This window comes from Plectropomus leopardus, chromosome 20 (genome assembly GCF_008729295.1).
Source record: "Plectropomus leopardus isolate mb chromosome 20, YSFRI_Pleo_2.0, whole genome shotgun sequence".
NCBI classification, from domain to species: domain Eukaryota; kingdom Metazoa; phylum Chordata; class Actinopteri; order Perciformes; family Serranidae; genus Plectropomus; species Plectropomus leopardus.
In genome coordinates, this window is record NC_056482.1 from 7,547,112 (window position 1) to 7,691,290 (window position 144,179).

General features: G+C 39.3%; 5 protein-coding genes and 1 long non-coding RNA gene across 10 annotated transcripts in view; all 6 read left to right on the top strand.

Moving 5' to 3' along the window:
- The first annotated feature begins 8,483 nt into the window (after positions 1-8,483).
- Positions 8,484-28,005, top strand: map1b (microtubule-associated protein 1B). Its single transcript, XM_042509449.1, has 7 exons — positions 8,484-8,704; positions 11,080-11,181; positions 18,471-18,553; positions 20,009-20,149; positions 20,999-26,153; positions 26,261-26,499; positions 26,871-28,005. Exons 1-7 carry the CDS (start codon positions 8,521-8,523, stop codon positions 27,024-27,026), a joined length of 6,060 nt encoding a protein of 2,019 aa, XP_042365383.1. The 5' UTR covers positions 8,484-8,520; the 3' UTR covers positions 27,027-28,005.
- Positions 28,006-33,704: 5,699 nt separating this feature from the next.
- ptcd2 (pentatricopeptide repeat domain 2) lies at positions 33,705-39,171 on the top strand. The gene is made up of 10 exons (XM_042509411.1): positions 33,705-33,834; positions 34,852-34,944; positions 35,034-35,163; positions 35,382-35,499; positions 35,611-35,689; positions 35,771-35,862; positions 36,589-36,702; positions 36,801-36,875; positions 36,963-37,076; positions 38,099-39,171. Exons 1-10 carry the CDS (start codon positions 33,705-33,707, stop codon positions 38,318-38,320), a joined length of 1,167 nt encoding a protein of 388 aa, XP_042365345.1. The 3' UTR covers positions 38,321-39,171.
- A 1,443-nt stretch (positions 39,172-40,614) lies between these two features.
- Positions 40,615-50,306, top strand: cacfd1 (calcium channel flower domain containing 1). Its single transcript, XM_042509488.1, has 5 exons — positions 40,615-41,217; positions 43,791-43,863; positions 45,648-45,773; positions 46,287-46,394; positions 46,848-50,306. Exons 1-5 carry the CDS (start codon positions 41,106-41,108, stop codon positions 46,936-46,938), a joined length of 510 nt encoding a protein of 169 aa, XP_042365422.1. The 5' UTR covers positions 40,615-41,105; the 3' UTR covers positions 46,939-50,306.
- A 5,553-nt stretch (positions 50,307-55,859) lies between these two features.
- On the top strand, positions 55,860-113,621 carry si:dkey-34e4.1 (carboxyl-terminal PDZ ligand of neuronal nitric oxide synthase protein). 2 transcript variants are annotated; one of them, XM_042508707.1, is made up of 11 exons: positions 55,860-56,344; positions 59,020-59,091; positions 85,583-85,675; positions 85,872-85,930; positions 88,173-88,281; positions 89,425-89,566; positions 91,136-91,308; positions 95,545-95,706; positions 98,245-98,446; positions 101,223-101,553; positions 110,699-113,621. In XM_042508707.1, the coding sequence occupies exons 1-11, from the start codon at positions 56,240-56,242 to the stop codon at positions 111,246-111,248; spliced, it is 1,998 nt and encodes a 665-aa protein (XP_042364641.1). In that variant the 5' UTR covers positions 55,860-56,239; the 3' UTR covers positions 111,249-113,621. The 2 variants fall into 2 exon arrangements, with proteins under 2 accessions (XP_042364641.1, XP_042364642.1); XM_042508708.1 differs by lacking the exon at positions 110,699-113,621 and adding an exon at positions 106,861-107,116.
- A 4,620-nt stretch (positions 113,622-118,241) lies between these two features.
- On the top strand, positions 118,242-129,846 carry LOC121959426. The gene is made up of 4 exons (XR_006106908.1): positions 118,242-118,322; positions 120,299-120,385; positions 121,613-121,701; positions 129,671-129,846. It is a non-coding gene; the product is annotated as an uncharacterized LOC121959426 (long non-coding RNA).
- Positions 129,847-141,316: 11,470 nt separating this feature from the next.
- garnl3 (GTPase activating Rap/RanGAP domain like 3) overlaps positions 141,317-144,179 on the top strand; it is a 96,281-nt gene continuing 93,418 nt past the window's right edge. For all 4 annotated transcript variants that reach the window (XM_042508769.1, XM_042508773.1, XM_042508771.1 and 1 more), the window contains exon 1: positions 141,317-141,369. The gene's annotated coding sequence lies outside the window, so the exon portion shown is untranslated. The remainder of the gene's footprint in view (positions 141,370-144,179) is intronic.

Below are 144,179 nucleotides of genomic sequence, written 5' to 3' on the forward strand. Positions count from 1 at the left end.
GTCGACTGACATAGGCCTGCCCACCTAATTAGCACATTTACATTTCTGTGTGACACTGACTCAGAAATAAATAAATGTAGAAATAAATAAATAAATATGGAAATAAATAAATGTGGAAATAAAAGAATAAATAAATAAATGTAGAAATAAAAGAATAAAAAAATATATGTATAAATAAATAAATGTAAAAATACAGAAATAGCCTTTTTTATTACCAAAATGCCCTTGGTTTTTCATTTATTCGTGTATTTAATTATTTTTTTTTATTTATATTTATTATTTATTTATACATTTAATTATTTATTTATACATTTAATTATTTATTCATATTTATGTCATTTCTTTTTTCTCCATACATTGGAGAAAAAATACAATGCAAATAACTACTACAAACAAACAAGCCAGAAAAAATCGTAAATATAGTTTAAGTAAGAGGAAAAAGGCACCACCTAAAAATTGCTTTCATTATGATTTTAAACTCATTTCAAACTGTTTGAAGTACTCTGCTAACTCTGCAGAATATCTTAATTTCAACATAAAACAAGTATTTGTTAAGAGGAAACTGAGGATATCTGCCTTTGAGAATGACATTTTCCCAAAAGAAACAGCAGTTTTATCAAGTTTTTATCAATTTCAGTTGCGTTTGTTGTACATTAGACTGTACATTAAAAAATAAGGCCATAATTTCAGTAATAGAGACTGTGCCCTTATGACTCTTCCAGTTTTAGAAGGAAGTGTGAGTCCAAAAGTCATCTGAATGAGTAAAGACAAAAAAAAAAGCGAAAAAAGTAAGAATAGGACTCAACCTCCTTTTTCCAAACGCCCAGTGATGGCCTCACACTTGGCAGGGATCACTTTCTGTTTTGCCTTTTAAATAAGTGTAAAACCAGCTGCTCCCAGTATTGTACATGAACTTTTGGTTGCTTTCTACCTTTGCTGTGTTATCGAGCGCAGGTTCAGCAAGGGTCTCCATGTTTGAATAACATTTGCTAATAATACAGAGGTGGGGGCCTGAGTAACAAGACCTGAGTTGCCTCCATCATCTGACACCCCAGTTGCTCAAAACTTTTAATCTGATCTTTAATGAAATTAAAGATTATAAACCTGAAAAACTGATTTTTCTTTCACCTTTTTATACCTTGGAAAATCCCAAAAGGACTCAGTAAGAGGGCCATACTTACCTCCTGAAGATTTTTTTGGCTGCAAGTCAAAAAAACAATTACCAAAAGCTGGCTACAGAGGAACACACCCTCTATTTCCCTTTTCATCAACATGGTGGGATCAAAGTCTACACCCCGCTTAATGGAGAAAATGACTTTTTCCCTAAGACTACAAAAGGGAAGGCAGAGATAAATACTGGGAAAAATTTTGCTATTTACAGTTGCCAATGTAGGAGATCCTTTAATTACCTGTCTTTTGTCTTCTTTACCTGTTGTTCTGTAATACCCAACCTTACATGTTTGTATGTTCATATGCTAATAATAAAAATAAAGTAGTAAAAAAAAAAAAAAAAAAAATCTGGGTAATTGATCAAAAGTAATTTGATCAAACTTTGGTTATTGGATTGGATCAAATATTAAAAATGTGTGGTTCAGAGGAAAAAACAATATTCTTAAATCAGATTAGATCATGTAATCAAGGTTTTGATTTTGATCCAGATCAAACCCTAAGTGTGTAAGGTGTATGTCTGGGATACATTTGATCCAAAAATATCAGGGTAATCTTGATCCCAGCAGAATTGGATTCAGGATGGATTTCAAGAACAATATGTAATAAAACTTTAAAATTAGTCAAATATGAATTACTGTCCTAGAAATATTTTGAACTTGATTTGTTTTAACCGTTGCAGAAAGTAGATAAAGTTAGACTATCTATTAGGCCTTTCATTCATGTAAATAGCATAGAAAATATTTTGTCTCCATAAAATAATGCATCAAATAGCAGTCAATATCAAACACATTTTTGTGTCAGATGTTTGTGAGTGTTTGTTGTCAGCCTGCATACATCATGACATGTTGTCCCATTCAGAGCACTGGTCATCCAGATTTCGTAATCTTGAGAAGTTTGTAAATATTATATGTAAGATATTTTTGAAAAACCATGTAGTATTTAAAATCTGTTTTCAGATATGTGATGCCTGGTGGATGTGGACAGACGGCCTGAATGTGGTTCTTTAGCTTTGTCACTGCATGACCACAAGATGGAGCTGTCTGTTTAATTATGGCAATCGCTCCCCTGAACTCTCATCTGCAGTGCACACAACTGCCCACATACTTTGAACTAAAAGTCTCCTAAATATTGGGAACTGATGACAGTGTGAAACCTAACTCTTTTTTTCTGCTATGTCATCCTAGAATTTAACAGCAGTTTTGTACCACTGCATTGCCCTGCATTTTATTTATTATTATCTTTTTTTGTGCCACAACATGCTTCCCTGAACATAACCAAGTAGTTTCATGCCTAAATATGAGTTTTGCTGGCAGCGTTTGCAACTGAACTTGTTTTTTAGCAACATATCGCAGCATTTCCAATGGCAATAGTGCCACAGAATCTGGATATTTTTTTGCAACACATTGCAGCATTTGTGTCACGCATTTTTTAGCAACACAATGCTGCTTCTTCTCAGAGTTAACACTGAAATTGAGTGTTTTAAGCAAAAAACAAAATCTTTTCCTAACCAAACGTAACCACAACATAAACACAGCATTGCAGATACGTACAATATCAACATTTATCCTGGAGATAGGGTTGATGTTTCTCTGACATCAGTTAAAAGATACATAAGAGGGTTTAGCTGTTTACTGATGGGGTGACACATTGGTGTTGTCAGCTCAGCAGGGTGTAGGCTGACCCAGAGAAATACCACAGAGACACCAGGCAGGGCAGAGTGAGGGACTCTCAGTGATGGAGTCAGTCTGTGCACCTGTACTTTCCTCTCAGCTTAGTGGAGCAGCTTCATTCCCTAGGCTGTGAAACTCTTAAACTTCTGCTTCAACTCCAAAAATATCATGGAGAAATATAAATTTCATTTTTTAAACTATATTTAAAACAACATCTAAGCTGCATTTTGATGTCAAAGTGGAGCTTTATTTATCAGTATCAATGTATCATATGTTACATGTAATGTAATATAATCCTATGTTTAGTGTTTTAAATCCTAATCTGCAATGTAACCAATAACTATAGCTGTTACATCAATGTAGTGGATGTGAAAGTAACACGTCTCTGCAGTGTAGGGGGTTGAATTACAAAGTAATGTAAAAATGCACTTAAGTTACTCTCCTTCACTGGTCAGCTGATTGAACTATGAGTTTATGTAAACTGTTAATTTATTAATTAAAATACAAATCTTAATGTTGTTCAAGGTGAACAGTTTACATGTCAAACACATGGTGCCTGGTGGCTGTGTCACTGCTGGACCATCATCATGGATGTTGGCACTTAACCGTGACTCACAAGGACACCTAAATGGCGTGTTTTTAGTTACATCCATGTTGTTTTTGCTATGTTAAATGTCTGTAGTAATGTATAGCAATTAAAATGGATGACTGAATCAAATGTATATAATATTGTGATTCATGTAAACTGTGATAAGTGCTTTGCACATACCATTATGAGCCTGGTGTGCCAACTCTGCACAGGACGAGGCAGCGAGGTGCAGCATGTCAAGAAATGTTTTACTGTTTTAGCCACAAACCCACTCTGTCTCACCATGGCAATAAGGTCTTCATAGTGGCCCCATGCCAAGTCAGGGCAGATGGCTGTCGCCATGCCAACAGATCATGAAAATAACCTCTGTCATATTAGATGATTGTCATTAACACATATGATTGTTAGATACCTTGTGCCTTTCTCATAGAAAGTGTAAGTCTAGTAAAACAAACAGAAAGCAAGAAAGTATGGTCAAATAATCAGTACACTTCAAAGCTAAAATACAGGAAAACATAAAACAGCAAAACAATACAAAAAGGCTGAACATGATATCAGATATAGGACAAAGTCATTGTTTTTCACGTCAAAAGTAAGTCTTCAGTCTTTGAACTCAATCCTAGAATCAAGACAGGTGAGTCCCTAGTCAAAACTGGCAAGTCCTAAATCCTTAACTTTAAATTTTGAGTCCTTAACAAGTCATAATGTAATCTTCAACAAATAAACTACAAACATTAACATTTTATAGTATTATTAATGGTATTACCATTATACACTTAACGCTTGCTAGCTATGTCAATATTAGCCTCTAATTTTGAGTACTTGTTGAAAATAAAAGACAATATTAAATTGATCCTTGGGGGAAACAAAGCCACAGTGAGGAGTGGAAGGGGTAAATCCAATGTCAACAGTATACAATTCTCTCACAAATATAGGAATTTTGTAAAATGTCACTCAAATCTAAGTGTCTGACAGGATTGGTTCTAACCAGAGTTGACAGAAAGCAGTCACTTCAGTTTGGGTTTTTAGCAGTACACAAAGGAAAGAAAATGACTTGCTCTGAAGTAATAGCAACATTATATTTTTACTTTGCCAACAGTGAAGTAACTCAAAAACACTGCTACCAAAGTGTGTCACAATAGGCTGAATTTGGCAGCATTTGAGGGCTGAAAGAGGTGTGGCGTGCAGGACTTTGATATGTGAATTTTCAAAGCAGCATGGGAGAACAAAGAGAGCTCGGACAGAGCAGGTGCATTTTTAAAAGCAGCAAAATTATTTCATATGAAAAGGATAACAATATTGAAAAGAATGACTTTGAAACATATAAGTAACAGACATGCATAAACCGGTTAGACATATGAGTTTAATTCAACCTTTTTAAAATCAGTTATATCGTTATATTGTAAAAAAAAAAAAAAAAAAGCATTGTTGTCTCTCCATGTATATTTATATTTCTTTTTCTTCTCTGAATACATCTCTTTGTTTTCCAGACTTGCCAGTGCATTATACAGGGTATCTCACTTCTTTGTTGTTTTTACAAGTGACCTGAGGCATCACTGATTTGATGTTCTGTAAGACCCAGAAGGGTTTAGGGTTTTTGAATTATTAAAATCCCTCCATTTTCATTTTTTTTAACTGCCTGTCTACACATGGACACAGGCACAAATGCACGTGCACCAACAAAATCCTATAGTGATCTTATCCATCAGTCCTCCTGCACACGTCTGTCCCATCCTCCCGCGTGTGTCTGGGAGACTTGGTGGCAGCCTGTTGTATTTTTAATGCCTTCCTTTCTATCCGAGCTGTGTATGATGAATGTTTGATTCGCGCTCCGATTGCCTTAGGAGAATATGACCGAGCCCAGCCCACCAGGTCACAAAGGCACTGAAATATTCACATCCAGGAGCTGCTGAGTGGACTCCTGTTCCTGGTAGCTTTGTTAATAAAGTCAATAATGCACCTGCAGTGACCCCTTCCATGAGACTGAATCACATCAGTGAGGCTATCCAGAGGGAAATCCAGCATGAAAGTCATGGTCTCTCTCTCTCTCTGTCTCTCTCTGTGTGTGTGTGTGTGTGTGTGTGTGTGTGTGTGTGTGTGTGTGTGTGTGTGTGTGTGTCCTATCCGTGCATCCTTTTGTATCTAGGCATCCCGTGCTGTCGAATTTGTGCCGTTTGTTCTCGCAGCAGTCGTCTGCAGTTCTGAAGTCTGCTCTCACAGAGTGCAAAATTTCAGCTGTTGCTTTAGATTATCCTCCCGGGAAGCATCTTTTATGTTTACATCAAAAGATAAAATAAGCTTTATTTGCTGCCAACTCCATTTAACATCTACACATATCATATGTACACATACACACAGTTTCCTTTCTGATAAAATATGACAGACCGAAATCCTGTTATCTTCTTTCTTTGTAGTTGCTGTTCATTTGTAGCTGTTTCTCTTTAACCCACCTCTGATCTGATATTCTTTAAAACTTGTTTTGTTTTTTCTGCAAATTCCCTGTTAGACTGCAAGGGACTAACCTGCGTGAGATCAAAGATGAATACTGTGATCAGACAACGGTGTCCATTATCTCCTTATATGAGGGGCACTGGTGGGGTCAGGAGCTAAACATAGTTTGCATATGGGGTTAAGTGAATAGAGACAGAAACATTAGGCTTCATGCTTGGATAATAGTAGTTTTACTCTCAATTCATCCTAAACTAAATTAGATCAAATTAAGCTTGTTTTTATGTCTGAGTTTAAGATTTTGGCGCCGACTGCAAACTCTGTTTTATGTCCCTTTATTTTAATGCAGCTTTTTAATGCAGTGATTACTTTCTTTTAATCCACAGTTATACTGTATGTAGAAAATTGTGCCATTCAAGTGGATAAACAAAGAAAACATGACAGTATCAACCAAAATTAGATTAAACCTCTAATCCAAAGAACCTTTGGGTCCACCTCATTAAAACAAAGCAATCATCACTCCAGAACACAGAGAATAAACCGTTACAGGAGCGTCAAATCTGAAAAATATGTCCATAAAAAACTGACATTAAGTCCTTTTTAAATACTAAACAAACACCAAAAAAAACAGAGCACTCACAGAGGCGGATAATGAAAACATGGGCCCCTGGGCATAGATATGCAAAGGGACACCACCACCTCTGCTACAAAGGAGACTTTGAGGTGGTTTTTGTTGTTGTTTTGCATATTTTTATTTGTGCATCATTTTGTCATTTTGTTTCTTCTTGTGCTTGTGCATCTTTGTGGTCGCTTTGTCTCTTTGTGGTCATATTGTGAGTTTTTTGGGTCATTTGTGTCCCTTTGAGGTCAAATTGTTTCTCTTTGAGGTAATTTTGTGTCTCTGAGGTTTTGCCTACTGTTGTAGTTATTTTGTGCACCTTTGCCATTTATTTGCATCTTTTAGTATCCCTTGCTGGTCAGTATGTGCAGATTTAAGTGACATTTAGTAGATGAAGGCCAAGGGGGCCCTGACATCTTGAGCCCCTGGGCTGGGCTGCACAGTGCGGAGGTAGTGCCAGTCATCTCTGGATCACCAGGTGTTTTTTTTATGCAGCAGTTGAACTATTTTGCCTTTATATGCCACTGAGCTACTCTCACTGTATTGAGTGGAGCCCAGCATTTAATGCTGTATCCAGTTCTTATAATACATCCATGCTTGTAAGCAGGGGTGTTGCAGTGGTGGGAAAAGTGGGACTGATTACGCAGGGCCCCAGTAGAATGGAGGCCCTTGAAAAGCCTGCTGTGAAAAGTTTGGTTTTGTTTGTGGGTTTTTTTTATTTTATTTTTTATTATTTTTGTTCATAATTGGTCTATAGCTAAATTAAACTTGGTTGAATACACCAGTTAAAGATGTAACTTTAAAAATAAATAAATAAATCAATAGCGGAAGCTCTCTGAGGCCCGTCTCACCCCTTAAAGGTGCAAAATGGTTTAGTCCACCCCTGCACTTAGATCAGGCCCCAGGAAAACTGTTCAGCCTTTACGCAGACTTTTCCCACTACTTGCGGTATAGCAGTGAAAAAATCCCCCGTGGCCCACAAAGCATTTTCCCACTGACCGCCATTATAAAAGAGATGTCTGTAAAACTCTAGACAGGACACCTCAAGCTGCAAACAACGTAAACGTAAATTAAGACTCTTTGTTCTCTCAATTTTTGTGCCATGGTGGCTTTACATTTGTTACAATTTCCCGAGCCGAGAAAAGCCATTTAAAAATCCATGATGTCATCACAATGTAAAGTCTATAAGTCTCTGGTCAGCTGTCTAGGTATTATTAAAGTCAATGACTAGGATTCATCTCAAAACCCAGCAGCAGGCTGATTTTATAAATACTAATAATTATAATCATAATAATTGGAAGGTAAGTGAAAGAGATGTGAATCAAAAGAGTAAGGGCCCAAAAAGAATGCTTATGCATAGGACCCAGAATTTGGTGCTGCACCCCTGCCTGTAGGAGAAATTATAGATTACATATCACTCATTGCTTTATTTTGAGGTCATCCATACAATAATAACATGTCAACATTCACAGTTTTTGCATCTAGGATTAATGAGTCACAGTCTTGTTTAATGTGGTTTTCAGGTGTCAGCAGTCTCACAACCCTTCTGTCCCTCTTACAGTTTTTTTACAGCTCCTCTTAAAACCACAAAATGAATCTTTTCATCAACTCTTTTTTAAATACAGCTGGGTTAAAGTAGTTAAAGCACATTACACCATATCAAACTTGTATGTGTAATGAGTAACAAGTCCTACTAAGAAGTCCAGCACCGATGAATGTGTACAATAGAAACCCGTAAAATCTCAGTGACTTCCGGAGGCGTTTGATTCGTTGCGGATGACATCAGCTGTGGAGTGAGTGTGCGAAAAAAAAAAAAAACAACCGGCGCCCTCTTCTCTCCCCGGTTACCGAATATGACACAGTGTCTGCTGGTATAAAAAGCTAGGGCCACTCCTATCAAGGCTGCACTTGTATGTCTGGAGACCACTCCGGTGCTCTGCAGCGAATAAAGGGAGGAGGCTGCTGCTGGGATCCTGCGCGCGTGTACGGGAGATAGCTAGAGAGAGGGAGACAGAGGAGAGAGGATGGCCACCCTGGTACAATCTGCAGAAATGGAGACTTTAGGCGGCCAAAGCAACACCGGGACGTCTCCGACATCCTCCAGCCCCTCGCAGCACTTCAACGACAGTAAATTTTACCTGCTGGTGGTTATCGGGGAGATTGTAACGGAGGACCATCTGAAATGTGCCATTGCGGACATAGAGAAAGGTAAGGTGGAGCTTTATGAGGTGGGTGTAGGCCACCGGGAGCTTAACTTAAACTTAAAGCAATAATGCATAGCTTAGAAGTTCCGTGTTATAGCTGTAAAATTTATGGAGACTGCAGATATGCCTGTTTGTAAGAGACATTTACGCACGATATTACGCGTGAGCGAATTACGCACAATAATGGCTCATTAACGATATTTAAACCTTATTTATTGGGTAACTTTTTGACCTAGAGCTGTTTATAATTGGGGTATGTGAACAGCCCCTCCCTGTAACATCCCCATAACATGAAGCCAAATCTCCTCATCCTTTAATAACCCGCCATCCTTACCACCCACTGTCTGTGTTTAGGCGCATTTTGCTTCAGTGTGATTATCATATTAATGTCAGAAGGCCCAATTGTTGTCATCCACACACGTGGGCCGGGTCCCCTAATAAAGCTGCCAACAATGATTCAGCATTAAATCTGGACTATGCGTCAATAATGCAGCGTATCGCATTTCTTTGGCACCAGCGCAGCTGCGCTTTTTTCTCTCCCCGCAGCATCTTGCCAGGGCTTTTTTATTCAGGTGCGTCAGGCTTTTGTTTCAGTAGGGTCCCACGCATCAGTTTACAGTCAGGAAGAGACAACGGGGGTTGTAGCAGCAGCAGATTTCCCTCTGCTTGTGTTGAAACGTTAGAAAGCTGACAAAGCTGAGTAAATACGCCGCGTGATTTGACAATGAAGAGTCTGCTTGTTTAGAAAAAACCGAATAGTGATAGCTGTAATGACTCGCCCTTTCAGTCAGTAGGAACATTTCTCCATCCTCATCCTCCCGCATCCAGCTCTCTCATCTCTCACCGGCTGGTGGGCGTGTCTCGGTCCGCACTGCGGTCCCTACGGAAAGCCACATGGAACGCTTTTCAAACTGAGCTGGGCGTTTTAGAAATGCCACAGCTGCTGTAGTGGTCTGGCCTGAGTGCACTGTTTGTGTGAGAGGAGGAGAATATGGCGCAGTTACTGTGTGGTTGTAAGTGAGGCAGGAAGAAAAAAAAGGAAATTATCTAGTGTTTACTTTTAGGATCACCCAATAACAGTCTAACCTGTGGGAGTCACAGTTTGTATTTATGTTGGCCTTATATGTCCTATCTTGAGACCAAAAGTTGAACATTGACCTTGGAAAGAATCAATACATGAGATCCTTTAGTAGGGCTTCTGGAGCTTTTGATTGAATAACATGGTCTTCCAAAGCAGATGGAGTTTGCCCATTTTTGTGCTTTTTATTTATACATTCTTCAAGCCTATTTTGTATTATCATTATTCGTGAGAAACTACGTTTTATCATTTGCATTCCTGTTGCTCATGTCAACTGTTTAACCCTTTGCAACCTGAGCAACTTAACAAGAAATAGCCTGTAAATTAGTCTGAAATTAGTTAAAAGTTACAAGAAAATGACCTGAAAATAAGAAAAAAAGGTTAAAAAAAAAAACCAAACAAACAATAAAAGAAGTAAGTACCAAAAATAATTTGAAAAGATTCTTAAACATAATTTTAAATATAGGATTACAACAATCATAGACATAGTTTTCTGGACTTTTCTTCCACATTTTTTTAATATTATCTAATAGTCCCAGTTAATATTAAGTTCATTTCACGTTTACTTATTTTTTTCCAATTTGTGAGACATTTCTTGCAAAATTGCTCATTTTCTTTTTGCCCATGTTTCCAAAGAAATAAAACAAATGTTCTCACGTTTCAGAGGTTTCAGTGCTCATCAAAGGTGTCTGAATGTAGTGCAGGAAAACTGATGTCAACATGCGTGTAAAAGGGTTAATGCTCTCCTAATATTGCCACGCCCTTTGTTTTCTGATTAAGCCTTATACCCTTTAAACAAGTAAATATTGTGAGTGAAATACACTTTTATGTCCACATTTTGTGTTTACTTGCTAGAAAAATACTTTAAAGTCCTTTTGTCTCATGTCGTCATGAGGCCTTCATCAGGCCTTCATCCTGCGTGATTACAGAGAGAGGATGATACCACCATGACTCAGCTCGGCTACCAGAGCGTCTGGCCCATGGCAAAACAGCAACAGGGCTATAGATATTTCCTATTATAGATTTCTTCTCCGATGCCAAATCAGTAACAAGTCTATACATGTTCCCTCTAAGATTTTCCGATGAACTGGAGGCAAAGGATGAGTGAAATAGATGTGTGGGTGAGACTTTGCACATTTGTTACAGACCTGTTGCCAAGATCTCTGTGTGTTGTCTGCAGTGTGCATTGATTCATTGTCAGACAGTGGAGCTAACATATGGTTTTCCCCGCAAGCGTCTTTTCCTCTCATCACTGCTTTGCTATTTTCTTGGTGATTTGTATGTGTGTGCCTATCTTGCAGGTATCCGCTCATGGGACACCAACCTTATCGACTGCAACCTGGACCAGGAACTGAAGCTGTTTGTCTCCAGACACTCGGCTCGTTTCTCTGCAGATGTCAGAGGTAAACTGGGAATAAAATACTTTTTTTTTTTTTTAACTGATAATTTAATATGTTTCTAGTAGCCTCCATTGCATTCTAAACAAATCTGAGACACATTTTCCAGATCCATGCGGATCATTTACTAAAGTAAAGGTAATAGTACAACCATGTAAAAAATACTCTCTGTAAGTTTTTAATTATAAAAGTGAAAGTACATGATTGACTTAAATAAACTTAAACATATTATAAAGTAAAAGTACTCTTCATATAGAATATGTTATGCATACTGTAGTGTTGTCAAAAATATTGATTTATCAATCCATATTGATTCTGAATATTTGAAATGGTTTCAATGCTCATTTTCCGCAATATCAATAAGTTTGGACCAGATGTGCTTTCTTGTTCTTTGTTTTTGTCAGTCAGCTACTATCTATCTGGACAAATTACTGGTTCATGATAATGTAGGATATGTAAACATTTTGGTGCATTAATAAGAAAGTGAACATTGCCTGAGAATGACCTGAGTAGTATCACCTCAAAGCTACATTGTAAATATATACGTGGTTACATTCCACAATGCACCTTTTAGCAGTGTACACTGCCAGCTATAACATTCATGCAGTACACTAAGCAGCAGGCTTTTATTACCCGTCCCTGGATATACCCTCTCAGCATTTTCTTGCATGGTGCTTTTATAGCGAAATTATGTGCAAGGTGAGGGATGGGCTGTAAAGACAGAAGAGCTCCAGTGTGGCAGGACATGTGGTCTGTCAGTGGGCAGTATGGCCTTGACAGTCAGCAGCAGTTCGAGCCTCTGCCTGGCACTGTTCCATATTGGATATGACCAGCAGGGCTTTATACTCCACAATAGATTGATCGGGCCAACAACTGCTGCTGCTGCAGTCTAAATCAGGTGATTTACTTTAATGCAGTGATATCAAATCTCCAAATTAGACTTACAGAGGTGAAATACAATAGGTTGAGAGGGAGATAAAACATGGAGATGAATCTACAATAGCATTCAAAGAGACTCCAAACCCCCCACTCCCTTTCATCCAACCTTGTTTTTACCCTCCTCCAGTCTTCTCTCCTTCTTCCTCCATGTCTGCTGTTGCCTTGCAACCCAGTGCTAGATGCGCAGTTGATTCGGGAGTAATTAGCAGCATAGAATCCCCAGTGGCAAGTGTCTGTCCGCGAAAAATAAAGAAGGGAGGGGAACAGAGAGGGTGAGGGGAACGACTGAAGAGAAAGAGGATGAGAGAAAAGCAAAGAAGGGAGTAAAGGAGGGAGTGGCACAATGTAGCAAAGCCAAAAACATAAGAGTAGGCTGCAACACAGAGACGTAAATGCAGCTCTGATCAGTGAATTAATGAAGCCAAGACTACGAGATGTAACGCTGCATAAGCAGTAAAATTGGAATAATATTGTTCTCGTATATTCTGTGCCTTAGGCTACTTTTCTGGTCTTATTTCTCAAGGGGAGAATTTTCTCCGTCGTTTGAACTTTTAATACATGAACTATTTTATAAAGAACTTCCTAGAAACATTTACAACACTTTTATATTAATAGGGGAAATTTCCCTGCATAAAAGTGTGATTTCTTTCATTAATAGTAATGTACTTTATATCAAAACTTGTGAATTACGCTTGAATCACAATGCTTTGATATTTGGGACACTGAATATATATATACTTATATTCTTATCTTATCTTAGCTCACTTATCAAAACATTAAGTCTCATTTGATTAATCCAAGCAAAAACACTGCCACAAAAAGGTTAAGTTTAAAAACAATATTGTGGTTTTATGAAGGGTTATACGCTGTGGTATTCATATTTCTTGACCAAAGGCATTAATATCCCAAAGCTCTTATAATAATTTTATAACTCTAGTTGGTAAGCTAAGAGGCTGCTGGCCGTAGCTTTGTGTTTACTGGAAAGATATGAGTTTGGTTTCTATCCTCTCACCAAGAAACTGAATAAGCGGTTTTCTCAAAATGTCAAGCTATTCCTTTGAAGCTGGGACATGCAATTTTCTTGAAAAGGCATAAAATTGCAGAATCTGGAAAAAACATCTCCCCTCTCTGTCCTCAGCCCATTCCACCAGGCAAACATGGACACATGCATTTTACCCATACATTGATGTGTTTAATCCTATTTCATTGTAGAGCTCTCTCTCTGTTTCTTACTCCAAAAATGACACAAGAATTAGCCACCTACCACACCTGACAGTCCCTCCACCTCACTTCTGAGTTTGAGTTACTGCAGCAGCTGACTGGGGCGGAGGACACACTGCGATTCGAGGCTCTGGCTAGCTACATAAACAAGAACTTGAATTAGCTTTCGTCGTTACAACAAGGATAAACTATTAGCAGCATATTCTCTCCATCTCTAAATTGTCTCGCCAATTTGACACGTGTTTTTTTCCATTTATTGTCAGACTCTTTGTTAGACTTCTTTTTTGATAGGTCAATCCTTTTTTGGTTTGCAGTGAGGGCAGTTGTTGCACACGTTAGAGGAGCAACTATCTGCTGGATTTTCTGCCATTGAGTCAGGTTTTAACCATCCGAAGGGACGTGCATTTGCATTTGTCGAACACCCAGTAGGAATGCCCTCTTGTTTAAATGACCTGTGATTGGCCAAAGTCTCCTGTCAATGGCTAGATTGACTAAAGCCTAGAAACAGAGCTGAGAGGGGGTACAGGAATTAGATTTTCTCTTAGACCACTTGAATTACAATGTTCTCTAAAGTTATTATGGATTTTTTGCTCAATGAAGCCATAATAAACCTGCCTACCCCAATTAAACAATAAGTGCATTTTTCAGGATAAAGGTGCTTAATCAGGCCGCTGATTTAATATAAATTCAGGTATAATTTATATTAGTTGTATGAAAGTAATATATATATATTTTAATGTTTAACCTCTAGCTTGTAGTGCATTCATTGTTTAGGGCTCTCTGCTTATGGGAAAACACAAACTAGCAGATGGTATCGTGCGGAGGAAGACGAATGCGATTATCTGTCTGCTTGACGGATGATATGTCATCCATCACACTACGTTAGTGCACAGGAAGGCTGGACCCAACAGTGAGGAAGAGGAGAAGAGAAGAAAACAGGGATGAGACAGGAGACCAAAGAGTGTCCCTGATGGATATGTGATACCTCTGGTGACATATAGATTTCCCAGCACTCTGCCTTCACGGCAAGTCTAAAAAGGCTCTCTCTAAACCACAAATCCACTCAAAACCCTCCTTGTGAGATTGTTGAAGACAACATTGCAGCTTGAGATCAATAGTAATTAAGAATTGTGTTGACTTTCACGAATGAATTTGTCTGAGATAAAGATCCTCCTGGCGTTTTTCCGCAATACGATCCTGTGTTCTCTCAACGTCTACTTAAACCGTTGATCCGGGCCGGTCGATTCTGTATCGGTAAATCAACAGGCTGATTGATCAGTCATGCATTTATCAGGCAGCATTACCCTTTATATTCATAGCTGGAGGAATTGGGAGAAACAGAGCTGGTGGGAAGACAAAATAGCGTAATAATTATTGTCTTTCTCCTACCAGGTTTATTTTGACAAGCTTAAAGATTAGGGTTGTAAAGGAGCTTAAAACTGAGTGTTATTTCGAGGTGTCAACACTACGATACAGGTGATTGACTGTTCTGTGATTCAACCGGCTTAATAGCAGTGTCATTAGGTCCATGCCTAGACATATTACGTGTACCAGTTCCCTTTTTAATCCTGTTGTGTGGGGACACGGGAACAAGTGACATTGAAAACCTTGCTCAGGGGGCCCCCCATCTTTGCAGCCGAAAGTCACCGTGGTCAATTATTCCGTTGCGATGAAAAAAGGAAATGACAGGAAGGGGAAAGGCCCTGACACATACAGGGCATGCACCAGAGGAGATACATTTATAATTCGTACGTTGGAGGTCTTTTTTTTTTTATGTAAAGGGAAGGAGGCACTGAATTTAGTTGTTCCACTGATCTATTTTTGGTGCGGTGCCATCCACATTGATGTATCCCTGTCTGGTTCAGTCTGTGGCACACAGGCTATACCAGTCTTGCACTTTCTATTCAGCCAGAAGGCGAATGCTCAGTGATGCATGTCACATTACCTCGCCTCCCGCTGAGACAGAGACACACTGGGCATCGAGGATTTTTATATCGATCAAGGTAATTGTCAGGGTCAAACAAGCCCCAGTGCACAATCTGTCATTTTTTGACGAGCTGGCCTAGACACACTGCAATTTGGCATCGTAATGGTAATGGTGGTGGTGATGGTGGTGGCATTGTGCTTCACTGGTTCTTAACATGTATTGTATTTTCTGTTTCATCACATAAAATGCTGGTAAGCTGGGCGTGACCCACTGAGAGACAAACAAAGAAAAATGCGCTTTTGTTACGTTAGCGACGGCTTGTGTACAGTAGCATGACAGGATGAACGATAGACTTCCGTGATTGATTGTTCTCTCATTTCACACACCACTGAAAACTGTTTCCTCAGTCACTTGTTCTTAGGGAGACGCTTCGGTCATCAGTTTAAGACTGCTGCCTCTACAGCACAAAGCTGAGTGAAGCTGGTTTCCCCCACAGCAAACTGGGATTTTGATGATCGTGGTTATTAGACTGACGCAAATCTCAGGATCAAAGGATCAGAAATCAAAGACGTGACATCTTGGTCTTAGGACGTTCATCAGGTGGAGGACTGATTGTACAATCCCTTGTTAAATCACAAGCAGTATATTTACATTTCAAGAACATATCTTACATCTTGAGGCTCATTTATACTCCCTGTAAATTCGAGAATATATGCTCAGGTCATAGGCTATGACAATCATAACGCACACACTTCCATGCACCTTCCATGTTGGTATGAGAGGGCAGCGTCAAAAGTTTCTGACGACTACAAACATGGCAATGGTTGAGGAGTTTATTATGATATACCTTTTAACTCAGGCATTGTTGTAAATTGGTATGTGGATGGAGAAATCTTTTCACTATATTACCGATTCATTGCATCTTTTTTAACCTATCTTATGCATGTCATGCTGTCGCGTCTGGCTTGCACTACGCTACACTGCCCCAACGACCTCCTGTGGTAAAATGTGCACAAATACATATAAAATGAACGCAGGTAGAGAGAGAGAAGGCTCTGTCCATATTCATATCTAAGGTGTTTCCATGTAAGAGGCAGTCATGCCAAAGCATGCACTGCTGCATTTTACAAAACCTCACCTGTCCGGGTGAAATTTCAAGTTTTTAGGCAGTCCCTTTTGGCACTGCAACATTTCGAGCTAAGTGTTAATGCTAGAATGCAATTTGCTGACAATGACAATGCTATCATTCTGATGCTTTGCAGGTGTTTTGTTAAATATCTTCATAGTCTTGGTTTTGCATGTTAGCATGCCAGCATTAACTAATTAGCACTAAACACAAAATACAGCTGAATGCTAATGGGAAGGTTTTAAAAGTATTTGGTTAAAAAAACGGTTTCAGACTGATTTTGACCTGCCAATGGTGCTAGTGGAGAAGTCTGGGGATCACTAAAGTAATTGAACTTTATCCTCTGGGAACCATGAATGTTTATACCAGATTTCGTAATCCATTCAACAGACCTACAGTTTAATTTGAAAACAAAGAAAGTAGGGTATACCATACAGTCATTTCCCCTGACTGTGTTTTTTGATGGAAAAATATGTAAACTCACAGGCTAAATTAAACATAGATATTTTCTATCTCATTCTATAAAATTCTTGAACCATATATTTGGCTTTTCATTACACTAGCAAAACACCAGCCATCCCTGGAATAATCAATAACACTGTAATTGATTTGAAAGGAAGCATCATCAAGAAATTTCAATGTAAAATTTACAGAAATCACTCCTCCAATCCAAAATTGAAAACAAAAAGAGGATGTTTTTGTGCATTGCACATCTGTCATGATACTGAATTTGTATTAAAGCTCAAAATCAAAGTCATACTGTGATATTATATATATTATTAATATTATTCCCTCCAGACAACTGACTCCATAAAACAAATGGAGTGCAGTATTGGAACTGCTTAAGGGTTGACCAGCAGAAAGACTCATTATTTCTAACATCCCAGAATATTAGAAGCTAATAGTGATCTACAGTACTGGAGCCAGTTCACTATTAACAGCAGTGAATGAAAGAGCTCCTCCATGTGGAGTGACAGCCCTCTGGGACGAGGCGGCAGGGTTAATGGCCTGTGCTCCATAATGAGAATCTGCTGTATGAAATATATATATATGGAGGAATCGGCCCAGCAGCCTGATAGCTGCTGCAGTATCATGTCTCAGGGGACGAGGCACACTCTGTCCTCTGAATTTGAAGCTTCAAGCAACACCTCACTGCCCTCTGGACCTAACAGGGAACATATTCATGTTTGTCTTATTCTCAGGATGTTGGCATTTCCTTTGGTTTTACCAGAAGAAATTATTTTAAATTAACAAAATAAAGACACAGTGTTTGTCAGTTGGCTCACGGGGAATTCATTAATTTAAATATTAAAGAAGAAATAAAGAGGAGAAACAAAGACAGATTGAGTTAGTGTAGACTGATGTGTTGGGATGAATAATGATGGTAGAGATACCCAGTCTCGTCAGCTGGACCGGAGGATAACCCCCCCAATACACACACACACACACACACACACACACACACACACACACAGCAGGATCAAAGTCATTATCATAATCAATCATCCGAAAGCTCGGATGATTGATTATGAGCCTGTCACACCCCACTGTTCATTTTCTATGTTAAAGCTCTGTCTTCTGAGGAGATAATGTTACCAGAGAAAACAAATAATAATTGTGTCTTGTCAGTATTGTTTGTCAGAAGCATGGGTGGTTTCAGCGTTGGGGGCTACCGACATGAAACAGAGGTTTTGGGGTCCTCCAGCTGTACTTTTAGGCACCAGTTTGTGCATTTTCTACTCCAGTTTGGTGTAAATGTCAAGTTTTATCAAAATTAATGACCACTGCTACTTTATGTTTTTGTTAGGGGCTACAAAAGGACATGTTCTAAATATTGCTTCCTCCTGAAATCTATACCTATGATCTGAAGTCAAGTAGAGCTGAAACAATTAGTTAGCTGATCATCAGAAAATGAATTGATGAAAAATGAGTACATTTTTTTGAAACAAAACTGCTAGAAACTCCCTCCCTCCAGCTTGAAAAATGTAAATATATGCTGGTTTTCTTCCACTTGTGCGGCACTAAATGGAATAGGTTCTGGACAGTTTTTCATTTCTTACTATTTTCTTCTTTGTTTTGCAGGACAGAGAATTCTTCACCACAAAAGTAATGTCCTGGAGACAGTGGTGCTCATCAACCCTTCAGATGATGCAGTCAGTACAGAGGTGATATGAACTATATTCGTTGTTGACAATCTATTATATTGCAGCATATCCTCATACAACGGTTGGTATGATGTTCTACAAAAATGTACAAACAACGGTTAGTATGATAATCTTTGAATTAGCATCCCACAAATGAAGCTGAATTTGGATGAAATATTCCCACAATTTTGCCCTTTTCACCAGATAACAAAACTGAAATTCCAAAATAAAAAGAATTTTGTAAGATAAAGATTTTTTTTTCACCAAACAATGAGTATAATTTTAAAAGCTAAATTTGTGTGATATGAAAAATAATCTACAAAATATGCAAAGTAATGAGTATCATCAGCTGTCAACACAATGTAGTGTAGTCAAGAGTACCATGTTTAGTAGAGGAAAAAAATTGAAAATACTCAATTATAATACAAGAATGTTTCCTCATACAACAGTTCGTATGATATGCTACAAATTACAAATATTCAACCCCACAAGTAATGTTATGTACTTAACATAAAGTTACATAGATTAGGTTAAGGCAAGTTAAGTAATTGTGGTTATTAAGGAAAAGAAACATGGTGACGACATATCTTAAAATAAGTTAAAATTCTCATGGTTCTGAAAAACAACCACCACCCCAACAAATACTGGCTCATAAAATTTAAACAACGTCTGAAAAACTTAAAAACAGTGCATGAGAACAGCCTGTAGATTATTATAACCGATTTTGTAAGTATTGTATTTTACTTCCTCATATCAAGAAGAGATGATTCCAAAGTATATTAAATAAATACACATTTACAAAGCAATTACAGCTAGAAAAGGATTATTATTCAGCTTTGTGTGTCCACCAATTTTGGCCAATTATCCACCTTCCAAATATAAACTGCTGACGTTACTGCTGGTTGGAAAAAAAGGAGCAATTAGGAGCTCCAGGGACAAAACTGTGAGGATAACAAGTGCAGCCTTTTACCTTTTGTAACTGCAGTACGGCTTTTGCTTCATTTTGATGGGAAGAAAGACGTAGGAGGGTCAGTAGAACAGATGACATGAGATTTTCTCTTGTCACTGCTCCTTTTCAGCATTGCCTCCACCCCCCAGCTATGTCTGCAGTCAACTGTGCATTAATAATATCTCACAACACAGCAGGATTGACCTGGCCAGCTGCCCAGAACAGCTGATGTTGCTGAAGTAGAAAAAAAAGGAACAACGAAAAAGAATGGGAGAGGCAAGAGACAGAGGGATGAAAGAAACTTAGCAGAGTGAACAGTCAGCTAATTAGCTAATGGATTTGAGTGACGTGTAACTGGTGATATTTCAAATGCACTAAATCATTAAGGTAATTGCTGCAGCAGTAGCCAGTTATATTATTATTGTAATGTTTTCTTAAACAGTTTCCATAAATAAATTATTTTTTTCAAGTGTCATACATACAATTTCCTCAGTGTTTCTTTAACTTATTGTCCGTTGATTCTCCAGGTTCGTTTGATGATCTCAGACACTGCCAGACACAAGCTCCTGGTTCTCTCGGGGCAATGCTCTGAAAACAGCGGAGAGCTGATTCTTCAGACTGGATCTTTCTCATTCTTCAACTTCATAGACATATTCACCGACCAAGAGGTGAGCCAACATGATAATTCTATTTTCAGCACCCAAATTTGATCTATGACATTATAATATAATAGTTTCCTACATATTCCCACACACATCTTGTTGCTGTGAAAAAGCTGTTTCTGTTCATTTTAACATTTTATATTAGTGGATAGGCTTCAATAGTTAACAGAAAATAAAAAAAAAAAATAAAAAAGTCCCCAGTGCATAGGCGTTGCAAATTGGCGTTTTGATACAAACAGTGCTTCTGGTTCTTGTGCATGATTGTACAGTTCAAATGCTACTGTGATGCCCTTTTTAACTGGTGGTTAGAATCACCAGAGGCCTCATTATATGATATTATTTTAATGATACTTCATTATCAATATAATATTGTGATTTCAAACGTTTTGCAATATACTGGGTGTTGCAATATATTGTGATTTATTGCCTTTTCTTAACTGCAAATGATGTCCCCAAAGCAAACTTTGTCAAAATGTTTTTTTCTAATAAGAAAAAGTTTTCAGTCTGCTCAATGTTACTACAGTCATTTTTACTGCAACACATTGTATCTAGTGGACTTAAAAAGGATGTGATTCTATAACTGTAGGTTTTATTTGTGATGTAAATTTGTACTTGATAAAAGTATTGATACCTCGTGGTGTATCAAAGCATTATTGGCAGGCAAAATATCATAATACCGTGCTGTATCTCATTTTTCCTCCACCCCTTATATCAACTAAACTAAACTAAACTGAACTAAACATTCATATAGTACAGGTATGTGCATACACGTACTGAAACTGTGATTTTCTTTAAAGCACAATTCATTTAATTCTGTCTCGGATATATTAAAATCACGTCTTTTCTTGTGCACAGATTGGTGAATTGCTGAGTACTATTCATCCAGCAAACAAAGCCAACCTCACTCTCTCCTGCCCTGAACAAGGCGAATGGAAGAACTCCAACTTGGACAAACACAACCTGCAGGACTTCATTAACATGAAACTAAACTCCACTCTTATACTCCCTGAAATGGAGGGCCTCTCAGAGTTCACAGAGTACTTATCCGAATCAGTAGAGATCCCATCTCCTTTCGACATGTTAGAACCACCAACCTCTGGCGGATTCCTTAAACTCTCCAAACCATGCTGTTACATTTTCCCTGCTGGTTGCGGTGACTCTGCTCTGTTTGCGGTCAATGGCTTCAACATGCTCATCAATGGTGGCTCGGACAGGAAGTCGTGCTTCTGGAAGCTGGTAAGACATCTGGACCGGGTGGATTCCATCCTCATGACCCATATTGGTGACGACAACCTGCCAGGCATAAATAGCATGCTGCAGAGGAAGGTGGCAGAACTTGAGGAGGAACAGTCACAGGGTTCAACAGCCAACAGCGACTGGGTGAAGAACATGATTTCTCCAGATATTGGTGTTGTATTTGTGAATTTTCCTGAAAACCTGGAAAGCCCAGAACCAAACTACAGGGTGCGGAGGAATGTTGAGGAGGCGGCGTTCACTAAGCAGTTTCTCACCAAGCTAAATTTGAGGTTAGAGCCTTTGCAGAGGCCTGTTGGAAACGCTATCGAACCACTCATACTTTTTCAGAAAATGGGCGTTGGAAAGCTTGAGATGTATGTGCTTAATCCATCAAAGAACAGCAAGGAAATGCAGCACTTTATGAAGCAGTGGACTGGCAGTGAAAAGGACACCACCTCAATTTTGCTGCCAAATGGAAAGGAATCTGAGTTCCCCATCTCTTACTTGACATCTATCTCTTCACTCATTGTGTGGCACCCTGCAAATCCTTCAGATAAGGTTGTGCGTGTTCTCTTTCCTGGAAATGCCACCCAGCATCATGTCTTTGAAGGTTTAGAAAAGCTAAAGCACTTGGACTTCCTGAAGCAGCCAGTTGTCACTCAGAAAACAATGTCTTCTAATATGCCGTCAACACCTACCCTAAAGCAAGCTAAGATGAAACACAGAACAGACAGCAAAGAGAGCCTGAAGTCTACCCCAAAGCCATCACCTAGCAAAAGCATCAGAAAGGATTCAAAGGAAGACGCACCAGAAAAGGCAAAGGCTGATGTAGAAGTATCTCATGAAAAAACACAAAAGACTGAGAAAAAGGAAAAGGCCCCACTGAAAAAAGACAAGGCAAAAGCAGCTGAGAAAGAATCAAAAGCAACGGCTCAAAATGAGACTCCAGAAAAAAAGAAGTCTGAAATAAAGCCCAAAGTTGAAAAGATTGTTAAAAAGGAGACCAGAGTGTCTGCTGATAAGAAAAAAGAGGCTAAGAAAGAAGTAACAAAAAAAGATGATACACCAAAACATGACATTAAAAAGGATGAAAAAGTAAAGAAAGAGGAGGCAAAGAAAGTTGTAAAAAAGGATATCAGAAGAGATTCGCCTATGAAGGAGAAGAAGGAAGAAAAGAAAGATGTCAAAAGGCCTCCTAAAGACATAAAAAAGACATCTGCCAGTGAAGAAAAGAGTCTAGCACCAAAACCAAAGCCCCTGAAAAAAGACAGTGCTTCAAAGAAAGAAGCAGGAGTCCCGTCAAAGTTAAAAGAGAAAGGAAAGCCAAAAGTGACAAAGAAAGAGACAAAGGTGGAGAGTGCTGAACCTGCAGCTAGTGCATTAGCTGTTGCAGAGGATGCAGAAGCAGTAAGATCACTGATGTCCACACCAGAGGACCTCACAAAGGACTTTGAGGAGCTTAGAGCTGAAGAGTTGGTGGAGGATGATGCAACTGTTCAACAAATTAAGGAGGAAGAGGCTGTCATGATCCATCATGAAGAAATATTACAAACCAAAGAGTCACCTGAGACATTAGAGTCTGTGGATGAAGGCATAACAACAACGGAGGCTGAAGGTGACAATGGGGAGACTCCAGAAGAGCAAGTCCTTAAAGGAAAACTCAATGGCAGTGTAAGTGAGAAGTTTGAGGATGAGGGCACAGTCATGGAGGAGACTTCAGAGGGAGGTGATTATGAAGAGAAGGGAGAGACAGAAGAAGTTTATGAAGCACAGACAGTGGAACCAGATAAAGATAAGCTTACACCAACTGAGGATGATCACCAGGAGAGACATGATGAAGTCAAGCCAGGAGACAGAGTTCAAGACAATGATGATATAACTAATAGAAATGTAGGAAGTCCACATTTAAGTGAGGGAGAAACAGAGAAACGTATTTTGTTTGTGTCAGCATCACCCAAAGTGTCCTCACCTGTTTCCCCGGCAGCCTCTATCCATGACGAAATGGTTCCAGTTGGATTTGAGAGCTCAACAGCTTCAGATGACGAGAACAGAGATGAACCCCCTGAGGATTACACGGTCACCTCTGGTCACACTCAGTCCACCATGGAGATCTCCAGTGTCCCTACTCCCATGGATGAGATGTTGACTCCTAGGGACATTATGAGTGACGAAACCACCAATGATGAATCTCCTTCACCGGATGTTGGCAAGTTTGGGACATCAGGATCTGGAGAGTTTGATAGAAAGAAGCTGTCTCCACTTCAGGATATGCCAGGGTTAGATCACTCTCATAGTGATGCAACAGAAGGCCAGGACTACAACCACTCCGCCTCTACAATATCTCCGCCTTCATCACTAGAAGAGGATAAATTTGGTAAGGGGTTCCCCTCTGCAGGGAATGCTGAAGGGTTTGCAGCAGCAAAAGAGTTAGGTGACCCATATGACTCAGCTAGACTCAGTGCAGCATCCACCACACCACCCCTTGTGCGTTCTCCTTCAGTGGACCGCAAGGACAAGTTTGATTCTACATCATTGTTCCCTGCTCCAATAGAACTGTCCACCACACTGGCAGGGTGCACCAAAGCAACAGCTGATTCCTCCATCAGCCCAGATGACAAGACATTGGAAGGAGCTAATTCACCTCAGTCCTCTGGTCACACACCTTACTATCAGTCACCAGTGGATGAAAGAGCAGGAGTTCTACCACCTGTGTCAGAAGACGAAGCACAGGGTCCAGTGATTGTGGAGATTACAAGTGATAAAGAGGAATCCTCCAATAGAGTTACTCCAGAACCTAATGAGCAAGAACCAGAGAGTCCCTCCCCTGTTGAGAGGGTTATGTCCTCTCCGAAAAGCCCACCTCCAACTGAACCTGATTCTCCAACAAAGAAGGAAGAGTCACTCTTTGATATAGATCATAAGAAAACTGGAGATTCAGTCTTGTCCTCAGCACCAGTGACCAAACTTGAATCAGACACTAATCCTTTCACAGCTTTCAAAGAGGAGAGTAAAATGTCCATTTCAGAGGGTACCACATCAGACAAATCAGGAACCCCTCTGGAGGAGGTGGTAGCAGAGGACACATTTTCGCATTTAGCTTCAGCATCCACTGCCTCGCTGGCCACCAGCTCCTTGCCAGAACCCACCACTGACTCTCCTTCCCTTCATGCTGAGGTCGGCTCTCCTCACTCAACAGAAGTAGATGACTCTTTGTCTGTTTCCGTGGTTCAGACCCCAACCACTTTCCATGAGGCTGAGGGATCTCCATCCAAGGAAGATAGCCCGAGGCCCATGTCTATCTCTCCAGACATCTCACCAAAGACAAAAAGCAGAACACAGGACACAAAGTCCCCAGAGCAGTCCACCATGTCAATTGAGTTTGGCCAGGAGTCCCCTGACCACTCCTTAGCCCTGGACTTTAGTAAGCAATCTCCAGAGCACCCATCTTTGGGAGGCAGCTCACGTGCTACGGAGAATGGCCCAACTGAGGTTGACTACAGCCCCTCAGATGGAAAGAATGGTGGACAACTTGAAGACCATAGTTTAACAGTTGAGAAGCCTTTTCTTTGTGAAGAGAGCGATTCAGTCCTTGCCACTTCCGCAACCCCATCAGATGCATCACAATCCACTCCCTCTGTCACAACCCCATGCCAGATGACAGAGATACTAAATGCCGTGACTGAGCCGACAGATAAGTCTCCAGTCACCCCAAAGGCATCTTCTCTCACCCACTCACCTCATTCCAATGAGCCATCCCCAGTTCTAGGAGATCCTCCAGCTAAAGACAGTATCAGCCCAATTTCACCTTCTGTGGAGAGCATTACGACTGAATCTGGCACACAGCAGAAATACGACAAGTCACCCTCACCTCCTAAAGCTCCTTCACCATCATCATCTTTCACCCTTTCAAAAGAGGAGACCATTTCCCCGGCAAAGGAAACTAATCCCTTTAAATGTGAGGATTCTACACCTGAGGCAAAATCTCCTGTGAGCCCCAAAGTTCCCCTTCCATCATATCTACCTCTCTCCTCTGATCCATCTAATTACATTTCTGCCTGTGGCTCCAGGGACCCAGACTCCACTAAGAAGAGCCCCTCTGCTCCATCTAAGACAGATGTCGATCTCTGCCTAGTCACTTCATGTGAGTATCGTCACCCCAAGACAGAACTGTCCCCATCTTTCATTAACCCTAACCCTCTAGAGTACTTCATCAATGAAGAGAATGCAATGGATGAGGAGAAGCCTCTGACCAAGTCAGGAGGAGGGCCTCCACCTCCAGGAGGTAAGCTTTCTGCCAAGCAGTGTGAGGAGACCCCACCCACATCCATCAGTGAATCTGCCCCCTCCCAGACAGATTCTGATGTTCCACCAGGGACAGAGGAGTGCCCCTCCATTACAGCAGATGCCAACATTGACTCAGAGGACGACTCTGAGACTCTGCCTACTGACAGAACGCTGACCTACAGGCATGCCGATCCTCCTCCGGTGGCACTCAGGGATGCTGCTCCATCTTCAGGCCACCATGATGTCTGCATGGTCGACCCAGAGGCCCTCAAGGCTGAAGAAAACCTCAACAATGCTAACACAGATGGAGGAGAAAAGGCTAAGAAGAAAAAGCTCTTGAAAAAGTCCTCCTCACCAGCCAGGAAGAGTGCTCTATCGAAAGTAAAGGAATCAAAGACTTCCTCTCCAAAGAAGAGTGTCGGAGAAGGGAAAGATGCCAAAAATGCAACCAATACCTCTGCATCCCGAGGTGTAAAAAGTGCCACATCAGGTGATTATTATGTGGGCTACTTATTGTCACTATTGTATCACTTTAGCACATTTTTGACAATTTTTTGACAACTTATCAAAGGCTAAGGTAATTTTTGCCTCTTTCAGGTACTGGTGGTGGAAAGGTATCAGGTGGGGCATCTCTGCCCAACTGTCCCCCCATGTACATGGATTTGGTTTACATCCCTAATCACTGCAATGCCAAGAATGTCGATGCTGAGTTCTTTAAGCGGGTGCGCTCCTCTTACTATGTGGTCAGTGGCAATGATCAGACAGCCCAGGAGCCCAGTAGGGCTGTCCTTGATGCTCTGCTGGAAGGAAAAGCCCAGTGGGGAAACAATATGCAGGTAAGTTTTAAGTATTAATATTAAATTGATATGTTAGGATGTGATTCGACCATACGTTATGTGTTTTTGACATGAGGACAGAAAAGTAACAATTTTGAGTTTGAATTGAAGATATTGTAGGGTCCATTTTATTGATGCCCCCTACTTCAGGGTGCCAGAATGTTTGGAATATATGCCGATTAGATTGAATAGATTTATTCAAAGGACTGACATAAATAACTTTACATATTTTACTTTGTACTGCTGAATTCTGTGTGCAAACATCATGAGGGAAGAACTGACAGAAAGGCAAAGATCTTTTTTGGTTGTAAAGATGAATCTTAAATTATCTGAATGCTTGAGCTTAGAAACCTCCTCCTCTCTGGTAACAGGTCACTCTGATTCCAACCCATGACACTGACGTGATGAGGGAGTGGTACCAGGAGACCCACGACAAGCAGCAGGAGCTCAACATCATGGTCCTGGCCAGCAGCAGCACTGTCGTCATGCAGGATGAGTCCTTCCCGGCATGTAAGATAGAGATGTAGGTCTGTTTGGCAAAACATCAGGAGGCCTAGTAAGTGATAATGAGAGAGATCATTATTGGTGGAAGACATCCACGTAGCATAAAACCCAAGCAGACACTTAAACACTTATATGCTAAGAAGCTACTTCCTGTGTTCTAAACCCTGAAAAAATAAATATCTATAATGAGGACTAATACTTATACAAATTAGCTTTGAGGGGCTCCGTGCAAAGGTCAATATTTTCTGCATAAAGTAAGACATCCTTGACATTGTCAAGATGTTCTCTGACTTTTAGAAAAGGATTGTGTTGGGAGGAAATTGGGAACCCAAAACTAGCCAAGTCATTATTTTCAAATTAAGCTAACTCTTGTTCAAATCAAATAATGATGTTGAAGTATGAGTTTCTTCTGCATCCCCAGATCAAAATACACAAGAGATTTGAATCAGTTTAACTGCTGTAATGGAACAAAACATCCTTGCATATGGTATATCATTGATTAATGGCTGTTATCCACACCAAAGGATAAAACAACATGGTTTCTGTTTATGCCTTAGGGAGTCTGAATGAATGTATAAGAAGTGGTTCAACTAGCAGAAGAGTGGTCAGGTACAGGTCAAACCCATAAAGGACTGTTAAATGGTTACATAGTTGAATAATGGTAGATATGAAATAACTCGAAAGGATACTTAACGCTGATTTGCATGATGTCTGACTTCATATTCATAAAGGGCAAGACAAAGTGCCCGTACCATACTTATACCTTGCGTTTTTAAGTCGGCTGGGTTTTATTGGTTTAAAATCGAAGTTTTAAATCTGGTTTATGTTGCTGCTGATGTATAAATATTAATTTATTTTGTTAATTTATTGTGCTTGATTGTCCAGATAGCCTTTTACACATGCACAACAGGAAGTTGCTTCAGAATGCATTGCCTTTTGTCACATGTGTGAAATCTGATCAGTCTCCACGCTTTTTTTTTTTAGAGGATCCCATTTTATTTCAGAATGTCTGTTTTATTTACAAATTTAACTAATAAGTTAAGGTATTTAAAAAGAGAAAATAAAATCTTATTTATTATTTATTATTACTTGAACTTGAACTTGAACTAATACCCGTTTTTTATGTAATCATGGAGCTATGGGGGAGCTAGCCTTTTCCCACTGTAAAGCTGGTGAGGCAGGATATTTTCATAAACCTTAAAATGTCTTGTTTTTCTAAAGCATTGTACTATAATTATAAATAGCTTTGTGGCCAATGGAGTGGTTGAACGACATGCATGATACCTTTGGTTTTTTTTCGCTTTTTTTATGGGGATTTTGCTCAGATTTGCATCAACAGGGCTAGGCTAGATAAATAAATGTAAGGAGCATTTTAAATGATTTTTGCAAGTCGTGCCATGACATAGTATACTACAATAACTTCAGCGATCGCCAACGGCACTGTATTGATATTGAAGTTGATTTTCAGGCTCGTGAGCATTTTCAGAGACTGAAAAAGAGTTTTTCAACACAAGCCAGGATGAAAAAGTAACCGCAGAAGCGTAGTCTTGAGAGGGCTAGCACAGAGGTGAGATTGAGTGATTTGTGTGTTTTAGATGAAAGTATGTAAAACGAAAAACTGGACACTTTAAACACATACACGACACAAACGAAGAAAACGGTACATAGGCAACAGATCAACACTGACATCAACAAATCACAACTTGACAATAACAGGCTTTGGTTTTTTGGGTTATTCAATCCACTCAACAATCTCACCAGATATTTCTGAAATGACATCAGGTGTTCATGAAACCACTACAGACCAGTTTCCTGCAGGGGAACCTCAGACCAACACCGTGACCAACAACAAGCCTACAAACTCTGAAGTGACATTTTTCTCTTGAACCGACATTTCTCTTTTCTCTGTCTTCTATCTCCGCACCTCCTCTCTTTCTCTCTGTCTATTTATCTCTGCCTTTTTCTCCTTATCTTTCTCTCGGGAGAACTTTAATAATGTTTGTCTGCAGCTGTGTGGTATATTTGTCTTGTGAACTTGCATCTTCTCTGCCCCTTCCCGAACTCATATGTAACTTATAGCAATTAGTTTGAAGTGAAAGTATTCCTTAGTGCTTTCTGATGTATGTGTGCAATATTTCCTCGACCCATACGGCAAATCTCATGTAAGAGGAACCACTACTAAAGAACAAACATTCAAAAACAACCACAGTAAAATCTGTTGTGAAAAACAAGGATTTGTGTTTTTTTTTAATCTATTTATAGAGCCCAGTTGGGTTATGCATTATGAAGGAAGTGTGTTATTTCTTAAAATGTGATATTCAGACTTGTTTTATTTCAGTGTTTTTTTATAAACAGCTTCATCCACTAAGATATCAAAAGTCCAAAGCTTTCAATAGTTTTAATAGTGAGCAATGACAAAAAAAAGCATTTTTACATGCATAACGAAGTCACACATTTATTTTACTCACAGGGAAAACTAATGCTTTGTTCACACTACGAGTGACAGCAACAGTATGACCAGCTACATGTTCACCAAGTTGCAGTGAAAGTTGTTCATATGCTCATTACCGTAAATCTAGGCGGGTTTCCATTAACCCTCAAATTGTGGAAATTGAAATCGCGAATAGAAAATACGCCTAATGGATTCTTTCTAGAAGTCTATTTTTTACCAAAATTGTTTTTGCTGCGGTTAGCTGTTGTTGGGCAAATATGTCCAAGTTATACAGATCATCCTGAGGGAGACATGAATGTTTGTACCTAATTTCATTGCAATCCATTCAATATCTGCCAAGATATTTTACTCAAAACAACATATATGAACCAGCCTGTCAGGGGATCATCAGCGTCAGACGGCTTTTCTCTTTGGGAACCATAAATGTCTATATGAAATTTTATAGTAATCCATCCTCTAGTTGAGAAAATTCAGTCCAGAACAAACTGTGGGGCTGACTGGCATTAAAAACTCCCCTGCCATAATGATCGAGAACACAACATGCCAAGCTAAAGTCCTGCACACACAGATGATTGGCTTTAAGTGACAATGCAGCCCAGGAGAGAAGCCATTTCTTTTGGCATCCTTGGTGACAAGTGTCCCTGAGAGCCAGACAGGATAGATGAGGGACTGAGATACAATGTCTCACTTGTGGAGACTTAGTTTAATCTTAATGTGACAAAGCTAAGAGCTGTGAGAGTGTTTTGACAGTGTTCTCTACTTTAAGTAAATGTATTTGCCTAAATGGAAATAATTTGAATGTTTTAGCCCTGCTTGCAGCATAACACAAGCTGTGCCACCTCTACTTATTCTAATTCAAAGGAAAATTGATAAAAACAAATTGAAAACCTGGATCTACATCACATCTCTTGTGCAGCTTTCAGATCCTTTTCACAAGCACATAAACTCTTGAAATGTGAGCAAATTCCCTCCAAAACATGGAAAAAAGGCAATGTGCATCTTAGCATGAAATGACCCAAAAAGTTTACAAGAAATAAATAAAAGTTACAAGAAAAATGTCCTGAATAGAGATAAATTTTATAAAATTGCTTTTAAAGAAGTTAAAATTTCAAGAGAACTGCATATATATTTTTATTAAAATTGTCATTTTCTTCTTTTTTTACCTTTTTTTTTGGAAATTTTGCTGCAACTTTTGTTAATTTCTTGCTAATTTGGGGGGTTTGATAAAGAGTCAATATATGCAGCTTATTAGAAATTTAATCTTAAAAATTAGATAGAACATTGAACTTGTCATGATTAAAATAACATTAGATTGGAGTGTATTTAGCTTCTCCAGTATGCAGTGAACTGAAGGACCTCTTAGATCAGATGCCCCAGGGACACTGACTGAAAAAGCAGAGCAGAATGAGAGGACATGTCTCCACAGTTCAACATCCATTTGCTGTACAGTGAGAGTACAAGAGTCCACATGTCTGATGTCAGTCTCTCAGAGCTATTTCAGCAAATATACTGCACACCAGCGAGAGTACAGCTTTTGTCTTTCCTTCCATAGTACACACAAGTTATGCAAATAAGAGATCATCCCCACTTTTTATCCCAAACCAGCATGCAACTGCGGGTGTTTATGATTTAGTGCAAAATCAGTCAGTGTCTGCACATAAATGCATATCATAATTCCGGCTATAGATGGAAGCTAGCCTATTTAATTGTCTTTCAAGGACAGTAACTTTAGTGGCACACTGTGTGACACAGTAATCAGCAGCAGCTGTTTTTCTTTTTTCTTCTGTGCCAAAACTGTTTCAGTGGGGACATTTATTAATGATGATGGGACACCCCAGGCACTTTCCAAAACCAAAGGGAAGTGCACGCCGGGATAAATCAAAGAAGATGTAAGAGCTACGATCAGTCGGCAGAACCTGGCTGACTGGGAAATCAAAGCCTGAGTGCTAAAATAGACCTCCCTTACAAACAGCACATTTCCCTGTTAGTTACTGCATTATCTGAGCAACTCAACAGGAGCTGCCACCACACTTAAACCTGTGGCTTTAGATGAACTATATGTCGGATAACCTGTTTTTAAATTCATGCAAACATACATATGCACAGAGAGAAACCCACTGAGAGGCACACACCTTGCAGGATACCATAAATTATCCAAAGCCCTGTGTCTGATTGGCTGAGCAAGCAATCTTAGCTGGATGGGCTGAGATGTTGTTGCCAAGGCAACAGTGGGGAACACCCTGTCCCAGCCCTCTTTCCTCTGTGCGAGGTGGTCTATTCAAGGAGTTAGTCTCCGAAACAGTTTAATCATGAAGTGAATCCTCAACGGCTGCAGGCTTAGCAATTATGTTTCCTGCAGTGGAAAATCACATCTTAAACATGAAATCGTATATAAGGAAACATAAAAAGAGTATTGGATTATGTGATGAAATTTTAAATCGAGAAATTGAATCTAATATTTCGATTTAATTTGAAACGTATGCACACAATATGGCCCATCTCAGAGAAAATGCAGCAGAGCTCCCGTGTGAGGACTTCGTTATGTAACGCTGTGCAGGTCAATGGGTACACTGACTGGTTGCAGGGTTTGGTGTTCACCGAGGCCTAAAGAGAGAGCATAGGTGAATGTAAATCGCTTTTAATAAAACAAGAAGCTGATTTGGATCTTACATATTTTACAACATAATATTTGAACTAAAAATAATCATTCTGTAAGCAAGTTCAAAGTGTAATTCAACTTAAAATGTTCTGCCAAACCACAGCTTTGGCATTGATAACCATAATGTTTTGAATGTGCTGTTTGATTCTCTGATATGGAGTTTGTTGTGTTAAATATTTCAAGCCCAGGGCGCAAAGTGTGAAAATGCAGGGGTTTTTTTGCCAAGTTTAGAACAGACTCTGGGTGCTCTGATGCATAGAGCATCTGGTTTGAGAGTTGTTTGAAACAGGAACATTTTGTTTACAGAGACACAGATTACATATAACCAGGATGTATATTAATCTTCCTTTGTATCCTTCAGAATCCTCATCTTAAAGGTTACAAGTAGTTTCATTTAAAAATGTTAAGCTTAAATAATGACGTCATTTGAATGCATGGGGTCTTTCCCTGACGTTGCTTTATTTGCCACAGAAGAGTAACAATGCAACACTCCAATGGTTTATCTTTAATTGCAGCAGAAATTAGAAACAATAAAAATTCAAAAAATCTAAAACAGAACTGCAGCCTTTAGAATTCTTTTTTTATTTGATTAGATTCAAATGATTGCACAGAGTAGACTATACGTGGAAGAGTTGTGTGTTTTTTTTTTAAGAAAGCTTCCTGTAAATAATTATAATGATGAACATTCATGAAATAATTTGTTCTTAATTATTTCTTTTAGTATCTCAAAATATCTCATTACTTTGAGAGAATGAGTCATTATTTTAAGAAAGCTTATATTAAGTCATTATTTTCAGATGCCTAATCATTATTTTGAGATACTGAGTCATTATTTTAAGAAAGTTTCTTTTTAGACTTTTAGATACTTAGTCATTATTTTTGTGTTTTTCCAGTAACAATGGCTTTCAGGATGTTTTTGGTGGAAATGGGCTTCCATACAGTTCTCATCTAACATTCGGTATGTGTAGTGATAATATAGATAAGATAGATATGACATAAATACTATATATATATGTATATATGCTCGGCTATTGATGGCAATGACAACCAATACAGCCAAAACACCCAGACTGTATGTATGTGCATCATGGTCTGCATTACATATTATCATTATGCATTATATTTTTACATTTTATACATTAGTGAGCCCCAAACTTCCTGACAGCAGCAAACTCATCAGACATGTTTAAAAAAGCAGTGCAACAGCACCACCTGTAGGTTAAACGATACATTTTTGATAATAAAATACTTCTCCCTATAGTTTAAACATGCACCACAGAAATTAAAAGCGATTTGTGTGACAGAGTAGAAATGAGTATCGATAATATAAAAGAGATACAATTTAAAAAAAACACTGTACTCCGCGTATTTTCACTGCGCGCTGCCATGTTGGATGATACCAACTAGGTAATGTCTATTACAAAATTAAAACAAAGAGCTACACTCACTGTTTTACTCGAATTAATAAATATTATTGGTATAATTGGTTACAGTACGTTTTTTAAAATATTTTTTTCAAAATACGGGCAGTTATCGAGGTGTTAAACTCCATAATATCTCACATAACACCCCCTTTGTTTTTTTAGTTAAATGGTACAGTCAGTGGGCAACATGGCGCTGACGAGGGTCGCTAAATGTTGTCGGTCGTTGGTTCGTGAACCTTCAAAAGGGCTTTTCTGTGGTGTTTTGCAGCCAGGCTGGACTGAAAGCTGCTCCGGAGGTAAGACATATAAAACCCGACAATAAGTCCTCTGTCTAATACCCAGGTGACAGTTTAAACTGGCTGCTTTAGCAGACAGAAGCTACATTAGCAGCTCGTCAATAGTAACGCAGAGGTGCAGAAATGTTATTCAACTTTACAGTAACTGACTCTAAATGTATGTAACTGTTCATAAAAATCCCCCAAAACTCGCTTTACCGGAGGTTTAATTGTCAGGGTTTGTAGCAATAGTATCTTTTTTTTATTTATTTGTAAATGTAAGGCATATGGGAACTTCAGTTTTAGTGCTGCAGCGAGGCTACATTACAGAGGCTGGACGAAGTTGTTGTTCTGTTTGTCTCAAGTCAACATTACAAACATGAATTCAAACAGCTACATTCACGTCTTTTGTTTTGTTCTGTGGTTGTTGTCTGGTTTAACTTGTCTAATTTGGTTTGATTTTGTTTTATTTTTGTTGTTTCTTCTGCCTAACTGTGGATCCGTTTATTTTTATATTATTTATATTTGTGTATAAAGTATAAAAGCCATTATATTTAAAATAATGCCAAAATTAATTTTTTAAAAACTGACAAAAAAAGTCCGTAACTTTGAGTTTTCAACAACAGAGTAACATACTCAATGTATACAAATCATTGATGCTTCTAACAACAGAGTAACCTATAAGATTAATAAAATCACTGATGCTTTTAACAAAAGAGTATTTATGCTTTTAACAGAGTAAATGATGAAGTCATAAGTCAGTGGTGTTAATAATCAAGTCCAGATAGAAGTCTTTCTTTGATTTTGACAAGTGAACTCTAAAGTCATCAGAATTGTGACTCTGTCTGACATGAATCATGTGTATGGAGTCCACACCTCTGCTAAATGATAATAAGATGTCAAGGGAGCAGGGTTTTTTAAAGTGAAGTTTATTTTTCCCCCAGCGACATTAACTGTTTTAAAAATTAAACCACCCTTATTTTTACATCACAACATGACTGCATTGTTGTTCTTATCTGCTTCTTGTTCTCTACCCAGCTAAGAGGCACCTGTTGACAGAAGATGTCATCAAACTACAAAACTTCCAGCAAAGGAAGCTGGCGGTGGCTCACCTCGTCAGTGGATCGCAAGGTGAGGTAGTCTTTGTCGCTGCCTCTAAAGCTGCAGTTATGTGTTATGATCCATAGAGTAAGGCTCATACTTTTACCTCCACTTTACAGTTAATATCATTGAGCAATTCAGTGAGAAGCTACAGAGGAAAGAGCTGATACTGCGAGATGAGCTGAAGCTTCTCCTTCACTTGTGCCAGTCTACAGACGACATGATGATAGCCAGAGATGCCATTTATAGGTATAGTACATCTTTATGTACAATTTTGTAAAGCAAAAATAAAGTAAACCATGTTCAGCACCAAAATATTGTGTTCTCTGCTCTTTATCTGCATTATCTTTCACAATAGACTCTACCTTCTTTACAGAGTGAAACAAATACATCTCTAATATTGCTATGTCATGTATCCAGTATTTCAAGTAAGTTTATGTTATGATCCCTTAATTTGCACTCACTAGGTATCATGCAGAGAACCGGAACATGGCGTACGGAGACTTCAAGTTTGGCCCTCTCTTCATGAGACTGTGCTATGAGCTGGGCCTGGAGGGCTTGGCTGCATCTTCAATCACAGATCAGGTCAAAAATTGCATTGATTAAAACCCTTTCTATTGGCAAAAGTGTTAAAATCCAGTACTTGTCTTAGAGCCTGCTTGGACTGGTAACATTTCCTCTCACTTGTCTGAACAGAACATGAAGGGATTTTTCAATGACTCGACTTCCTTTAACATCGCCATTGACATGCTATTCACAAAAGGATATTTTGAAAGTAAGTGACAAAACAACTAGCCTTTGTTTTTCCTCCATGTGTAATTATTAACACGTGTATAACAAACTTTGGCTATTGCAGATGCCATGGAGGTACTAAAAACCATGAGGAATCAAGGGGTAACATTCAACAAAGACACAGTGATACTGGCATCTGGCACCTGCTATAAATTGGTAATGTTTCTCTGAATTGTTTGATTAACTGATTGAAGAACAGTTTGTTAGTGGTTAGTGGCATCTTGTGAAGATTGCAAATTGCAACCAGCTTGAAGGTTCTCCCGGCTAGAATTCCCTCAGTGTCGGTTGTTCGGGTTTTTACCAGGAGCCAAATTCTCAGCTGAGGTCTCTTCTTCTCCATAACAAACAGACGCGGTGATATTAACCAGTAAAAACAATGAATAAAGCAGTTTCAAGGTAAAAATCAATGTTTTTTCAATGCTGTTTGGCACGTTGCAGACGTGCCGTTCACCCAGCACCTGCAAATGTGAACTCACCTTTTATCTGATCCAGACGCTCAGGAGGTTTTCAGTGTGAGCCCAATTATCCTAAGAGGAATGCTCTACTCCAAAACAAACAGACCAGCAGATTTAAACTGGTAAAAACCCTGGGAAAAAAGCAGTTTCTAATGGCAAATTAAAGTTTCTTCAACACCGTCCGACATCACGCCAGCCCAGCACCTACTGATGAGTGCACTCCCTTCTTCTCTGATAACTTATTTTGCAGTGATTATACACTGAAGAAAACATTCATACTTTATTATATCCAATTCCTTCCAGTATATCCCTCTAAATCCTACACACTGGACCTTAAAATGATAACATCTATTTCAGCCTTACAAATATATTTGTTTTAAGATGTAAAAACTTCGCAGCAGTTAATATTGTGTTTTTATATCGTCAGAACACGGCTGAGTCCTTCAGCATCTGCACTGCTCTGATAGAGGAGGAACAGACCAAAGGGAACTTTATCCCAAGACACGCTTACTGCTTCGCTGTGGCATTAGCACTTAAACAGGTATGGTATATTTATGTCTTTTTCCTTTCAGCCATGCAGAAAGATGTGGAAAATGTTACATAATCAGTAATCTGTTTTGTCATTTTTTTCTGTTTCAGGATGACATAGAAAAGGCCCAGTCATTGTTCTCACAAATAATGAGCACTGACAGCAGATTATGCCAAAATTTAAAGGTAAGTGTTAGTCGTATAACTATACTATGCATTATTCCTTGCCGTTGTTGTTAAATGATTAATATATTCTTCTTTACTGTGATTTAGGTTATGATTCAAGCAATGTCTGGAGCAGTGACAGATGCCATAAACACCCTGTCTGCAGCCATGGGACCTCGAGGTCCATCTTTTGTGAGGAAAACTGAATTTTCTCAGGAGGTGGTGAGTCAAACATCCATCTGTTTTGTTGTACAATGACACAGATGCTACTTTTACTCTTAAATTTGTAACTAAGGATGCAGTAATTGTATGTGAAAACATATAATAACAAACAGTCCTACAAGAGATGTTCATCTAAAAGGGCCAGAGTTTAGGATTTAGGGAGATGTGTTGGCAGAAATTTAATATGATAAAATAAGTACGTTTTCTTTAGTGTATAATCACCTTAAAATAAGAATAATTTTGCATGTGTTACTGTAGAAAGAGCAGTTTATATCTACATAGGGAGTGGGTCCTTATCCAACGAGCCCGCCATGTTGCATCACCATGTTTTTACAGAAGCTCAGAATGGACAAACCAAAGATGGGATCATTCATGTTTCAGCATAGGCCATCATCGCGGTGAAGCAGTGTTATGTTATAATGCAGCAAAAATCTGAAAAAAACCTCTGACTCTGAGTACTTTTAAGTCAAACCTCAAAATGTTTTTGTTTTTTTTTAAACACTGCCCACTGTACCCTGTAATGACACTAAACTCATTTTTAAGTTTGATTTGAAATCACTTTAAATAATCTTTTTATCTTTGCACCTCTTGGCTGCACTTTTTCTATTTTTAATGGCGATTTTTTTATTTTAAATTGTAAACAATTTAATAATGAATTGCTTCTTTTTTTTACTCTTTTATTTTAAGTATCTATCCTTTTAATACAATTGTTATTTATTACTTAATTATTTTTAATCAATTACTGTAAAGCACCTTGAATTACCCTGTTGTATGAATTGTGCTCAACAGATAAAACTGCCCTGCCTTGCTTTGCCTAATTCAGTAACCCAGTAAAAACCTCCTCAACAATAAAAACTAAAGGATTCTCAATGGGAACATTTTTAGCTGGTTGCAATATGCAATCCTCACCACTAGATGCCACTAAATCCTCCTAAATCTCTCACACCGTTCCAAACTAGAGATGTCTGTAAATCACTGAAAAACTGCGTGCTGGCTCAGTGGCCTCTCGTGACCTGTTTCAGGTGGATTTGCTGCGCATGCAGAGTGAGGGCGGCCCACACACGATGAAAGTGCAGCAGGTAGTGACTGGTCTTGAGCAAGCCAGTCAGGTGACCCAGTACACCATCGACAGCATGCTGTGCCAAACACCCACAGGGAAGAGGAAACCGGCGCCAGTACTGGAGGAGAGGAGGATGAGCCGAAGGACTCTGCAGCCGCTGCAGTCCACTCTGCTGTCAGAGTGAGAGACGCTCCAGTCCTGCTCTGTCTACAGACTCTGAAACTGTTTTACCCCAATCTGACAAAAAACACAAACTCTGACCAGATTGGATTTACTAATCTGGTGTAAGTGTATGTTTGGTCACAATTACTAAATCTACCTCTCCGTAAACACAGACACAGTCATCCCTCTGCTGACTGGACTTTTGGCCCTTTTTTTGTCAGCCCTATTCAAAATTTGAGGTCACAGTTCATGTTTGCGCAGCAGGCACTTTAACAAAAAGCTGCTGAGAGAAAATACAGAAGCAACGCCATCTAAATGGGTATGGATTTCCATGCAAGGGTATCATAAATAACTAGTGATTTGGGAAGAAGGTGTTGTGTATAAGTGTGTGCGAGTCATTAAAGGTTAATCAGATATTTACTAATTAAAAGAAGATTCTTTGTCTTGCTTTTAAAGTGTAGGGATGCTGGTGAAATCATGCTTGTTTTGCCATCTTTGTTGGCTCACACTGTATTCAAGTTTGTGTAAACAACAGCCAGGTGCTCATGTGTTCATTGCAGTAGGTTTTGCAAGGTGTAGTCACACCTCCTGTTCATAATGGCCACTTAGAGACACAAAAATATATTCCAAATTATATCTGAAATCAGTATGAGGCTTCAAAGTCAAAGTTACTGCCTCTTCCAAACGAAATTCCCCTTTTTTATTATTACCCTTCCAGAGACAGACAAAGACGGCGTTCTGTACAACAAAGACACTTTGGAACATGATTTGATTAACTCAAACAGCCGAGCCTCACATTTGCTTCTGATAAATCTTTGAACACGTTTTTACACAAAAGAAGCACTGTGACAATTTTACTCACCGTCACTTACACCAAAAGTACTGTAGGTACTCATAGAGAGCAAAACCTGTTTAATACGGATACCTGACTATTTTTTAGGACGGTTTTGAATGTTGTGAACCTATTCTTTAATGCTTTTTACACATTCTATTCTAAAATGATAACAGTTTAGTTGTCAACAGTTGAATTAATCTGCAACTAATTGGATAATCAGTTTGAGCTTTTTTTTCAAAGAAAAAAAGTAAAAATTCACTGATTCCAGCATTAAATGTGAATATATTCTGCTTTTTTTTTTTTTACTCCATTTAAGAAACCATAAAAAAACAGAACATCTTGGGGTTGTGGACAAAATCTTGGACTTTCAGAAACAATGATTTCATTGATTTTTATTTTATAGACCAAACAACTAATCTCACAATCACAGAGATAATCATCAGTTTCTCTCAAAGATGATAAACTGCCAATGTTTGAAAAATGCATTAAAAAACATTTAATCCTGTCTTAGAAACAAGTCCAGAATCCACAAAGACTCCTTTAACCATCTGAATGAAAATATTCTGTCTGCTTAATGATGAAAAACATTTAGAACCAGTTTCCCAAGATGTGCCTTTGGTTTCCAAATCGTTGAACCTTGGCAGGCTGTCAGCTGTCTGGTTAGGAGACAGTCACTAATTATTTTTTTGTATTAATTTTTCATCCAGATGTTATGAGGAGTCTTGGGATTCTCCATCGAGAGTGCATTTGGGAGGGAACTCCTAAAGGTGCAGCATGCAAAAGCGGTTTCAGTGTTCATACGTTCGCCTGACTGATGTTTCAAGACTGACTTGTGAAACTGTGAACCTATCCTTAAAATAATCTTTTTGAAGGCTATGCATTTTATGGAAAGAAAAAATGAATGCACAATGCAACTTGCGATAAAATTGCTTTATAAAAATAATAATAATAATGAGACTATTATCTCTATCTAAATCTAAGAAAATAAATGAATGAATTAGCATCGAATTTTTTTCAGACTTATAAAAGTATTTATGATAAAATTATTTGAATTAATTCAGAAACTTGATATTTTGAATCTTGATAATTAAACAGTGGAAAAAAAGGAAAGTTTTTTTCTCCATGAAAACCTTCCTAACAACTCTGAGATAATGATCTCGTAAATTTAGAAAAACGGGGCTTTTTTGTTTGTTTGGGTTGTTTTTTTAGTCGTCCATACTTTTCTATATGACTCAAATGTAATGGTAAAGCACAAACTTGGGACCTAGAACAACATTTGGGGCTCATAATTTCCATGTATTTTGAACATTAAAATCCCCAAAGGTTCCGGCTCCAAGCCTTTCATCTCAATAATTTTAGAATCGTTAAAATAATAGTCGTTAAAATAAAATATATTCTTTACAACCTCAAACCTGCTGATCGGAACACATGTAAACAAACCATGACGCACTTCAGCTCCCTCCCACAATGCACCGCTTACATCGGCTGAGGCAGCCACGGAGGAGAACAACGGAGCCGCGACTCGAAGCCAAACAAACCGGGTGGAAAGTGTACATTTATAAAATAGTACAAAGGGAGTAGTTTTGGCTCATTTCTAGGATTACTATAAGGAGTTAAGGACGGATGCAGCGGTGATATCCACTCCTCACGGCAGCTGGGTGGCGGTGCTCTTTAGCATCAGCTAGCCGGTTAGCTGGTGGTGACTGACGGGGAAGCTGTTTGTAACATCAGCCCGGCTGGCCACCACACGGACAGACAAAGGAGAGAAAAGACAAAAAAAAAAAACAACTTAAAAGTTGAAATTACGTGACATATTACTGATAGGGAGCGTTGTTTTGTTATTAACAAGTTAGCCGTTAGTTTTCAGACTAGCTTTAGCTAACTGAACTTAGCTGTCGTTGGGTCGTCTCCGGCTTTGACATCTGTAAATACTGGATTTGGGAGCTTTAGCTAACATCGCAAGGAAGACACAATGAGCACCGAGGCGGAGACCGCAGCGTCCACTAAACCCACTCAGGAGGATGACGGCATGACATGGTGGTACCGATGGCTCTGCAAAATAGCTGGAGTTTTGGGAGGAATATGTAAGTAGTTATTAAAGTCCATTTCTTGTCTCGCTTGATCAGTAAATAAACGATACGCCGAGATAAACCTAAATCCTACCATAGCTCCGTTTACAGTGAATACAGCTGCTGAGTGTGCTGTTAATACCATCACACACGTTTGTGCACTTTTCTGTGACAACCAAGTGACTTTATTGTCATGTCAGCATACTTTCATACAGTGTATATACTATTACGCATTGTCTATACTAATGTGGGGCTTGGAGGTGGTTCGGGACAGAAAAGGCATCAGATTACTATTTGGAAATTTTCGTTTAAACCTTACTTCACTTACAGCCATGACAGACAAAAGCTTTGTCACAGCCCATTGTCCCCTCTCTGCAGCAGCCTCTGTTGGGCACCGCCTGTTTGCATGGCTTGCTCATTACATTACAGCTTGTTATTGCTAAATGAAAACTATATTATTGGAGCACACATAGTCCTCAGAGGGTGCTCTCTCTCTCAGTACTTCATTGTGAGATTGAAGTGTTTTTTTTACTGCTGAATTTGCAGTTTTCCCGCAGCATTGCAGCCCTCCTGTCTCTCCCTCTATCCTTCTCTCCTTCACAGTGACACCAGAGTCACAGTGCCTGTATCACATTAACCACCTGGGGCACTGCATATTCAATGGGCTCTGTATTATTAAGGAGGCTGGACGGTCCAAAGGAGCAGGATATGCTGTGTCGTTCTTCCACTGGTTGTGGCAGCGTGGGCTTGTCTGGCCTGAGAGCTCTCACAGACACTAGATATTTACCCTCTCTTCTCTCTGAGTCTCAGCCCAAAGTTGATGGATGGTGTTAAGTCTCAAATACAAATGTCAGACTCAGCACTTACTTGGTGTTGCTGTGTGAACTGCGAGTCAGAAGTTTAAAATACTCAGTGTTTTAGGGTTTGATGTGTGCCATTCATAAATACCACAGAATTAAAGATATGAAATAATACACATAGTTAAATTAGGAAATGAAAGAGAGGGATCTCATTGGTTGTTTTTCTTCTGCATCTTTCCTTCTCATTAGTGAAAGAAATACACTTATGTGTCTTAATCGAAACTATGTGACCACCTTTAACCCTTTAAAACCTGTATCAACATCAGTTTTCTTGTGCTGCATTCATGTTTTTTTCACAAGTACTTGGAAACATGGGGGAGGGGGCAATAAGCAATATGAGGTGATTTCCCCAGTTTAAAAATACTAGGGAAAATGTTAAGAAAACTTTATTTATAATGATCATGATTGCATATTTATAATTAAATTACATATTTTTTTCCAGGTTATTTTGTGAACTTTCATTTTTGTGATAATTTTCAGCTAATTTTCTTGTGCTTTTTACAAATTTCTTGCTTTTTTTCAAAAGCTTTGGACTTTAGGTTCCACAAAATAAACCATCAGAAAGTTTTACTTGGGGCTGCAAGACCGTCACTATTTTCAGATGCTTAACTGTGTGAACAGTTAATTTAGAAAGGTATTGCCAGATTAATTGCCAGATTAAAGGTTAACAATTAATCCCAAAAGCTCATATCCTTATTTTTATTTATATATTTACATTTGAACCATAAAGACAAGGCACTACAGCAGATTCACTTCACATGTTTCAGGGTTTAATGCTTTATGTCAGTGTGAATAGAACTGATAATTGGATTTAAAAAAAAATATATTTACACTATCTACTGCTGCTGTGTTAATTTCTTTGGCTGACATACTTGTACAGTATGTGATGTTGCTGTATCACACATTATCTCAGGGCCTGACACTAATTACCACATTTAGAACAGTGACATGAATTTTTCACATTTTTCGCATGTTAATACACCTCAAGCTCATCTCATATTGCAGTTTACACGTATTTCAGACAGTGGATAGTCAGACACTGGATTTAAGCAGGTCCCATTGGACCTGTGTGTGTGTGTGTGTGTATGTGTGTGTGTGTGTGTGTGGTACAGTGGAAAAAGTGATGGAACACAAAGCACAGCCACGGCAAAAGCTAAAAAAAAGGCCAATATTGAAAATGCTCAGATTATCATGAAATAAATCCTGTGCATGAATAATGCAACTTGCTTTGATTTTAACGGAGTTGTTTAAAATTTGATATGGGTGATTAATTTTAAGCCCAGACATGTTTCATAATAGCTTTTACATCTAGATATGAGGGCTGGGGTCCATTCTGTTTTATTTCCGATGTTTCAGAATTGCTTTAGGATATAAGGCAGTCATAGGCTGCTTTGACAGACATCTCTGTGTGTTTGTTGCATATTTTCATGGCTGTGCATGCTCCATTTGTTCTGCATTGCCGATTTTCATGTGTTTTTTATTGCGCACAGACTGTACTAACCAAACAGAGCATACATGAAAACTTAGTATGTAATAATCATGGCTTTTAAAACAGGAGCAGCTGAACTCTTAATGTATTTCTGAGATCCATTCTGACATCTGAAATATTTCACATGTAAAATTCCAACAGCTAATGGTCAGGCCTAATATTTTTTGTACAATCTGTCATATGTTTTATCTTAACAACAGCCCTTTTGCTTTGTCTTTTCTCCTGTCCAAATCACGCAGCCTGTGCCATCTCAGGAGTGTGGAACTGTGTCACTGTGAACCCTTTAAACATCGCAGCTGGAGTCTGGATGGTGTAAGTCTTTAATGCTTGTTATGCTTACTTAAATGTAGCATGCATAAATGAGCTCCTTCACATTCTGTAGGCAGAGATATTTTTATATGCTGTTTGTAGACAGAAATAACACGTAGCTGTTATATGAATCGGTTTACTTATGTACTGAACATATAACCCAAGCCTGGTTACCTCCATTTATCTGGTTTGTTTAATTACTTTTTTCTTTTTTTTTCCTGTCTTCTTATTTTGGTTATTTGTGTAAACCTGGATGGGAGGGTGTGTGTGGGCATCTGTGTAAATGGCAATCAATTAAATACATGTATTCACATGTCAAATGATCATATTTTGAAAGCATAAATAAAGTTGGAAAAAAAGCAAGATGCAGAAAAAGGTTTAAATTAGATTCTTTTTCCCAACAGTTTTGTGTGTATGGAATTAAAAGCCTGTCCCAAATACAAGCCTGTTCAGTTATTCAAGCAAATAACAGACCAGGCTATTAATTGAAGTTTTATGGTAAATAAAAAACGATCTGTGACAGCTTTCCTGTGCAGATTTACAGTTTTTGTTATTTATATATCTCACGCATTATGCACTTGTATTAACTTTTCCTTTTCATTCTTCTGTTTGTATGTGCAGTATGATCTTACACTGTGACTGAGCAATAGTCTCTTGAAGATATAGCACATCCAACAGGAAAGACACCTTTAGTTTTTATCCTTCTGCACTGCATCGATCACTGAGTGAAAGTCCTGCCTAGGAAAAAAAAAGACTGATTAGTTTTTTTGGTCATTTCAATTTCAATTTAAAACATTGAAATCAGTCAGCCATTTGTGTTCTTTACACAGATCACACCAGAGTGAGTTGTTCAAAGCAGCAATCTTAAAAATGCACCAGACTCGCTACTGGTCTTTGTTATATATGATATGTATAATGTTTTGGACAGTTGGGTCAGGCATAAAAACAACAACATTTGAATACTCACCTTGAGTTCTGGGAAATGGTGACAGGAAGTGGGCAATTTGCACTATTTTTTGCCATTTTCTAGATAATCCAATTAATCAGTAATTGAATTAATAGATAACAAAAGTATTGTTGGTTTCAGCCCTAGAGCCTTTTCAGTTTTCCCAGAAATAACATTTAGTGCAACAACAGGGATGAAAATGACATAAACAAACACTGTCTCCCTTCGACTGTCAACACCTGAGCAGATTAATAAAAAAGACTAAGATTTAAATGACGTTGGCTGTGTCCTGACTGTCAGCCAAACTGACATCATGCCAGTTTTTTACCACGTGGACATGAAATATTTATTTTAGCTGGTAAACAGAATATGAATCAGCAACTATTTTGAATTGAATGAATTATTTTAGTCAATTTTCTTGGAAATTTCCCAATTATTCCCTGGTTCCAGCTTCTCCATTATGAGGATTTGCTGCTTTTTGTTGTCCGAGGTGTGAGTAAACTGAATATACTTGTGTTTTCAACTGTCGGTCAGACAAAACATGACATTTTAAGATGTTACCTCAGTGAATTCATCAAAAAATATTTTTCAGATCAATCATTTATTAACATAATAGTAAGCTACAGTCCAAACTCCTCTAACCAGCTCCCTGCTGTTTCTGTGACAGTAAACATGTGAGCATAGGCCCAAATTGAAAACCTTGAACAATGACAATGACATGCATGATGGTTCTTTTCGATCCAGCTGCTGTATTCAGACTCCACCAGACTTGAGTTGTACAGTGTTTGAGATGGAAAAGATAACTCGCTGCTGTGTTTGTGTCCTCCCCTCCTGTCTCAAGGTTGAACGCCTTTGTGCTGTTCCTATGTGAAGTCCCATTCTGCTGCCAGTTCATAGAGTTTGCCAACGCAGTAGCAGCCCGTGCCGACAAACTCAAACCTTGGCAGAAAGCCTTCTTCTACTGTGGGTGAGAACAGCTGTGCATTGTATTCAGTCTATCTGAGACTGTACTTTACTGTATGAAAAGTAACATTTTTGGAATTTGAATATTCTGATGTTATTAATATTACATAAACCACTGGACACACTCGAATATGGTTCTTTTATTTCCAGCATGTTTTCTAGTCCACATGACACAAGCCAGGATGCATCGAGTATATTCAATATATCGTCCACTCCTTGTTGAAAACAGTAGAGTCAAAACCGGCCCAACAACTGGAGCAAACTGTCTCATTTTATAGCTAAACAGTACACTAAAACATGTAACACAATCTTGGTTAGCGCTTCCTACTTTTGATTGGTGGTTTTCCTTCAGCCATGGTAGATTCTAGCAAAGGCACATCTGTCTCATAAGCTACTGTGTGGATATAATGACAATGTCAGCAAATATGACAAAAATTTGTTGTTATAAAAGTAACCAACCGAAGCATTCATACGATTTACTGACTTTTGTTTTTTCCCTCCGGCTGCTCATTTTCAGGATGGCTCTGTTTCCCATATTCTTGAGTTTCTCCTTTACAACCTTGTTCGGAAACGCCATCGCCTTTGCCACAGGAGTTCTGTACGGCCTTGCATCTTTAGGCAAAAAGTAAGATGTCTTTTTAGTATTCAGTCACATGGAATGACGTTATGACGCATCAGAAAAGATGTCAGCTATTTTACATAACATCATTTACTATCAGTATCTGTTTGAATGAAGATGTACAATACAGACATTTTGTAATTACTCATATCTCTTCATGTGTCACTCATAAAAACGCTCCTCTAAAAGGTTACATTAAAACAGGCTCCCATTAAAATCAGTTTTCCACATTCTAATCAGTTAATAGGGATTTTATTTTATGTTTCTAACAACCTTAATGAGCCTCTTTTATTCATGCAAATTAACTTCTGACAAGGTGAGTCGTGTAATAACCTCGCAATTAACACTTGTTCTCCCGTCTTACCCGCTTCTCCTTTGTTTCTACCCGCCTCTCCCTCGTCATAACCTTTTATTACCCTCCTCTCTTGCTTCCCGTCTTCCTTTTCTTTCTTTTCTCAGGGGAGACGCGGTGACTTACGCCAGACTGCAGCATCAGAAACAGGGCGATGAAGAGAGGATGACAGAAACAGCAAACGGGGCTCCGGAGTGAGGCGTTTCCACCCTCCTCTTCCCCTCTATTCTTCAGTTCTTATATCCCTCCATCCATCCTGCACCTCCCTCCATGCCTTCTTTCCTTTTGCCCCCATTTCTATCACTACATCATTATGGTACTGAGTTAATTTATTGACTCAAACTGCTGCATTCTTGTTGTTTTGACCTAAAAGTATCCAAACAGATTAACGTTGGATTCAGGCCATTATTTGGTACCTGGTGTGTGAATGGGATGTCTCGTTATGACTCGATACTTTAGATCGTACGTTTTGTTTTCATGGTTTTGAACCTTCTTCTGAGTTCTATTTATTACTTGTATCCCTTTGTTGTTTGTGGATGCTGTCAGTTGTAAACCCTGTTTTTGAAGGAAACGCGAGGTACATTTTTTTTAAGCCCAGAAAGAGCCTTTTAGGAAATCTGAAAAAATAATGTGATTGTAAAATGTATATAATTCAGGTTTTTCACCACCTTCTCTTCTCATTTCTCCATTTTTACATTCCTCCTCCCCTCACGTCTTATTCTCTCCCACCTGAGATGCGAGCTGAGGAGGCAAAGATTAGACATGTGGTGAGAGGAAAACAAGAGGCATTTAACAAAATGAGACATGCAAGCTTCAGAGCCGTCTGTTAGGCAGCGTCTGTTAAATGAGGTGTTATACAGCTGCATCATCAGCTGTGCCTCTCATATGCGTCATGGGTACTTTTGCAAAGGATACATCTGTGCATCCTCGCTCACAGCTCCTCCTCTTTCCTCGAGATCCATTTTAGAAATTGAGTCATCCTTCAAGATACTGAGACCTTTTTGGTTGCAGGCAGGGGTACGGAGGAGAGAGGAGGCACTAAATACAGAAATGAGAAGAGCTGTATGACCTTTAGGCTGTGATTCAGAGTTGTCTGATTGAAGGGGTGCAGTGGGTAAGGATAAGTTAATAACATGGGGCTTAGACCTGTTTTATCAGCACACCCAAATAATGATATCATCTCTTTTGCAGCCCTAACTTTGTTATCATGGGAACGTTTTGGGCAAAGCTTGTTGGGTGAACTCTGCTTTTAAATCAAAGAATCTACTTTAAAGGTCCAGTGTGTAGGATTTAGGGGGATATATCTGGCAGTAATGGAATCTAATTTACTAAGTATGTTTTATTTAGTGTATAATCACCTGAAAATAAGAATAGTCTTGTTTTCATTAGCTGAGAATGTTAGCTACGTAGGGAGCTGGTCCGCAGAGTCTACCGTGTTGCACCCCCGTGTTTCTACAGAAGTCCAGAACGCACAAACCAAACACTGGCTCAAGAAAGGGCCATTCACATTTTCTCAATGCCCATCGTAGTTAGCAGCCCCTCTGCAACAAGCAGTGTCCAAAAAAAAAACGCTGATTTTTAAAGGGAAACTGCTTTATTTATTATTCTTATATGGGGCAACATATCATGTAGGTGGAACTGTGTGGGTTTTTTACCTGCTACACAGACTCCTGCGGCGTTTTTCCAATTGATAATACAGTTGGCTATGCAGCATTTTGAAGAGTATAGGCTATCTGCATTTGAACTGAATTTCTCAATTGGATCGTTTTAACAACGTGATGCATTAAGTGGATTAATTTATTTTAATGTGAAATGTAAAAAAAAAAACACTAGGCTGCTCAACTGCTTTGCATCTCCTGTAGGACAAAGACAAAGAAATTTTCATCATTTTTTAAACCGATTGGGCTAATTTTTTACACACTTCTGTTTTACCAGTTGGTTTGTACACACAAAACTGCTGTGTTATGTGTTTTTGCCAGTTTAAATCACTGGGTCCACTGGTTTTTGAGAGGTAGACATTTGCGGATAATTTTGTTCCCGGTAAAAACCTCCTGAATAATAAAAAACAAAAGGAATCTCAACCAGGGGTTCATGCGTGGCCCATTAGAAAAGTTTTATCTGGTTGTAATTTGCAGTTCTAACCACTAGATGCCACTAAATCCAACACACTGCTCTTTTAAGCAGCTAATGAAAGATTACTAAGGTAAAAACTAGTGCAACAAAAACTCTATTTCCATGTGATTATATTAAACTTAATCATTATATTTATTGAAAGTAACTGCCTGATTTTTAAGAAATCATTTGGACTGGGCAGAAACCTACACAGATCCGTGAATATCCGCGTTTCCATAAGTTTCTTCTTTGTATTTACGTCCTAAAATGTACCTTCACTGGACTACTTTTGATGAAAGATGCGGTTTTGGTTTTACAGTATTAAACCGATTGTGCAGACAAACTCTGACTTGCAGCCTGAATGCATTTTTAAACATACATAGGCATTAGAGATACTTCAAACATTGGGGAATGTATCTGTTTACCCAAAGATAAAGACAGTTTATGCTTTCATGTATTTATATTTAAGGTGATTTAAGCTCAGCAGAGACATTCCTGCACTATTTTTTTGGTAGCATGGACTCTGGTTTCGAGGGAATGTCATTAAAAGCTTTCACTGTACCTGTCAGCTTGTTTACGTACGGGTCCTCATGATCAAGCAGCCGGTGGCCAAGTTGTGGCTGCAGATGTTGTGGCACATTGTCATGGAAAAAACTGGAATGTGCACTTACATGTTGCACCTTTTTTTGTTTGAGAGTCTGTAACTGAATATGTGTTTATCATGAGTCTTAAGTAGTACACATAACAAATTCAAAGAGGGGAAGTGTCTTGATTCAGGGACTAATTGGTCTGTATCCCACACAATCACCAGAGCCATGGTTTGCCTTTGTCACTCAAAATGAGGTATGCAGTGGTCAGAAATGTACAATTTGTTTTTGTGCTGTTTTGTTGCCTTGTCTCTGTTGTGTCATCAGTAATAAGGATGCTTTTGGGAATAATTGTTTACACGTACCTCTTACAGCTGTTTCCATCCTAAGTCTCTTACTGGCTGCTCAGTGACTGAGTGGATTATTCACACGTTACCACCAGCTCTCAGGTATCATACCAAACAATGCACAGACACAAAGTATGCGTAGATTGTAGATGTATGGTAGCATGACTTTATCATTTGAGCTGACTGAAAAGCATTTGGGTCACATTAAAAACGTGCACAACCAGTGTTCACGAGTGATTAAACACTACATACAAACCAGCAGTATGCTACAGTCTGACACTACACACTCTTACTGTTTTAACAAGATGTGAAAACAAAAAACACTACTTTCCTTGTCCACAGCCATCCATCCCTCCATCCATCCAGTTTTGTTTTATTGCAGTAACATGTATCCAAGACTATAACTTGATTGATTTTAAATCTGCAGGTGATGAGTGCATATGTTTGCTGTAAGGGATATGTGTATAATGTGTGTTGTGCTGTGAATCCTGATCCTGTGAATTAAACAAACTTGCTACTACGATGGGGCTGGCTTTTTATTTTGCCTTCATGCCAGCAAAAGCCATGGTCTCTTGTTTTTGGGTTGTCTGTCTATCTGTCTGTCTGTCCCATCCTGGTGAGCACAATATCTTAAGAACCCCTTTGTTCTTTGACTTTGGCACAAACGTTCACTCAGACCCAAAAGTTAACTGATTAGATATTGGTGGTCAAAGGTCAAGGTCAGTTTGATGTTATATTGCAGGAATGCCTTCAGGGAGTTTCCTCAAAATTAGCACAAACGTCCAGTAAAAAATTAAATAATTCACACAAATGTCTAATATAATAAAATACTGAAGGTCTGACATTTAATATTTTTAAGGTCAAAGGTCAGCTTCACTGTATATCATTATGTTCTGTAAAACATTTCATTCAACACCATAACTCGCAAACAACCATGAAGCCATAATTGTAACTCTCTTTATGTTTTTATTTTCATTGAGTGGTGACCAATGCACCAAATTTATGATGTGTCCTGTTAAAAGCTGGCACTGCCATAAGGTTCTGTGTTAACAAAAGCATATTTAGCAACCACAGAGTTCGACACGAAAACACAGATGGCCCTATGTAGCGTAACTTTTATTCTTTTTCCCATATTGATAAATTCCAAATCTATGAATATACTACAGTGTCTACTACTTCTGCTACAAAAACACTAAACACTTGATTGGAAAGACGCCTTAAATAATGTTTGTTATTTTAAATAAATGCACCTGTTATTTAAGCACTAATTTGGTCCCTTTGGAAAACTGTGTTGCTTTGAAAACTTGCATATCAAAGCAATGATTGTTACATCCCTGTTATAGCCATAAACAGCACTAATTGGCATTCAACCTTTGTGACCCACAGTGTTTGTGATGAAGCTCCTCCAGAGATAATCCTCATTAATGAGAAGCTTTCATTACTTTGTCTTCGCTCTGTAAGTGAAGCATTGTTTGTGGCATGAATGGCCCTTGAAAGCAGACCTGTGATGATTGGAACCAGATTGCTATTGGAGCAAAGATCCTTGAGGATTCAAATAAAGCATTTCATTTATCTGAGTTTGTTCAGGGGACACCACTAGTACCGCCACTTGAATTCATTGAATCATTTAATTTACTTTTTTAGAGGATGTTTTGGCTGATTATGTCTACAAAACTAATGTAAGATCTTTCTTCTTCAGCATTTAAAGCCTGCTTGACTGCATTTGAATCGAGATTACCTGATATTATAGTAAATCCCTTATTTATGTCACGCATAAGATTGATTCTAATTATGTATGAATCAGTACAGTTTGGTTTTATGTACAGGTAAATACTTGCTGCGGTACATGTATTCATTAAAAATGCTTATTTGTTTTTTGTGCAGAGGATCAAGCACTCATAGAAGTGACAGTATATATTATTCAGAGCACACCACCAGGCATGCCCAAAATACTTTAAAGTAAGTGTAACATTTCTCAAGTCTGAGTACCATCACAATCTTCTTAGAGGTTTATACTTTTGGGTGTTGAGGATTCTCTTTCATTTTTTTTCTTTATTAATGATCAAAGAACAACATCTGAAAGAGGATTTCAGGTCGGGTGTGCTGAAGAATTCTTCATAACGTGTCAGGCTCATCCCACAAATCCAGGTTTCCCTAGCGTTGCCAGTTTCTGTATTTTATTTATAGGCTGTCTTGCATCTTTTTGTTTTGTTTGTTATTTATATGTAAGGGGAGACTCATTCTTTTAGTGATAAAAGTGTTAGAAATCAATCTGACTCGACATTCCAGCAACCCTTTTTTATTATTTATTTATTTGTTTATTTTGTGCATTTTTCCCTAAGGTACAATGTAGTGCCAGCTGAGGAAACAATCTTCATGTTTTATTTGCAACTGGATAGTCACTTTTCAATTTTTCAGTTTTATTTATAAAGCCCATTAAAGTGACTTTTTCTTTTACATGTTATATCTCTTTTATGCTCAGCTATTCTTTGATGTCTCTCAGTGTCTTTCTTATATATCCTTTTCCGCGTGAACGTGTTAACAAATGCACCACAACCTTTGTGTTCCTCTGACTTAGGTTTTTTTTATATGGATTGCTTAAATTTCTTTTATTGTTGGATACAATGCACACAAGGTGTATACACTGAACAGAAATTTAAATGCGATACTTGCTGTTTTTTGTTGGTTTTGCTCCAATTTTTCACAGGTTTCTCTTAAGGACTATTTTAAATTCACACAAAAGGCTTATTTCTGTCAAATTTGGTTGCAAATTTGTTAAAATCGGTGTCGGTGAGCACTGCTCTAAAATATTCCATCCACCTGACAGGTGTGTTGTATTGAGGTGCTGAATAAGCTGCATCGTTAGTGCACAGGTGTGCCTTGGAATGGCACGGCCGCTCTAAACTGTGCAGTTTTATCTTGGAATAAAAGACATTTATTGGGATTTCAGATCAGAATTTGTTTTGTTTTTTGTTCATAGATACCCCAAAGAATCAGTCAGTATGTGGAGGGACACACTTTGTCTCATGTAGTGTGACACCTCTCCTTCACACAGAGTTGATCAGGTTGTTGACTCCCTCGATGGCTGTGCAAAGCTGCTGGATAATGGCAAGAACTGAGCATGATGTTGTACACACAGATTCTGTCTGGTGAGTATGCAGGCCATGCAACAACTGTGATGTTTTCAGCTTCCAGGAATAGCGCACAGATTATTGCAACATGGGGCGGTGCATTATCAAACTGCATGACAATTGACCTCAGGATCTTGCCACGGTATCTGTGCATTCAATCTGACGTCAAGGAAATGCACCTGTTGTTCATAGTTTATATTAGCCCATACCATAACCTCACCGCCGCCATGGGACATTCTGTTCTCGATGTTGGCATAAACAAACCCCCTCGCCCACACCGTACATGCTGTCTGTCAGCTGCCCGGTACATTGTAAACCATGATTCATCTGTGAAGTGTTCACTTCTCCAAAGTGACACCTTTAAAGGTGAGCCCACTCAAGTGGGTTACCACGATAAACAGCTGTCAGGTCAAGACCCTGGTGAGGATGATGAGCATGCAGATGAGCCCTGAGACAGTTTCTGACAGTTTGTGCAGAAATTCTTTAGTTGTGCAGAGAAACTGTTGCGTGAGCTGTTCGGGTGGCTGATTTCAAATGATCTCGCAGTCATTGGTAATAGCCACTCAGGTGATGACAGTGTTTGCCCTAAGTCTTGTTTACGTTTTTTGTTACTGTTGTGGTATTAAACCACTTTATGTCTATGTAAGTATGCTGAGTAAAGATGTGCTTCCGTAGCCTATGTAACTTTATTTTATACATAATTATGAGAGGGGTGCCCTATTTTTTTATAGCTTGAGCACTGGCCCCCCAAAATGTCAATGCACGGCATTGTGTCTTATTGCAGTGAAGTGACCATTCAGTTGACAAACAACAGCTGTGGTGGACATTCCTGCAGTCAGCAGACTTGTAACATCAGTGGCATTGTGTTGTGTCATAAAACTGCACGTTTTAGAGTGGTCTTTTATTGTGACCCTCCTGAGGCCCACCTGTGCACTAATGATAATTTCTGATCAGCATCTTGATATGCCACACTCGTCAGCTGGATGGATTATTTCGGGAAAGGAGAAGTGCTCACTAACATGGTTTTTGAGAGAAATTAGCCTTTTGTGAACTGAAGTCTAAGATCTTGGGAGCAAAAAACAGTGTTGCATTTAAATTTGTGTTCAGTGTAAATTGTAAACAATACATTAAGCATCATTAAACCAATGCCTGTCTGTGAGGCTGACCTTACATGAGGGTTGGATATTTTGAGGTTAAAGGTTATTTTAAAGGTTTTTATTGTTGGTTTCTGTTTGATTAATTAATCAAATTAATGATCACCACATGTCAACATTTATTTCCAACTGCATTGTGTCAGCATTATCCTTCCCTTGTGAGGCAAGCTTCCAATTTTAAGATCTTGCCATTAAGTGCCGATTGTGGGGATGTAGTTGCAATTTAAGTCTATTTGCGGCTTTTAAACTGCAATGTTACTTTTCTTTTTATATGCATAATTAATCTTTTGAAAATGTCTGCAAAAATGTAAAAATGGCATTCTAACTGATACTTTAAGTTATAGTGAGTAATCAACAGAGGGCGCCATTGCATTATTTCAGTACTATGTCTTTGTTTTAATTAAGTATTTAACCTATAGTATTTAATTATGTAATATCCTACTACTACTAGAAGTACAAATAGAAGATACTATTTTAATGGGTATTGAGCCTGTGCACTTGAAGGGTTATTATTGTCCTGCACATGCATGAAAGGTTTAATGTTGTGGCAGCAATAACAAGACAACATGTGGTGGAAACATGAGGTGGAAGCTTTATAAAAGCTGTGCGTCATGACAATCAACACTCCATCGTTTCCACTCTATATCAAACAGCCATTTATTGCCTAAAGCGAGATGTCATTTTGCGGTCACCAAAACAATTTGTCCTGCAGGTAACAATGGCTGCTTAGTGACTGAACTCTTGTTATCTACTAATAGGCTCATTGGGCTCCTGTGGGGGGAAACTCAAAGGACGATGAAAAGAACTAAATGAGGTTTGTGCGATGAATCGTAGCCATCTGATCAGCAGTGTCCCGACTCTGTAATGCAGTTACGAAGAGCTAAATGCAACTTGAAAGATTCCTTTTATATTGTGGGAAATACCCCGAGGCTCATGGCCTGCAGTTGAATCAATGCATGATGCAATAAGACAAAATGTAGCCTCGATCTGACAAGGGAAAATAAGTTGTCTAATTCAGGAAATCTCATATGACATAACCAAATATTCCTTTTTTTCAGAAATACTAAAGGAAAAAGAATTCATTTACAGCCATTTTCCCAAAAATAGTGAGTAATGCCACAGTGCATGATAGCCTACTTATTTGCGAGTAAAAGTACAAAATAAAGACATACTGATGACAAAATGTAAAAGTATCAAAGCAAAGGTGCTTATTATGCAGAAAGGCCCATGTGAGCATTTTATAATTAAATCATTGAAATATTTTCAAAGCTTTGACATGTAAGCAGTCGTTTGATGTTGTGGTTGCCCAGTGCATATGTTAATTTGTACTGCTTTGTGTACATTTGGGATGCTAAATCAACAGCAATACATTACATTTTCAAAATAAATGAGTAAAAAGTTCAAATATTTACCCCTGGAGGGTTGGGTGCCATATATTGAAAATGGTCCCCCTAAAAGGTGACTACGGCCCTGCCTCCTACTTGGTCACATTTCACCACTGGACTTTGATTCAGTGACCAGTGAGGATATTTTAAAGTATAGCATTGTACTGTTGAAACTACCAGGCTAAGTGAATCAAATGTTAATCTCCTGAAGGGAGGACTAACGAACTTGTCTGCCTGCTTTCCTCCCAGCGCGGGGTTGCATCACGCCTGGGAACTTTGCTCCAATGAGGGGCTCGCTTTGTGCTTTGTTGTGGAGGAAGAGAGAGAGACGGGTGCAGCGTTGCCACCAACAGGACGGGCTTAAAAAATACACACACACACACACACACACACACACACATACTGCGAGCAACATCACCTGCGGAGAGAAAACACCGCGTGTCACACTGGATTTCCCCCGTGGCTTTGGACACACACATCCTCCAGGTTGCTGTGTGTGTGTTTTCGTAGGAGCGTAGGTTATATAGAAGGACATTTTTGAAGTGTGTCTTCGGTGTATTGTCACAGGGGGGAAAGGGGCGCCTAAATCTGTCCCTCTTGAGGACGGGACCCTGTTTGGAGCTCAGAGCAACAACAATGGACTGCGTTTCCACCGGGAACTCTCTGCTGGAGCCGTGCTGTTCACACACATGGGACTGTAGCGTTTCACACGCGGACGACATTTGTCTGTTTGGTTGTTAAACAGTGTTTACGGTGTCGGCGGGTCGTCGGTTGGAGCCCGCGATGCCCGCGAGGAACAGGTACAACCTGGTGGACGATGTGGCGGACTCGAGGGTGCCGCTGCACAATGAGGAGGCGTACCAGCATGGGATTTCTTTCCAAGCCAAGGTGAAATTGAAATAGTTTTTTCTCATTTTGACACCGTTTAGCCTCGCGGGCAGTCCAGAGTCAGTTGTTGTGGAGCGGAGTGGCAGGTGCACGAGAGCCTCTCAGCTCCCATGAAGTTTGAACACATGGCAGCAACTACACATGTGGCTTAATGCTGCCAGTCTGATGGGCAAATGCATGTTATCCTTAAAAACTGAGGTAGAGGTCCTTATTTTTGGTGCTCGAAAGTGAACTCAACTGAGTGTATTTTCAGGTTTCCCCAAGTCATTGAATTATTAACCTCTTAGAGAAGCAGCTTGGCAGTTTTTACTGGCTCTGTTCGCACACACTCACAAAATGTTTAACATCAGGGGTGCTTCCAGATTTGATGACACTGGGGGCTCAGCCCGGACCTTAGTAAAGAGGATCCGGGGGGGGATCCTTCCCTGTGACGTTTTTTGACGCATATAAACTGTTTTTTTTTTTAAACTTTCCACATAAGTTATGAACTTTGATTTGCAAAATGTTAATAGTAGTTAGGAAATATAAAGTGTCTCAGGAATGAGTCCTAAAGCACTCCTGGTTTCGACGTCTTAAAATTAAGTGTTTATTTTTAATGTTTTTTTTTTTGGTTAGATGCCTGAAATAAGGTTCAGGGTTGGCACATGTTTAGAGACTTTCAAGTTTTGTTCTATGACATAAAATGCGTCATTAAATACCCCCTCGTGAACTTTTAAGCCTTTATGCATCTTGAAGAAGGGGGTTGCTAACAAGTAGCTTATGAGACTCATCATCATGCCATACTGAACACAGCTTTACAGCCTTGTTGTGGTAGTGATCTTAAGTCATGTGACTGTACTGTAGTTTGTTTATAACCTAATGTTAGCTTCCCTCCTGCTGGTGATTGTATTTAGGCTTAAAAATTCATAATATAATCAAGATAATCATTTGTGAAGATTATTCTGCTGAACGAAACGTTTAAGTATAATAAATGTTTGTTTGCTACAGAGTTTATTTTCTGAAATAATCCAAAATCCCTTGGGCTTTTTGACGAGGGAGCCAGGGCAACGCTAACTTCTGCGTTGGCATTCAGAAAAACATCATCTCTGGAGCACTCCATTGAGCACAGATAACTTAACAAATGCTATCATTACAATTTGTTTTTACAAGACGTGGAAAAGTGGTTTAATGTATTTATGTCAACAGTGGTGGGATGTAACCAAGTAGATTTACTCAAGTATGAACAGTGACAGAACATTAGATCTGGCTTTTTTTATTACAAGGCCTCTTCTTATTTTTGAAAAATATATATAGCCTATATATTTAGATCCAGGGTTATTTATAACACAATCTAGGGTGAAGCTGCGGTCTAAAAAACACCACTACTTACTTTATTTTGGACTGTTTGAGTTGATTTGCAGGGCAGGAAATAGGGAGCACAGTGTTAGAAAGGGTTAAAACATGGAAAACTTACACTGGTCCAAAGTTCAATAACGATGCTGATTGTATCTTTTGTGTTTTGACAACTGTTTATCAAGCAGCTTTCTCATCTCAGTTTGTCTGTCTTTCTCAATATGTCTTCTTTTCCACTGAGGGTTGTGAAACAGTCACATAAAACATCCATGACATAAATCTCAAGGGTGTACGAAGAAAATATTGAGCATCGGACACTTAATTTTCTGCATTCTGGTAATTTTTTTGTTTACCAGTTTGTGCCAGTGATAGTGTGATGTCTTTAATTTTGTAAAAAAAATAAAAGCTAGAAAAGTATGAAATCAAAAATCGAACATAATATCTAATCTTATATCACAATATCAATATATAATATTGTTTTATTGCCTAGCCCCATTACAGAGTTTTATGTATGATGCCAGATGGGACCAGGAACACACAGAGACATCCATTCATCCTCATATCTTTACATTTTATAGAAACTATATCTATACACCGTGCCCTGCTAAAACAATGCAATCAAATAACAAAGATAGTAATATAATATAAATAATATAAATTACAGATAAATAAAAAAATCCTTCTTCCAAAGATTACAATAGATCAGTGTCAGTGTTAATTGCATAATTTAGGCCCTCCAACTATTTACACCAGTCATAATAATACTAACAACAAAAGCAACACGGTCCCCAGAGGAGCTTAATTAATTACCCAGCCACAGAAATATTTGAAAGCCACAAAGATGTTATTAAGAAGGCAAACATAGTCTTTTATACAGCATATAAAACACATTTGGTCTAAAATAGAGAAAAAAGTATTTGCAGTGTTTTGAAAAGTATTTGGTTTAACATGTTTTTGGTAAGTTTATCAGGGTTGGAAAATAGCTTTTTTGTCCAGCTACCATTGTGGCATTCCAGAATCTAACAGCCGCTCAACAGATTACCATTGTTTTGTTATTTTTTGGCTGGGGCATGAAAATCCAGCATCCCCTTGCATATTTTAGCAGCATTTGGACGCTCCTAATTTCCAACCCTGGTTAATCTCACCAGTGGGGGAAAAAAAAACATTTTTTCACCAATGCATGAATTTAGATACTTCGGTTTACAAAAAAAACACATCTTATCTTATACAGGATCCCTAATTTTGCTGCTTTGGACTCCACTTTGGGAGCCATTGAAGTTAATTGTGCAGCTGTAGTGTGTGTGTGTGTGAGATAACATCTTTTACTCTCTTCTTCACTACAGTATGTGGGGAGTCTGGACGTGCCCAGGCCCAACAGTCGGATGGAGATCGTGGCAGCCATGAGGAGAATCAGGGTAAGATGAAACATAACACACACACTCACTCATCATCAGTCCTGATGATGGAGGATGGAAAACTATCTTTACACTCACCCAGTAGACACACACATAGCATTGCGTCTGTCAGATGAGATTTGTCCTGAGAGTGTAGTGACGCACGCGCTGGCCGGACAGCAGATCACGACTTCTGAAAGCAATGCAGGGATGAATTCTGCAGAAAGAAAAAGCAATGAGACAGAGCTGGAAGGGCTCCTTTTGCTGAATTGCCCTTTCTAGATTTTGTTTGTGAAAGTTCAAGGACACGGTGCGTGTGGGCATGTTATCACACTCTGATTAAAGTCAGACTGTGGCTATTATTATTGCATTCTGTTGAGCTCATAATAGTTTCTTAGAATTTCATAAATCAACCTTTTTTGGACTTATGAGTTTTTTCTCTCTCTGTCACCCCTGCATTCACTCTTCTGTCATGTGATTCATCATATCGTAGTCTGGCTTTTTTTTTTTCTACAGAGCTATCAGTAGTGTTACTATGGGGATCACTGAGTCATTTTTTCCCTCTCATTGTCCCAGCGGGCTGGTGTTTCTCTCTGAGTCGCTAACACAGAGTCCTATCAGAGAGTCGGGGTGGCTCTGTAATTTCAGTGTGACTCACTGATCTCGCTTGGTTCAGACATGACAAAGCTCTTAACCCTAGAAGAGTGAATATTTGCACAAAAAAAGGCGTGATGTCTTTGTTTTTTCAGCTACCTGAAAGCCATAATGTGCATTTATCATCTGTAAAATGCATGAGTTGTTAGGTGTCACATTTAACTTTTTTTTGGGGGGGGCAGGGAGGTCCTCCTTTTGTTCTTTCTCAATACTTTGTTTTGGATCCTCTAGTGTAAAATTGGGTTTGTAGGTGGCTGCTGTGCTACTTCAAGTGTGAAACTGTCTGTGCGTGTGTATATAATGAGAGGAAGCCCGCTGTTTAAAAAAAAAAAAGGTATTTTAGGCAAACCCATCGACAAAAGTAGGTCTACAGAACAGAGACAGAGCCAGACTGTTTATGAGTCTGTGTGTGAATGGGGCTGAGTGTGCAGATAGTGCCTGTTATTTCCTGCGATTTCCCAAACTAACAAATCAATAAGGTAGTAAAGTAAACATGATAATCTGGGTGATGCGCTGCAGGCTGAGGCAGATCATAACACAGCAGCAGAGCAGGTATAGGCAGGCAGGGGAGATGCTTTTGATTGCTATAAGAAAAAAAGATGATCCGTCTGGAAAAAAATACATAAGACCTAGTTTTTACATCAAATTAAGATCTTTCTATAAAAATCTATTTTTGTGATGTTGTTATTCTAAGACACAGTGCATCATTAGTGCTTATTTATGTCCCAGTGTGTGGATGCATACATATTGCATTTGTGTATATTAAGTTCCCTTGAGGTCCAAAGAAAGCCTTGAATCAATAATGAATGAGTGTATTTAGGTCGTAACTCTCAGCCTATTGTAAAGAATATCTTTGTGTCTGAGCGACTAATGAACAAAGCTGAACGCTGCTAATATGAACAGGAGATAGATAGATAGGAGGCGGTTTATAAAGAAACAACCTCTCATTTATTGATGTGTCATGTGTGTTTAATGTAATCTCTGCTGACAGTGACTAGAGAAGTTACTATTCATAGACTTGTATTAGTACAGTGAACGTTGGATGACTCTTTACTTATGTCATGTCATCTCTGCAGCTGAAGCTTTAAAGCGAGACAACAAAACTGAACAGCGGCCACTGTGGCCACAAGCGGCAATCACAAGATAATGGAGAGGGAATTTTCCTTTACTGAGTGCATTCAGGCAGTCGAGCAAGATGAACTGATCTGTGGTACACTTTATTAATAAAATAATTTTAAATCTGTGAACTCGGGGAAAGTATTTTCAAGTGAAAAGGCTCAAATCCAAGTGAAGTCACAAGTCAGTGGTGTTAAAGTCCAAGTCTTCTCTGATTTTGTCAAGTCAAAGTTGTCAAATGTACGACTTGTGTCTGAATTGAGTCCAACTCGTGACTTGAGTCCACACATCTGACTGCTGTGAGGCTGTAGAAGCAAAGCCCCTGAGTGTACTAATGAGTGAGGCTGAGTTTCATTGCTAATGAATGAAGGGGTAGACTGTGTTTTTTCTTCTTTCTTAGTTACTAAGTCTCATTTTTAAGTCGGTTTATGTCTTATGGAGCTGCTGTTGTGCCTGGTGTGTATGTGTGGCCCCTGATTTCAAACACATGGGAAGTACGGTTTGTATTTTTGTGCGAACTGCCTCTTTTTTTTGGATGAACCCTCTCACCCTGTGCTACACCAAGTGAATGCAAACACACGAGTGTTTCAGGGAGCGCGCGCGCTTTTAGGGTTGGTTGCCAACTCAAATGTAATTAGCTTTGTGTAGCTGAAAATTGACTGCCCTTTCTGACTTTCTCCTCGTCTCTTTTCACAAAAAGCAAAAGCCCTGTCTTTAATTTAAAAGCGAAACCCTTTAGCCGTGAGACTGCGCAGAGGAGTGTGATTAAAGAGAGTGAGGAATGAACTGATGGCAGCGAGGAGAAAGACTCAGAGGAAGTCCTGGAACTGAGAGGGGCTGCGTGGTGGCTGGCAGAGCCGTAGTCGTTTCATCTCCCTCGGCTAATCTCTTTCGTCTCAGTCGATGTGAGAAAACAGGAGCAAACATGAGGGGGGGGGGGCACACAACACAGCCTGATCGTCTCTGAACAAACAGAGAATCTGGGTTTGACAGAGCAGAGGAGCTGTGCTAGTTGAGTCAAGTCCTCATACACACCTGCCATTCCCACAGAGAGGAAGTGAAAAGACACAATTTTGTATCCTGTGGATCTTTTCAGAGTTGTGTTTTGTTAAACCTTCCCCCCAGTATGGCTGACTGGTCCTACTGTGGCGGTTTATAAGAATTTGTTTCATTCAGTTTGACCAGTGGCACAGAAACTACCCCAGAGCGGTGTGCGAGTGCGTTCACACACGTGTTTTGTAAGTATGAGTGTGTGAATGAGTGTGTGTGTGTGTGTGTGTGTGTGTGTGTGTCCCGTTCTAACAGCCTCCGCAATTGATTAACAAAGCTGAATGACAAAGGAAGCATCCCACATGGAGAGGTTTGGTGTAGTCGTCCACAGCTCACTGCCTCTGAAAAGGGACGTGTGTATTTACTGGAACTTCCTTGGGAAACAAGCATGGGCTATTTACAGAAGGCCGCTGTCTCTCTACAAAAGAAACAAGTTTAAGGCTATTCTCTCCTCTTCACCCCTGTCTTATGTTTCTGTCTTCCCCCTCTCTCTTATTCACCCTCCACCTCCCACTCCATCCACCGCTGTTTTCTTTCCATCCCCTCACTCTTCTCCGACCAAAATAGACTATCTCAATTTAGCCCATCTCTGCTATCTACTCAGTGCCGACAGGAATAGATTTTAGGCTGAGGCCAGGCTATGCATGCTTCCCTTTGAATTTTGATCGGCTCTAATGGGATTTTAAGCCTCCCTCACATGTCCGTCAGGATGCAGCCGCCTTTCCTCAGACTGCCAAGAGTCTCGCTGGAAAATGACGCGGCTCCCTTCTGTCTGTACTTGTCCCTGTGTCTGTCAGGAACATCTCACGAGAGGGGATCTCTGTCTGCCGTGTGAGAAAGAAGCAAACCTTATGTTGTGTTTTTTTTTTCTCTTTTGTTTCCTCCATTTCTGCCTGGGTCCGCTGAGCCTGTGTCAGTTTGAAGAGAGCACGCTGAACTGTCATGACTCAGTCAGGAGCAGATGTTTGGCTGTCAGGGGGGATGTAGTGGGGAAACACGCACTCCGGACCCGTCAGAGTGCAACAGAAATTTCTACTCTGCCTAAGTTTTACTTTGTGTGTCTTTGCCTCAGATTTTACTCAAACTGTGGACTGAAAAACAGTTTTAGATTTTGAGAAGCAGTGAAGGTTATATAATGGTAAATGAGTAAATATTGGTGTATGAATATTGGCATGAAGGATTTCAGAGTCTGATTTTCTCTGTTGTCATTTTCATTCACTTCAACACATAAAGAAAAATGCGATTACATTTCCACTAAAAGACAAACACATTGCAAGTCAATAATAAATAGCAGAATACAAATAAGTAGTTAAAGATCTTAAATAAGTAGATAAAAGTCATTTGGATCTATGAAGTTCGTCGTTACAGAGACATGAATGGCCCCTTCAAGTGTCAGTTCATGTGTGCTGCTGTTTTTACAGTAATATAACGTAGATATTAGAGAGGGCATTGTGATATTGTGATATATAATATATATAGTGAAAATGGTTTTGAAGCAGTTATTTAAAAAAAATGCTTTTCATGTGAAAGAAGGTTATTTTAAAGCTTGTTTCTTAATTTGTACTAACAAATGTAGTATTCTTATTAAGGGCTTTAGTACTGTAAAACAGTTGTTATTTTTATATAGTGTAGATTTCTGTTCTTCCCGGGCACAAAGGGGAATACCCAACGACAAAACCAAAAGACCCATTGCTATTGGTGTCGGCTATTGGACAGTTTATTATTTTAAACATTCATTTCGGTATTGGCTCCGAATTTCACAATTCGAGTAGGATTTTGTCAAAACCCTAACACCTAAAATACCAAACACCTAAAGCGTGTTTGGTATTAACCATCTTGTTTCTGCTGTCTATACTCATGTGACCACCTGTCACGCACTCAATCAACACTGTGGCAGCAGGAAGCGTATTTGCCTGCAGCCAAAATAAATAACTTCCACCAGAAAAACAGAAAAATATCCATAATTCTCTTCCTCTACCTATCCTTTCTGTGTTTCTTTCCCTTCATCTTTATGGTCAGATGTTGGAAGTTAGCCGTAACGAATGCTCCCCCAGTGCCTGAAGGCTGCAGAGCACACAAAACACGCACAGATTAGAGATAACATGATATGACTATGCATAAATGTGAGATGAGGCACTTCAGACCACACATACAGGAGAACTTAAGTTAGACAGAGATCAAGTGACACGACCCAACATAAACAATCCCCAAATATCACTGAATCCCCTTTTTGCATAACAATAACACACTCCGCATGTCCCAGAAAACTGTAGAAGAAATGAGAGCGTAGCTTAACTCCGGGGGGGGTTACAGATCTATAGCAAAGTGGGGGCGGTGGGACGGGTGCTCTGTGTGAGCATATGTGAATGTGGGATATTTAGAGAGGCATGACACATATTGGGGGGCATTGTTTTCACTTTTTATTCATGCTAGCTTAATGGCAGATGTACAAGAGCATAGTGGGTGACCTATATGTGTACTGGATTAGATGTGATTTCAGATTTGAAAGGGCGCTGTTTCCCTTTGTTTATCCAAACCCCCCAGAGGAGGCGGGTCCCTTTCTTCTTGATTAACAGTAAGTCACAACCAGAAATCAGCGTTTCAAGTAAAATGCCGCATGATCTGCTCTGTTAAGACCCCCAGAAAGTGGCACAGTGAAATTCATCCAGGCGTAGTCCTGAACATAGTGACTACATGCAGGGTTAGTTGGTAGACATGTTACGATACCAGAAATTTAGTAGTTGATACCAGTATCTGTGAAATTCCACAATTCTAGATGCCCATTTTGATGGTATGAGGATGAAAAAAAGGGAATCCAACGTGCTTTAACATAGACTAATTTATTAAAAACATACTTCGAAGCTTTGATCATTGCCATGGTAATCAATGTCCAAACTACTGCCTGAGTGCTCCATTTCTCTAAATTGTTACCCCCAAAATCCCAAGTAGCTAATAAATTAAGAAATAGTAATTCACTTTAATTCATAAACCAACAATGATTAGTAGTCACTCAGCAAACTATATTTTTTAATGCCTGTGTGTCACTTTGTGTCATTTTGTGTCCCGTCTGTAAACTTGAGGGATTTTGCGGGTCTGTGAACGCAGCGCAGGCAGAGCTTTCCATGAGCTCTTTTTTTCTTCAGCAGCAGTTTGTGGCTCTCTCTGTGGATAATTGTTCTCCTAATCCGTTTAGAGTAAATCAGATCAGATCCATGGATGAAAGTAGCAGCTGATGTGAATAAACACAAACTTTTAGACAGAGCACAATAAATGGTAAAAGTTTAACTTTCAATATGCGCCTGGTGTTCTGCTGCTCCATCTGTGCCAAGAGTACACTCTGCACTCAGAGAATGTAGTGCAGTGGTTAACGGAACGCAATATATATTCCAATAGCATTCCTACTGTCAGTCCAGCTCCAAAAATATAGTATTTGTGGCAGCAGATGTTTTAATTGTGGCAGGCCGCCACAAATAAATGAACATGTTGGAAACCCCGTTCTTCTTTTGGCATTTAATGGCAGACCAGAGCTTTTGTAAGTGTATGTTACGTTGTCATTGCATCCCTTGTACCTACAGCACTGAAGAAAAATGAGTACTGACAAGTGTTGAGAATTATGGCATCAACTTTGTATTGAAGTTTTGGTTCCTTTGACATCCCTACATGTTGAGCTAACTGCTATCACGCTTGTTAGCTGGGAACATGTTAGTATATCTTTTCAAACAACAAAGAACTTCATTAAGGCTGTGCAACTTTTTCCCTGTGAGTGCACCACTCACTGTGATTCAGTTGAAATTATCATTTTTTCCATAAAACATATCAATTTTTAGATGCTGGTGTGATCAAGCTTTTGTAACTTTTTTTTTTTTTTTTGCAAAACCCAATGCTCCACACTGGAGGCGAGTTGCTACTCAGACTCTGAGAAACTATTAGATGATATTTTACCAGACCACAAGGATATTTTTGCTGAAAATATTTATTTTAACCTTAAAAGTGCATATGGTCATTGTCATGAGTACAAGTGTTTTCCTTTTTTTTTGCGGTATTTTATTTTTTCAAATGTGCTGTGTGCAGTGGAAAAATATACCGAAGGGACAGCAGGTCTTTGCTCACATGGATGGACAGACAGGTGGTGAGTGGTCCCTGCCTCAGCTACCAGCACCATGTCGCACGCATACACAAACACAGGCTTCTGCTTTCATCATCCGCCCCGAGGGGATGCCGTGTCTTTCAGCGCCACAATTAGTCGAGTCTTATATACTCTTGTCTCTCCCCGTGCTCACCCAAAACAAGCCCCATGCTGAAAAAAGGACATAAAGCCATGAACTCAATCCTGCTGCAGAGCCTGAAGGCACATTTTCTTCAGACAATCTCTGACCATCACTCTCCGCAGCATCAGCACGCAAAGTTGGGCCACGTGCTGTTTTTTGGTTTTCTGTATGTATTGCATACATGAATTTAGTGTTTGTGGTATTTTGAGACTAGGAAATCATATTGTTTTAAAGATTACACGACACAGATGTTGGTAGACTTTCGTTATAAAAAAAAAAAAGCCTGAAATTCAAATGTCACACAAACTGATTAGGGTTGGCATTTTTGACCTGGTCAGCTGTATAAAGGCAGTGTTATTTTTTTACTCTATATGGGGATATTGCAATATGTCAGCAAGTCCAAGCTTATAGCTACATTACAGTGAAAAGGTCCCCGAGCTCATAGCCGAAAGTCATGAACAGTCATTTGTTACTGCCTGCTGCAAAGCCTTCAGTCGCTAATCTCAAGTACAAACACAATTTAAGCCAACAGACCTGGACACGTGTGTGTGGGTGTATGGCGGCGTTATTGTTTGTGTGTGTGTGTGTGTGTGTTTGCTGATATGCAGGTGCAGGCACACACCCACAGTCATGTGAGTGTATTTGCATCAGGGTGCTCATATGTTCTCAGGTTTGCTTAGGATATTGAGAGTTGTGTAGGCCTGCAAAAAGTCCTGTAAATTTACAAATGGAGGATAAAATAAAAGGAGCATTTTAAAATGTCATTTTCTCCAAATGTACAACATTTTCTTATTCCTTTTGCCGCCTATCAAATGTTGGGAGCTTCTCAGATTTGCAAAATTGAAGCAGCAATTTTCTCGCAAGCAGTGTGGACAGAGAGATGATCTGAGCTTCATGCTTATTCACTCTGCCTGACTCAACCACCCCAAATAACGCAGTAAGAGGGGCCGGAGGAAACTCTTTCTTAAAAGCCTCGGAAAAAAAGTCAGAAAGATGACCCTAAAAAAAATGCAACTTTTGGCATTGAAAGAGTTGATGAGACAATGTACCCTGATCTTTTGAACATTTCACACAGAGGAGTTAAGTATCTTTGAATATTTTTTTGTAATCTAGTGGCCGTGGTACTTTTTTTAGAAGAAAGTTAGAAATCTTCAACTTCTGAGTTGCCTGGAGCGCAGCATAAAACCCAAAGCTATTTGTGTCTTTCTCTTTTCCTTTTGCTGCTCGCTGTGTCTATTTTTGGTAATTCTCTCCTCCATAAATGTCCAAATTCACTTCGGTCATCCTGATTGCCCCAATAAAACGATTGGATTTGAATTAGTTGTGAATTTCAATTGCATGGGTTGCTTCAGTACGCGTTTCGATGAATGGTGCTGTTGAGCTCTTACTCCCTCTCGCTATTATTCTGCAGATCTGAATTAACCACAAATGTCGGGCTGCTCCTCAGGTCTCCCTGGCAACCAGCTCTGCCGCCAAAACATGTCTTTCTCAACTCCTCTCCAGGTTTGGGATGGGCTCAAAGTTTGGTGAGCATGAGGAAACCCAGGCTGTCATGAATAAATGTGACGTAGCTGCAGAGGAAATGCATACAGAAGCAGGACATACAAGGTTAAAGTGTTTTTTATTCATATTTATGCAAATTAAACTCCACATTTTACCAGAAACTTCCTCTCCATATTACTTAGAATAAACACGTGTTAGTTTTGCAAGCTTCTCTGCCTGGAAGCATTCTTTCTTAGCATGAGTAGGCAGATAAACTAGGCCTATTGTATTATGGTTATCGTTTGTTGGATAATGATTGAAAAAAGTGCTGCAGGCTTTGGAGTTGGCAGATAGGCTGCCCTACTTCTAAATGTTATTTGGAGTCGTGTGCGTCCGCGTGTGTATATATGTGTGTGCGTGCACATTCATCTCACTTCTCTCATCTTGTTCCAGCGTGCTACATAGAAAGCCTCAAGGTCTCATTCTCCCGCTCCTGTATCGTCGAACCTCCTCCCTGTACTCCCTCTAGTTTCTCTTTTTGTTTCGCTACCTTCAACTCGCTTTCACTGTAGCTGCATTTAGTTCTTCTTCTCTTGTCTCAGGTCTGTGTTTGTTTAACGCAGTGAGCAGCCGGGCTTTAAAAGCCCTGAGCTCTAGGTGAATCATTACTTTTTTCTCCCCTTCACACAGTTACCTGCACCATGCCTTAATATCTTTATAATTTTCTTACTGTCTATTTGGAATGAGGTCATACCTTTTAATGAAGCAGTTTTATGTTTCCTGTATGGACACTAATGGTAGGCGATATGGCCTTAAAATAATATCACAATATTTTTTAGGCTGTATGGCAATACACAATGTATATCTCGATATTCTGAAATCTCTAAACTACTAAAATACGAAATTATTAAATGAACTACAGTTACAAATAAAGTACTGCCATAAAATTAAGTTACATAAACAACTGTTATAATAAAGTCTAAAAAAATCTTTTAAATAAAGTTAAAGTGCTGTTATAGTAAAGTTTAAATAAAGTATTGTTATAGTTGAATAAATTAAAGCGGAACCCGTGGTGCTTTTATTTTGAAGGACCTGGATCGTATTGGGCTGGAGGTGTCGACGTTTGTGCTGTGGACTTGGAAGTTTCCGGGCAACAGTTGGATGTTAGCGTTAGCAGGAAGTTTAACTGTAACAGCGGTATGAGGATTCATCTGCTGCAAGCCGGAAACAAACCAACAGCTCCCCAGTTCATATACTGCAAGGATTTTAATGATGGTGTATTGGGGTTTCTTGCAAAGCATGCAGAATCCCTTCAAGTACTTTATTATACTATACAGTTATTTTGCGGGGATCTGTAGAATTGTAGACATGATTATGATACTGGGGGTAAAAAAGATGCTTTGGACGAAAAAATAATCCTATAGAAATGTTTTATTGCATTAAATTATTTAATACACTGTTTATCTAAGCATGCTGCTTCAGTAAGGGACAGGTTTACTGTATATAGTAAATATGTATAGGGTTCCTGCGGCTCCTTAAAAAGCCTTAAAGGGCATTGAATTCATTGACTTAAAAATGAGGCCGTAATAGGTATTAAATTGACTTAAATTCATCTTTCGAAAATCTTAAAAATGTTCAGACAATTACAAATAGGTTTTTGGGACTAGTTTTTTTTTCTGACATTGTGAAGTAAAATCTCAAAATAGTCAGTAACATATGTTTTTATTCCTCTTCCTAAACTCGTCATGATGGGAATCCAAGCAGTGAAATCTCAGACGGAAAGTGAGACACACAAATTTATCAAGAAATCCATCAAGAAATGCCAGAAATTTCCCAAGGGTAGATACCTTTATGGTAATATTATATGTTCATCGTCTTCTATGTGCTCAACTCTAAAAAAGGGTTGTTTTATTCAACATCTGATGTAGATAATAGATGAATCGGGTTTTATATAACTATAAACATTTGGGCAAAATAAAAATGTTTTGAGTCAAGTTTGGTTATTAGAAAACTGGTTCCACGCTTCATTCCAAGTTGCATTAAAAAGACCTTAAAAGTCTTAAATCGAACTTGCCTTCAGCTGCAGGATCCCTGATGCAGATCATACCATATATTGGGTGCACTCCACATCTACAATTTCCCATTTTGTCTTTGCGTCGTCACTTAAAAACCCTCCCTTTATCCGTGGAGTTTGACTGACGTTTGGTTCATAGATGCTTTAGGGAATCCAAGACTTGTCAGTAGGATTGTGTTTTTGGCTTTTGTCCGTTGGGGACACAATTGTTGCTCCCTGTTCTACTCTAATTGGATAAATGATGTGAGCAAACTGCTGCTGCTCACCCTACGGACTCTCCTTCAAACCGCTCTCCACACAGCCGCTAACAAGATAACGTATTCTCTGCAGTCCAGATGACGGGGCTAATGTGACTGTCACTCAGATTAACAGCATCTCGGTCTCACAGAGGACCTTGTCCCTGCCTGTCAAACTCTGTCCATTCATCGATGCCTGTCATTTCCTTTAGGCAGCATAGGTTTTCAGTCAAACCGTTTTTTTCAGTTGGTGTTGGGATGGAGAATAAATCATGGGGTGCAAGTTTATTTTGTTTATGTAACAGAGTTCTGCAGTGAAAGTTTGAGAAACTGTTTTGCTGCATTCATTGTTATCTTATTGTTGCATCAACCTATCAGGGCAGAAAAACTGAATGTATAATGAGGGAGGAGACAGCCCATAAGCCGTCTAATCATATGCACTGGAGGCATTAGCATATTTTTGGAGCAGAATCTCAATTTCCCAAACTCTGTACTTTTTTTTTTTTCATGCTTTCTTGGGCTCCCTTTGAATAATATGATCCCAATTGGATTTCATTATAATCTTTGCCTTTGACTGGTCGGGTTTCTCACTTTCTGTGTGTGTTTATGATAAAGCCTGTACTCCTCAGATCTTTTTCCTTATTTTTTCTGTCTGGTTGTCTTTCTCTTTTCTTGCCATCACCTACACTAGGTACATCAAACAAGCATCAGGAGTGCGTCGTGACTTCCCAACATTATCCCGATCCCATTATCTAAAAGTATCACTGTGCTGACAACATGTGTTTTCAGTTCCAGTGAAATGAGACAAAGAGATCTGTCACCAAACCTCAGTCACTTTTGGATGGTTTTACAGTAGCCAAACACCTCTGAAGGGTCTACAGCTGCTGGTGCAGTAATCTAGTTTTTGGGGTAATATCACAAAGATAGCACAGCGATCATCACGGTTATCACACTGCATACTGAGCACAGCTCATCTCCAAGTCCTTTGATTCTGCACAAAGGCATTCAGTGCTTTTGATCCATTTGATTGCCTCTAATCTGCTGCATTGCATTAATGATGGTGAATCACAGGGCCTCGGCTATACAGAGCCACGTGAAAACGCCAACTTTGCTGGATTCATTTTATTCCATATTTTGTGATTTGTACCATCATTTATTCATCTCGCTCAAGTGGGTCGATGGCCAAAAATTTTACCATGATAAGAATTATCATATCAGCCGCTAAAGACGATTGTCACTGTAACCGTCAAATCAATACGTCTTTTAAGTTTAAAGGCGGATTTTTGCTCCTGAGTGAAGTTTAAGAAACCGTATGGATAAATGTCATTTAAAATCTTTCTTAACTGGTGGAAAATGTCAAACACTTGCCAATCAGTGGAAGACATCACAAATATTAGGTAGATTTAAAATAATTATAAATCAAAATACAGAAATCTTAATTCTCATTGAGGACGTTAGCAGCATGTCAGACCCTTTGTACAGATGGTTAAAAAATTGTCGGGGTTTTAGCTGACAATGGAAACAAGTAGGGGCTGGAATCACCAGAGGACCCCTGATAAGATATCATCACAATACCTTTTTTTAAAACTGCAAGTTAAGAAAGAACTTTGTCAACATCTGTTTTTTTTCTAATGAGATAAAATTTCAGTCTTAGTAGGCTACCAAAAGTTAAACTTGTATTTAGAATATTAATAAAAATAAAAAAAGATACTTGATGTCTGTCTATTGATACAGTATTGCCACACAAAATATCTCAATGCTATGCTTTAATCGATTTTTCCCAATCCCCTATAAAAGGGGTGACAAGAAAAATCTCAATTGTTATTTTTATATGAATTTTTAGAGGCACAGACTTTCTGATGTTTCTCAATCAAAACAATAACAGAAAAATTTGCCTTGGTGCTATCGTGAAGTAACAGTAGTTCTTTGCAGAGGAACATCTATCCAATGTTCCTTCACAAAGATCTATGTTCATGGACGAGGGAATACATTAAAGTTTTATTAAGGCTACGTTTAACAGTTAGTTTTGTTCATTCACATTATTTTATTATTATTTTATAATGAAGTAGCTGTAACTTACCATTTGCATTAGATAAATCGATGAAACAGATACAGTAGCCAAAGTTGTTTTGCGTATTTAAGCATAATATAGCCCAGTGCTGTTACTCATGGTCAAAACAATCGCACCAAAAATAACTTAATGCGTGTTTTGAATGTTGTTGTAGCTTTATTACATTACCCTACGCATTAGCTTGGTGGCTGCTCTCTTTCTATTCTATCACTACCTCTCTTCTTCTTGCCCTCCAAAGATGTAGCAGGATCAAGGAGAAATTGTAATTTAATTTCTTTTTAAATGTTGTTTAAAAAATGACAAATAAATCTACCTTGGACCTTGTACCATGTTCATTAGGGCTCCCTTCTACTGGCGTACGGGTGGTTTGAATGATATCAACTTTTGTCACATTCCTATAGAAAAAGCTTACATCGAGATAGTTATCATTGTGTCACGCAGCCCTGCTCTTAGGTACGAATCCATTCAATCATATTCACATTGACAAGTAGAAGGAAGCAGTCAGGGACAGAAAACAGGTGCAGACAGCAATAAGTACAGAGGAGCTCACTGTCATCAATCAGTGCCGTGTGGCGGCACACTCTGCCCAACCTTGTGTTGTCAGACAGGTTGTTGCCGGTGTGGTGGGCTCCGTGAGGAGCTGTCTACATCCCGTCAGACACAGATTTAAGCTACTCATGATTGAGCTTTATGAAAGCTCTCACACACTCTTAAAGCCTCTTCCAAGGGGATTTTGGGGGACATGTTTGCATGTAAGGCACAGATGGCGCCCCTGATTCACACACCCCACGTTTACCCCCGAAAACAGGGTTAAACATGTGGTTAATCAGACAGTTGGCCCCAAACCTGACATTGTTTTATTTGACGCTGTCACCTACTTTCTTGTCCTCTCTGGTTTCCTTTCATCACGTACCTCCTTCACATCAGCTGTGGTCTCCGTTAGTGTTCCTTCTGTGATGGCGGACATGTAAAGTTCGACAGTTTGACAACAAATATGTGTGCCAACATATATCAATATTTTAATTTTACAGCCAAGTTAATCATGAAAGATTCAAAGTTACCATCAGTCTCTTTTGCACTGGAAGAATTAAATGCTTAATTCTTCTAATTACATCCATTGCAAGAATATAATGTCTCTATTCAAAGTGCAGTATCTGCTGCAGCTTTAAGTACGGGTCATCATGTCGACTGTATAGTGGCATCAGTGTGTGTTTTTACAGTATGTGGATGTATATAGTTGATGGTTGCCCCCCTGTTCTGGGTGCTAAGGGGATTTTAGGGCCTGTGATCTGACAGCGTTCGTCCTGGTAATCCTATTACTCTGACTGCTGCTTTGCCAGACTACTGCATCGGACAGAGCCACGCTCAGCATCTCTATCTCTGTGGTCCCTGTATTCACAGATTGCTGCAGGATGCTCTGCGCACCACTGCTTAACCCCATCCCTTAACCTGCCAGCCTGTCTACATCCAGACAGTTTGTTCCAGTTGATCAGTGAAAAAAATCTCCCGATCAGTATTGATACACTTGCTAGAGCCAAAAAGACTTCTGTACTTTTAGCTGAATGAATCCTCAAAGACACCCAGACAGCCTCGCTTGCTGAGCCAGTGAGGCACTTTATAAATGATGAGCATATTTACAAGTTTTGGAAAGCAGTGGCATGAGTCACTGTTGCGGGGCAAGATTCTCCAGCACTAGTCTTGTGTTACAGTGTAGTTTGCTCATGTTGAGTTAAATTATTATTGTCATTAAGATTCATTTCACAGAACTACAGATACTTTGGTCATGATGCAATATTAATGTGATAGTAAATGTTTTGCATCATGCTGAGTATTGCGATAACATAAATTGCAATTTATTTATTTATTTATTTATTTTTAAAAACTGCAAGTTGAGGAAAAGCTTTGAAACTTTATCTCATTAGAAAAAAAAACAGATGTTGACAGCCTTTTCATCTCACTTCAATCATTTTTATTCCAGCAACATGTCTCTAGTGGATTAAAAAAGCAAATGATTCAATTAATAAAGTAGGCTACCAAAAGTTTAATGTGTATTTAGAATATTAATAAATTATATAATTTTAAACAAAGATACTTGGTGTCTGTGTATCGACACAGTATTGCCACACAAAATATCTCAGTGCTATACTTTAATTGATTCTTTCCCAAACCCCCATAAATAAACAGAACTACAAACCCTGAAACAGTACTTGTACATTTTTATATGAGGAATCAAAGTAGATGCCTGTTGTTAAAAGTTCAGTGAACAAATTCTTAATATTTTCATGACTTGGTTTACATTACCACATCAAACTTGTCTAACTTATGCACTGAACCATGATTGGCTTTGAACTTTGTTTTGATGTCCAAATACCTGTTTCTATGTTCACACGTTAAACTCTGATTTAAGTGAACTGAGAAACAAAACCCCCTTTAGTAGGTGGTTTTGTAAACCGCTTTCTAGTGTGAAACTACACAAACACCATTCTGCTCAGCAAAGGTCAAACATTCAAGCTAAGAACAATAAGCAAACATTTACATTTGCTCTTTTTAGTTTAGGTGTCAGATTCTTGCAGGGCAGAATCTGCAGCTGTTCCATCATTACCAAGTCTATGTAGTCCTTTAAATGATTGTCCAGAAAAAAGTAACTTACTTACTTTCACCTGGGCCACACTGCCTGCGTGAGCGGCCTGTGTGCGTTGCAAAACATTTTGGATTTCTTCGCCCCTGTTAATGGGTGAGAGCAGGCAGACTACTGATGCAAGCAGTGCTGCTCAGGCGCTGCTCGGTTGCTGCTCAGCTGTGGCTCTAGAGAGTCTTGTGTATTTTTTCCTTCTGATGATTGAGTTTTCAGCAAAAATACATCATGGAAATGGTGTCTTGATATTCAAACTAAGATCATACCATCTTTTACTGCAGTTTTAACTACAATATTTTTATCTGTTACAGACATGAAAGATTTTAAAATAAAAGACCACTGACCATCTCTACAGACAGAATCCCTTCATTTGTTAACACAAGACTTTGTATTGTGAAATATTTGCTGGACTGTGTTTTTGACAAAGCAGTGGTTTGCATGGCTCCATAAATTAGTGGAATAACAGCTTTTAATTGTGGGAATAAAATACTCATGTCATGGACTTCAGTATAAACAACACGTGTATGAGCCACAGCAGTTCAGCAAGGTAGCTGTCACGCTCTGCTTCTGCATGCGTGTAGCCTGGGTGTAAGAAAAGCTCAAGCTTATACTGGCACACCACTGGACAAATCACAATACTTACACTTACCTTAAATCTTCTTACTTTACGGAAGCACCACAGAAGATGTAAAGGTCCTTTTACCACAACTACACCAACGGTGATATGTTGTCTCTTGTGACCCGGATTTGCATTTAAAAGAGACACTGCCGCTCTCTCTTAATGTAATAAATTGAAGGATTAAGAAGAGGTTTTCTGTGTCAGACTGTCTGCAGGTGTAGTTCTGCTTCTCCTCCCTCCTTCCGGACATTAGGACATTCTGCTTGATACCACCTTTAACAAAACATGTCAACGCACATCTGAGTTCTTTTTTCTGAGGCTCAGAAGAGATTAAAACTCAGTGTTACATCACCTTGGATTTGGGTTTTTGTAAATTATGAAATAATGTGAATCATTACTTTAAGCCAATCTGTTTATTGTAGTGTGTGCATCCGTGTGCAGCTTCCGCCCGTGTCTCATTGAGAGTGAGTGTTTGGCATGCTCAGACCGTTCTTTTGTATTTTCTCCACGTCCCATGTGACTAACCCTGAGTAGCCGCCGTCAGCGCTCTGGGACTGGCTGTCCTTTCACCGTGCCTGTCAGCAAGTCACTCAGGCGTGGGTCCATTCTCACTGCAAGGGCGCTGTGCTCGAGGAGTGTCTGCCTGGGCTCACACTGGGGCTTTGCTGCCTCCTCTGACAAGTGTAGCTGATTCCTCTCCAAAGGTACGAGCTGACTCATGCTGCATCACGTTTTGATCCGTGGCCGCTCTTCGTCCCGACCTTGCTGCTTTAATCTGAGATGGAAGGGCATAATGATGATCAATTAAGTGTACCACATGATCTGTTGTATTGGCTGCCCAGAGTTCAGGGGCTTTGATTCCTTGCGTGCCTCCGTCCAGACGTATTAACACGGGCCACAGGATTGATCAATTCTGTCTGTCAGCCTCTATAAACACACTTGCAGTGTAAGTAATGAAAGTCATTTATCTACAGAAGTCACAGCTGTAGCTCCCAGATGGAGCCGGTGCTGTGTCAGTGACAGCTGCGGTTGCTTATCTGTCTTCCAGAATTGTAGCACTGAAAACAAGAATAAATATGCTGAAAAAGACCAAAACAAAGGAAGAAAATGAATCAAGGAACTTCAGTCAAAAGTGTTTCAAACTCTAATTGATTTTTATTCCTCCACGCTGGAAATAGCCACGGCCAGGAGCATTATGTTTTTGGGGTTGTCTGTCCTTACGTTCATACGTCCATCGGTACCATTCTGGTGACTCGTTATCTCAAGAATAATTGGAGGAAATGTATTTAAACTTGGCACAAATATTCACTTGAATTTAACAATGAATTTATTTGATATTGAAGGTCACTATGACCTCATCTGTCTCAGTCTATCTAAAGAGCACTTTGTCTGATTTTTTTTTTCAGATTTGGCACAAACATTCACTTGGACTTAATGATAAACTGATTAGATTTTGCTGGTCAAAGATCAAGATTAGGGCGATCTTGCATTCATCTCATTCTTGTGAGTGCAATTTCTCAAGAGGGCCTTAAGGGAGTTTCTTCAGGTTGGCACAAACATCCACTTAGACTCAACAATGAGCTCAGTAGAATTTGATGGTCATAGGTCAAATGTCACTGTGATCTTGTTGGTCTCAAATTCTTGCAAACACAATATCTTAAGAGGAACTTCAGGGATTTTTTTTCGAATTTGGCACAAATGTTCACTTTGACTCAGCAATTAACTGTTTAGATTTTGGTAGTTCAAAGATCAAGGTCACTGTGACCTTGCCTCTGTCTCATTCTCGTGAATGCAACATCTTAAGAAGTCCTGGAGGGAGTGCCCTCAAATTTGGCATAGACATCAACTTGGATTCAAAAATGAATTAGAATATGGTGGTCAAGGTCAAGGTCACTGTGACCTGACAAAACATGTTAAGAATTTATAAGCTAATTATGACAAAATCTCACATAAATGTCTAATAGGATAGTAAAAATAAAGTGCTGACATTTTATATCCAGAAGGTCAAAGGTCAACTTCACGGCGATATCATAATCTTTAAAAAGACTTTTATGACCATTACTTAAAAGTCATATGTCAGGAACAGAAGGGGGGATATTTGGTCAAATACTGAATCGGTCTTATAATTAACTATAGTATTTAAAAATTTCAGAATAAAAGCCTCTGTTATTCAAAGCCTGAGCAGTAAATTCCAGTCTGGCGTGTGACCCCCGCTGTCATGGAGAAGCCCCCGTTTAGCAGCCCTTTAAGCGGGCTGTTTTCTGTTAGCACCATCTCTCCCACGGGACCAGACTGCTGCTGCTCACTGGAGGCTGCCAACAGACTGGAGCCCAGGAGTCCAATCCATAATATGTGCACTCAGGCGGAAACCACTCACGTAGGCACAGACAGGCACCAGCAAGCATCCAAACGCACACAGACACACACTTTGAATATGTCGTCAGCCTGCATATCTCTTATGTCTTTATTGTTTTTCTTTCTTTTTGACACATTAAACTGCCAGCGTACACAAACACAAACTCTAGTCCACTTCTGGTCCAAGCCAAGGTCGTCGTCCATGGCGACCGTCGAGGTAATTGCTCCCTTATCACACGCCTGCTGACTAATGATGGAACGTGTCAGTTAACTCTGGAGGTTTGGGCCGCTGCGGCATCATGGGAGTCACTCCGTCGTCCCTGTTTGGCCGTGAGGCTGAGAGGCCTGTCTGAATATACCACTCACACAGGAGAGGGACGAGTTGAGCAGCGGTGATTAAAGCCCCAATTCTTTGTTTGACTAATGGGACATTGTGAGCAGCAGCTGCTCGATCGCCAAACCACGTGATTTCCTTCCCAGAAAAATTAGCACTCACAGTTGGAGTTTAACAGAAAAAGTGCCAATTTTATTTCAAACTGTTTCCCGCCATTTCGACTTCCAGGAAGCCCTTTTTAAAGTTAAATGCCAGGCTGTTGGGCAGCTGTTGTGTTTCTCCCCTCAGTTCAGCTCTCAACAGTCATCTCTTTGTGTACAGAACTGGGAAAAAAACAGTGAAATTCCTTGGAACTCCCCAAATCCTGGGAATTGTAATGAAGGGGTTGCTAGGTTGCATTCTATAGAGCCTATTGTGGACTTGTGTATGGATTCAGTGGTACTACAGCGAGCATCAATGACCCACAATACACCCCACATTCCACTGCTTTTCAGGGTCAAGGAAAAGGAGTGGGGGTTGCCTATAATTTCTTATTCCATGATTTGAACCTTGATCCTGCTCATTTATTGATTTGAAAAGTATCCCTGAACAGCAGGAGGAAAAAAAAGTGTCCTTTTCCAACTTTTCCTCTAAGATTTCACAGAAGCAAATAACATTAGCTGAAGGAATCAGTGGCCATTCATTAAGAGATTGCTGACAGGTACTTTTTGGAGCCAGGAGGTTTATTTACAGTATCTGCAGCACAACTACTTTTCCATAATGACTAGGAGCACTGTTCTCAGAACTGCCGCCTCTCTGGAAGAAAGGACATGAACGCTGGAGTTCACAGTCCCTCGTGTCCTCTGGGGCGTCCTCTACAGTTTGCTCTGAGAATCAAGCCTCCTTATCCCTTGTGGTATGTGGACAAGATTAGATCTTGATCTGTATTTTGGGATCATGAGATCCAAATTATTTGGTCTGTGTGCAGTTTGATCAGTTATCCAGGGTCCAACAGAGAGATTACCGACAATACCCATAATCATAATTGTTACTTTTAACAATAAAAAGTTTCTTTAAATACTTTATAGTTTATAGTTGTAGTACTTTTTGAAATATTCATCAGGTCCTTTTTTTCAATAAGGTAATAGCAGTGCTATTAGCAGCTAAGCTGACTGTCCTGCTGTTATCACAGATGTAAACTAACCACAGACACTTTTTTTTGCATTAAATATGATTTATTTGGCACTGTAGGGGTTCCTGTTGGCTTTGCGGTCCACAAGGCCTGTGCAATTGCAGGGGGGACACTGCCTGTTAAATACACCGGAAGTGGGTGATAATAATTATTTAGATCAATGGTAAATATTTCCACAAAAGCGGGTGTTCTGATTTCACATAGTCTGCCTCTTATTGCTCACTCATCTTTATACTTGAAAGAATATTTGAACAGTCGTTGAAATATGCTTATTCACTGTCTGTCCAAGAGTTATGATGAGAAGATCAATATCCATCTCATCTCAGCATAAAGACTGGAGGCAGGGGGGAAACAGTGCCGCCCAAAGATAAAACCCTCCAAAAGCTTATGTAACTCCCTTTAAAAACCACCTCTTGTCATTTTTACATTTCATTTGATGTACACTCACCCAGTGCTCATATCAAAGTGCGTCTGCAGTGTCTAATATATGTTGACAGAATATATTACACACAGAGTACAGTTTCAGAGGAAGGTGCTCTGAAACTGTCACACCAATTTTTGTTGTCTCGGCTTTCTCGGATATTACTAATAAAAAGTGAGTGGCCTCTTGTCTCCTCCGGTTTTGATCTTATAATATGTGTGTCTCTGTTTTAAAGCAGCTCACCCAAAATTTATAACACTGGGATCACAACAAAAATCTACAGAGAGCCAGCTTCCTCTTGCACATAGCAACAGCCATCACTATTCTGTCTGACACTTTCATAATAGATTGCAGAGAGAAACGCTGGCTCAAATTTGTTACGCTGTCTGAGAAGACTGATGAGTCTGACGGCTTAAATGCACACAACCAGACTGAGAGAGGTTTGAAATAAATGCTCTCACTCTTAAGCTTGAACAGAGCAGTAGCACTGCAGCACTCACAGTCAGCGTTGGAGGCATGGTTTTAAAGCGACAAGACATCTTTGAAGTGTGCATCTTAGAACTATGTCCTTCATGCGTTTTCAATCCACGTTAGTCATACGCTTTTCTTTACAGCTCGTGTTATTCCTCAAGTCTCTGAATTCGTAAAAGCGGACCAAAATAAACTAAGCTGTTCTCTGGAGTATTCCTATGCCCTGCTGAAAGTTTTCTAACGTGACGTGCCGAGGCTTCGGGGAAGTCGTTTCATGAAATTTTCGAGTGTTTGTTCCGCCGTTGATAACATGAAAACCATAACAATGCAAGTGCATTAAAAGCTTGAATATTTCAGAACACATGGCACTTAAGCAAAGAAAATATAAAAATTTCATAATTTGAATGAAGTTGCAAAATCCCACTTTGCTTCACCAGAATGCCGGCATAAACTGTGAATTATGAAAGAGCCGTGTGTGAATGTTTTGACACTGATGCGGTGGCAAGTTTCCTGGCTTCGCAGGTGTGTGTTCGACTTTGTAACGTGTAGGTCATCTCTCCATAGAATTAGGGCTGGGTGTCATGTAGAAAATCAAATATTACAATATTTTTGACTAAATACTTCCAAATCAATATTGCAACAATATTTTAGGGTTGACTATTGGTGCTTTTTAAAAATATTTACACAGTGAGACTTTTGATAGAAAATCATCAGTAATGTAGATATAATGACTGTGGGTAAAGGCAAATATCCAGAATCTAAGACCATATCTAGTCGCATATAACAATATCACTGAAACATTGACATACTGCCCAGCTCTTTATGGAAAGTTTTGTTTCTTTTCGCCCACTCTCACCCCACTTGCTTTTGTCAGTTTATTCTTGTCTCCAGATGTCCTGCTCGGCCTAAGACTTCAAAAACGTTTGGACTCCATAGCTTGCTAACTTTGTTGGTGTTAACATGCGTTGGCTGGTGTAGTTAATGTTAGCTAACTGAAAAGACCGTTGCTTATGATGTTTTCACCAGCGTTTTCAGGTAAGCTGACTTGTCTTGATGCACACACACACCTTGGAAGAGTCATTTCCCTGGATATATGTATATAGATTATAAGAAAAAGCTGCAAATAATGATTATTTTTGTCATTGAAAAGGTAGGAGTCACCAGGGGCCCCACAATAGGCCCCACCAAGCAATGTTATTGTGATGTTAAACATTTTGTAACATGCTGAGAATTGTGATAACATATATTGCGATTTAATACCTTTTATGCAGCGGCAAATTATATCCTGAAGGGGGTTGTTTTGACAGATTTTGACCAGCTTTGTCAATATCTATTTTCTCTAATTAGAAGTTTTCACTTTGTTCATTTCTCTGCAGTATTTTTATTGCAAAATGTGTCTAGTGGACTGAAAAATGAATTAATTTCATTATTCTGGTTAGGATACTGAAAGTTTCACTTGTATTTGTGATATTAATAATCTTTTTAATAGAAAATTTAATATGTGTGTATCGATTCAAAAATTACCACACAAAATATTATTATTGATTATTGATGTAACAAAATGGTGAAAAAAAAGTTACACATTTCACCAAAGTCCTTGTCAATGTCAGAAAAAGGCTTGTTTTGTGCAACTAATGGTCGAAAACCCAACAATACTGAGTTTGCAAATGTATAAAACAGAGAATATCGGCAAATTCTAACTATCTTACTCGCAGCATTTATGCTTAAAATTTGGTCAAATGTGCAGTTCCCATCTCTAATACTTTATCTTGAGTATTCAAAAAGGGTTGTATAAAAGGTTTTTCCCCCAACATTAATCTTTCTGAGTGCCCAGGTCTTAACAGACGTTGTGTCTTTGGTTTTCCACATTTGTGAAGACTTTTTTTTATGATAGTTACAGTTATGATAATAATGACAGTGATTAACAAAGATCTGTTTGTGGTTGCAGAATATAAAAAGTTCATCAGACACATTAAAAATAACTATTTAACAGTGTTTTTATATAATAAAATGTGTAAAATAAAGTTAGAATCTATATTATCAACTTATTGAAGGGGGGGGGTCCCCTTTTATGTCTTTTACATTTTCTGATTAAAGGGTAAATGTTTAAAGATTTATATTTGTTTCCTTTCTCCATTTTAACTATTTAACAAAGAGCGCTGTTAATTAATGCATGCAGTTCTGTTCTTGTCTTGTCTCATCACCTTTAACCACCTTTTGTCTTCCTTAGGGTTGAGTTTTTTGCAGTTTGATGCCCAAAAATCATCAAATTCTGCTCTGTCGCCTTAAGATGAATTTCCCCAGAGCAAATATTAGATCCTCAGTATCAGTGGATTTTGCTCAGAGTTCACGAGCACACTGCAATTAAGATAAATGAAACTCAGCACCTGGTTTTTGGTTTGGCGCTTTCCTTTCATCTCACCACTTCACTCTGCAGTACGAGCACTTCCCGTTCCTCGTCTTTAAAGCCCGGCTATTCGTCTCTCTGCGTCTCCGTGGTGTGTTTCCTCCTTTCCCTCTCTGAACCTATTCTCCATTTAATCAGCTCTCTCAGGACTCGGTTCTGTATAATTAGAGACTGAAACTTTAATCACCATGGATCCAGGGCAGGGGAGAGCAAGGCATTTCAAATACACACAAGCAGGAAATTAGCATGAAACAAAGTATGGAAAACGTGGAAACGGATGTGACCAAAAAAAAAAGCTTAATTTTAAGTCGTGACATTTATTTGCCGTCAGTCTGCGCGCACGCTCACACAGGCAGCGAGGACAAATTTCAGGTTCTCACAAGACAAATAAAAGCCGAACTATCTGATAATCATGTCCGGTAGGTCTTGACCTGTTCATAATGCTCAGCTAATTGTTCGGCGGCAGCGAGGTGGAGCTGGATTAAAAGGTCACAGTTTGCAGGATGTCCTTACATAACAACAGCTGTCTCCTCACCTCCTCTCCTTCTGTCTCCTCCTATCTGCTCATCTTCTGTTTTTCTGTCGTCTTGTCCTTGCCTTTCCCCCACACTGGCATTCCTTTCCTTTTCAAAAAGCAAATTTCCTCCTCTCACCCCTTTATGTATTCATCTGAAGACCATTCACTTTTGCTGTATATTAACATTTTGGCAGGATGTGGTAAACAGCAAACTGGAAAATTATTGTTTTCTGGGAAACTGCCAGCTACATTTGGAAACTGGCAGCTGATTTTGTCCATAGGAGATTTAGGGGGGAAAGAAAGAGCTTTTTTTTTTTTTTTTTAAATGTAATGTTTTTTTTAAGATATCTACAGCATCCAAATTTACATTTACATTTTTTTTTTTATCCGAAAACACTAAGTCAAGCAAAGGAGAAAAAGAAGAGCATTTTTAAACTTTTGATTAATGATGTGATAAGAGGAGAATAATGCAAAGTTCATGTGGACTTTGGCCACTGACCTTTGGTTTTTATTTATTATAAGTACAAAATATGGAGACATTTGGAAATAAAATCAAATTTCAAAGCAGCTATAATCAAAATGTTTGTAATTTTGAAAATCAAAAGCACTCTGTATGTTAAATGTGAACAGCCTGGAGACGGATAGTTTAGTGTAGCATAACGACTCTTCGCAAGACAACCAATCAGCTCCTTTTCCAAAAATATCAAACCATCGCTTTTTGTGTGTGTTTGCCAGTGAATCCAGTAAACTGTTTTCCACGTTGCATATATATTTAACCTTGCATAAGCCGCTGAATGGAACCAGTTCCACGGCTCAAAAAGTCAAATGCAAGAATTTCGTATCATGATAGATTTCGGTGGCCTGAGAGACGCCACTGTAGGCCTCGATAGCTGGTAGCTAACAAGAGTTTACCCCGCCTCATGTTTGAAAGTGACGCTGATCAGAGTCGACGGGCCAGACTTGCTAAGTTCCTCGGCAGAAAGCCTGGCCAGCTGACGAGGTGGAAACACGCTAGTCACTCAGTGCAGACACAGCTGTTGTGCCGCTCAGCAAAGAGTGAAACCAGCCTACATCCCGGCCCTTTTTACTTAAATGTTGCTGTTGGATTTAGCCCGTGCAGTTTATGTTCTGCACCCCTGAGGAGCAGAGATGGGGTTCAGCTGTACGTGGCCACATGATTAATCCTTGTCGCTTCCCATTTACAGCATTATACTAATCAGCCATGAGGCAGGGTCCTGAGAAATCGTCCAGAATATTTCACAGGATTAATGAGCTAAAACTGCCAACTTTTTAATGCCGTTAGCTACAATCAATCTGAATACACCTGAACATTAAGTCAAGGTGAAGTTAGGCAATCTATCTCTCTTATCCAGCTGTCCCTTCTCTATTCTCTGGCGTCAGAGAGCTGCAGAAGGTTTTTTTTAATCGGCTTGGCGACCAATATTCAACAGACTTAATCAGTGCTCCTTTTGTGAGCTGCCAAGCTATTAAAGATGCTGATATATTAAAGTGCACCGCAGATCATGTTTTAATGCTGACAGATTGTTCCCAATTATGTCCTTAATTCTGTAAGATTGCCAAATGTGCAGCGGGACATGCACTCTCTGGGACACCCTCACTGCGATGAAGAGGTCGAGTGGGTTTTTTTTCGGACACTAAACTGACTTTATTTGGCTTAAGGGCTGTTCTGTGGACAAAAGACGCATGTTGAATAAGTTATCTTGGGCTCTGGGAGCTTGTGGTGGGCATGTGATCAGCAAAATATTCAGCGGAGGAATTGATGATGAAAATAATTGTTGTGGCAGGGAGAGTTAATGGTTTGCAAGCTCTTGACTGATTTTGAATGTGTTTTTGTTCAGTTATGTGTAATCAGCTGCAGCTCAATCTTCAACAGGAAACCAACAAACAAACAGTATAAAAAATCACAATAAAAGCACTAGTGGTTCCACTTTGATTTATTTCATTATAACAATAATTTATTTTAATTTAATTTATTTTTTTATTTTAACTTTATTTAAACAGTGTATTATCTGACTTCAGTATAACAATGCTTTTATATAACCTTATTGTAATGTCCAACATTACTATAATATGATAACAATATTTAATTTAACATTAACAGCACTTTATCTAACATTTTGTAACAGTGCTTTATTTGGCTTTCCTAAAACAGTACTTTAATTAACCTTATTACAATAGTTTTTGTCAAACATTATTATAATAGTATGTTATTTAACTTTAGCTATAACAGTACTTTGTTTAAGTTTAACTGTAACAGTGCTTTATTTTACTTTATTAAAACTGAACTTTATTGTATTTTAACTATAACAGCACTTTATTTAAGGTTAATTGTAACAGTGCTTTATTTTACTTTATTATAACTGAACTTTATTGTAATTCAGCTATAACAGTACTTTCTTTAACTTTATTGTAACAGTAGCTTTAATTTTGCATTTTAGTAGTTTGCTGTAGTTTAGAGGTGATTTCAAAATATCAAGCTATATCGTGTATTGTGATATATAGCCAAAATATATTGCAGTAATATTTGTCATATTTATACAGAAAAGATAAGATTCCTTCGATATATATGTACTACTATTCTGATGTGCTGTTTTTTTGTCGTTTTCTTAGTATGAATTCAAGGCTAAGAGCATCAAGAAGAAGAAAGTCAGCATCGTGGTGTCTGTGGACGGAGTGAAGGTGATGCTGAGGAAGAAACAGAAGGTAAGTCAGAAGTGACAGACTCCTAAAAGTAATATGACATAACCAAGGAATTCAATTTAATCTGCAGACTGAATGAAAAAATAAAAAAAATCACCATTAAATGAGATTAGAGTAAGTAAGTTTTATCACAATTATAATAACTTTGCTACAAGATGTTTTATCAGTGCTTAATCACACTCATCTGTCTCACACGCAGAGGAAAGAATGGACATGGGATGAGAGCAAGATGCTGATCATGCATGATCCCATATACAGGTCAGTCACGTCTCTCTCTGGCAATTTCATAGTTTCAAACTAAAACACACGGTTTGTATTATACAAATATAAAATCCTTTGCCAATATCTTGTTACACTCACTGGATGAAACTGTCTGATATTCAGTGCAACACAAACTCTACGTCTCCCAGCTCGACCTCTGTGGATGAAGCTTCCATGTACTTTAACATGCACGACTAATGTGCTAAAATGTACTATACCGCATATGCCAAACGCACTTACATCCATAAGATAATGAATAATCTATAGCTTGTGCATGTAGTTAGTAGGTCATATGTTTTTCAGTGTGTATTTTTTTTTTCCAGGGGTGGCATCCTACTCTCTGATTATATTCACAGTAATCTAGTATTTAAACCATCTTTGCAAGAATATTTGGGGAAATATTTCAACAGGCATGGCTGAAAAAAAAAAGCATTTATTAAGGCCACAACATCCCATCAGCTGCCTCTCCTGTTTACATAGCGATGGAGCCTGTCAGCCAATCATCAGTGGGCCTGTGAAGCTGTCAGTCACTGCTAAGCAACTCACAGCGAATCAACCGTAAAGTGTCAAAATATAATACAGCCTGTCAAAGTGCTGAGGCGAGAAGGGAAATTTAGAATTGAAAGTGCAGGCAAAAATTGAAGGTAGGGTTTTTGTTCAGGAGAACTAAGTGTCTTTTTGTTCTTTTTGGCTGACTTAAAACAAGCAATTATAGCTAATAAGGCATCTTCTTCATGGAAATGGAAAAGGAAAGAAATAGGCAGGCACTTAAAAGTGTCTTAACCAACTTGTGTGTGATGTGTGTGTGTGTGTGTTTGTAAATTATGTATAAATCTGTGGGAGGATCTCATTTGGCAAAGCCACACCTCGTCATGGGGCCATGTGTGTTAGATACAATTTTTCTTGCTTGTGTCTTTGTGGGTGTGTTTGTGCAGTGGGGATACAATACAAAGTGCACTCCGTGTCATGTGATGCTCAGTAGTAGATGGTCATAATTCGTTTGCCCATTTCCCGGTGGAGTTGTTTTATAGCAGTGAGTGAAGCTGCAGATTGGGATGCAGAGCTGACCTGCGGCTCTGCCACTTTACTGCAGAGTGTGTGCAGGGTTGCTGGCAAGGACAGAGGATGGGACAGTTTGCTTGTAGGCTACAATATAAGACCCTACAAGACTGCAGGAGTATATTCTTGTGTATTAATACAAAGTGATACACCACCAATATTCCTCTTTCATTTGATTTATATCTGCATTAGGTCAGTTCTTTCTCCCAGATCACAGTATTGGGTTTTAATATAATTTGTTATTAAAGGGTAAGTTCTGTATTTTTTCAATTTTAGACCCAATTTTGCAATGTTTTTGTGTCAAAGTGACATATGGGGACAGTATTTTTTTGAGATTTGGTCCAGTATTGAGCGAGAGTGCTGCAGCAGGCTAAACCGGTTGCAATGTAAACACTCAGGGCAATTACACACCATTAATTTGCTAAAAATGCTTGTTGTTGCCACCGACAGACTCAGATTGGTATTTTGTCTGACAACATTATGGAAAGGATCCCCGCAGACACAGAACCTTTTGTTAAAGAGTAAAATTATTGTTGTTTAACCAGAAACGGCCCTGAAATCACTATCAAACCCACAAGACTCCATTTAAATAAATAGTAATTTTATAATCGAAAAACAAACTTCATTTAAAGATAACAGAAACCAAATAAAAAAATCATGTTGGTTTGTCTTTACATTGTTCCAACAATTACCAACTCTGATTTTGTTTAAATTAACCCTAAATTTACCCAGTAAGATGTGAAAATTTGCTGGTTTTAAGCACGCTAAAATTACTGTTTATTTAAATGGATTTTGGTGAGGTTGTTGGTTTTGTTTCTGGTTAAGGACAAGGATGCTAGTCTTTAACAAAAAGGGATATTTCAGTCATGATTCTTTGTACACATTGTTAGACACTTCAAAAAATCACCACCTGTCAGTGGCAAAAAAGTACTTTGGTGGATGTAACTAGACGGTGCGGATATACTGAGTGGTTACAGCTGTTGCCTCGCCTCAATACTGGACCACATTGTAAAACTGTTTTTCCCATCAGCCACTTAGACACAATAACATGGGGATATGGGGTCCAGATTGAAAGAAATACCAAAGTCATTCTTAAAGAGGATTGTGACTCCGAAGAAAGGGGTGGATCATGCAAAAAAAAAAAATCTTATGTATTTAAATTTGTTGTCATGTTTTTTAGGATTTTCTACGTATCTCACGACTCCCAGGACCTAAAGATCTTCAGCTACATCGCAAGAGACGGCTCCAATAATTCCTTCAGATGTAATGTCTTCAAGTCAAAGAAGAAGGTATAACAAAAGAGGACTAACTTCCAACTCGACTGCCGACATGCACAGACGATCACAGACACCTTTCTGGGGAATAGGCTTCATGCACAGCTACACTGCTGCTCTTATGTTTCATCACCCCTGAGATTTCCAGTTTAAATAACTGAAAATGAAACCGACAATCATACAGGGAGAAAGCCATTAGAGAGTGAGAAGGGATACAATTTTTATCAGCTGCAGTAACATCGGACAGCCTTAAAGGGACAGTTCACCCCAAAATGAAAAGCACATATTTTTACTCTTACCTGTTGTGCTCTTATCAATCTAGATTGTTTTGGTGTGAGTTGCAGTGTTGGAGATATCTGCAGTTAAAGATGTCTGCCTTCTCTCCAATATAATGAAACTAGGAGGCTCTTGTAGCTCAAAGTGCCAAAAAAATTCATTTGAAAAACTCAACAGTTTTTTTTTTTTTTTTTTTCAGAAATCATGACCCTGTTACTCAAGATAATCCGCAGACCTTGCAGTGAGCAGTTTCTATTACGGTCTATAGGGTCTATTTTCTTTCTACCGAACTACACCCGCCAACTGTATCACTGTGCAGAAGGAAGAGGATTGTTTGTATTTAATGTTATTGAATTTGTGTTTTTAATTGAAGAATGCATTTTGATTATTATGTCAGCTCAGTGAATCAATATTGATTTTGAATTTGATTTTCTGTGGTTTGGTTGACGACCTGGGGCTCACCACTGCAGATCCATAGCCTACAGTGAATACAGAATAGATGCACTGCAAGACAAAATTTACAGCTGCACATTTCAGACAAGTACCTCTTTACCTTTCCTCCAGTTTAAGCTGTTTTTATATGTTGCAGTTATTGCAAGTTACTGCAGTCTTGGCTCACAGGTCTGGTGTTATCAGTCAGTCGTAATGAGAATTGTACCAAAGAAGCAGTGGTATTAGTCTCTGATCAGAGGTATTCAGCTGCGTGCCAAGAATGACTCAGAGAGTTAACTCTCCTTATATCAGAAATGGGGGACTGCTCTGTGAAATGACTTGTTGTGGGCTTTACGTATGTTGAATCCTCTTGCTCAAAACGCAGATAATTCATCTCAAACTCTCCACTCTGTTGTCTCTGTCCATCTGTCTCTCTCCTCTCTTTCCCAGACGCAGGCCATGCGTATTGTGCGCACAGTAGGTCAGGCCTTTGAAGTGTGCCATAAGCTCAGCCTGCAGCATGCGGAGCAGGATGCAGACGGACAGGCGGATGGAGAGAGTGACAAGTCTGCAGAGGAATCCAGCAGTCATGGTGAGGCCTACCTAAAAGGATGTACTGTTATCTGCTATGCACAGTGTTGCCTTTGCAGAGTACCGTTAAACACACATATGAACACATATTTTGCACTATATTGCGGGTAATTTTAAACACTAATAACAACATCTTAAAATAAGGTATTTAAAGTTTTAGTCCTGAAAACTAAAAAAACTACATGCATATCTTGGCTGTGTTTGCAGCTAACTTTGTGAGCCCAGAGGCTGTTTGTGCTGTTTAGTTTCTGTTTAGCAATGTGCAAACACCTGCTGCTTCTCTGAGCCCTCCAACTGCTCAGGAGCCAGCAACTCTTTGTGGGTCAAACTGAAGAAAAAGTGCATAACTAACTTTTTATTTTCTTGGGCTATAAAAAAAAATCTGGATTATTTTTTACTGACATGATGCATTACATATCCCCAGCTATGTTATTAGATAATTAATTGATTTTTTTTGGATGCTAAAGCATGCATAGACATTTTAGTGCTTTCTAATGGAAGAAAAAAAAGATAAAACAATCATGATAACTGCACACTGACCAAAAACATCTTATCCTGTTACATGGATGGCTGGATTGTGAAATCAGGGATGACAGAGGTGGCACAAAGTCATTGCTTTGCAAGTCATAAGTAAGTCTGAAGTCTTTGCCAGGAGGTTTCACATCACATCCCATGTTATATACAACATTTATGGCAGGGAAAACCCAAGATGATTTCCTGATTCCAGGGTTGGGGTTTTAAAATCATTTTTTAAAATCTTGAGTTTGGTTTTGAATGGCTTGAATCAGTTTGTCTTGAGGGTTTCCGGCACAATCATTTATTTGTGGTGGCCTGCTGTGATTAAAAACATCTGCCACCATGTATTGATTTGTACACAAATACACAGTAAGCTTAGTGGTTACTGGGGTGTGTTCCTTACAAAGACATAAAGGCAACCATTTTTCACAGACAAGCATGCAGGTTTATTAAAACACATTTTACCTCTGACATCTGGTCTGAACAATGTTTTTCTGTGGAAACTGGTATTTATGAGCCGTTATTGGTCACTTGTGTCACATGTTTGCGGACTCTCTCTCTCTCTCTCTCTCTCCTGGCTAAAACTTGACCTTGGTTTGATTACACGCCGCTTTACGACCTAAATGGAGCCATCAAACCTCACCAGCCCATTAATTCAACACAGCGGTCAAACAGAAACATCTCAGATGCCCAGTTACACTGGAATGTAAACAGATTTAAGAAACAACATCGAGCTAATCTGGATTTGGGTGTTCTGTGATGTTCATTTCACGTGGGATGGAGGATTGCAATTCACACGTCCTTTTGGACAACAAAAGAGATTGCCAGTTTTACAGTAATTAGTGTAATTTGCTCAGTGAATGAATGGTTGTCTGGCACTGAGCTGCAGTTGTGTGACAGGCTGCGTTGATCACGTGGGGGCAAAATACCGTGTATGTGCTCAGAATAGCATTAATTTAAGGGTTAATTATCTAAACGCAGGCATCCCTGTTCATATGTTTTTATGGAGTTTTATAGGTTGTTTTTCTTACTGTCTTTGCGTATTCTTTCACAGGTCGTAAGCTGACGGGGGCCGAACAAGGGGAGGCAGAGGAGGACAGCAAACTCGGAGGAAGACGAGGAGGAGAAGATCCTTCAGCTGGCACCTCACTGTGTGAAAAGGCAGTCAGTGAAATTCTGCAGAGCCTGGCTGAACTGAACGTGGTCAAACCCGGACAGACCATCATAGTAAGATGCTGCAGCACATACAGACTCTCACATACATTGCATTGCTAGAGGCAAGAGGGTTATGATACGCACACTGTATTCTGCTTGATGTATTACAGGTGTCTACAGTCCTGCCCAACAGTATAAAGGCAAACAGCCTGACATTTTTACATTTTAAAGGCCACGAATGACATTTAGATTTAATGGAGACAAATAATGGAGATGCTTTAAAGCCCAAAATAAACATTAGATTTCCCCCCACTTTTTGTGCTTGATAAATCAAAATTTTAGTGATAGTACAGCTATAATTTATTTATTTATTTCATTTCCCAAAAGAAAAAAAAAGCTTTTTTTTTTTACTTTCTTGTGAAAACAGCATCTAAGATCCGAGCCTTTACATTTGCATTGGCCGTGCACGTCTGTTTTGGAAGATTTTTCTGTCTCTTTGTGGTTATTTTGTATCTCCTTATGGTTGTTTTGTATCTCCTTATGGTTGTTTTGTATCCCTCTGTGGTTGTTGCATGACTCTTTGTATTCACTTTATGTCTCATTGTGGTTGTTTAGAGTCTCTTTGTAGTCCTTTTATCGCTCTTTACAGTTGTTTTGTGTTTCCTTGTAGTTGTTTTGTGTCTCTTTTACGTATTTTAGTGTTTGTTTTCATTACTGTCAAGTAGGCAAGGCTTTCTGTTGGAACTGATGTGATATTTCACACTATTTTTAGTCGTGGTTATTGGACAGCTAAACCTTACCACAGTGGAAAGTAAGGACAGCTTCACATTCATAAACTCACCTTGTGACAGTTGAAGTGAAGGTTCCCCTTTAGTAGCAGCCGAAGCATCCACATTTTAATGATTGCAGTTTTTTTTTTTTTTTTGCTCCAGACTGCTTCTGTCTCTGTAGCTACAGGATGTTACCTCTGCTGTGATTCATTGATTTGGCTTTAGTGGTGTTTTGATGCTATTATCCAGGCAGAGCGCTGCCAAATGGCTCATTAAACTAAGGAAGTAAGTACAGTATAGTGCTTTGTCATGTACTCCAGTACCTGACCAGATCATTGACTGCAGCTCTCCATGACTAACCACAGTTGGCAGCAGATACTGTAGGTGTGAAATAACCCCGTCACGCTTGCATGAGTTAGAAAAGACGACATTTTTGTTTCCCTGTGTTTGAGATTTAGCGCACTTTAAATCCTTACAAAGTTTGGCACTGGCGATTATCTTTCACGAACATTTTCACTGTGACAGGATGAAAAGATGCGCCACACGCAGGCTCTGGTGTGTCACGATGCCTTTTGCTTTTGGATTTGTCACCATAGCGAGTGTGGTAGGCACCGCTGTTATCAAACTGCTGAAAGAGAGAGAGAGTTGGATTGGAGTGGGGAACCTGAATATTCCTGCTGGCTGTGAAAGGGGGACACTTAATCCCAAAAACCCCAGTCTGTTCCCTTTGATTTCTGAGAAACGCCACCATAATCCCATTGAGGGGTTCACGAACATCTGCTCCATGGAGATAAGGAAGGAGAGAGGGAAGGAGTAAGAGGAGGAGGAGGAGGAAAGAAAGAGATGGAGGGAGGGATAATGAGAGATCAGGATAATGAAAAAAGACTGGCCGAAAGATACAGACTACACAAGATGCTGGGTGTGTTGGTGGTTGCAAACAGGCAACACCAGGGTGGACAAAATAACAGAAACACCTTTAAGACTATCTGGTGTTAAACTGACTTGTCTTTTGTGGGATGCTACAAATAATTATTTTCATTATCAAATTAAAGCCCCAAAAGCACAGTCTGTCAGTCGGAGACACATGAGAACAAAACGTTATGCCAAAGTTTCAAAATACATCACATTTCTTGTGTTTTTGTCTCCCCTGACTAGCGGACCTCGGTTTGAAAAAAAAAAAAGGAAGGTGACAACACATTACTGTGTTCACCAATCATAACTGAGCAACATTTGAGTCAAAGTCTGATAACAATTGTGGGATTGTTTGCATTTGATTCAAGCTGCTGTTAATCAAATCTGATCAAACGACACGAAGAATGTTTTATTTACTCCAACATAAACTTGAATTGGTGCTTATTTATCCACGGATATTTAATGTTACAGAGGAAAGCTGCTCATTAGTTTGTATAATTGTTTTTGTCCTTAACACAGAAAGACCCATCGCAATTTCCAAGAGTCTAAAAATTGTTGTTGTTTTTCCCAAACAATGATCTGAAACACAAATATGTCCAATATACTTTGATACAAAACAAAAAAGGAACTTAATCCTTAAATTGAGAAGCTTGTACCTGTCTTTTTTTAGCTTGAAAAATAACTTTGTATTGATCATTAAAATCGTAGTCAAATAATTATCATACAGCTGAATAATCCTTAATCACTTTTTCCAGCTCTAATAGTTTTTAGTGCTGTTAAAGCTGCTGGAAATTTGGTTTTAAAAAATCTCAATAACAATGAATATACAGTGCTAACTATTAGGGCTGTAAAGATATATGGATCTGGAATAATATATCAATTCAGTCATCAATAATCTGATATCAGCAATGCAAAATGAAAACATCCAAACAAATTGTAAGATACACCTTTATTTTGAAAATACTACGACACATACAGTATGTGTCACCATTTCAATCCAAGCGCAGCTCTTTCAGCAGATGATAATGAGCAGACAATAAAAAGACAATGAGGATATTTACTGATATCATCTCATTTGGATCGCAGGCCCCTAAATGAATCAAATCGAAACTTTGTGATATCAGCCTATATGCTATCCTTGACCAAAGAATCGACATAATATGGTATCACGAGGAAAAACTTGTGATTTACACCTGTGGTAAGCACAGTGTCCTCAAAGCAAGAGTGTTTGGATTTTAAAGCTTGTGTTTAGAGTTTGCATGTTCTCCCCACATCTGTTTCACTTTTCCCTGCATTCTCCAGCCTCCTCCCATGATCCAAACATGTGCAGGTTAATTGGTGCCTCCAAACTGACCTTAGGTGTGAATTTGAGTATGGCTGGTCTTGTCTCTGTGTGTCAGCACTGTGATAGTCTGGCAACCTGTCCAGGATGTGCAGAGTCTTTCCAGTGTCAGCTGGGATCAGCTTCAGCCCCTGGCAACCCGTAAGAGGATCAGCGGTCACAGAAAACGAATGAATGAATAAATGTGCAACAAGTTAAGTTAAAGAAAACATTGTTATTTATTATTCAAGAATAGTTTAACACTTACAAACTCAGATAATCTGCTTAATCGTGACTTTGTGGGAGTGGTCCTATCAGATTTGATTGCCAGTGGCAGCCCCTGTTATGGTGTGATGGTAGAGGTGACAGTTGGTACTTTTTGATTTGCATACGTCTTGCAGTGTTTTTAACTGACAGCAGTTGAAGACATTGATGAGTCACAATGTAACTGAAAGATTAGATTGTAAAAATCTCTCAGTATTGCCCTGTTATGGTGCCATATTAATGGATGCATTTCAAATTATTTAGAGAACCTGATGATATTATGAGGTGAAGCCTTTCTCACTGATCTGCAGGACCCGAAAACTGCTGAGCTTTATAATGTGCTCTTTCGCTCTCTAGTGGTGGGATGTGGGAGTTACACAGTTTCTGTGTTTCACTGTACCAAAAGAAGTAGCTTTACATGACAGCAGTTACAGTTTGTGTCATTTGCAGACATGAATCATATTAAACATTCTTAGAGTAAATGAGTGCTGATGTCCGTGTTGACAGAAAAAACACAATTGCTCCTTTCTTGCTACGTGTGAGAAGAGGCTGAAGTAAAAGTTTTTTAGAGAATGGCCTCTCAGGATGTGTGATACCAGAGATCATCTGAAAAATCAGTTAAAAATCCAGGGAGGTAGGAGACTAAGAGAAATAAATGGAGACAGATGAGAAGAGAGTGTATGGTAATGAGCAGAGATTATTAGTTCTGGTGAGGGGTTACAGTCGGGCTCCAGGGGGCTCCAGATCAGTGGGTCCAGTCCTGCTCTCAGGGACTCTTGAGGACCGGGCGGTTTCTCTCCCACTGGTTCATTAATTGCATTCATAGGGTGTCCAAGGTCTAAAAATAGCTCCTATTATGTGGTGAGGATGAAAAACTGGCAGCACTGTGGGTCCTGAGGGCCAACACTGAAGTCCATTGTGTCTTTGATGCTTTTTCGTTCCTGCAGTGTGTGTCAGGGAGCCCGATGTCAGAGAGGAATGTTTTTACAACCATTTTACTCCCATCAATAAAATGTATTGTGTGTGTTTGCCTGTGGTCAGGACTTTGATCGAAGGTCCCTCTTCACTGTGACGTCCCAAGGCATCACTCCCAGCAGCCCTTGCTCTCGCTCTCTAACTCCGCTGGCATCACAGCACTACCTGCAGCTTCTTCAGCAGCAGCTGCAGCAGCAACAGCAGCACACGCAGGTGGCCGTCGCACAGGTAAGACATGCATGATAGACCAGCGGTCATCAACTGCAATTGTCAGGCTGACAGCCCTGGGAGGGCTGAAAAAATTCATAATAATTGATAATAATAATTTAAAAAAATATATATATGTGTGTGTGTGTGTGTGTGTGTGTGTGTGTGTGTGTGTAAAAAAATATTTAGACCTGCTATGCACACAATTGCATAACATGTTTTTGTCAATAATTGTAAGCAATATTAAAAATATTTAATTTAAAATGGAATAAAAATAAATTATAAGTACAAAAGCTGTGAGTTTCTCCCTAGTCCTGCATGAAAATATTTGCCAGGGTTCACACTGTTTAATCTGTCTGTGAGAGAGAGAGAAAGAAAGGTGAAAGGTGGACTATTGCACGCAGTGTTTCTGTAAGCTAGACCATTGAAAACATACTTAAAATGCTGCTTTGTCACTTTTTGATGCATCACTACAACTCCCTCATCATATGAATTTGTAGTATGTCTTTAGTATGCAAAGGTGGAACACACATTCATGGGGTTGGTAAATAATTCCTGATGGAATTTATTTCCATCTCAGTGTTTCTGGGCTTGCCTTATAGGTTAAAAAAAATCTAGATTTTTTTTTAATACCAGAAAACAAGATGTTCCTCTCCTCATTTTCTGTACTCATTAATATTCTGCAGGCTGTTGTGGCTCTCAGGCTGCACATTGACAACAACTGTCACACACAGTGTGCAGGTTGTGTGAAACATTGCAGTAGGACATTTAGGACAAACTGTAAAATATCTTTGAACCTTCCGCTGTATTGCACCAGCAATACAAGCTCAAAATTATGGCTGCAAGTTACAGTTACTTTATCATAGATGATTTTGACATTTACTGTGTTATTTGATAAATCATGAAAAAAAGGATCCTGTCACATCCTCCTAGAGCCCAAGATGACATCTTCAAATGTCTTGTTTAGTTTGACCATAATGCAGAAACATAAAGATATTTGATTTCCAGTGATGTCTGGTAAAAAAAAAGCAGCAAATCCTCTCATTTGGAGCCACAGAACATTTTTTGTCCCGCTGACTTTGCTTTAAAAAATTCTGAAACAGATCATTGATTACCAAAACAGCTGATTACTTTTCTGTCAACTAACCATTTCATTTTCGCTCAGATGGGTTCTTCTATAGGCACACAAACACTTTAATCAATGAGATTACCATTCCTCATTGTCTTTGCCCTTTGTTTAATCTTTCATTGACAGGTTAATTTGAAATCAAGAGGGGAACCCAGAGATCAATATGGAATTCATTAAACTTGATACTCACCTGTTTTCAGTGAAAGCCAGTGGCTGGCATGTACCATTTCCCCCCTATTTACTGTCTTCACTTTTCGAAGGTCCAGGCTGGACCCGACAGATTGATCCAGACTCATGTTGAGGATTATGTCATGAATTATTCACCATCATTTGGCTTATTCAGTGACACTGATGTCATGTTTTTTCATAACAAAACTTATAAAAACTAATTATTTTGTGAACTAGACCTGGGATGCTTTTCCTTTTTAATGTTATTTGGTCACAAGATTGAAATTTATTCCACCTATACCTCCTCAGGCGCGCTTTTACTGTGCTGGAGGCTTGACACGAAATATACACACTATCGGACATCCAGGAGGAATTTTTAGTAAAAACCTTAAGCACAGTTGAGCAGAATTAAGACTTTTTGGAGGTAATCTTCATATAGAGATCTCTATGTACTGAATGGCTTTTACTAATACTTTGCCACTAGGGGGCAGCATCAACACAGTTATAGAGGACAGTCAGTGCAGCATCATAAAACTGAAGCAAGTCTCAACAGTCAGCAACACAAATGAATATTTACTTTAGTGTTTAATGTCTGGTCGATTTCACTGCTACAGGAAAACTGACCCACAAGTTAATGATCCACCCAAATAGGGGATTATAGATATGAACAGGATTATGAATTTGCTTTTATTCCCATAATATCATCAAAAACACATGATGTGAGTTAAGTTGGAGGTGAGTGGAACTGAGAAATGAAATGACAGGAAAAAATAACCATTTTGATGTATAATTCATCTAGTTTGTTTTATTTTTTATTTATTTTTTTAATGAAAGGGGGCACAGCATATTAATGAACATCAGTATAAAATACAAATGTAAATATGCTGGAGTTAGCAGGACTGCTAATTTACATCCATAGTCCCTCGGCAGATAATAGACAATAGAAATACAGAAAGAAAGAATAAAAAACAAAACAAGTTCATAAAGCGGCCAAAAGTGCAGTAACAGTAGCAATGTAAACTGTATGGTATAAGGTGCATGGTGCAAAGTGCAAAATTCAACACGTGTTGGTTGCTCACATGTACCATGTATCACTGGCTAAACGGACAAGGAGCTTTATTGCAGATACAGTGCATAAGAAGAATCCACATGAATTCATCCTCTCTTGCCGCCTGCAGTGCATAAGGACATTGAAGACTTAGTTTTGCATTTAAATCACATCACATGTAACAAACACACCTCGGCCTTTGTCTCCACTACAGGTGCAGCTGTTGAAGGATCAGATGGCAGCAGAGACGGCTGCTCGCATGGAGGCTCAGGCCCGCGTCCACCAGCTGCTGCTGCAGAACAGAGACTTGCTGCAGCACCTGGCGCTGCTCGTGCAGCAGCTGAAAGAGCTGGAGGCCCGCACCTCGAAAACACAACCAGGCCAGCCACAACAGGAGCCTCAGGTGAACGGACACAGTAAGTGACGGGTGGGAACAGTGTAATCCCTCGGACAAACTCATGTCAGGTCAGGTTCTCCGTGTGCAGCCGTCCTTGTCATTGTTCACTCCTCTGTTGGTGTAGTCATACATGACACAAACTGTGACCCCGCACTGACCTCCTGCCTGCAGACATCCCTGTGTGTGTGTGTGTGTGTGTGTGTGTGTGATGGGCAGAAGCACAGCTGTCAGGTATTAAACCCTGCTATGTAGGTGAACATGAATGCTTTTCCCTTTGTGGCACCTAGATAAATTGAGCGTTGAAATGAAATGAAATCTTTGTTTTAGATTTTAGTGAGGTCTTTTTAAATCCTGAAGATATCTTGATTACAGTATCAAAGGAGGCACTTAAGTCAGGGTTAATGAGGACTAATGAAAAGCCCCAGTCAATGTTAATGATAAAGAATGAGGAGCAAAGGGAAAGAGAGTGGGTTTGTACTCTTGTGTTGACAACTTGTGTTGTCTAGTCATTTAATGAGGATCTTAAATTTTGAAGTTAGATGTAACATTTCACTATCGTCAGATATAATTCTGAAATTTGTCTTACATCTCAGGACATTTCACTTAAATACACATAAATACAAAAATACAAACAGCACTTAACCAAACAACAAATCATACACAACACTACAAATCACCACAGACATTACGAAAACTGGATGCAGTGCAACAAAGTACTCATTACCAATCGCATTCAGTGTTCAGGTACACTGAGGCTTCTTAGAAGCCAAACTCTGATTTAATGGATTGACAAACTGAGTAACAAAAGAACTTCTCAACCTGTTCAGTCGACGTAATATTACCAGCCAGAGACAACATTCTTTAATGCGCAGTTTGGAAACTTGACTCAAGTGCTTTTTCTAATAAGCCAATGTTTCATGTTTAATACTTAAATTCTTCTTGCAGCTGCAATTGTATCCCCTACTCAAGATATTTCAAGATGGCATGGTCGATCTCACTAAAATGATTGTTGAGAGTTTACCTAAGCCTGATAATTAAAATGGAGAGATTTGCCTCTACACCACACTGTGGTAAACACCGTGGTTACTCTGTGTCACACACATTGTATAAAAAGCATATTTTTACACACAATAACATCTTTATATCAAACTAATAACAGATTATGTAATCACAGAGGATTTAAAACCACACTCTGTCAACATTATCTTACACTCACAGACTGTGTTCTCACCAAAAGTTGATTGTGTTAACAACCTTAACCTATTACACACAAACACACAAATTCATAAACACACTTTGTCCCAAAGGAGGATTTCTGGAGGAGGAATGTATTTACAGGAGCTAAAAGAATGGTCAGTCCTGCCAAAATAATTATGAATAAACACACACACACACACACACACACACACACACACACACACATACACATACACACACACAGTCCAGTGGGCAGAGCAGTGTGTGTGTTTGTTTATGTATAAATTATCTGTACATGTGTTGAATTGAATTTGATAATGACTAAAAAGAAAATCAGCACCCGTCTTGCTTAAAGACCCAATGAGATGTAGTTAATTTGTTTGAGGTATTATACTTTTTACTAGTCCTGTAACGTTATCCCAACCGCTTGCGGTCGCCGTCTTTTGCAGCTCAGCTGCCTGCTCCACCAGTAGTGACCGACCTGTGGTGGTGCATGCTGTGCACTACTTTGCCTCAATACAGCATCTCTGTATCAGTTGAGATGGAAGTAGAGCATCTATATTTAATAGATTATATAATGTTATAATGCCCAAGATTTTTAAGAATGTGAGTCTACGATTATTGTGATTCAATATTACAATTAATTGTGATTTTACTTAGATTTTTACTTTTTTTAACACAAGACCAAGGGAAAAAAAGTTAAATAGCTAAGTTAAATCAAACACTTTTTAGAAACAGTTTATCATGAGGAATAATTCCAAAAACAATGTGCATTACATATGGGTCAGTTTCTGACTTTTATACCAGAAGCATCATTTACTGCATGAAAAAAAGTAGTGTTTAAATAAAATGTACATGTACAATAGAATGCATGACAAATATATATTGAAATAATGAGAAGAGCAGAAAGACTTGCAGGACCTGAAGCTGTCACCATCTCTGGATGGTTTTGAGTAAGACAGGAACTCGTGTCACCATATGATACCTGTCCATGACAGAGTTTGTATGTAGATTAAGCGATGTCTGGCCTTGGTTTTATGTCATTTTGTCAAAGTGTTGTCATTCTTCGGATTTCAAATTTGAGGGGGAAAGATTGTTCCTCCCTGGAAATTTCTTGCCATGGCCTTTTTTCCCCCTTTTTTAAGTGGATATGATGGCATGTTACTCATAGATTGTCATTACTAAAAGTGGTAATGTCTTTCCACCTTTGCAGAGGCTAAATTTAAGTTATTGAATTACAATAATAGCAATTTATGCATTAAAAACTCACTCTAAGAAAAAAAACAAACATTTTAAAACATCACGATGAATTGATTTTTTTCTCCCCAACTCGTACTTTTGTGTGTATGTCTACATTTTGAGAAGGGCACATCATGTTTCATGCTTGTATTAATTATGTAAGTCCCTCTGATGGAAAATGCTAATCAGAGACATGGCTGGCCTGAGTGCTCCCAGTGGCACAGTGCCAACTCCTCCTCTCTCTGAGAGTCAGCACTCAGAGATCTTTAGAAAAATAATAAAAAGCCAACAAGTCTGTTGTGGTTAACTCTTAACTTGTTTTCCCAACATTTTATGAAATTGTCTTCTGTCTGTTCCAGATGGTCAGCAGTCACCATGCAGCTCAGTGTCGACATCAACAAAAGCTCTGTCTCTGAATCTGAAGAACCTCTACAGCCAGACCCTCGACCAACTCATCACCTCCACACCTGCATGGCCACTCCAAACCTCACCCCTCTCCCCGAACCAAGTGGACTGTGCTGAGTCCTACCTGAACCTGCTTAACCTGGAGAACAGCACTGAACCAGTCACATCAGTCAACGGAGACCTGGACCCCTTTATCAGGGCCAACGGGACAGCGGACAACAAGGAGAGCCCGTGCAATGAGATCGTCCCCTTGACCTTGAGGAACTCCGCTAGCATGGATGAAAAGTAAGACCACCGTCCTTATGTTCATCAGTAAATCGTGTTTGCAAGCACTCTACCAACACACAAAAATAACCATCAGTCAACTGGCAGTGTGTAGTGCAAGCAGATAATGTACGCAAAAATTGCATGCAATAGTCCACCTTCCACCTTCTCTTCCCCTACCTCTTTGTCACTCTCTAACACATACACAAGATCAACAGACTGAATACTGCTTACCTGAGCCGCACAACACCATGGGTGACGTTGAATCATAACTGCGGGAAAAAAATCGGAGAAATAGGCTACATTTATCCGCTAAGATCAAGATAAAAGTCGCAAGTAACAAGCCCGTTCAAATTTTAGTAGTTGTAAATATTAAAAATATACATACATTGCTAGTTACGAGTTAAGCAGTGGAATTACAGTAACACGTACCAACAATCATAGACAACAATCTTTTTTTCCATGATTTCTGAGCAGATTTATGGACCTTAATTCGTTTTGAACATGGAGGTAATGATATTTTTGCAAAGTGTAAAATGAACAATCTAAATTAATATGTGTATCATCTAGATGTTCTGCAGTGGATCAAACACAATATCACATTGTTTTCGTCGTAAATTAGTAAGCTGTAGTGTTGCTGGTAGCGCAGATGTTGTAAACTGCAGACAGAGTCGTGCTAGCTGTTTCCCTCTGATTTAAGTCTTTGTGCTAAGCTAAGAGCCTGCTGGCTAATGGGCACATATATGAGAGTGGCATCGATCTTCTCATCCAACTCTTGGCAAGAAAGCACATATTTCCCAAAATGTGGGAACTATTCCTGTAATGTGCATACACACACGCTCCTTTATGGTAGCAGTCAGTTTGTGTTTGAGCGAGCCGGGCCACACAGTGACATGTGCAGCCTGTAGCTTTTAGTGTTATTAGTGGAGAACAGCTCAACTCAGCAGAAATGGCCCGCAGCTAATGAAAGTGTGACTGTAATCAGGGGATTACAGAACACGGGGAGAAAAGGGTTGGGGTTAGACAAACAAAGAGGGGATCAGGTTTGAGGTTGTGAGAGAGAATGAGATTTAAGGGAAACACAGAAACTCCATCAGCTTTGACTCCGTGCCAGTGTTTCTATTTCATGAAATAACTCGTTTTGAAAAGCTATTAAAAGGCGCGTCGAAAGAGCAAAGAGTGTAAATGGAATCATTTTCTTTGGAATAATTCATGATGAATGTGTTTTCAGGGATGTTTTAGGTTGTATTTCTCGCTGTCTGGCACATTTTATCTCGTGAAGAGCTTCCCCATACTGTACTTGTGACTTAATGTCTGTATGCAGCTCTCTGAAACATAAGCAGCTCTTACGTTGAATGCATATATGGAGCCACAGCATCTAATGACTTTTTAATGAGCTTTTTAATGAGCTTTTAATCTCCATCACAAAGAGCAGCTATGGTAAAAAAAAACACATTTATTTCATGAGATCAGGCAGAGCTCTCAAGCAAGACAAACTCTTCAGTCCTTTTCCTTTTATCCCCCTCCTCTTTCTCTCATCCTCACACTTAATTTGTCTCTCCTCTTGCTCTTCACTACCTCGCTGAAAGCAATCCACGACGCACTCTCCAAGGAGAGCGTGTTAAAGTTGATTTCAAAACAGGCGAGGAGAAAAATACAGAGTTGGAATTGACTCTGCGGTGGAGTGTGTGTTTGGCGTGCTTGCACATGTTGTAATTTTGTGTGTCTTCTATTTGTGTGTGCATGTGTGTTTGTGTGTGTGAGAGGCTGCAGCGTAGCTCCCCACAGCCACACTCACGTCCTGTGGTTTCCTGCTGCACAAACTCCCAGCCAATCCCAGCTTCCCGTCGCTTCACAACCTGAAACTCTACCCCACTACATATGTCGGAATATTTTTTTCTTTTGCACGAGTGCGGGGGGAAAAAAAATAAAAGGCAAGACAAAAGGGAACTTCAAATCTCCTCCAAAGAAAGGCATCTTGTTACTGTACATTTCCATCTTAAAATTAGTTTCATCTGGGAATGTGTGCCAGCTGAAACCCCTTCCTTTTTTCCCCTTTCTTTGTAATTATGTAACAACTAACTTCTCTTTTCTGTCTGCCATTCTTCCGTCTGAGCGTCTCTGTCTCACATCGTTTTCTGTTTCCTGTCTCAAAGGCTTAAAGAAAATATACCACCGAGGCGTTTTACGTCCTTTTTCTAAAGTGATTTTCCCCTTTCTGCCAGTCTCCCCCTCTTTTATTGGCTATTGTTTGCGTCCTCTCTTGGGTGACATCCTCTGTAAATAGTCTGTAAATTCCGTAAATAGTAATCATTAAACTTTACGCTGGATTTATACACAAATGGCACATAAAAATAATGAAAAGTCAGGTTATTGCTGCACAGGAAAAACATATTTTCCTTCTGAGCAGGAAAATGTGCAGCACAGAAACTTTAAGATACGACCTTTCAGATTTGTAACTGGGAGCGTTATGCTTCTTATGTGGCTCAACTATATCTTTTAATCTCACTAAATCTTAGGAAAAATATGACAAAATGAGGGTTGGGAAAATGGAAACTTCACCGCCAATCTTCTTTGCATTACCTTTGGCACAGTCAGACCCCCGTTACCCCCCCCCGCACGGCACATTTTATTGCTTCCATTTGCTTTTGTTTTCTGGATTTCCCCAGCGAATCAATGTTTACAGCCTGAGTGGCCTTATTTTATGTTCTGCGATCTAGCTCACAGACACTGCTCTGCCATCCCCTCTCATGTCTCTCCTCATTCACTTCCTGCCTTTCTTCATCCTGCCTTCTCTGACCTCCCGTCCCTTGGGTCCAGCGCTGGTCATGGACTGCATTCACTTCACACTATTGGTGCAATTTAGCTTTAAATCACGCAGGCATTATCGCCCAACATGGAGCCTATCCATTTGTGCTCTCCAGCTGGCCCACAGACTGGAGCGCTATATGATCACTGCATATGGTATGTTGGCATGCCACACCAGCAACACCATATTCAGCCGTGCAGTGAGTCACACTTTACACAACAAACAGAACAATTAAAGGAGGATCAAAACAGGATGTAATAGTAGACTTAAAATACACCTTGTGGGCAGAACATTGATCTGTGTTGTTCGGAAACTTTTTGAGTCATCAACCTCTGTATCTGACACACATGAAAACAAGACACGGCAGCAGTGCTAGTCTTGTGAGTATTTGGCAGGACCCCAGGAGCAGCATAGGGCTTTGGAGCAATTTGGACGGAGTGGCTAAACCGTGGAATTACAACTCACGGGTCTGTCATGTAATGCTATTGGACGCAAAAAGACTTTTTCCTTTGGACTTACATCATGAAAAAGATCTCTGTAAATTAGCAGGAAAAACCAACATAACAAGAAAGGACTCAGAAATTACAAAGAAATTAGTAAAATCATATAAGAAAATTAGTTTAAAATAAGTTAAAAAAAAAAAGTCAAGACAAGAAGGTTTGACTTTTTCAAAAAGATTCTGTAACAGTTTTTTGAATAAGTTCTCCCCAGATAATGTTCAAATCATTTACTTTTTACCCCTTTTTTCAGTTTGCATGACATTCTTGCCAATCAGACTATCGATTTCTCAGGTTTTAGAGGTTTGAATGCATGTGAAAGCCATCAATCCATGTGTTAAAGGGTTAAGTCATTTTTTTCTCCATTCAAGTAAATGATCTGGAAGATCTGGGTAACTTAATACCCTAGAAATCGAACTTTTCAGGGGGCTTTGTGCGGCTCCAATGCTGAATCCGGTCCTCTTTGTATGTTATTTGGTCATGAACAAAAGTATTAGACAATTGAAAATGTTGTCTAGGTGATGGCGCTACAGGAAAGTCAGGGGATTACCAAAATATTCATCCCGAGGGGGATCTGAATATGAAATTTCATGGAAATCCATTAACATTTAAGGAAAGTCACCTAAAATCACAAATTTCAAACCTCATGGTGGCGCTAGAGTAAAAGTCAAAGTCAGTAGGATGCATGGTTTGGGAAACATGAATATCTGTACAAAAGTTCATAGTGATATACTGAGTAAATGTAGAGAGGCTTCCCTGGAGCTGTGCAGCTAAAAACGGCAGCATGCCCACGCAGAGCAAAAACAAACATATATGGTGACCAGCAGCTTATATGAGCACCCAGCTGTATATTATTCACAAGTGAGTCATGCTTCCTCTGGCATGGTATAGACTGCACTCCATGCACTCTTTCTCTCTGACAGTATTGTATAATCACATTTCCTGACCTATCTCATGATCTTCTTCCTCCCCCTCTATCCTTTTTTTTTTTGGTTTCCCCTCTTCATCATTAACATCTTCGCCTGTGCGTCAGAGCTGCACCGGCAGCCGCCTCGGCCAGTAATTTAATTGCAGCGGTATGATGAGAGTATAATAGATGGTGTTTACAGACATTTTGGGTGGAGCCGGTTTGGGCCAGCTAGATTTACACGCTGCTACATGTTCAAAGATAGAAAGTTGTTTTTAAAATTCATCTCAGACTCGTGTTGAAGTGAGTGTGATATCTGGAGAGCTGGAAGGTCGGCCTGTCAGTCACCAGATCATGTTTGACGGGGACTCTGTCAGGCAGGGTTACTCTTTAGGATACATTTTCTCCAGTTTCTAAGTATTTCAGACACTTAACCACTGCGGTTATACTCTTGAAGACTCTCACGTTCATCCACCTACATGCTTCATCATCCCACACAGACATCTCACTCTGATTGCTGTTTTGTGTTAATTTCTTTACAAAAGCAAGATGCTTTCACAAAGACCCAGTGTCCCTTCTCTCTTTAAACCTCCTACTTGTTATTTCAGTTGCTTTGTGCATGTCTGTTTGATTCTGTCTCAAAGGCTCAAGTTTTCTTTTCAGAGGCATGACTAAATATAAAGACATAGACGTTTTACTGATTTCTCCACCTGTTGATCTGCAGAGCTCCTACGGCTTGTTTTTGACATAACAAAGTGTTGCAGTTTTTTCATGCTATCCTTCTGATTGCCTGTAATATTAGTTTATTGAATGCTGAAGTAACTAAGCATGCTGTGCTTATGAGTCATGTATCGCAGACACAGACGGGGGTTCGCTTGAACTTCTAAAACACTTTTGCTGCGTCGCTCTCAATATTGATTCTCATGTAACACTGAACAAGTCTTGGCAGCGAATAGCTTGACACACATCTCTAACACTAAAAAGTGGCATTTTTAATAACCACTAACTACAAAATACCATCTACTGATGATTCCCAAAGACTTGCGTCACTTGTCTGGTCCCTTACAAAGATCCCGGATCCTCTGTAGTCTAACTGTTGCCTCTCTTTGGTACAGGTGCGAGGACCCTCTCCTGCTCTTCCTCTTCCTCCTTTAAGCGCCCCTCATTTCCCCGTCAGTCTGCTCAAACAAACAAACTGAGCCCCAGAATAACACCCAACAAGCAGACCTTAAACCCACAGATCATTCGTTCCATCGTCCCGTCCCCATCCCATCCCTCTCATGGTTTGCTGCACCAGCCTGCCTCTCCCTGGGAGCCTGGGGAGCTCTCTGCCACTGCCTAAGCCCCCTTCCTCTCCTCCTCCTCCTCTTCTCTCTGCCCCTTCTTCTCCCTTTATGTGAGTATTATTCATGACAACCAGCATGTGGATCCAATGTCTGTGGCACAAGCATGGTCGTGGGCATGTGGTGGATGAACAGTGTGGGTGTTTGCTGGCTCATGTTTGGGTCTCACCAGGGATTTCTCTGCTAATGGCTGCATAATAACCTCTATTTACATGCGGATGTGGCTCTGTAAGTTCATAACCACATTTGCATGAAAGTAATGAGTGAGCCACACATGTGGTATGCACTGTAGCACCGGCTTGTCCTTTGCACACTTTGCTGGACTGTTTTGTCTCGCATACTTGGGTCAAAATGGAAGAAACGCTCTTGTCAGGTTTTGGTTTTATCTTGTCAGCGGAGGTTCCACCTGAACAGTGAAGCTGTCAGAGCAGAGGCTGAGGAGAAGCACCTCTTGATGCACCTGTCTTAGACTCACTGTGTCACAGTGTAGTTTGTTAATGCTAGTGTGTGTGTGCGCGTGTGTGTGTGTGTGTAACTCAGCCTTTTAAAATGTTCTGCACAATTAAGAGCATGTTCACTTTGAGTAACCGGTGGGTGCAATCATTTCACAAGTTGCTACTTTGGTGACAGTGTTGATTGGGTAATGTAACCTTGGTATAGGTGCAGCCATGGCCATCACGATTTCAGTGTGTTTTCAGTTCATGAAAGTCAATGCAACATTTTGATTGACAATTGGTTCTACTAAAAGACCGGTACATTTTGTTTTAATGGTTTTAAATTTGTTTCTCACCAGCAAAAAGTGAGCATTTACATTAGTTTTATCACAGTTAACCATAGCTGCAAATGCCTGGTGCTAACTAGGCTAACAGCAAGCATTTGTTAGGTTTTTTTATTTGGTTAGCTCCTCCTCTTTTCCAAATATGGTCACTGCTGGCTCTAAAAAATTTAAAGATGGCAATGGCCAAAGTGCCAAACACAAAGCACCAAAACAGGTGGTCCACAAACCAGTGAGTGACGTTACTTGTGCTGTGTCGATTAGTTATACAGTTTATGGTTTTGATGTATCCTTTTTAATAGCAAATTAAAAACCAAAGACAAATATCTGCCTTTTGTATGCAGTAGTCTTGGATGATTAATTACTTAAAAAAATGCTTGAAATCTTGCACCTGACTAAAACAGAATTGTGATCAATAAACCTGAATGACAAACAATCAGTAAATCAGAATCATGTAAAAAGGATCATGTATGCAAGGCAAAGCTCATTTCTCATTGAATAATTATGTTTTGACAGAAGATCTGTCGTCTGTACATCTGTAATATTGTACAGCTCTTAAGAGTGTATACAAAAAAAAAACATTGTTTGTCATATCTGTGTGACAGAGATTCCAAGTAAAATCGACAAAGAAAAGAAAGGCAAAAGGAAAAGGACACCAGCAGCTGAGATGCCTGGCAGGTAGGCTGAATGAGACAACAGCGAGATGAATGGAGAGACAAAAATGGAGTAATAAAGAGAGAGGTAGAAAAATGTAGAGAGCAGACAGAGCAGAGGGAGATAGGGCAGTGAGGTGGAGAGAGGTGTCAGTGTGACTGAAAAGAGGAGTGCTGAGTCAAAGTTATGATAATGAGACCGGCCTGCTCTTTGATCCAGCTGCAAATTCATCCCCACAACTTGGCAGTGCATACATTCAAAAATAACAGCGGAGGAAACCAAACCTGAATCAAGCGTCAAAGTGGACTGTTTATCTTTATGAGCCGCAAAGAGACGTTCACCCCTGTCAAGAAAATAATATTCAAGAGTTTCATTTTCTTTTTGGTGCATTAAAAGGGATATTCTATCACCAGTGTTCACATATGTAATGTAATCTATTTGTATTAAACTAAAGTTTGTTTCCAGACTTTGCTAATTAGCACTAAATGCAAAGTACAGCTGAGGCTGATGGGAATTCTTTTTTAGTTTTGCTGGTATTTTGTCAAAAAACAAAGTTTTGGACAAACAAATGAACAAAAACAGACCTGATCATGGTGCTCTGTGAAACTTAAAAATGATTTACCAAAGTTAACACAGCCAGTACTAAAATTTAATAGCAGTTTATCTAAAAAAATCTGCAACTTTACACTTAAAACCATATATGTGAGCCTCAGGATTGCACTGGAGGAAAACCCAGGATGTCAAGAAGGTATTTAAGGTTCATCCTCTAGGGACCTGAATGCTAAATTTTGTGCCAGTCCATCGTGTAGATGTAAAGATATTTAACGGGAAAAGGAAAACTCTGACCTATAGTGGCACTAGAGAGAAAATCAGGGCAATCCCCCAAAATATTAGGGCTCATCCTCTGGAAACCATGAATATCTGTGTCACTCCATTCAGTAGATGTTTCGATATTTGGCAGGGTAAGGGAAAACTTTGGCCTGATGGCATTAGAGGGAAAATCAGAGGAATCATCAAAAACACAAGGGTTCATCCTCTGAGGACCCTTGATATATACAAATTTCATGTCAATCCATCAAGCAGTTTTTGAAACATTTTCTTAAAAATAGAAAATGAAACATCAGCCTCATGGTGTCGCTGAAGGAAAAGTCAGTAGTATTCATCCAGTGGCGACCATGAATGTCTGTACAAAATTTAATGACAGTACATTCGGTGGTTGTTGAGCTATTTCTGTTTGGACGATAGTTGTGGCCCCTCAGACAGACACACTGTCATCCCTAGAGCCATGCTGCTACAGTGAATCCAATCATGCAGTTGGCTGACAGTGGAGTCAGTAGAGTTCAACTCGACTTTCACCCCACAGTACTGTGTGTGCTTCTCTGTTTGTTAGCGGGGGGAAACAGCGGCTGATTATCTCTGGAAATGATGTCCCTGCTCCATTACAACAAGTCTGTCGTTACCATAGCTGTAAACACCAATCAGGTACAGAAGCAGAGACGGTAAATACATCAGCAAGTCGCATAAGTTCGTTACTGAGACCAGGATTCAGCTAAAGACCGGATTTCAAGGGGGAACAAAGTTAGCAGCCACCAGCACAATGTGGACGGGAGGAGTCTGAGAGGAAGCGAGGCTTGTTAGCGGGTGTTTGTCAGGGCTCATTTTCCGAGAGAATGGCTGTGATTGTGTGTTGTTGTGTGCACCGGTGCTTGTCGTGGCATTTCTGTGGCACAATCAGAGAGACTGCAGTGGAGCTATTTCTGGTGCGCGCATGAGGAGGGGGAAAGCCTGCAGCTCTTGCTCTTTTTTTTTTTCTTTGGCTCCTTTTCTTTCCTTCGTCTCTTTATTTTCTCAACAGAGGGGAGCTGTGGGATGCAGATAAAGTCCCTAGACACGTGAAACAGCAGGGAGCCAGAGAGAAAGAGTGTTTTTGTCTTGTGTAGTAACAGCTTACGTCACAGTACGTGTCGGGTTAATGAGGTACAGTGTGACTGATGGAGAGGAAAACGGGCTCGGGGCTTATTCTCATGCACCTGCTTCATAGAGAGAAATGATTACGCTGAATTTAAATTAGCAAAAGGAGGACAATGAAAGCGTGTTAATGGATCTACTCTCAACATGTTCACCAATTAAAGGCTTTTTGTCTGACTTCACTAAGCAGTACCTCTGTTCTCTCCTCTGCAGGTACAAACAGACGATCCCCAAACTTGACCCTCCGCCCTCCATGAACCGAAAGCGGGCCAGCAGGACCTTGTCTCCGGGGTCCGAGGTCGCACCTGTGCCCACGATCGGTGAGGTCACCGCTAACGACGGGGCCCCCAGCCGCAGCAGCAGCCTGTCATTCCCGGACATGACCCCCAGCTCTTTGTCGTCTGCTGATTTTCACTCGCTCAGCAACGGAGAGAGCAGCTCCTGTTCGGCCAGCGAGGATTCGGGCGTCCGCTCTGAGACCAAGTCCCTGCTGTCGCCACTGCGCGATGACGACGACCTCTTCGGGGACCGCGGGACCTTTCTAACAGCCTCCAGTGGCTGTGACAGTCCCCTGGAGGACAAAAGTGAAGTGATTCTTTCTCCCTCTGAGTCCGCCGAGCCCCCGACTTCTCATCCGGACACCTGTGAGCACCCGCCGCCCTTCTCCTCTCCCATGAATGATACCTGCCTTCACATCAGTTTCTCTGAGGACGAGCTGCTCGAAAGCAACCAGGAAGACCCCAATGTCCCACAGCGGAGTTAGGAAGATGAGCCGAGGGGCCCCTGGAGAACTCCCACTGTCCTCAAATCAGCTTTTAATGCAATACTTCCCGTCAGACCCTCTTTTGTTTGCTCTGGGCTCCAGTTCAGGACCTTTTAATTATTTTGTCCAGACATAGCATATACCAGTTACTGATAAATAATCTATTGTATAAATTATTAGTCAATGGACAGATTTAGTATTTTTGTAATGAAATGATTTACTTTTTAGTGACTAGAAAGTTAAGCAGAATACATGTAGCAATTCGTGCACTGTTAAGGTCACACACACCGTAGAATTCAAAGAAAATGAGGGAACACGTTTTATTTTTGCTAGTAGTCAACCTTAAAATGTTATTTTGTACGGGGCTTCGCTGTGGTGCAAACTGTTGTGGGAAATACTATTTTCTGCAGATCACACGGGGTGATCGTGAGGATCACGCACATGTTGGCGATGTTGGGAAGGGCCTCGCTTTCTGTGAAGCACCTGAGCAGGACGATGGTCCGAGAGAAAAGAACAGGAAAGTCAGATAAAGGAAAAAGAGAGGATAGAAGCGAGCAGATGTAGTTGTGTTTTGGTTCATGCACACACATTTGTGGTTGTGTGGTTTGTTTTTTTTATTATCAGAGTTGAGTTGGTTTTTAGAATGTTTTGTGCTACTTGTACTTTGGGTTTTTCAGACCTGCAGGCTGTGAAGCAGCACTGGAAAAAGTTAGTAGAATATCCAGATGGATTCTTCTGACTCTGTATGCAGCATGGATGTAATCCTACAAGAACATAGTATGAGATGTGTTGAGGAACAGCACAGGGAGAAAGCAATTGAGCTGACGGCTATTAAAGCTTTGGATCGCACCTGTCTGGGTGGGGACTGCGATATACAGAATGAACCCTCAGACTCAATGCGAAGGTTATTAGAGAATCACAGAGGATATTGGAAAAAGAGAGCTGGGCAGGTGGAGTTTCTGTGTTCTGCCTTAGCAAATCTGTTTTATTTGAAGCTGTCAGGATAATTTAAGCTGACATTGTGAATATATTTAACATTGAGAACAATGTTTTGCCTTCATTGGTGCACATCAATGTACAGTTTCAGCAATTAGTCAATTAATCGATGAGACGATCAACAGATGATCTGAACAATTTCTATAATCAGTGAATAGTTTAAATCCTACTTTGGCAAAAACAAGCCAAAAAATTTACTGATTCTACTTTCTCGATTTCTCTGATATTTTTGGGAATATTTTGCTGTTTTTTAAAAAAAGATATTTAGACTGAGATTTCTGACATTGTGTAGATTAAGCAAAAAAATAATCCTAGAAAATGATCGGCAGATAATAAGAATTATCATCATCATTCAATCATTTATTGGAGCTGTTTTTATTTGTTTTATTTTTTTTAAATGCATGTGGCAAGATTTTATTGTGTATTAGCTACGGGTGTCCCTGACTAAATATGTATATAGTCAAATCTGATTCTTCAAATGTAGCCAATCGTCGACTGATAGTCCCATCATGTCATTTTTTAATTAATTTATTTATGATAATTTCTGCTCATATACTCATTTTCAATGTTAATTCACATTTTTTACACACTAAACAAAAGAGCTGAAACACCCAATTAAACAATGTTTTCTTTACTTTAATTTACTTTATGATAGGACATGTTCCATCCAGCGGGTGTGTTGTGTGTCGGTGCAGCGCTGTGCTTAATACTGAAAGGGAGTGTGAGAGATCAGTAGACACAACATGTCACTTAGTTTGGTTTCTGCTTGCTTTTCGTTATCTTTAACAGAACTTTCAAGTTTCTCTTAGAAGAAAAAAGAGAGATACAAGCCGTAAACAGCTAAATCTACCATCCTCCTCCCGCTGGTTTGACAGAGCCATCCATAAGTAATTTATTGCTCTGCAGGAGCCATGCTCTTAAGTGAGTGCCCTCATTAATACATTTGTACCAAAATAGGTTATATATCCTGATTTATTTGGAGAAAGCAAGAATTTCTATGTAAAATCAGACATTCAGCACCTCCATGTACCACAAATGGAACACAATTTTGTTTTTATAACCACATTTTCCTGCAAATGCGATGATTGGACTCTGAGACTGGCATTGGCTCCTTTGATCAAATCCTTAAAAAGTCGACTATCCGGGGTCACTCCTAGTTATAGTGTAAGTGTTTTATTCTACTGAGTACAGGTGTAACCTTTAACAGGTAGCAGTGATAATAAACGGACGCGGGAGGGAAAGAAGCTGAGGTGAGAGTAGAGAGGTGGTGTAAAGGTGCCGGTGTAAAATGCCCACAGGCCAAGCTTTTTACACCCTGAAACGAGGCTGTTCTCAACATCACATGTGGCAGGAAGCTATATCAGCAATAATACATGGAAGAAAAAAAATAATAAAGACGAATAGTTGAGGAACTTCAGCTCTCACTTGTGTTTTTTTCCCCCCACATTATTTTCTATCCAGAGTATGCTTGTAATATGTTCAGAAAATGCTTTTTGTGTAATCTGGCACACAAGATAAAGAGAAAATAGTGTAGGTTCAGTATTTCAAGGAACAGCTGCTCATTTTTCTGCTGTTGTTTTTATGCCTCTGCACCAGCGATAACTGTGGAGGAATTATGTTTTCAGGTTGTCCGCCCATTCTTGTAAACGCGATATCTCAAGAACACCTCGAGGGAATTCCTTCAAATGTGGCACAAACACCCACTTGGACTTAATGATAAACTGATTTCATTTTGGTGTTCAAAGGTCAAGGTCATTGTGACTTTGCGTCCGTGTCATTCTCCTGAGTGCAATATTTCAAGAAGGCCGTGAGGGAATTTCCTCAAATTTGGCACAAACATCTACTTGGACTAAATGATAAACTGATTACAAATTGGTGGCAAAAGGTCAAGGTCACTGTGACCTTTCCTCCATCTAATTCTCTCAAAATATATCTAAGATATCTTAGAGAGCCTTAAGGGAATTTCCCGAAATTTGGCACTTAGCAGTGATCTAATGATCCAGTGGCTCAAAAAACATGCTTTTGGCCATAACTCAAAAATGTATACTCTACTTGTGACCAAATTTCAGATATCTTATTGGGTGAAACGATAAATTGATGGCATTTTGTATCCAGAGGGTCAAAGGTCAGCTTTACCGCGATATCATAATGTTCTGGGAAAATACTTTTTCTCATTCAACTGAGATGGTCACACTAATCTTTGTTGTTTAATCTAAACTGTGCTGGATGTGTAGATCTTCTGAGCTACCAGGCTGAAGATGTGTGTGAAGCATCCACGTGTTAGAATATTTAGCATCTTTGCAGCAAAACTTAAAGCACTGTCAACTGTCATGTCTACATGTGAGTCTGGGCAGACATGGATGTATAATGTAACTGCAACTTGCCTGGTTCGTTGAGGCATACAGCCGTGAGGTACTTCTAGTTTCCCTGCTGGATTCTATGTTTCTACGCGTCTTTTATATAATTTTCCATAACTGCGGCGTGTAAACATAATTCCTTGTGCTGACAGAGGTGAATGCACTGTGTGAAGATGATGCTTTCAGCTGTAAAGGAATCATGCATGGTATTCAAACAGGTGCAGCGGAGGAAATGATAACAAGCAGCACACAGCTGGATTCAAACCTTTAGGTAATGATGCAACCACAAGCCCATTAAAAAGAGAAACGCTGTTCCTTTCATCTCTGTGATTGGGAACAAGCGCTCCTCCTCGGCCCTTTTACTCTGAATTCATTACAGCTCCTAACAGTCACATTTGGCATCAGAAACTCACGTCTCTCAAACGTTTTCCCACATGCAGAGTACTCTCAAGGCTCGTACAGACTTTCTCTAAGTTGTTATGCTCTTGAGCTGCCGTTCTCAGACGAGCTGTTTCTACTTTGTTGTCCCCGAGCCTGCAAAGCTCGCCTCTGCAGTGCACGCTGTCGCTGCGAGGCAATGAAAAGGTGACTGACAGGTTTAATGTCTTCAGTGCATCAGTGGAAAGCTGTAATGAGAATGGAGGCAAATCCTTCTGCTCCAAGGTGTTCACTGTGATTTCCCCGCAGCGCTCTGATCTCAGGAATGTAAACATGCTACGATCTCAACAGGAGAATTTGTGTGTGTGTTTGTGTGTGTGTGTGTGTTGTGTGCCTTTATATATGGCACATGAACCTCCATGCCCTCCTTCAACTTGGAATTCCCCAACTGTCTGATCAATAATGCAAGATGTCTGTGCAGCTCAGTATAGCTGAAGCTTCTCCCTTCTCTCTTGTTCTTTCTCTCCGGAGAGGTGGCCTCCATCTGAGCCAGTTCAATACCAGACTGCGTCTGATCTACGATCAATCCCGACATACCTGCAAAAAGCCAGATCGCAGCTTGGTGCAGACTGTTAACCTTGGCTCGGTGGCTGTAAAGTAGCTGCTTAAAGTAGATGGCCGTCGTCCCTTTATGTGCCCATTAATGCTGCTGAAGAGTCATTAGTCTTTGTACAGACAGGAGCAAGCCTGACAGTGATCAAAGCTTTGTGTGTGTGAGGCTGGTGATCTCACACACACACACACACGGCTGCTCACTTTAGCAGCTGCCAGTGGAAGTGCAGATAAGACGGCAGATTCTGCTTAATTGTTTCTGAAAGAGTTTCTAAATCATTCAAAAATTACCCGAGCAATCTCATTCTGATAGACGGAGAAAATGCACAGTGCAGGAACATAATTAATGGGAAATGTTTTAATTTTATACATTTTTAAATGATACATATTGATAATATCTGTTGCACATTTGTTAGTTGGATTTGCTGATTTTAGAACCTGGATCAGCATCAGTTTTTCTGTGTTGCGTTCAGATGCCTTTTACAAGCATATAAACCTTTAGAACCTCTAAAAAATTGGTTTTGATTTCTTCTGAGAAGATTGGAAAAAGGCAAAAAATGAGCTGTGGGGCAATTTTTTTTAAAGAAAAATATGTCCAGAATACAAATTTACATGTATCTATTAAAAAATATTACAGGGGAAATATATATATATATGTATATTTGCACTTGCTTCATTTTCTCATTTCATCCATTTTCTTGGCTCTTTTCTTTTTTTTAAAATTATTTTCACATAATTTTCTTGTAACATTTAACCAATTCTTGTAAGATTGCCGCCTTCCCACGTTTTTGAAAAAAATTAATAAAAATCAAGCCAATTTTTTTTGGTTTCAAAGGGTTAAACACAAAGTTGAGCATCCCTCTGTGGCTCTGCAGAGCTACAGTCCTGCCTCACATTGCCATGGCTTTATTAGGAAGACAGCCTTCTCAGAGATGTAAACACTGGTGTCAGGCAGACGGATGGAGCTGGCGAATAGGAGGAAACAATGGTGGGACTGTAGGGACATGCAGCAGGTAGCCGGAGCATGAATGTCATGCTTTGTCTTTCTCTTTGCTCTTTAAGAAGAATAAACAAGCTCTTACATCTTTAGTGTGACATTTAAATTTTGCTGGCATTTATCCTGAGTCCTTTTAAAACACATACTTGGAGCGGTAAATGCTGCATTTATCCTTTCCCTCCCACAAACGGGATAGATGGGTACAAAGTGTTGTTTTGTGTCACTGTGTTGCTTGTAGAAGCTTTGAGGCACCTCTGAGTGAGAGCTCTAGGTGAGAGATGTCTGAAGTCGGGCCCTTGAGGAAACACAATAACCCCCGGGGTTCAAACCATTTCCTTTCCACAGAAATGTTTTCCTCTGAAGTCAAGTGGAGGAGAAGTAATACCACTTTTACACCGTGCCCAAAAAGGTCAGTCCCAGCCTGAAAGCCAAGAAGAGCGCTTGTTTGCACTTTGAGATCTAATACACCCGGCCTTTTCTGAGAGTTAAATATAGCCTGTGACGACTACACTGAAAAGTGATGTTTGCTTCTTCTTTTTTTTTTTTTTTTTTTTTTTAGGTAACACGAGTTGTCCAAAGAAAGAAACACTTCTTGAGTTGCTCAACAGGAGCTCTGCAGGAGATTGTTTGAGATCCGCTGCTGAGACAGTCCATCACATGGAGGGGGTCACGGCTGAGGACGACAGGAAGCTGAGGAGGTGGGTTTTTAGTGTGTGGTGTCTCTGTTGGCTCTAAGAGTGCAGCTATATTGTGTTCAGTGGTGCAAAGTAACACACTACATTTACTTAAGTACAAATTTGACATTCTTGCACCTGAGCGTTTCCATTATTTAGAGTACATTTGTCTGACAGCTTTAGTTACTAGTTACTTTTCGGATTACCATGTTTACCATGTGTCTCTGAATCTGAATACTTATGAGGGATAATCCTTTATGTTGTCGGGTTTTCTTGTACTTTACTTCAGATGCCTTTTTTACTTTTCTTTTAAAAATATGGCTGAAAAAGGAGTTGAGCGACTTGGCAAAATATGTTCCACACATTGCAAGAAATTAGGAAAGTGATATGACATAAAAAATGAATTGTTAGAGAGCAAGAATTTATCAGAAGATAATAACAAAAAAGGGTAAATGTCCAGAGAAATTTATTTATGTTATGCTGTTTTTACATTTTTCAGTATGTAATTTTTTTTATTGCTAAATTTAATTAATTGAACTTGTTCCAATGATTTTAAAAGAAATCAATTTGCTCAGGTTTCAAGATGTTAAACAAGATACTTTAAACATCTACAGCAGTAAAATGCCACATTCAAATTCATGTCACAGCGATATCAATTTTTAAAAAACACCCAAAGGCATATAATAGTAAAACACTGTCGGAACATTTTACTGCACAAAGAGTGATTTTACTTTTGATACTTTCAGTGATTATGCTCATGATTCATTGAATGCAGGACTTTTTCTTGTAGTGGAGTATTTTCACGGTGAAGTTTGAATACTTAAACCTAAAATCTATTCAGATCCCCTGACTGCTGCAATAGATATAAGTGTTTAGGATGTTCAGAACTATGGTTGCTGTCATCTGACTTATTTGATTGGATGTCTATGATGAAGCCAATCACAGTGTGCCACATCATCTAAAGTGGACTGCAGTGGAGCTGTGCCACTTTTTGACCAAGCATGGCTCACTGTGAGGGCAGGAGGAAGAGCCAGGCACATTTAAAGTCTACTAACCAAAGGTAAAGTACATAATTTGTGTTTGAACAGCAAACATTAGGTGTTGCAGTATTTGTACATGTTGAAATATCATAAGATTTATAGCTTTTAGTCAGGATTTTAAACAAATGGTCTGAGGATCTGAGTGTCACTTGGATTTGACTTGGGAATACTACTGTGATTTATTTTTAATCTTGCAATTTGATTTTTCTAATGATACAATCACCTTATTGATTATGTTCTCAGAATATTAATCTCTGGAGATTTTTAACAAGTTATCTCGAGATACTTAATGAGACATTGTGAGTAGTGATGAAAAAATACGATACAAAATATGCAGTATATACAATGCATTTTTAAGCATGACTTTATTCATTGATAAGTATACATTCATGGAAAATAAAGTTTACATTCATGGAAAATTAACTTAATTTTTTTTTTTTTACTTTTCGGCAGATTCTCGCATTCAGTTTCCATTTGAATGAACAAAGAAAAAATAAAGTATTTTAAGTATTGCTGCTAATGATTTATGAGTTCTAAGTCCCAGGATTACAATATTTTTCTTTTTGAAACATGATTTGGTTCTGTAATGGTAAAGAGCAGGAATACTTCTTCCACACTACACCTGCAACATAGGTCAGTTTATCTTACTCCTAAAGGACTAATCTTTTAGGAAATACATTTATTTGCTTTCTTGCTGAGAGTCAGATAAGAAGATGGATACCATTCTCATATTTTTCTGTTGAATACAGTGGTGTTGTTGGGCCCGGGTGCCTGAGGATTCAGCCCTGGATGTCTTATAAATAGACCAGGATCTAAATAAGTTGCATATTAGGAGAAAAAAAGAGTACACCTAAGCATAATGTTTAAAAAAGCCCCAGATCTAACAATGTGTAATTTTGTTCATGCACTAAAACCCTCAAAGACAATATGATATAATTGTGTGATCGCTCACAAGAGAGAAAGCACTAGTAATCACTTTTATGTTGCAGCTGTTAAAAGTGAGCTCATTTTAGATGCTTTTTATTGATGGTTAGTTTAAACTAAGTTACAATTACACAGCCTTGTTTATTTGTTAATTACATGTTCTTTTATTAATCTAAGATTTCAAAGTAACAAAAGCAGAAAAAAGTGTAATGTAATGGAGTACAATGTTGCCCTTTGAGATGTAGATTATTTGAAGTATAAAGCAGCATTAAATGGAAATACTCAAGTACAAGCTCCTCAAAATATTCAAAATTTTAATAATAGCAGTTGCAAAATATTCTGTTTCTACTCATTATAAATTGCTGTTTGAAACCTTGGCACACTGGCTTGTGAAATCAATCAAACAAACAAACAAACAAACCAGAATGACCTGAAAATTAGCAGAAAAAAACCAAAAACAAAACAAGAATTTGACCTGAAAAAAATCATTTAAAATATATATTTAGGATCATTTTAACTGTATAGTTCTCTGGACATTTTCCTCCCTTTTGAAAAAATAATTTATAATTTACTAATTTCTTGCAATTTGTGTGACATTTCTTGCCATGTTGCTCTTTGCCTTTTTTCTCTTGGCGAAAAAGTGAATACATGTGTCTCTCCAAACTATTCCTTTAACCAATAACACGCTCAATTCGTCACTGTCAACAAAAGGCACAGGTGGATGTAATGCATGTTCAGAAAATACACAGCAACAGCAATAAACACCCACTCACAGGCTTTTCATATAGAGCAGCATATTGGAAGAAATAGTAATGAAGGGGATGAAGTCGTGATGCGTTATGAGGACAAATAAACTGTGCAGATAAAAACGGCAGAGAATTACTGCACTTATATTGAGAATAACAATGTCAACATCATTGTGTTGAAAGCGAAATGTCCAGAGGGAGTCTCGGGAATATGATAATCGATGGTTTTACACAGAAAGAGAGGAATATGGAATAACAGCACAATATTATCTCTGGCAGCTTTGACTAAAATGCACTGTGGTTTTTTTCCCCCCTGACTGCTGCAGGCGATTAACAGCAGCTCCCCACAAGAGATCAGAGGACAGGAGGAGGAGATTACTTCATGTCATCGAGGAGTTAACATGGGGTCGAAGGTTTGGCACCCTTTGGTGTTTGTGAGCATGGATGTGGGGTGGTGCAGAATAGTAATGTGTTGGGATTTTATTTAAAATGTGTGTTTAAAAGCCTTGAGCTGCCGGGGAGATTTAATGTCTGTGTGATTGGAATAAGCACAGTGTTTAACTGTGATTATTTTTTGTTTGTGTTTTCACAACCTTTTAACCATCACCAAGGCATGAGATGATTAAGCGAGATGGAAACTTTAATTAATCAGAGAGGAAAAAAACAATCTCAGTTATTTGCTTTTACACGATTTCAAAAAACATATAAATAATACAATCCACAGCCACCAAACATTCATACCTCTCATTACACAGTCCTAATGTGATAACGCCGCCAGCAATGGAGGTTATCGCTGTCCGTTGTCACATGACCTACAGTGTATCCTTGACTTTGTTCCTTGATAATTAAAGTGTTTGCCTTGTAAACAGTCCTCTGCCTGTCATCCAACACATTCAACAGTTTTAGAAACACACAGGCTTAGTGAATGTAAAAAATATAAGGGCTGTTTTTAAATCGCCATTAATCACAGAATTTCAATAGTTAATCTCAAGGAATCGCATTTTTAAATCACGTATTTTCAAGTCAATTATTTTCCTGTTAAAAAGCGTTATATGTATGGGATGCTGATTGTAAAGCTGTTCAGTCTGTAAGTAACAGCAACAGTTTTCAACATTTAGCTCTACAACATAATTAGAAAGATTAAAATGTTGGCTGGCGATTAACGCCATAAAACGCCACTATCTGCGTCCTTCTTGATGTCTTTAGATTTATCCAGTGAAATCATTAAAAGATCAAAACATTTTTAGCATTTTATTAGCGTACTTCCAAAGAATGTCTCTACAATTTTGGACATTAAGTGATTCAGTTATTCTCCACCAATCCCAACAAGTCTAAGAGTCTAAAGCCGTATTCAGCCGTGCTAGCTTCTTTTCTGCTGTATGGCACGGTACAGTGCTTTGAGCTAAATGCTAATGTCAGCACACTCGAAGTGATCTTGTGGAAATGTTGTAAAAGTTATAACCAACCCCTTCAGGATTTTGCGACGTCGTGATCACAGCAATCAACGTTAATTTGTCCAGTCTCCGAGAATAAAGACCGTGTTGATGTCCTTCACCAAATAGACGTTAGCTTTTTTTTTTGCAACATTTTGGCGAAACACAAAGAAAAGTCAACAACTGACAAATAATTTTCTCCCGCAGAGCAAACCCGGAACATGGCTGAAAAATGTGGAAAACAGACTGGACAAACCACCATGAAAGAGGCTGCTGCACATGCTGAAAGAATCAGGGTAAGATAGTTTAAATATACATAGTTATATTTGTGGTAATGTTGTATAAATAGCAAGAACAGTGCCGTTGTTTTTGATTTTTATTTAATAATACAAATAGTATATATTCTTCTAGTATATTCTTTGTTCACCAGGTTCACTATCTAAGTATAGTATGTTAGCATGTCAACATTTGCTAACTAGCGCTAAACATGAAGTACAGAATGTATTTTGTCAGAAACCAGAGAAGTAGTCAAATTAAACTAGTGCTAGTTGTAAAGACATTTCACTAAAAACCCCAAATATCAACCTCATACTCGCGTTAGAGGAAAAGTCAAGGCAAATTTCAGTCTGGATTAAAGTGGTGGACATTGCCACCCCTAGCATGCTAGCATGGATGAAATCGAAAAGATTATTTTCAAATGTAGCTTCATCTAATCTTGTAAGCCTGTTAGCTGTCTTGATGAGCTGTTCTCTAAAATATTACAACTCTTATGACTTGAATATCTATCTATCTATCACTCAGCCCACTGCACATTATCTACAGTCACTCAGACAATATTAATTTTCTCTTTTTATTACCCACCGGCTTTATTATCAGGCAGCTCATTTCCAATTTTCACATGATCACAAAAGCCAAATGAATGACCATCATGCCCATTTTAGGAGTCTCTGGTACATAAGGCCAGGGGAATTATATCTGTGTTTTTTTAGGTTCCTTCTTTGCTTTATTATGAATGCTGAAGTGTTGTAGTCAGATAATCCAAGCACAGCAAGATGTTTTTTTTAATTTAGCAATTTCCCTCATTGTTTTGTTTCAGCTCGTATTTAGATTTTAAATGATTCGAATATTATTTTGTTGCCGCTCGCACTACATTTCCAGTCTTATGGCATTCATAAATTTGACTTATGTGTCTTTGAACAGTTTGAAACCATGCTGATATAATGTTGACAAAAGAGATATCCTTGTGTCAGATCACAAATTAATTTCATTTGATGCTGTTTTTGTCACCATCTTTGGCATGGCTGCAGCCAGGCTCTCAGTGCGCCCTCCGCCACCCGTGTAATTGTATCATCTCTATGCAACAATGAAGATCCATTCAGTCATTCATGACATATATTTACTTTTCCCCCGTAACAGAAAAAAAGTGTGCAATATTAAAGCCAAATCCGTGGTGTAATGATTCACCACATATAAGAAGGGATTGGTTGGAAGGCAGAATTCTGTACAAGATATATTATTCAGGGATTCAAGATGCGAGAACTAAATACTAATAATTGCCATTAATCAATTATTGCCATTTAAAAATAAAAACAGAGAGGAATCTTTCTAGCTCATGTGAGACTCATGTCCTTAATATTTTCCACCAGGAGCAGGATGGGAAATAATCTCAAAAGCAATCTAGCTGTATGCCTGTAAATAGTGACCCAGCCTTTGCAAATAATTTACTTTAAATATCGGAGGTTTTCAGACTTTCAGCCTGTTGAAAGGCTCACAGCTACTGTGGTGATGAGCGATGATTAAATTTAGGTGTGCATCATGTTTTTTAAGCAGTGATTGTCTCGACATTGTCACATTATGAAAGGAAGGGTGACTATGTTAAGTTATGTTCAATAATATTCTTTGAAAGTTTGAGCACTCGTGTGTGATCATGTGTGTTCACAGCTGACATAGTTGTACATCAATATCTGTCTAACTGCTATTTTGGTTTTTTTTTTGTCTTCTTTGAATGCATGCACCTGCCAGTTTGCTGAGAGGCTATGGGTTATTTGTGTTACTCTGCATCACTTTAAACTTGTTTTTGTGGAACTTTGTAGGGTCATTTTTGGCCTCTGTTTTGTTATCATTTTTGTGAATCAGTAAACTCCAGCTTTTTTTCCTTTAGTAATTGTTCTGCTCCCTGAGCTCTCTCATCCGAAACCTAACCAAGCCTGTTCATAGGCCCCTCATTCTCTGCCAGTGCCAAACAACATATGTTATATGATCTTTCATAGTCATCGTTGTTACACACTAGATAGGTCTTTATCCCAACATGACATAAAATGCTGGCTAGCAAACACATTTTCCGAGTGAACTAAAATTTTATAATTCCGACCTCTTTCAGTGCGAGAATACTCTCAGAAATCCATTTTGAAAGTTTGAAAGTTGCTTTACATTTGCATCCATGCATGCACTCAAAAACTACAAATGTGAGGAGCAGTTCAAGACGCTTCAAAAATGATCACATAATGAGAATTTGGAATAATCTGTCTGACCTCAGAGATTTGAAAAGTTGCAAAAAAAAATGCTCATCTTTTTAGTGTGGATGCAATGCAAAGACAATCGTTTAGATTGTGCAACTTGAAAATTTACACTTTTTGCAGTCGCTGTTCCCTAAATATACTGTTTCTGTCATCCACACCCATGGACCCAAAATGAGTCTCCACCCCAATTCTGTCTTGAGTAAAGAGAGTTTCACTTCCTCTTGGCGCTGACATAGTCCCACAGTTAACAGTAGATACCACATGCAAACCTCTCAAACACCCATCTCATCCTGTTTTAAGTGCGTATGAAGCTAGAGAGTACTGCCTTTCAGTAAAAATACCCTCAGAGATAGAATGTTATCATATCACTTGCAAAAAATACTATAAGCTCTAAAAAGCCACAGTGTTCTACCTACTCAGCACCAAACAACAGTTCCTTGCTGGTGAACATTTTGGAGCATTTTCACACTGAAGAGACAGATAGTAGAGAGCAAAACAGAGCTAAAATTTGAGTAAATTTGTCTGTTTGCATCTTTGTATCTTTGCTTTAAATTGTCCTCCATTTCTGATTCTTGGAAATATCAGATTCTCAAATAGATCTCAATGTTGAGCAGTTTTTGCGACAAAGCGTTTGACAGATTGCTCATATTTCTCAAATTTCGTCTTTACATCGTTTGCGTCACCAATTTAGATCTCTATTTAGATTTTTGTAATCATGCAACGTGAAACACTCATTTTGTGTTAGTTTTGCAGGCATTGGATCTGGCGGTTTTGTTGCTTCTCTGACTTGTTTACCAATACAGCAATGTCATTTTGGTACACTGAGTGCAAAAAAACAAACATTATAAAATTCAATATTTTCATTTGTTTTGACTGCATACAAATAAAACTGTGTGTAAATCTGTAAATGGTGGTTGACATTTCCTCATCCAAGCCTCCCATTCCTCACACATCCTCTTACAGCCCCGAGGGGCCAAAAGTACAATTTCCGCTTACCTTGCTCCATTTCCATCAGCTTTCCTTCAGCAGCCGCCTCTCTCCTGCCTCCCTGTCTCGGCACAAGTGTGAACACCCCTAGTCTTTTTTATTTAGTGTTTGTGGCTTTGTGGTTAATGTGTTTCAGAAACTTGTGGTCTTGGTTATCAACATAATAATAAATACTAGAGCAGCGTCCCCTCATTGATTTCCCTGCAGTGAACAATCATTTCATTAAGATTCCTCTTGTTTATCTGTGTGTGTGACCTTGCTTGTAATCTGCCATCTGGACAAAATGCTGAGCACAGTCTTCGTACAAATGGACAGCAAGAGAGAATTACTCGCTGTTCTCTGCAAAGAAAAATTGTGTTTATAAAATGCTTCACTCACACTCACCAAATTCCCCTTCATTCAACAGCTGAACTTAGATTTCTACATCATGTTTTAGAACAAAAGTAGGTGTGTTATAATCTTTGCTGGGTGATATTGGATAATACAGGTGATTTTCTATCTGTTAAGTTATATGTTGTACTTTTATGATAGCGGATACGATTTAAGCTTGATTTCTAACAGCTAAATCAGCAATAAATCCATCTACTGATGATGAAACCTGTCTGTGATCTCATAATCGATCCTGATAAAGGCCAACCGCTGCTATAGGCATGCACATTTAACGATATTAGAGTCATTAATACAGTTAGTTGCCTCAGCTGAGAAAGGTTTTTGCAGAAGTTGAAACATACACGCATTCAGCTATAGCACAGTGATGTCTTAATGGTTTTGCTGTCGTTAGTATCAGTGCAGAACTGGTTCAGAAGCTGTCATATAATGAGCTAATTAACGAGCTTGCAGCAGGTAATGCAGACGTGCGTCTCTGTAGAGCCTCCGGCAGCTGCTGAAAAATGCCTGTTCTGTAGTTCTTCTGTAGCGGACCATATACTCTGTATATTATGCAGAGTTGATTAAGTTTTGTGATTTTTCTTGAGCATGAGGGCACCCACATGGCCAGCAGCAGCCCTGATAACATAGTCCATTTGCAGTCTAATAATAGCCTAACAATAAATCTGGCGGTCACTTATTTTACAGAGCTCTTTTTGATACGAAAGAGCATAAACTCCTGCTGCATAAAATTCTATCAGTCACCTGAGTTTCATTTTCCCATGTGGTCCTGATGATGCACCGATGATGCAGGATGACAAAACCATCCAATCAAAGAGTTACCTGTCAGTCAGTAGAGCCTCATGTTTTCTCCTCTGGATCTTTTGTCAGTGTGTATCATTTCCCCCTGGTCCAGACTGAAGTATAGGTGCAATAGCACACTTAAGGAAGCATAACTGTTGATATATCTTGTGACGTGGTTGCCAATATACTTTGCAGAACCTGTGATGGTCAAAGAGTACTCATGCAGTCCAAAAGCCGGTGTGAGGTTCCACTAATGCATTTTTGTAGTCCTCCTGGATATGAGAAATGCATGCAAATAACATAAAAAGACACAAGGAAAGACTGTCTTTTGTCATGGTACTTGCTGCCGTATAAAAAACATAAAGTAGTTCTGTTCTGTAAGTTCTGTATTTTGGAATCCACAGCTAGTCTGGCCAGAGAGATGAAAAACTAGCTGGCACTAATGAGGTTTGGCAATATACCATAGACGTTTGATGTACCTTTTGTCTGCTGGTCGTAGGCATAGTAGTAGTCATTCATTTCAATTTTTTTTCAATCACGAGTGTAATCCTCCAAATCTAGGCGAACTACCGTCCTGTTTTCTTTGCAAACGTGTGAGCCTGTAAAGCCCTTTGAGATGATAATGTGATTGAAGTTATTGAGATGATCGAGCTAGCAACATAAACATGAGCTTGCATTAGCAGTGTGACCCTTTGGCTACGGTTAGCAGAAGGCTAAATGATAGGCAACATTTTCTATTAACATATATAACAGATTAACAAAAAGCAACAAAGATTTTACATTTTAATGTCCAAAAAGGAGTAGAAAGATGCAAATGCTTGTCTGGTCTTACCCCTGTCTTACATTGTCCTAGTTTTGTTGCTCGCACTGCAGTGTTGGCAGTTGCTGTCAATGCTGTAATAATGATTTTTTTTGCAGGATTCTCTGCCAGTGAATCAGGCTTTCACCATCTAAAGGGATGTAGGCACAAATCTGCATTTGTAGAAGCCAATAGGAACACCCTCTCTATGAAACAACTTGTGATTGGCCAAAGTCTTCCATCACAAGCTAGATTTTTTAATGCCTAAAAACAGAGCCAAGAGGAGGTGCAGAGATTTTCTCTCAGACCAGTTAAATTAAATTAAATATTTTAGCGGGTTTTTGTGGAAATTTTGCTCAATGAAACTGGAATAAAACTGTCTACCCCAGCTTTAAGTAAAGGATCTGAAAACTTCTTTCACCTTTGCAAAGCTTTAATTGACAGTTATGGACTAGCGTTAGGCAAGTCGACGTTGGTCAGAGTCAATCACATATATCTTCACTTTCCAGACAGACACTGAACAATACGACAAGGCTGTTAACGCTGATTGATGTAGTATTTGAGGGTTGCAAGTTCAAGCCGTCTTTATTACATTATGCTAAAGCATGAGTCAGCATTTTAAGCCCATCCTCTGTCCCTCTGCCTCCCCGTTCATTAAATGAGATACCTGTCACCTCTTATCAGACCCCATGTGCCTGGTTTTAATTTGTGTGTGTGTGTCTGACAGTAATAACAGCAGTGACACACGGAGCGGTGAGTCAGTTGGTGGAAGCTCACTCAGCTGTTTCAGCTCACTGCAAATCTGATATGTTTTCACACCCAATTTATTTCATCACATCCTGAGGAGAGATCGCATTGACTGCAGCATGAGGGGCATCCTTGGAAGAGAATTTTTGTAAAAAAAAGAGAAAAATTCAAAAACAAAAAATAATTTAAAAATTTTTTTTAATTAAACTTTAGCTTTCCGGTGTTTGTTCACCCTTGTGTGTCAAGATTAGTCTTTTCTGTTCTGTTTATAACCTTATCACCCTTCAACAAACAGCAGAGTGAAATAATCAAGGAGTCAAAATTTGTCCCAGTGTCAGATGCATTGCTTTACCAATGCAAAGCTGGGTTAACTCTAAGAAACCACTGAGTCACCAAGAAAACCCCAGACTTTTTTTATGGATATTTACCTAAACTAAAAAATGGTATGATTTTGAACTGCCATTATCTAATATAGCTCTTTTTTAACCCATTTGTCACAGATTTCCAGCTTACATTCATATGTGGGGCCCATGTGGATCATAAATGGGCTAAAAAATGGGCCCTTGTCCATAGGTTCCATAATGGTGTTATGCTAGGGCTACCTGGGTACCAAGTGGGTATGGGCCCAAAATGGGCATCTTATCTGGGGCCCATTTGGGTAAACCGCCACTCATGTGGGCAATTGGCATGGTGTCATTATGGAATCCGTGGAGCTTATTACTATATGGGCCCCACATACTGTATGTGCATTTCTTTGTAGTTTTGGCAAGGGCTGAGTATTACAAGTACCATTACCAGTACCCTTAAATGGATAGATCAATAGAATACATCATGATGTGAATAAGGTGGCATATAGTACAGCCATACGTATTCATTTTGGTGGTATTTTGGTAAGGCAAACTGCACTGCCAAATACAAAGTGCTTAACTTCACCACATCACAGATTGTATGGGTTGTAGCTGCTGCTGCAGGAGTGTGAGCTCTGAAAAGTTGTGAGAGTTTGCCTGGCTGCACACACATAGTGACAGGGCTAATTGTTAGCACAGTTAATGTTATCTAATGGTTATTAACAACAGACTTGAGCTGTTTTGGTGTCATTGTGAGTTTGTTGGAAATGTTAAAAGGCTCTGTGTTGGATGTTAGCCACTGCTGCTGTGTTAGTTTGTGCCAATTTTGCAGGTGATGTGCTAGAGAAATAGAGAGCATACAAATGAATAAATGAGACTTGATTACACCCCATAAGTTGTGTGAAAAGATGTTTTGGTATAGTTTTGCTCCTCATGCCCCTCAGTCAGTAAATCAGTAAATTCATTGTTTTTCATGGAGGCATGTGAGAAAAGGTATTCCTTTTAGGTAAAACTTGAGCATGTAACTTCTAACACTGCTTAAAAAGAACATCATGATAATGATAATGATAAAAACTTGGAATTGTTTAAATAATCCCGCTGTAGCAACAAACAAACAAACAAACAAAAAAAAAAATCAGTGGTGCTAACTTGCATTGATATTGGGTGAAGTTAACCCAGTATTGTGTCAGTAACCAAACTGGGTCAAATTTAATGTAATTATTATCTTCGTTTCTATTCCCCACCATTTAAAATTGCTGTCACTTGTTCATCCTTCACCTTCTGACCATACTCTGCTGCCCCACCAAAAACTTCCACTTATAGAGACTTTTGGAGGATATTCAATGCTTTTTCAAATCCAAAGGGCTCTCTCCGGTCACTGTTTTTTTAAATGAATTCCTCCCTCGTGGAGATGAATCAGATTATTCAGGGTGTAGTGACAAATTGATTGGAGGGATGCTGAAGCAGCATGTGCACCACTCTCTGGAGAGACGCGTAGTGGGAAACCATCCCCTCTCATTTGCGGCACTAAATCTTGTACTTGTCACAAAGGAAAGTGTGTGTATATGCAAGGACACACACACACGCACACATCATGCCACAAACACATACACAAGCTTAAGCCAAGGAGCATTGATTTATCTATTCCTCCTAGACTGATTTATGTCTTTTAATCTGTCCTCTCCTCTTTTTATAGGAGGGGCTGTCTGTATCATTGGAGCAACTCCGTCATGCTGCCAGGCAGCAGCCACACAAAGCCCCATTCATTCACTATCACCACATCAAACTCAGCATCAGAAGATAATTCTCTTGAGTTGGTTTCTCGAAGCAGCAATGAGCCTCAAAGCTGTTACTGCAGCTGCTTGTCCCGCAGTCTCATCAGGCTCATTCAAATAGATGACTGTGCTTTGACTGTGGCCTGTCTCTGACCTTAGAGGGTCATTCGTCTGGTCCTTCTTATTTTTTAAAATTCTCATTCTGTCTCAGTTTGTCCTCCTGCTCCCATTACTGTTGTCCTTGCCTCATATCTTCTCCTTCGTTCTTTATACACTACAGTGCATATTTTAATGTTTCCACACCTCTTCTCTCTAAAATCTTCCCTCCTTTACACTTTTCCCACCACCGTCTCCGATTCATCTAAATTTAAATTTTCTCCACAATTGTGCCTTGAATGCATTTCCAACACACCTGTCTGCTTGTCCCCACCTGGGGTTTCTTCGTCAGATTATGTTGTAATCGACGGAGGCAGATGTAACCTGAAAGGCAGAACATGAAGACTTAATCTGTTTACTCTAATCAACTCACAGAGCCATTTCACTCAACAGTGCAGCTGCCAGGAGTTAACATATTCACATACACACATCTCAGCACATCTTATAACATCCAATCAGGAATTGTTGACATGGATACAGTTGCAGAATAATATGGAGGGTAGTTAAATATCATGAAAAGCATTCAAAGTCCATCACTCTTCAAATGAACCATTCATCAAGTTGTCAGTAGTGCAGGAAAAAAAGCCCAATTTCTGCATGAATGCACTTTAAAAGCTTTATTTGCAATGCTGATAATATCTAAGAATAGTATTGAAGTTACACATGGCATGAACATCTTGTTCTTCAGGTGGCAGCGTCTTTTACCGAATAAAAAGTGCTTTGTCCTTGTTAAAATTGTCTCATGCTTGAAGTCAAAAGCATCCAGGGGAAATATTAACCAAAATATTGTCTGAGTTCAGTGATCTCCCAAAGGTGCAATAAATCTTTTTGTGGTAATACTTTAATTCTTAGAGGAGAAAAAAAAATCAGGCTACCAGAAAGTTCTGTATGGCTGAGATTTCCAACTTTTGGCTTTCAGTAAATCAGTTGTAATTCTGTCTGTAAAATCATTGCAGGTTCTGTAATTCTTTCTTTCCTTATTGTATTCTTTTGATGAAAATGGCCCAGTACCAAGTAGTATCAAAACGTCTTTTGTCAAATGATGAACTGTATTAGATGTTTTTTTGTGCCAGTGATCTGATTCTGGACTGCCTAGATCCTCCCCTGGATCCACAAACTTTCTGTTGCTTTGACACCGAGTAATTAAAACATCACAATAACAAAGAAACAGCTTGAATCTGTTGTGAACCCATTAGTGGCCGTTAGGTAGCATTTGCAATGTCTTTCTAACAGTTAGCCCTGTTACTGTGTGTGCTGCTGGTCAGGCTCTCTCGACTGTTCCTGGCGGGGAGCTCACACTCCTGCAGCAGCTGCTTCAACACGTTGCATGGTGTGTTGTACTTGGTAGTTCAGCATGCCAAGATGCCAACAAAAAGTTTGAAAGTATGGCCATACTACACCCCTTCTATTCACATTAAAGGCATCAAATTGGTATTAGTATCACTTCTGCTGATATCAGTGGTGGTGATTTTTTTAAATGATACTCAGCCCCAGCTGTTTTACACCAGTTTTAATAGAGATATAGTTGATAGTAACAATGATGTGCTTGCAGTTATTATTTCAGTGTAGTAATTGTGCTAATAATCTTAAGATTTTTGCTGGCAGTTACTGGTTGCTGGTTGCTGCGGACAAGTATGAAGCACTACAATAAAAGTTGAGCTGGCCTCGACTTTGTTTCAGTGCTCCAATGACACACTGAAGCGTCAACCAGTCATATGCTTTGTTTCTACCTGTGATCCTGCGCTAATTAGCAAGGATAGCTGATGCTATACTAGCTTTCTGTGTATTGTGGCTATGCTTTGTGGCAATGAAATGTGATGTTGAAATGAGGCTTACTTATTGATGAAAAGCAAAGATATGCAAAGTTTTTGATTAAATACAAACTTTAGATGAAGTTCAGTCAAGGGTCATTGTTGCAAGTAGCACACAAGCAAGCAAACGGTTGAACAGTGCTTCAAGAGCAACTTGTTGATAACATAGCTTGTCTCGCTGTTGCATCGTCGCTCCAGGTGTGAAGACACCATAGCAGCTCTCTGGCGACTGAGCTAAATGCTAAATTTGACATGCTCACAAGCGCATATTAAGTGTATGTAATAGTCAAGGGATCACCAACGTGATAACAATTCATCCTGAGGGTAACATAAATGTTTTAACCAAATTCCATGGCAATCCTTCCAAAAGATGCAGAGATATTTCTTTTAAAAGCCACAAATGTGAGTCTCGCTAAGATTCATCCTCTGGGGACCATGAATGTCTGTTTTAGATTTCATGTCAATCCCTCCAACAGTTGTTTAGATATTTCAGGCTGATTCAAAGTCACCATAACAAAGATAACCCACTGACATGTTTATCAGTTCAAATTAATGTGAGCTCTTAAGTCGCTGGCTTCAGAGGCAGACACTGGAATTACTGGCACAAATAAAACAGTCACCTCTGAGTAAGCCACTGTCTGAACACTTCATGAGCCAACCTGTAACAACTATCCTTTCTAATCCATTTGGAATCCTGGTGGAATGTCAACAGCAGACTTTTTAGATATAATTCCATTTATCAAATGGAAAATGCATACAACATTAACACCAATGAGAAAAAAAACCTAATAGCAGGCAAATAGCAGGCAAATTAGAGGAAGTATTGGTGTAATTTTTACTTGTTACCAGGATACATAGATACATGCAGCCTTCATATCATTGAAGAATACCACCAAAGTCTTTGTCATTGCATACATAGCAGATGCTCACCACCTCCACATCACGTTTCTCCTGTAGCACTGCTGCTAAAAATAGAAAACTAACATTTTATAATGGTTGCAAAATGAGTTGAAATCAGAAGATTAAAAGACACCGATCTCTTAAAAAAAAGGTGTTATAACAATAAAAAGGATAAATCAATGAATCATTTAACCCTTTGAATATACATTCACAGACAGAGACAAGAGAGCATTTCATTTGACAGCAGGAGGAGCTGAGTCTGATCAAAGGATAATAGATGAAAACACTGTTGTTGGTCTCTCTACGTTTCTCTTAATGTCTTATCTCTCTGGATTCTTTCACATCTCACACTGTGTGATAAAAAAAATGCGCCACAAGAGATTGTTCTGTCATCCTCTCATCCTCCTCTTCATTTTTATTATCTAGATATAAAAAGGAAGGGACACACGCACTCACACTTGGCATGGATGAATGAATAAATGAGTAACCACATACAAAAAAATATGCAATGAAAAGAATATTGCGCCTATCCCTTATTCTTAACGAAACAAGCACCAAACCTTTATCTGTGTTTAGCAGTGACAGATTTTAACCTTATATCATAATCTATTCACTTTATTCTTTCATCTGAGACAGACAGATGGGAAAAAAAACTTTCATAGTTTTTCATAGGTTTTTTATGGTGTGTTTATGAACGGGTGTGTGACTGAACAGGCCTATTAGACACAGTCCCAGGGACCAAAAGTGTCTTAGACTGCAAAATGTCACTTAAAGTAACATGTACCTTCCAGGAAGAGACTCTTAATGACCACAAAGAGGCACAAAAAGATTACAAACAGATGCAAGTTAACTGCAAAGAGACACAAAATAAAGAGGGGAAATAACCACACAGAGACACAAAATGACCAAAAAAACACAAAAATGCTCCAGAGACACAAAATAAAGATAAAAAGGGGCAAAACCACCAAAAAGAGACAAGAAATTACAACAAAAAAACCCCCCAAAATGATTACCTCAAAATAACTGCAAAAAGCGGAAAAACAATCACAAAGAGACACATTACGAAAGACACACAAACCCTTACAAAAACAGGGCAGAACTACCACAAAAAAAGACAAAAGGCAGCCAAAAAAGACACAAAATGACCTAAAAGAGATACAAAATAACTACAAAAAAGGGGAAAAAAAGAAGAGATAAAAAATAATTTAAAAAAGACATAAGTTTGCCTTCAACACAAAAGTCTATTAACAAAATTCGGCAAAACTGCCACTAAGAGACTAAAAAACAACCAAAATAGAGGAGATACATAATAACTACAAAAAGGTAAAAACAACCACAGAGAGACACAAAACAATAAAAAAAAGACACAAAATTACAAAACAGACACAAAAACCCAAAGAACCAGGGCAAAACCACCACAAAAAGACAATTAACAACCAACAAAAAGGACATGAAATGACCTAAAAAAAAAAGACACATAAAACAACAATTACAAAAGAAAAGGTTGAAATCATCACAAAGTCTGTGTGGCTTGCTCCGATGTAGAGCCCCTGTTCCACTGCACAAAAAGACCTGCTAACACCGGCTTACATCCAGGCTTTTTATGTTATGGGAAAAGCAACAACTGGCACTCACACCTGTGTCAAATGATTATGCAGTAATCATGGATATTTATCGTCTCTGGCTCTGATTGGCATTGATGGAAATACAACATCCGATGAATGTGCTAATTTTAGCCCGTAACCAGCGAGGTCTAATGACGTGCCACCACAAATTACCATCCGTCTTTTTGCTGAAGCAGCACTTATTGATCGATCCAAATTAGTCTGCACTGAGTTCAATAAGTGAGAGATAAATATCAAGAAGTAACCACTGTAAAGTTTTCACACACCTCTATCCATGTTACTTTCTACAGTTCACTACCCTGTTTTTTGCCCTGTCTGTTATGTTGATCATGACACACCAAAAAAACATATAGGCGAACTTGTCTGCTGCAGAGCCGTGTACACAGCTCAACTGTACTGGCAATGGAAAAAGGAATTTATTGTCTATGTTTAGCAGTATTAGCTGTGTTTAAAAACCTGTGTAGATGCGTTGATTTTGGTGGAAAATGGATATAGGAGATGTAGTGAGGTCTTTTTTCATGTCTGTGTCCAGGGACACATCGTCTCCTAACTCGCCCATGGGTGTGGGCATCTCTGTTAGTGGGTGCTGTTTTTGTTCTGTTTTGTTCTGTTGCCTGAGAGCATCAGAGTGAACATGCATCCCTGTGTACAAGGGCAAAGTTGTGTCGTCAGTTATGATAATAAGTCACAGAATAATAAAGAGCAGCCATCACACAGGGACGTCGACACAGAGGACACAGTTGATTATCAGACAGTGAAAGGCCTCAACTGCAGCCTTGACTGCAGAGCTATGAGTGACACTTTTCATCTCGTCTCCCTCTGTGAGACACTCTAATGTCCATAGGCTGCTCTTGATCCTGTATCACATTTAGATACCACAGACCGATGACCCAGAATTCAAAGCACACCATTTTAAACATTTGTAAGACGACAAACTCATGTTAGCGTGCATTATCATCGCTCTCCTGTGGTGCGAAACAACACGAGAAGTTTGGGAAGATGGGGAATATCTTTGCATTCTCATGAATGCTAATTAATGACAACTATGAATGCTAACAAGGTACAATGCAGTTGATGCAGCTTCTGTTTATTAACTTTTTCTGCAGCAGGCTCTGTGTGTCTGTTCAAAACACCAGTAATGGTGATGTCAGCCCTTATATTTCTCTATATGTCTTCACTTTTGTTTAAAATGTAAGATCAGTAAGGGTAAATATGGGATAGATTATGCTGAATAGATACAATAGAGGCAAGAGGAGGAGAACAGAGACTTCAATTTATTCCTCATTATAAGTGTCCCTGTTGAGTCACCTAATGTCCTCATTAACATACATTTAAGTTTTTTTCCATCTATGAAGAGCGAGTGGGAGGCATGAGAGGCTGACAACAGGGGTGACAGGGGACAGAGAACTCCAAGAACAATCAGTATTTTCCTTTGTAGAGGCAAGAAGCTGAGAAAATATTACACAAATAAGAGAATATTACATTTATGAAAGTCTCTCCTCTTGTTAACCCTTTGAAACCTGAGCAAATTTTCTTGATTTCTTACAAAAACATGGGAATTAGGCACTGAGCAACAATAAAAAAGAAACGACCCAAAAATCTGCAAGAAATTAGTGAGAGGTCCGAGATGATTACCTGAAAATAAGTAGAAAAAAAATATAAAAGGAAATTACCTTGAAAAATAATTATTCTGGGGTTTTTTTTGTTAACAATTTTAAATATATAATTATGATCACCCCCCACCCCCCACCCCACCCGCCTTTTTTCATAGCCTTTTAAAAAAAATATTAAATCTACTCATTTCTTGCATTTGTGGAACATTTCTCGTGAAGTTGCTCACTGCCTTTTTTCCCCCATGTTTTTGAAAGAAATTGCACCAATTTGCTTTGTGTTCAAATGTTTAAATATTTGTGAGGGACATCTGAAAGCAGCACAAAAAAAGGATGTGCAGGTAACAGGTTACGAAGGGTTAATATTACCTCCCTGTGTAAGCAGGAGCCGGGGGAAGCCTTCCAGCTACAGCCTCACTCAGATGATTGACAGCTGTAGTGATTGGGAATCCCTGCCTGGAGCACCTGTTCACCTCACGTTCCCAGGGAAACAGCTTTAGTAGTTCCCCCTCATGCACGTGCATGTGAGGGCACACGACACACAAACGCATAAACGTGTGTGTGTGTGTGTGTGTGTGTGTGTGCAAAGTGTCCCCATCTGCTCAATCTGATCCAAACGGTCAGAGTGACATTTAAGAGGAAGGATGTGGTTATTACATGGATGCATCAGACAATCTTAATCCCATCTCTGAGAGACACAGAGACCTCATGAATAACTGACATCTGTTCCTCTGATCCTCCCTCAGCCCCAGGAAGCCAGCGTCAGCCAGAGAGGCTAGAAAGAAGGGAAAGAATCTGATTTGCATAGCCGCTGCCGCTGCTGCTGCCGCTGCTGCTGCCGCTGCTTAAATGGCTTGTTCTACAGATGAGAGTAATTATGTCAGATAATCCTGTATAACTGTGCATTGTGTGCGCAGGGTCGTAAGCATATGTAGGAAATCACTGTGAGATGGATTGTGAGCCAGAGAGATATTGACAAGTTAATGTAAGTAAAGGGAAAACTGGAAGACATATGATACCTGGCTTCACTTATTCATTCAGTTAGTCATCCATGTCTCCATCTGAGGGATTTCCTCAGCAGAAACTTAACACCTCATTTAGCATGTGCGTAGGTTATAGCCAGAGTAAATCCCTGCATTTCAGTTACACTGTTTATGTGCTGGTGAGGCCTTCTCACTTAGCTGGCAAGTAGGATGATATTCTATATTTTTTTTGTTCTTGACAAATCTCATGAAGATACAAAACCAAACAATGAATTTATCCTAACATGTAATTCCTTTGTAGGTAATTTTCACACTCATCATCCTGTGTTTTTCAATCCACAGCTAAAAATAGCTCCCAACAAATGTACTATTTGCTCCTACTTGAGTGACGTTTGCTAAAAATGACAGTGCCCAGGTGTCCTTAGGGAATTATTTAGTATTTTTAAATATGACTAGTCCATTTTAGAGCCACACAGCGCTTCTGTGAGGCTGCTTTTAAACTAAATGCTAACATCCTCATGCTAAAATACTCATAATTACAATGTTTACTACTGTGTTAGTCAAGATTTGTTAATAATCCAACAAGTCCTCCAACCTATGACCACATAGGTCGTATGTCACCTCTGAATACAACCCACAAGCAGTGTTTCCTAAATTAGCATACCTTCTGGTGAATGGCTGAATAGCTTGTATATGGCCATTATGGTCACAGATTTAACACATAACTTTGTGAAGTTGCAGTTGCATCAAAAGTACGTGGTTTGGTTTAAGCATCTATCTATCTATCTGTCTATCTATCTTATATATATATGTGTGTGTATGTGTGTGTGTGTATACATTTACATACATACATACATATACACACACACACATATATATATACACTCCTGAAATAATTACTTTGGCCACTAGAGATCACCATCCAAAAAACAACGTAAATATAGGTCGCAATTTTTTCTGCTTGTGAAAATGACTGAGGTAGTCATATTTTGCCAGTCTCTAATAATCACAAAGAGGTTTTAGTTTTGCAAGTTGTCTTTCATAACCCAAAATACCCCACAAATTTGTTTTTTTGACCTGATGGTGGCGCTTGATGGAAAGCTTAGGGATTGCCAAAGTTGCAATACTGATTCTGAGAGGAAAATTAATGTCTGTGTCAACTTTTTTGACAATTCATCCAACTGTCTAAGACATGTTTCAATTAAAACTACAAGTGTCAACCATATGGTGACGTGAGAGGTAACGTCACCACCAAAGTTATTAAGATTCATTCTCTGAGGACCAAGAAAATCTGTAAAAAAATCTTGGTGACTAATGCAATGCCGGCTTTGGTGATTTGTGTGGGATCAGTTAACACTAAGAAAAGTACTTAAAATTCTAGCATTAATCAGTTGTTTTTCTGTTTCTACCTCTGTGTCATTTCTCTTAAAAGAGTTCAGACACATTTTAAGTCCCCATATATATTGTATTTTCACCTCAGCTAATCTGATTGGTATATTTTAGATGTGGCCACCGGAAGATGGCAGACACAAATCCAAGTGATCATCTCGATCTGGGCTCTCTCTTATCAAACTCCCAAGCAGGAAGCAATTGAGTGGCACCATCTGCGCGTTCAACACTGCCACACTAGACGACCCCAACTCTGATGAGCTCAGAGTGGGAAAAAGCGTTCCTGGCATCCTGACAGGGAGAAAGTAACTGTTTGTGTGTGTGTGTGTGTGTGTTAGTGTGTGCATTTGAGCATATCTACTTTGGAGGCTTCATAGTGATAAGCTATGAGTCACCCTGTAATAGGTATAGAAGGAGGCTGGAGCCAGGGCACAAAAAGACCTGCAGACAGGTTACTCCAGTGAGTCAGCAGCACTCCTCGTTCTTTAGGATAAACTCCTACATAGATACAAAGACTTCCGTTTCTTACCTTTATTCCACAAATACACACTAGTGCCACTCTGCCTACTACTTTTTATTTTATTATAGACTAACCTGTGGACGCATGAGCTTTAAACACCAAAAACAACTACAGTGAAAATTTGCTCCATTGAGACTTTACACTCACGGCACACACAGAATATTTAAGTTTACAAACCCACACAGATGCTAAATAGTCACATGGTAGGCTAATATCACATGCACTAACACAGCTATTAAGTCAGCATCTGTGATCACAGACCACCGGCTGTAATTGCTGTGCACCACCCTCCATCCGACTTCTAATGAGGGTTCAGGCTTTAACTGACACTCAAAGAGATTCAAGGGCCAGAATGTACGTCACCAACACCTGCGCCACTTAATCCCACAGTGGTCCTAATTTGGTGACACTTTGATGTTTGATTTTTAGTTGAAAGGTGTTGATTTAATTCTATACAGTAACTTTGTATGGCTTGTGGCAGGTGTCCCCTCTCTTTTATTTTTAGTCATGCTAAACATGTGTCTCTGAAGATGCAAATGTTGGTCTGTCAGGAAGTCCACTTTGGTCCAGACTGAAATCTCAACTATTGAATGGATTGCCATAGATTTTACAAGAATATTCAAGGTCCTCAGAGGATGAATCTTTAAGACTTTTGTCCTTTAGTACCTCCATCAGGGCAAAATTGTCACTAATCCTGTCAAATTTCTCAACATATAAGACATAGATTTGCACAAATTTGTTTTAAGATAAACAGTAATCTCTGAGGCTGAAAAATGAAGCCAATTGTCACAGTTTCACTGTAGAATTGTTAAAAACTTCCTTGAATGGCCACTAGAGGCTGGCTCCAAAAGGGAGTTGGTCCCCATAGTCCCTCATATCAAAATGCCCAGTTTTACAGCAGAAATACATATGCATACAGCCTGGTACAAAAAATGGTTTTGGTCTCTAAAGCTAATTTTATAATTCATGGCAACTGTACTGGAGGTTATTTTTTAATATATCTTACCAATTTTAAAAGGTTTAAAGTAACACATAATTAAGGAATGCTTGTCTTTATGTAAGAGAAAACAGTCGTGACAAGAGTGTACAAAAATACAGTGAAAGAAAAAATGGAATAGAAAGGGTGCAAGGATAGTAGAATAAAGATGCTGAGCAGGTGATTGACATTTGATGACACATCATACAGACACGATTATGTGCACCCATGGAACAACTGTGATTAAGCAGATGAACGAGAACATTTCAATTCATAAGCAGGCACTGCTCTTAGATTCATCTGTGGAATATGAAGTAATCCATAAACATGACAGGATTATATTTGACATTAATGTCTTTTCTCTAATTGTTTTTGTGTTGCAGCCGTTAAACACTCCCTTGAGGCAGCTGAAGAATCGATGGGGAGCAAACATCCAGAGTGTGTTTCGTACATGTGTCAAGAGGTCGAAAATATACCCAGCGCAAAATATTTTCTCTCCTCAGCAGATGGCTTAAAAGGAAATTCTGACATTTTCATTTCTATTCTCTTCATCCTTCAGCTGATAATGCCTTCAAAGTGTTCAAGCAGGCCTGTCAGCGGCTCCACGGAGGTAAGGCTATGATTGTTTGCAATTTGAGAGCAAACGACTGCAGGACATCAGCATTCAGAGGTTTTATCATCCATCCTCCTGGATGATTGCTCTGATTTTGCATTTCTATTACATGGTAATTGTTGCAACCGGTTATTGCCAAAAGAGAAAAAATGAACTGGAGGCTTTTGTGAGCGAATTTATTCAACTCCAAGTGGCTTATGTTCAGTACAGAGAGGATTTCTTTGATCAAAAACATAACTCCAGCTCTTAATGACTCCTCTGCAGATTTCATAAAAAAAAGAATTTTCCTTCTAATCATGATTTCAGTCTGTGAAGTGACCTCTCTGATTAGCTGTGTGATTTCTTTTTAAGCAGGCAGGAGAGGTGTGTAACATTGTGTGTGTGTGTGTGTGTGTGTGTGTGTGTGCAGTGTGCGTGCGCACGCGCACGTGTGTGCTCGCGTGCGTGAGCACATGCATATCTTAGTGCCGGGCAGCAGAGTGAAAAGCAAGTAAACAGCGAGGTCGTCCTGCACCATCACGCCAATGGTGCCCTTGAAGTCATTTTCCTCAACATGAATGAACGCCTTCAACCCCGACGAAACCCTTGCACCTGTTCACAGACAGCTAAGTTCGGACCAGAACACACAAACACACACACGCGCACATTAAAAGTTGATATTTGGCTTTAAGCCTCCTATGAATGAATTGGAGTAAAGATTAGGATCTTCATATTTCAGGGGACTGCAGAATGATAAGATTTCTTTTAATCTTCAGCGTTTTTAGGTACGAAATTAACTGGGTTGGGGAGTTCAACATTTGTTTTATTCTTTTTTTTAAGTAGCATCCTCCCCAACATTTTTCATATTTTCTTGAGTTAAGTTTTCAAAAAACGCAACATCCTACCCCCGAGATGGGACCATAGACTGTATAAAAAATGGACGTAGTTAACATGATGTCACTAATTGGTTTGTGGTCATTTTGCAGCTTCCAGTTTGGCGTTTTGGCTCTCGCCATGTTGGTTTTGTGAAACCAGGCGTGACCAGATTTGGACGAGAGGTTGGTTACTAGCAACACCTTGCTAACAGCCTGTCACTCAAGCAGCCCCACCTTTAAATATGCGTAAATTTGGGCCCCAGTAAAAGTAAATATATAAAAGTTCACCCCTGTACAGTTGTCATGAATGTTTAAATTAGCTACAGAGACCAAAACCGTTTTTTTTGTGCCGGGCTTTATTAACATTAATTTCTGCTGTAAACTTGGTCATTTTAACATCAGGGTTTATGGAGATAGACTTGGAGCCAGACTCAAGTGGCCATTCGATGAACTGCAGTTTTTGGCACTAATGCATGGGCTTCATTTCTCAGCCCCAAAGGTTGCCACATGACCAAGTCTGAACTTATTTGTTGAACAAAGTTGTTGCATTTCTATAATTTTTGACCTGCGTGTTTTGCATACTACAATTTCTTTTTTGTTGACCACCACATGGTATTTTTCTAGCTAAACTAAATTATCTCTGGTATCAGTTTTTTCACCTGGTGCTAAATGATTTTGCGTTAGTTCTTCATGTTTCTCTCCTGCAACGTGGTTGGATGCTGTCAGATTGGTTCAAACAAAAGCGATGTGAGGAATTAAGTGTCTACCTGTGGAAATGAACAGCATTAATGTTGGTTTGGAACCGGAAATGAATTGATTTGTGGCACATGCTTTAAACAGCATAATTTCAATTTTTAAGCTTAGGCTGAGGTATTAAGTATTTTCAAGTCAAAAGGGTCAAGCCCAAGTAAAGTCACAAGTCATTGATGTTAAAGTGGAAGTACAGTTGCAAGTCCTTTTGTTATTTTGTCAAGCCAAATTTAAAGTTGTGAGTGGAGTCTGACTCAAGTACAAGTCATGTTGACTCTAGTTCACATCTCTGTCCTCTCTACAATATTCCAGTGATTAAATCTACAAGAAAGAAAATATGTGTCTGTTGCACAAAATTGTGCTTATTTTTTTCTGATTCTTCTTAGATTTTTGCTTTTGCCCATTTAACAGGTCACAGGTCAAAATAGTTTGGTACCACTGCATTATTCCACAGTCAAATCCTTCACTTCAGGTTTCAAAAAGCGCTGAAACCATATTAGCATGACTCAGAGCTAAATAACAGCTTCTCTCTCTGTATTCCTGTCGGTTTCTGCAGTGGCATTTGGCACTTGCTTCTCATCTTCTGCACACTGCTGCCCATTGAGCCCCCTCAGGGGACGACAAGCTGCTGACACTGACACCCCTCCTCCATAAAAACCCCACGACCCAGAGAGATGTGCCAATGTTGGCATCATTTTGCTAAATGTCACCACAATGTATTTTGGATTTGGGTTGCTGTGGTCGGCTGGCACGGGACCCAGTGTCATTGATAGACTCACCTCAGCTGTGGTTTGGCAACATCTCGTCGCCCTGCTCTCCTACTTGCTCTTTCTTTATTGCTCAGGTCAGCAAGACAGCGATGAATCAGTCCATTTACAGGCAGCTGAGACGGGAGGTGAGGTGATATAGAGCAGGCTCCATATTCATGTTGCCAGGTCGTACTTTTCTCTCCCGATCCCTAACACTATCTCCATCAGCTGTGGGTTAGAGGGGATTGGTTATATGCAATTATTTCTTTTGACTTCGCAAACTTACTTAGTGGCGTGCTGACAGTGCAACAGAAGCTCTTTGTTCAGCCAAACTGTTGGGACAAGACGGGGCGTACAGACCATCATTCAGCACTGCAAAGCATCCTGCAGAAACAGACCCTGTCACAGCAGGCTGGGGTGTTGTTGAGAACTATTATTTGATAAGGACACAGTAAGTTTATCTCTTATAGCTTTATAATGTATGCCCTCGAGTCAGAGCCAGCAAAAGGTGAATAACTATTTTATATCACCAGCTCTTAAAGGAATAGTTCAAGTTGTTTGTTTTCTTGGGGACAGCTAGATGACAAGATTGACAACATTTTATGTTTGCATGCTTAAAGAAAAACAGCTAGCCTGAGTTTATCTCAAAGAGAAATCCAACTACCGACACATTAAAGCTTTTTAGCTAGTGGCCTCAACATCAACAGTCTGAGCCTGTCAGTGCCAAAAACAAGAACTTTTAGTGGGTGTACACTGATTGTGCAAACATGCCCAGAGTGGTAACATTGCAGCCCATTTTACGGCCACTCTCTCACAATATTGGACCAATTTCATAAGTTGTTGCCGTACTGCAAGTCACATAGACGCAAAAACATGAGAAAATAGGGTCCACATTGAAAAATACCAGTTTCCCTTTAAATTTACAGTCAGCGCATCCCAACATTGAAGCCATTCACTCAATTTCTCATCCTATATTTTATTGGCCTCCCCAATCTGCTCCTCCCACCATCACCACTAAAAGCACAATGGTTCCTTCTTTCTTGTGTGTGTTATCTCTCATCCCACAAACTGCCACTTCCTGACTAATGGAGGCTGCACACAGAATTACACTCTGTTTCTGTAGGGATGAAATGACCTTAAAATGTACATCCAGAGGTCGTTGGTCAGTCTGGTGACAGAAACTGAGCCAAAATCAGAGCAGGAGGCTGGCTACAGTTCATACGCCCCACTCCCCATGACACATGCATGTTAAAAATGGCAGCTGGTCATTACTGTGTTGGTCAAGCTGTTGCATACCATTCCCATGTAAACTGAGAACCAGACTGTTGAGCTTCCACCACAACTTTAGCTGAAATGTCACTCAAAACTGCCCCAGTACACCGCATATCAAAACAGCGACATGGAACTCAAGATAGCAGTAATTTTTTAAACATAAGTCTGTCCCACTACATAAATTTTTCTCTCGCCAACCACATAAATCTGTTGAACCTTTCC

What these genes read in the sequence shown, in the direction of transcription:
- map1b (XM_042509449.1), top strand. Translation starts at nt 8,521, where the DNA reads ATGGCCACCCTGGTACAATCTGCAGAAATGGAGACTTTAGGCGGCCAA. An exon ending in TTTCTCTGCAGATGTCAGAG is followed by an intron (nt 11,182 to 18,470) that starts GTAAACTGGGAA and finishes TTTGTTTTGCAG; the next exon opens with GACAGAGAATTCTTCACCAC. An exon ending in TGTAAAAAGTGCCACATCAG is followed by an intron (nt 26,154 to 26,260) that starts GTGATTATTATG and finishes TGCCTCTTTCAG; the next exon opens with GTACTGGTGGTGGAAAGGTA.
- ptcd2 (XM_042509411.1), top strand. Translation starts at nt 33,705, where the DNA reads ATGGTACAGTCAGTGGGCAACATGGCGCTGACGAGGGTCGCTAAATGT. An exon ending in GACTGAAAGCTGCTCCGGAG is followed by an intron (nt 33,835 to 34,851) that starts GTAAGACATATA and finishes TTCTCTACCCAG; the next exon opens with CTAAGAGGCACCTGTTGACA. An exon ending in GATTATGCCAAAATTTAAAG is followed by an intron (nt 36,876 to 36,962) that starts GTAAGTGTTAGT and finishes ACTGTGATTTAG; the next exon opens with GTTATGATTCAAGCAATGTC.
- cacfd1 (XM_042509488.1), top strand. Translation starts at nt 41,106, where the DNA reads ATGAGCACCGAGGCGGAGACCGCAGCGTCCACTAAACCCACTCAGGAG. An exon ending in TGGAGTTTTGGGAGGAATAT is followed by an intron (nt 41,218 to 43,790) that starts GTAAGTAGTTAT and finishes CAAATCACGCAG; the next exon opens with CCTGTGCCATCTCAGGAGTG. An exon ending in CTTGCATCTTTAGGCAAAAA is followed by an intron (nt 46,395 to 46,847) that starts GTAAGATGTCTT and finishes TTCTTTTCTCAG; the next exon opens with GGGAGACGCGGTGACTTACG.
- si:dkey-34e4.1 (XM_042508707.1), top strand. Translation starts at nt 56,240, where the DNA reads ATGCCCGCGAGGAACAGGTACAACCTGGTGGACGATGTGGCGGACTCG. An exon ending in GGATTTCTTTCCAAGCCAAG is followed by an intron (nt 56,345 to 59,019) that starts GTGAAATTGAAA and finishes TCTTCACTACAG; the next exon opens with TATGTGGGGAGTCTGGACGT. An exon ending in AGAGGAATCCAGCAGTCATG is followed by an intron (nt 89,567 to 91,135) that starts GTGAGGCCTACC and finishes ATTCTTTCACAG; the next exon opens with GTCGTAAGCTGACGGGGGCC.